Source organism: Chlamydotis macqueenii, chromosome 3 (genome assembly GCF_036417535.1).
Source record: "Chlamydotis macqueenii isolate bChlMac1 chromosome 3, bChlMac1.mat, whole genome shotgun sequence".
In the NCBI taxonomy this organism is placed as follows: Eukaryota; Metazoa; Chordata; class Aves; order Otidiformes; family Otididae; genus Chlamydotis; species Chlamydotis macqueenii.
In genome coordinates, this window is record NC_141558.1 from 72630684 (window position 1) to 72758227 (window position 127544).

The 127544-nt window shown below is 37.9% G+C and overlaps 1 protein-coding gene across 5 annotated transcripts; it reads right to left on the reverse strand.

Annotated features, from left to right (window-relative positions):
• Nucleotides 1-58000: 58000 nt before the first annotated feature.
• CNIH3 (cornichon family AMPA receptor auxiliary protein 3) lies at nucleotides 58001-116401 on the reverse strand. 5 transcript variants are annotated; one of them, XR_015258263.1, is made up of 7 exons: nucleotides 116147-116401; nucleotides 91847-91915; nucleotides 89387-89434; nucleotides 71928-72040; nucleotides 69582-69725; nucleotides 67286-67583; nucleotides 66950-67192 (listed from the first exon to the last, which is right to left on the reverse strand). XR_015258263.1 is itself a non-coding variant. In XM_086745603.1 (6 exons), the coding sequence occupies exons 1-6, from the start codon at nucleotides 116225-116227 to the stop codon at nucleotides 67579-67581; spliced, it is 414 nt and encodes a 137-aa protein (XP_086601729.1). In that variant the 5' UTR covers nucleotides 116228-116401; the 3' UTR covers nucleotides 66950-67578. The 5 variants fall into 5 exon arrangements, 4 of the variants coding, with proteins under 4 accessions (XP_086601727.1, XP_086601729.1, XP_086601726.1 ...); XM_086745603.1 differs by having other exon boundaries at nucleotides 66950-67583; nucleotides 69628-69725; XM_086745600.1 differs by having other exon boundaries at nucleotides 66950-67583.
• Between the last annotated feature and the right edge of the window lie 11143 nt (nucleotides 116402-127544).

Here is a 127544-nt window from a genome sequence, read left to right on the forward strand (position 1 = left end):
TCTCCCTGGACTGAAGAAAATCAAAGTGTTAAGAAGTAGGTGGCATGGCAGGAGAAGGAAAAGCAGGCTTGAAAACCCCAGTGGGTAGTAACTTCAGTTGTTACTGAGTTAGAAGAAAGTTATTATCTTTCCTGGAAAATATGGTAGCTTCAGAGAAATTAAATGCTTGCCATGAAACATGGCTGAGAATTGTCAGTCAGGGAGCTGACACAGTAGGGCACCTGCTTTTGTCACTCTCTGCCTTTGTCCTTGTTCACGTGGTAGATTGGCTGCTGTTACAAAGTGAATTGGTCACAAAGCCTGGAGGTGACAGTACCTAGGTCTTCAAGGAGTCCAGTGAGGGGGGCAAGGCTAACACATTATCTCTTTTTGTTCCCCTATTCTGTTAATGCAAAAGTAAAATTAATTTTAACTGTGAAAAGATGGAATTAACGTTTGTTCTGCCTGTATTATATTGTATTTTTCCCCGCAGCTTCTATTAGCAGTCAAAACCACACAACAGCTTTGTGTGATTGTGGGGGACAGCCTAAGAGGTACTGCCCAGGAAATAAATCTTGTGCTAATTTGACCTAATGTGAACAGGGCCCTAGTGCAAATATGACATATGACTAAAGGAATAATAATGATAATTTTGCCTACAGAAAGTTACTTACCACATGTAAAGATGTTTGCTTAAATTACATTTAGAACAGCTCATTAAAACCTTATCAGAAGCTTAATTCTTACCTCTTGTGGAGTGCAAGTTGTTTTGGAGAGTGGGTGTAAAATCTCTCCATTGTATGGATAGAGAACGCCTTGCACTGTCTGTATACAGCCCAAAACTCGGTGGGGAAGTTCTCTGAAATTAGAAGAAAATACTTGAGTGCTTTTACATGTTTTAAGATTTCAAAAAAGCTAAGCACTGGATTTTTTTTTTGTAAGTTTGTGGTTTTGTTTTTTTTTTTTTAAAAACATCTGTTACAAGTTTTTCTATATAAAAATGTAAAGCAATAACAATGCTATAGGGTACCATGAGAAAAGTGTTCTCCACCCACAGAAGAGGGGAAACTTTGAAGAATAAAAACAAAACAAAACAAACCTGTAGTTGTCAAACTGGATTGGTACCCCAGCTACTGCTTTTTTTTTGTGTGTGGTTGTCATACTTGTCAGGCAGGCACTCTACAGCAAAACCTTTTTATGTCTTTTACAGTGTTGCATATCAAATTACATGCACTTGGTGGAGCAGTTTATTTACCAGTTGCTTGTTACTTCACAGTGTCAACTCTGGGTGTTCACATCAGTGAACAGCATGCCTTGCTGTTGGAAGATTATGCTTTTCAGTGCAAGCATTTGCTTCTCTGCTTCCCCTCTGCATAAAGAATTGTAAGAGGGTAATGGTTCAGTGAGTCTGTTTGTTCTTCAGTTCCAGGCTCAGCCGAAGAGAGGAAAGCTGAACATGCAGCAGTGATGCCTTAAAGAACAGCTTTTGGATCGTAAGCCCATCCTGGGGACCTGTATGAAATGTAATTGGAGATGACTTGCAATTGAAAATGGGGAATTTTGAGCCAGTAATATTTCCCTTGTAAAATACTTCCTGTGGAAGATGCAGATGCCAGGAGAGTTTCAGTCAGTCCCTGTAACAGCCATGAGAAATGTTTGTCTTTGCAGGTGTTCAGGACAAATATTAAACAGAGATTCTAAGGGTGAAAAACATGACTGATCATATATGCATCAGCAGAAACATACCCTGACATTTAAATGGATAAATACACACAATGCCTTGCTCAGTCTTACACAACCAAATATTACTGTGACCAGTCTGTCTGGAGATCCCCGAGACCTCAGCTTGTCTGCTCTTCCTTGGACAAGCTTCCCAGGACTCTGCCTTACGGTGCCTGCGTTCCCTGTTGGAGCTATATATTGCTAGGTTTAGTCAGCCTGACTAAGGACCTTCTTGCTCCTGTATTTCAAACTGCAGAAACTTTTACATGTTCATCAGCTGAGCAGAAAGAGAATCTATTTAAAGCTTAAAGTCAGATGGAAGTGAATTCCTGTGAGAAGTACTACAATACCTGGTAGAGCCTTAGGAAGATAAGTGGAAGTTAAAAGGCAGATAAGGGGTGGGGGGGGGGGGAAGGAAACTTGAACTCAAAGTCACATTAAAATTAAAACTTTTTTTTTTTTTAAGCTGTGTTGCCAAAAGCAAAAACAATCCACATACACCCCTATGTAACTAAATACAAAAGCCTTTCTACTGGTAAGACAAATGATGCTCATGCAAAGTTGTTCAAATAGGACAATGGTTTAAAGAACCAGAGCAGAACTATTTAATGATCCTTTCTACTTGTGATTTTATAATCTTGTCAAGACTCCTCTGAAAGCAAGCTGACACTGTAGAAGCAACAGACTTCAGCATCATATGGCAATTTCTGTATGCGTTTGTATCTGCTTGTCACAGCCTTCAGGGAATGGAACTTCACCAGACTAAAAATTCTCAATTCCCACCAAAATAAATGGCAGTTGAAAGTCTTAGCAGCCAATAAGCTCATGTCTGTGGAAATGCAAATCTGAAATCAATCAAGAAGGACACTGTACCTGAGCATGTTCTGCAACAATCCTTGCTTCTACAGGGGTGATTTCTTCGTCTTATTTAACAAGCGTTCAGATCTTTTTCACAGCTAGTGAGTCTCTCTCTGCAGTTTCCATAATGTCTTCCATCTCCTGCTTTGGGGGGAAAGCTTTTTTTTTTGGTAGGAAAATACTTTCTTGACAGAATTTCAAGGAAATATGACAAGAGTTATGGAGTGACTGACTTCTCTGAAATGAGCAAACAGAGTGTCACTGGGTTTCACTGTGACAAGCTCTTGTATGGGGCATGTGTGCACACACACACACATACACGGAGAGAAAGTTCTTTTAGACTGAGCTGATACGACTGAATAAGAGAGGTTTGTATGCACTCATGATTTTTCAGCCATGAAGTGACTGGGCTGGGGTTAGGGGGAGAAGATTTTAAATTTTTAACAGCAAGCCACACAGAATTATGTATAGGAATTAGATTTTGAGGTGAAACAATACAAGATGACAAAAGATACGGGAAGGTACTGAATAAAAGCAACAATATATTTTGAACTATCATTGATTCTTGTTCTATTTGAAGACCGAGAACAAGTAATTCATCCTGCGTTTCTGCAACTGAAAGTGTTGCTTCTATGTTTGGTTAGACCATTATTAAAACAATCTCTAAAAATAAAATTAATTACAATGTGCATTTCACAATTGTATTCTTTTAAGTTTGCTGTCAGAAATAATAGCCCACATTCATCTCACTGTTTCAATTGGCTTTAACATGGAATAACATCTGTTGGTGGGATAAAAGCTGAGATTCTGTGACAGTGGAAAATTGGCAAAGCTTACCCTATCGGCTCTGAGGACATCACGATCAACTGCACACACACAGGACGGCCTGCGGACATAACCGAGGATGTTCATCCACTGCAGTAAGTCAGGGCTATAGACACCTGCGTGTGCCCATGCCCTTCTTAAATTATAGGGAGATACAATTCACACAGGCATAGCTACTTCTACCTAACAAGTGCACTTAGGCTGTTCTTAATACCATTTGGGGATAGCCCTGAATGTAGCCCTGACGCAATGATTAAGTAAAAGATGGGGGGTTTGGGTGCTTTAAGAAACAAATAGACACTGAACTTGTGACCATGGAGGTGTTTCTATTCCACAGTTATCTACAGTAAACTTTAGACCGCTCCTCCCCGCTCCTCCCTGCCGCACAATGTGGGTATGCACGTGCAGGCAGGTTTCATGGGCAGAGATTAAGTTTCTCACTATAAAGATCAGGCTTGCCCACGCAGTGCCATGAGGGCTCCACAGAAAGTCCGTAACGGGTGAATTATGCTGGTTTGTCACCCTTTACGCAGAGGTTCCATTTCTATATGTCTGTTCTTGTCTTGAGAAGGACCCTAGGAACTCCTGGTAGCAGCTGGGTGTGACTTGGTCCCACCCATGTTGTGTCAGTGGTTCTTTGTTATCCTCAACATGCTTTTGTGGGTTTCAACACATGCCATTAAATTTTGGAGTACAATTTCAGGAAAAAAAAAACAAACTCATGTAGTTAAGGTTTTAATTTAGGCATCCTTTAGATTTAAATTTAAATTATATTGTTGGATGCACTGAAACATGCTGTATTAGTATTTACATTAGGCACTCCTATGCCAGAGGAATACCATGTGATTACTGACAAGAAGGTTAGGTAATACAGATGACTGAATTCTGCCTCCAGTTACAAAGTGATAAAAATTAAGCCAAATTATAGTAGTACTTTAAGGAAAAAAAAAAAGTTATTATTTAATTTACCAACACAGCTTTGGGTAAATATGCATTGATTATGAAAAATTAGAGTCTTTTCATCATTAGTTTTGGAAAACTTAAAATTTCACTTTACACCAAATGTGTGCTGGTTAAGTTACCCTTTGATAAACAACAGCTTTATGCAATAAGTATACTTCTAAAGTAGAAATTATTTTTTCCGTTTTCTATCTTGTATCCCATGAGCTGATATATTTTCCAAGTTATACTGGATTACATTACTACAGCCACATTGATTTCCATGGAATCATTTCTGGTTTGTACTCATGTAATCAGGCCAAGAAGAATCAAATTTTCCATTTAAGCAATTTTTTAATTCAGTTAGATTTTCATGCGCTTCTAGATCTGAGTTCTATACTAACTGTAAATGAGAAAAATGTAACTATGAAGAAGGGAAGAAATAAAAGATCTGCTTTATTTATACCATCTAATTTTTGTTAAAAATCAGTCATGGCTAAGGCAGATTTTTGCAACATGCAGGAGCTTTTTTTCAGGCCAGTTCTCACAGCAGATGCAGACAATAACATTGGGTTCAAACCAGCTTTTTAGTTACTTTTGGGAGTATGTTAAATTTACCATTTTAAAATTAATGTATATTTATTAACTATTTACAAAATAAGGTCATCATTTTAAAATCCTGCCCTCTGGCTATGCAAACCCATTTTTTAAAACATTGTTTACCTTACCTAAAAGAAAAGCTAGGCATACTAAATGCCAAGGAATGTTTCCTTTTATAGCACTGTTTAAACCTGCAAGCCCTATGTGGGCATCATTCTTAATCAACTGTTTTTCCATATTTCTAAGAACATTAGGAATTCACTTCAGCTATAGTGGAAGTTTATCAGCAGACCACCACTTTGTTCTTCTCATGAAGAAAAAAACCCGACACATCTGTAATATCAATGCATCTATACTATCAAACATCAAGTTGCCCAACTTGAGGTACTTTTTTGGATACAACAGAAATAAACTTGCACTTTAAAAAACCATAAATGAAACAGAAAACTGACTCCAGAGACTAATTTTTAAAAAAAATTCTAAATGCCTAAATAGAAGTTTCAACACTTTAAAAAATTAATGCTTAACATACAACCCACAGAAAAAGGTAAAAGAATAGTTTATCTGCTATTAGAGTAATCAGCTTTTGCAGCAACAGCTGTAAGATGCACAGCAGTATCATCCAACTCCTCCTTCTCATACAAATAAAGCATTTCTCTAAAATTCAAACTGCTGCTTAAATCTCCTAAAAAACATTCCTAGTAAAGGACGTCAATTAATCATCTTCCCATCCCCGAGCACATCAGGGCTGAGAAACCCCTGAAACAATTTGAGTTATTTAAAGAGAAAACTGGTTTGAAAAGGGAAGGTCTTGTCCTGCTACTGTGCAAAAAGGAGAACAACCAAGGCTGTAATCTCCAGATGCAGTTTTCCTAAAATGTTTTTAGTGCTTGTAAAAGCAAGAGCTTGTCAGGAGGTACTATGCTGGAAATGTAAGACCTATGGAATGAAAAATCCTACATAAATTTATAAAACTTTGTTTAGCATTAAAATAATTTCCTTTAGAATAGAATTTTCAGCTTATTAGGATAAAGAAGCTGAAAACTTTTACGTTAGCTCAATTTTTTTTTTAAGATGCACTTACGAGGCAGACAACTTAAAGTAACCTTCATCATAACATGAGGATTATAAATGAAAAACTGTTTCCATAGGAATCACACACTTTAAAGATAATTCAGAAGATATTGTTTTTCTTACCAGCACGGTGTGGTCACCCGGCTGTTGAAAAAGCCTTGCTGCCCCTCTAACGTGTTCGGCAGCTTCCATGGACACTGTGGGAGTCTGAGATAGAGTAAGAAAGCTTCCTTCATTCTACAAGAAAGCAAGCACATGACATTTGCTGTAACTAACAAGGAAAAAAGAGCTGATATTGATGAATGTATGTCAAAAAGGTGGAAGGGACAGGCAGTTCTTGCTGCTAAGAAGTTAATGGAAAGAAACCCAGGTATTTATTTCTTCTCCCTTTAAATCTTTTGGTTTCTTTTAAAAATAGTTACTTGTAAAGAATATGTCGTGGCCCAAATGCTGGACATTTTTTTTCTGTTCCAGGTCACAAAGAGTCTGAGTTTTCTATGCTTTTTCCCATCAACAGCCTCACTGATACCACCAGCGCTATGCAGACTCCCTACATGAATTACAGGACAGGTACAGCTGTGCAGAAATAGAGACAGATGGACTAACGATAATGCAGATTTAGAAAATTTTTTAACAAACCTTACCATTTTACTCCCTTTAACAAGCTTCATGGTGTTAAAGTGAGTTAATTGTTAGGATCTGTGTAAACTGTGTTATTTTTTAATTATCCAGATTCTGAGAAGTGACATAGCTGGGCTTGCCAGGTCTTCTGTGAACAGAAGTCTCACAATGCTTCATCTCTCCTTTAATTAAATGGAACACTTACATTATGAAAATCATGCAATTAATGTTTATTCATTAAACAAATAGGGTACTGATTGATTTTTTTTTTAATAGTTAATGGTTTTGATCCTTTAGACTGAACAGATGTAACTGTTCCATAGATCTGAAAGTGCTAACCTAGAGATCAAAAGTATCCAAGCTGCAACTTCTTTCTGTTCCTTTTAGTCAGGCAGTGGAGAAACAGAAAGTCTTCAGCAGTGCCGGAGAGGGTAAGGTTCTGCACAAACATTATTATTACTAATTATTTCTAATTAATGCAGATCACTAATTATTAAGCACAAAATTACTATTAAACCTGTAATCAAAACTACATATATTTTCATTTATTTAGATTTGTCTTGATCTCCATTCAAAAGAAAAACTCCACTGAATTGGACCAAAGATCCATTTAACCCCAAAACCAGCAAGGGAGAGCTGATATTACAGCTGGAATGGCACATCCCCAGGACTATTTCTTTGTTTCCAAAAATTCATGGTTCTAATGCTTCCAAAATGAGAGACATTATCTTTGTATTTATTAGCATTCAGTACTTTTTTTTTTTTTTAATGGGGCTTCCCAATCTGTTTGAATCCATACAAACTCCTAGGGATTGTACAGCAGCAAAGTTTAAAGACACTGGAGAGAGAGCAATCCAAGAGAGAACAAGGCTCTCAAGGTAAGTATCAGGCCAAGACTTTTAAATCACGGAAGAAGAGATATTATCCTGTTAAAGCATTAAAAAAATTAATGCATTGTCTTTATTTTATATATCAAGAACTGCTGGGCTCCCCTGTTTAGACAACAGCATTTTGGGAGCATCACCTGCTCGTGGTACGTGCCGGCAGAGGGCTCTGAGATATCAGACTTCGTTCAGAGTCAGCTGGGAAGAGCAAATCTGTAAATTCCCCTGTGCTGTGCAGCCCACTGTCCCCTTCCCCATCATATGGGGAGAGACATGTCAGCAGCCCAGAGATGTGCTCCTCAGCCTGAGCTTCAGCCTGGGCCAGCTCTGAGACCCTTGTGGCAGGGCTAGCCTAGGGATGGAGATTTCTTTCTGAAGCTTTTGTTTGAGTCTTTTTTTGGCCGTGTTCTTCAGCCAGTGCTTTGTTGTGTAATGTGACAAGTGACACCCGCCTGTGACTTTTTAAAATCCAGGGTACAGCCATGGAGGGGCCCATACATGTGTTCAGCGCTGCATACTTTGAAAGTCAATCAGTGCTCCGGTCTATGGATTCAAGACTGTGGGAGTGGGGGCAGGGAGTGGAGGAGCACTTTTAAGCACAGGATTTGCTCAAGCAACATCCAATATTTGTGGTCCTGGTTCCACAAGGCTTCCATCAGGGTGTTCCTGAAACCTGCAAGGCTTTCTGCAGTTGCTTTGCTTGCTTCAACCTAAGCAGGTAGAAAGAACAACTTAAACTTCTCAGATTTAGCTGAGCATGTAAGAGCAAACTATATATGCACACATGAAGGATTATAATTATTTATATTTACTAAATAAATAAATATATCTTAAAATCTTAAAAAAAAAACCACTCAAAATCCATTTCACAGATGATTTTTCTTGTTAAAAAAGCCTGGAAAAACTACCACTAAATAATTATCTAGCTCCTTTGACAGAAGTATCAACTGAAGTCTTTTCATTCTTGCATATGAAGAAAGTGTGAATTATATTCCTCTTTATGATCACCATGACTTTAGTGGTTATACTTCCACTATATTCCAGTGGAATATTTGCTAGTATAGCTCTTAACTCCATGAAAATAAAGGTTAAATACAACTGACCCTACTAATACACAGCCATGTAAAATGTGTGCTGCTGTAAGGCTTGTACATTACACCCATCATATAAGAATAGGTATATTAGATGCGTGTGATTGCTTACACACAGGCTTGACTTCACTAGGGAGCAAAAGCTCCAGCTACAGCACCTCCTGGTTGAGGCTAAAATTTGCCCAGGTCTTTTCATGCTTGCCTACAGACAGGACACCAGGAGCATTTCTCTCTGAGGACTCTGGAGGCAGAATGCTTAAGGCAATAGGAAAGGTTATTCCCACTCACCTCATGTGCTCACGGGATGTTCTGCGAAGCTGGACCTTACTTCTGAAGCTCTCCTATCCTACATTTTCCTTTTGCATTTAGTAACACATTTTGAACAGCCTTGACAATTGAGAAATTAAAATTACTGGCTTGTGTTCTGCCCTGTTTAGTCTTTACCTCCACGCTTTACCTCATACTTTTATGTGCTCAGTTCCTTTAATGCAGTTGATATTCTATAGAGTACTAGCAAACAAAATAAATTACTTAATGTCCTCACAATTTTTGTCAGCAGTCTAAACTGTAGTTTACTACAAACCTCATTAACTTTTGAGGTAAGGGCTCAATTATTTCATATAAGCCACATTAGTTGTACTGCATGAAGTCCTAGGCTTTGCAGTGCTCCCCTGGCTGATGTTCCATGGTCCCCACACATTATGGCAACTTTTACCTGTAATGAGTCATTATCAGAGCTGTAAAAAGTGTGCGAAATAAACACACTCTTTTGAAACTGCTAGCTGTATACAACCATAATGCAAAGACCCCCATTTATCTATATGACTCCAGTAGCTTATATATATATATAAAGCATACTTTAGTTACATTCACTAATGTTTCTGATAACACATTTCCACATTCAGAGATGTAATTGTAAGAAAGAAAGATAATATAAACATGCAAGCTAATCTATTCCATTATAATCACTATTTCATTAAGTGTATCTGGTATTATTTTATGCCATTTAGAAAATGTAATGAAATGAAACAAAAGTAAGTATTTCTTTATGACATTACAAAATCTCACCATTAACACTGAAATGGCAATAATACTATAATGTACAGATAATGTGACTTACTGAATCTCAGTAATGTAATATTTTCATTACTATATTTAAGACTACATCAGATCTCTCCATTGCACACTTCTATTTCGGGAAGTTAAAGAATATTGGATTAGCGATATGTAAGCTCCTCCTTAAATGCATTTGCCTGAAGTTTCCTCCATCACATTAGTCAAGTGTTGTGCCTGTGTATGCTATTACAGAAATATATACTTTTCACAGCTTCTTCCAAGTAAAACGTTGAGAAAATAAGAAAATAGGATAAAACACCCCACCAACAAAACCAGCTTTTAAGTAATAACAGATTAGAATAGCAACTAGCAGAGAACATGTGAAATAGATGCTGAAATATTGTACCTGCTTGATTGTCCCAATTTGCCTCTTTTCAAAAATGTCCTTCTACTCCACACCTGATTTGTTTTACTGGCTTATTCTCAGCTGCTCTGCAAGGAAGTGTCCTGCAAGCTTCCTCCCACTTCATGCAAGTATCATCACAGGTCATGAATATGATGCATGTTCATGAAAAATAAATTGGTCTCTTCAGTCTGACTAGATATATTTATCACCAGGTTCTTATTACTGTAATAGTGAAGGGTCTCATCATGCTGGGATAATATACATATGATAAAAACAAAGTTTAGAAGATTTTGTAATCTAAAATAAACAGAAGACAAAATTTTTCATCCATTTTCAGAGCAAATGGACATAAAGACTAGAGCAATTGCTGTCAGAATCTGGATACCCAGGAAAAAGTGCTGTTCAGATAGACATGCACATCCAAACATCTCTTCTAGGGAAACAATGCAGCAAGGAGTCCTGCAGGAAGCCTTGTTACTTCATAAGTAGCATGATTGGGCATGTCTGACATTGAGGAATTTAAAAGATGCTGAAGCTGTTATGGTATAAGGTCCAGGAAATTAGTTCCCAGATCACCAGGAAATAATTCCTGGCTAAGGTGAAATTTGGAGCCTACTGTAGGGAGAAATTTAGGCTGCATCCTGGAAACAACTTTATCCCAAAAGAGCAGATAGCAACAGGACCCTGAAGTTTTTCTTACTGCTTCAGAAAAGGCAGCATCAAGAAAGGACACTAACAAGTAAGAATGAAGGGCTTCCCCATGCAGGCTAAAAAGAAGTGAATTTGCATTTCCTGGGAACAGATCCTTAACTAGTCTGCGCTGCCTGAGCAAGCCACTGAGGAATCTCACTGTGGTCAGACAAGTGTCACCTTTTGTCTTTAGGCAGGTGATGAGAAGACGTGGCTGTGAAACTGACAAACAGCCTCCCTGATTTTAAGCTGCTACAGTTGCTGGAAGAGTTCTCGAAGTGACAGAACCTTCCTGAGCATCCCACAAAAACCATGCTTCTGGGATTCTTCCCTAGCATATACAGCATTTTAAATCACAAGGGAGAGAGAGTGGCTTAAGATTGAGAAGAAGCCAACATCCAGGCAGTGGGAGGCAGGCACCAAAGCAATAGGTAAAACTGCAGTTCTGTGAGTTCAGGTTTGGCTTGTTTTTAAAGCTCAGTGGGAGCATACTGTGAATTAAGAATTAAGTGGAGTTTCAGATGGCTGCTTTGCAGTAGGTATACTCCATGAAAAAACAACCCTCATTTTTGCCTGAGCTCTCACTGAATGCTCCCTGACTGGTGCAGAGGATTCCCTTTTAGCGATCTTGTTTGCACAAGTCAGTTATGCCAGGGAGAAATTATCTTTAATGAAATATGTAAATCTCAGGACTTCTCAGCATCTGACACTAAAAGATAAGGAATACCTTTAAAGGATTTTGTCATGTCGGTATAAAAAGGTACAGCACAACCAATACTCAGTATATGACAGTGAGCTCCTGTGGTGGAATTAGACAGGTTTGGAAGAAATCATAGGCAAATTAATTTTTTGACTCATTTAGAATACAGACACATGTAAGGTGCTTGGAAGTGTCTTGAGAGTTTCTTCATCCTTAAAAAAAAAAAAAATAGAAGAAAATCAGCTGAGGTTTGATTTTTTTCCTTCTCTTGCAAGTATAATTGCTATCAAAAAGACAAACGAAGATGTAAAAGTTCTACCACGGGTATAAAGGACTTCCCTATTAAGAGGTAAATAGGATTTACCATAAGACTGGAATCCCGTTGGTGGACTGGATTAGAAAACAACTCTAATCAAACTCCTCAGAAATGTACCATGAGAAAAATGTTTGATCCAATCATAGAATCCTAGAATGATTTGGGTTGGAAAGGACTTTTAAAGATCACCTAGTCCCAAGACCAAACCCCAGATCTGGAGATAAAAGGCTGAAAAAAACCTACAAAATAAACTGAGCAATCTAATGGAGATCTGGTATTTTCAGATCTAAGAGATATTTTCCGTTCTAAGAGAGGTCAGAGTGGAAGACGTGAATGGTAACACAGAATCATAGAATCGTTAGGGTTGGAAGGCACCTTCACAGGCCATCTAGTCCAACCCCCCTGCAAGGAGCAGGGACTTCTCCAACCAGATCAGGTTGCTCAGAGCCCCGTCCAACCTGGCCTTGAATGTTTCCATGGATGGGGCATCAACCAGCCTCTCTGGGCAATCTGTTCCAGTGTTCCACCAACCTCTCTTTGGAAATTTTTTTTTCCTAATGTCTATGTGATCTGTTTGTAAATCCTGCCATAAAACAGCTAATTTGACAAAAAAAAAAAAAAAAAAAAGACTCTTGACAATGTCCTAATACTACTAGCATGGATTATGGCAGTTCTGGAGGCATTCAACACCCAGGCCAGAAGGGGGAGAAAACAGATTCTGGTGTTCTGGTGTTCAAGCTGATCTAAGTATTCTACAGAAAAAGATCTGGCAAAATGTCTCTAGGACACTGGAATTCACCACCCTGTGAGTCCTGGGGTAAAAACAACCTGGGCCAGGCTGTGACCAGCAGAATCAACAGTTTGCTTTGCCTTGTTTTTTCTTCCAGTGGGAAGCAGAGAAATTTGAATAAATTTTCCAGCAATGGGGTCAGGAGCAGATCTAGAGAACGGAGTGACTCAGGAAAATAGTTTTATGTGTCTCCTACTGACCTCTGAAGAAAAAAAGCTGGATCCTGGAAGACCTTTAGTCCTAAAAAAATTTTGTTGAAAGATCATTGCAAATTCCATTTATGACATGGTAAATTGTTGGCCAGTTATTTCAGGCCTTTGAGATATTAATTTGATTAAATTTATTTTTTAACTTCTTAACAATTTGTGAATGTTGGGTAACTAAAAGCTAGTCATTAGGATATGCTTGTCTAAAGTGAACGCAGTTAAATGCCACCTGAGATTTCATTACATTTCTTCACACTTTTCATCCATGCCCCTGCTCTTTCCCTTACATTTCTCACTCAAAGAATGACTTTTGTGTTGAATAGGCACAAGCTGCAAGAGGAGCTCCATACCGTTTATGCGCGGGTGCAACTGGGTGTTTTATCAACGTCAGGACACAAATCTAATACAGCATAAAAAATGAATCTGTCTAAATTCCTTCTCGGAGACAGTCCAAATTGTGTAGTGCATTTGGATTTGTAGCTTGCAGTGACTGATGGCATCTCGGCTCGAGATGGCATGCAGTTTATCAGAAATAGCACTGTGAAAAGTATGTGACTGAGCATAGCCACAGCAACAAAATAGCACTCAGCATAGGCTGTTTAAACCGTTTCTATCAATATTTTGGCTTAGAGAATTCCAAGTTCAGAAATACAAATAAAATGGATCAATTTTCAGAACAATGGAACCTCAAACTTTAGATACCTTTTCATTTGCACTCAAAGACAAATAAAACAACTTTTAAAATTTAAGTTATTTCCAGTGTTTAAAATATTTCTCAGTGCTGAGCAGCAATTTGATCACTGTGTTTGTATCAGAAAATTTTCTTATAATTAAGAAATCAATCTGTTTTGGGAAGACAAAATGCAGCAAGGCATTAAGTTATCCTCCAAAGTTGATGTCTTAATATCTAAAAGCCCTCCCTCTTTATTGTACAAAGAGTATGTGCAACTTCAGAGTACGATACAAAAACTATTTCTCTCAAGATGTAAGAAAGTATTCATTCCTTTTTAAGTATCCATCTGATGTGCTGATTACTCCAAAATATCTGACCTGTTACTGGAAAAACATGTTACAAGGACCATAAAGAAGGTGGAGGGATGATTACTATGCAAAAATATGACAGAAGACGGTAACTGATCTTTTTTCTTCCACCACTTGGAGAGGCACAGTCTACACCCAAGGAAACATCCTTGGCCTTTTATGGATAAAGAAACAAAACAAAACAAAAAAAGAGATATTTAAACAACTGAGCTAACACTTCAAAAGAAAAATCAAATTTTAGAAAACAAAATGCAATTATAGCTGCTACTTTTCTAATTTTAAATTATCTTCTTGCTCTATCTGGAATAAATGGAAGTTTATTTCTGAAAGAAGATCAGACAATAGGTTTAAAATGTTGCCTAAGTATATATAAACTTTAGATTAAACTCAGGAATGAAAGAAAAGTGTTTGGACATAAAACTATTCAGTAATAACTAAATAATCTCACTTGAAACTATTTTTCACAGTAATTAAATACTTCTAACCTAATTTTGAATGCAGAAATCCAGAAATATTATCACAAATATTTACATGTTACTCAAAAGTTAATATTAAAAAAATTATTTTAGAGGCAAAGATTAAAAAGTCAACTAACAATGTTATGTAACTAAATCCACTTGCCAGAAGTGTTTGCTTTGCCAGCTTCATGTTGACTTCTGTGCAATACACAAAGTTATAGTCAAAACAGACCCGATGAATTATCTTAATTTTTCATTCTTTTATTACATCCTTACTATTTGACTATCACTATTTTCCTAACTTGAAAAAAAAATTTAGAAGTCAAAGTTTGTGTTCTTAACTCTATTCTGATTCTTGTATATGGTTTCCCAGACAACAAGCAGATAAATATTTTACCACTAGTTGTAACAGCAAGCATTTTCAATTTATTCCTTATCAAAATTACAGTGAAATAGGAAAGTCAGATTTTAAATAATCACTTGCACTACCATTTGCATTGTCACCTACATTAACTTATCTTAAAGGACTGTGAAACAGTATTTCTCAAGATTTCCAGTTGATATATCATTCTGTGATAAAACAGATACTGTAAAATCAGCTGGCTGCCACAAAGAGAGAAATGATAGTGATTCCAATCATCACTATAAAAACAATTGAGTTTTTCTATATGTAGCAAAGAATTGCTTCATGTCAATTTGTCATCTACCTTTCTCACACTTGTTTAGTCTGTGCCAAAAATAGACAGACCCAGAATTCATAGAAACCAAAAAGCTGTAGTTTCAGCTGATATTTTTTTCCTCTAGCATTAAACAAAAGCAGAAGATAAGGCAGAGTCTTTAAACGACCTTTAGTGTTTACGGTCATAACGCTTCGTTAACTTGGCTGTGACTTATGGCTATATGAAAGAAATAGTCTTCATGCTTTTTCTTTCTTTCAGTTCTCAGCAGTATGCAGGAGAAGGACATGAGTTAACCTCTCAGTTAATCCCAGATTTCTCTAACACACAGGTGTCTGGGATGCTGTTCTCAAATGCCTGCTCTAAGTGTTCATACGAATAAATATGAAAAACCACTTATGATGAGGAACAAGCACAATATAGATGATATCTGTTTTATATTGTAAAATAACTTTGACCACAGTGCCATTGCAGTAACCATTTTACAGGCACGCCTGATGTAGAATTGAATTTCCAATATGCTTAGCTGTGTGCCACAAAAGCTCTTCATACTAAACCTCTACAGAAGCTATTTGGTCTGCTAGTGATCTCACAAACTTTTGTATTTCGTATCGAAGATATGGCTTAAGCTTACCCAGTAGCATAGTCTCATATAACCATTTTTGGACTTAAGATCCAGACACTTAAGTCATCAAGTAATTGATAAAACCATAATTTTGCTTACAAATGTAAATACAAGTGGGAAGGTAATATCTGTAATTCTCATTGAAAATATCATTAAAAAAAACCAAACAACTGTTTTTCCTACCTTCTGCTGGCAGCAGTGTTTTCTTCTGGTCACATTGGACTACATGAATTATTAAGCACAACTTATAACAAAAGTTATTAGAATCTAATAATCTGCTGCTTTATGAAGGATATTCATCAAGTCACAAAAAATATCATCCAAAGTAGAAACCGTGGCTGATATAACCTAATGCTCTGCCTTCCCTCAATCATGCTATTAGCTTTGGTATGACTGTGTCTAATCCTTATAATGACAGACAGTTTGTGGAAGATGATCTGGCACTGAATTTGAAAACAGAGAGAGAATTACTCGTTAGATTTTCTTCTGAAATATAGCAAATCACATTAAAATAGAAGGATTTCAAACCAATCGTGCATATTAATTGAAGGTTTTGAAAAAATTAAATAGCATAGCAGAAACACAATAATATTAATGAATGATTTGTAATACATTTCATATACTAAAAATATGAAGAGGTGGCTCTCCTTCAAATATGTCATGTACAAGATTATTGAAACTAAATGTAATTCCTGTTATTTTTACAAGAGTTTCATACAGAGTGTTTATACTGATCAGAGAATAATTTTTCAGAATCATCCCTTCATCCCAGGACACCTCCAGTTGCCAAGTAAGTAGGCAAATCTGAGTAAATATGAAATCTCCCTGATAATGACTACAACTTATCAGGACACTTTCCCAGAATTTATTTCTTTTTATTTTCCCTAAAATGAATGAAACAGAAAAAAAAAAATCAATAATTTAAGAAGATTATTATAATTTTCAGATATTTCACTGCCATAAACTAGCATACCTTATAACTTTGCCATACATTTCACATAGTTTTATAGATGTATGTACTAGTTGGTTGGTATTTTCAGTAAAATGGCATGTGAAACATTAAATCTGAAGTCCTAATACATGGGGAAATACAAAGAGAGATCCAGGAGCTTCAGAGATGTTCTTCAGCCTATGTGTGTGGCTTAGGGTCTCACAGAATGTCTTTCAACCACATCTGGGCTTCATTTTTGCTATCTCCCAGCACACTTTACAATCTTTAAAAGTTAAGGATGTCTAGAAAGTAAATATTGAATGAAAACTAGATTCACTCAACTGAAATTACCAGATACCGTGGTTGGAACTACCAAATAAAAGTACATTGTTTACAAAACTGTTAATTAAAATTACAGAGTTCATTTACTTTGTCCACGGGATATTGTGAAAGCAAAAAGTCTAACTGCCTTCTGAAAGGGATCAGACAAGTTCCTGGAAGATAGTTACATCTTTAGGTGTTTGCTGCAATGTTCTACATGTAACTCGCAGCTCAAGAAGTATCTTCGTGTTGCTACGGTCAGAACATTGCACACTAGAGATTCTTGAGACAAGGGTAGTTAATTTTATTACTAGAAGGGTATCTTTTCTTACATGATTTTACTGCAGAGTAGAGAGCAGATACTAATAGTGAATGTTACACATACCTCCATCGATAGACATGAACTAGAGGGCTAATTAATTCCAAGCAGCAAAAGTCTGTCTGTATCCACAGAAAATCATTGCATGCTGTCAGCAAAACTAGAATGGCACAGAAATACATCAAAGTCTGGTTTCTTCTTGAACAAAGTACAGAATTTAGGTCTTTGAATTCTTAAATTGAAAGCAGCTACAAATAGTCAATTAGCTGACTTCATTTAATATTCCTGTCTGCATACTCAGCAGGTTGCAACAGCCTATGTAGCTTTGTGAAAACTCGATACACAACATGCAGGGAGATAAAGCTCAGTTGTGTGACGGTTCAGTATCTTGGGAAATTTGGAAGAAGACAGCAGAAAATCAGAGACTTCTCTCATAAGATCAGAAAGGGACTTCATAAGCCAGTGTCCAAAAACGCCAGACCAGTGCTACTCCGAAGAATGCTTGGACCATACATTAAGAAAATCAATGCAGTAACAAAACTTCACCTGTTTTAATGGCACTAATATAAGATTGATTAACACATCAATTATATTTAGCCTTCAATGATAAGAGCTCATTACAACAGCGGGAACTTTCCTAAAGAATCGTGTCACGGAGATACATTCTGAAAACTGCAAGGCAACTCCTGATCATCATTGTTAGAAGGAATTTACACATTTGCTATTTACTTAGTCTATCCAACACCACTATCAGAAATTCTTCACAATACCCTTCTGATGCACAGAAATAGCTGTATTTTTTTGTGTTTATGTAAAAATTTTTGTCCTTTTCCAGACTTTGAAAAAAAACTTTTAAGTTTCTATGTAAATATTTGTGGAAATTTGAATAGACTTTTAGCAATGAAGAGCTCCCATCCTTCATTATTTTGATTTGTTAATGAAAAAAAAGTATTTTTTATATCTTCAAACACATTTATAGTCTATATAAGCACAGTTATATGTATCAGATATATACATATATATAAGCTTAATCTTACCCCCTTTGAAGTAAATGCTTATTGTTGTCAAATATTCCAAAAAGACCATGAATAAACACAAGTAAACAACTAGACACCAGTTACTTAAGGTCACTGCATTAATATTTACTCCTTGTTTTCAACTAGTAATTGGAAGAAGAAATTGGCAGAGGCCTAGCTTTAATCATTCTGCCCCTTTGCTACAACACTGAACTGTTCCTTAGGGCATATAGTAGATTGCTTTTGATAGAGAGTAAGCAAGAAAATTACTACATCATTATACAGTAAAGAAAAAGCAGGATGAGAACCGCAACACAGATATATGTCTGAGTGACCATGTTGCCTAGTGCTACTTCTGGGATGATTGCTTTTACATTTCATCTTTGTGACTCTAGTGATAGTTATGCTCCATCTAGAAACATGAACACAGTCTGCAAGTGTAAAATTGTAAAAGCAGCAGGAATTACTAAATTTTTAGAAAATAGATGCATGTATTTGTCAGAGTAAAATGGTACACAAATATTGCAGAGAAAGCACAAAAACCTGAAAATCCCATTAAGTCACAAATTTACCTGAGACTAAAATTTTGGTGTCTCTTAATGTCTTGTCTGCCTTTTACCTTTAAAATAATACCTTTGTGTTTAAACAAAAAAAAAAAAAAAAACCACCCTTACATTCTTACTGTGAAAATTATTGCACCTCTACTAACAGTAAAAGTACTGGCTTGAGAAAGACATCCCACTTCAAACATCATTCTGATGTAATGACTACCATCTCCTGATAGTAAATTTTTAATATATATACAAATATATGTGTGTATATAAATATGTGAACACAGACATACATAGATCACAAATATGTGCGATAGGCACAAAGAGCTCACAAGGAGCACGATCTGTCTATAAGGTAGCAGTCTTTTGGGTATTGCAAATAAGATACAGATCATTCCCTGTTACTTAAAATTTCTATTCTACCAATCACCTATTCAATAGCTAAAAGAAAGTACAGAAAAACATGCCTTTATAATGCTGCTTGTAGAGAAAATCATGCCTTTAGAATGTTTCTTTTACAGAAAAACATTTTTTTTCTAATCTTGTTTTTAATTGAATGTCATATCCTAAGAGAGATGAGATACATGATAAAAGAAAGATATTGTATTTGTCTCTGTGAAAAGGAAAAAATACAGTGTAAGTATTTTATTTTAAAAATACTTGTCAAAAAAAAAGCTTTTAGGAAGCAAATGAGACCCTTCTGCTGTTTTTTGGGGTTTTTTTTTTGTTTTTGGTGTTTTTTTTTTTTTTGCTTGACAAGAGAATTCAAGCTAAGTTTAGTATGTGTATATGTGAAACTATAGTCACAAAGAGACTTTCATCTTTGCTTCACCTATTGTCTGTAAAAACTTGTTACTGGAGCCAGATGAAGTCTATTAACAAATTTTTGGAGATACGTGTTTCCTTATAACTTTATCATTTTGGCTAGTAGTAAGTTTTATAATGCATTTTATAATAAATTTCCTTAATTTTGGACATGATGTCTGAATAAAGCTGAAAAAAAGACAAAAAGGAAGCTATTGAACCACTAAATCAAGCCAATCCCGTGTTTAGAAATGAGTCATTTAAATACTGTCATCACTGGCAGAAAGGGTGTAACCATACTCAAAACCTGCAGTAGATGGAAGGGTCCTTAGAAGATCATAGGATCTGTTCTTCAGGTAGAAGCACATCTACCTATATTTTTAAGAAGATCTTATTGTCTCAAAAATATTCTCTATAAGTAAATTTTCTAATATGCCTGAAAAGGAGGGTTGAAGATTATGGCTGTAGGTCAAAAGCAGTGCCCAAGAATGCCTGCTCATTTTAACAGGTTATTATTTTCATAACCAACATTTGGCTTCTGTTATATTTCTCCTGAATCTAAAAAAAAAAAAATTTTCCACAATGTAATAACATGTTTTTTAATAAGTATGTGTAAAGGAATAAAGAAAAGAAAAAAAAAAAAAAGGTCTTAAGATGACCTTGGTGTTTCCACTTGAAGTATCTCAGTAAAACTTCTAAAGCACATGCAGTTACAGGTTCTGGCTATGTCATTGTGGAGAGAGGAGAAAAAGAAGCCGAAATGAACTAAAATCAAGTGGATTTATTTCATTAAATTACCACCATTTTTTCCCATAATTACATAGGAGCAGTTATGGTGACAATAAGCAGGCTCTGTTACTTGCTTGCTTCTTGCAGTCGTGATAGCATCAGCCTGACCTAGAGTGTTCTGCTACAGTAAGTAGAAAGGAGGGAGGTAGCGTAAGACTGAGTAATAGTCTACGTATTTATTATATTACATGTATTTATTCTATATTTAGGTGATACCAAATGCCATAAAGGCACAATAAATTAGAGAAAGATCTTGTAAGTCTTAATACAAACACAAAACTTGACATTCTTTTACCCAATACAGCATTGGCCCTGCATGATATACTGATTACTGGAGGGGAGCTGAAATCCGGTCGGTTTCTCTGAATATACTTATGAAGGAACAATTATTGGGCAAGAATGCTGACACAGCTTCAGCTCTGTGAGGTGGTTATTTAGAATTAGAGCATGGTATAAGTGGGAATAAATAATACAGACTTTTGTCCAACTTAACATCTCCTTTACAAACACAGCTTGGGTCCTTGGCAATTAAATGATATTTAAAATATTTGGGGCAGCATCTGAAAGATCTGACCTTGAATATAAAATGATAAACCCCACTTGATGCTCTGTGTGCAATGATTTCTCCCCTCTGAAACTGTGAAGTCTGAAGGAAGAGAAAAAAGCTGCAATAATTAACACATGACTTCCACGATAAAAAAAAAAAAAAAGGACATAAAGAACTACTCAGCAGTAAGATATCTGCTGAAAGGAAGCATCCTCAGAAATCCTAAGTGTAGTTGAAGGAAACTGGGATGGAGAGGAAAGGAGGATTTCAGAATCTTGCTAGAGTGGTAGTGGACAGATGTTTCTGCTAACTAAGTGCAGCTTAACACCTGATGGACAATCTGAATTTTTCCAGCCCAGAGTGTCTAATATGAGAGGAATAAACAGCTAAAGCATAAATTTAGATTTGGTAGAACCATATCAGAAGAAACTATTTTGCTATAGCTAGCTTATCATATCTAGTGAATTCCTTTCTACTATCAATAAATATTTGCATTTATATATGAGAGTTGTTAGGATCCAAAATTATTAGTTGTAGTGTTATAGACAAATTATATAAATTATCTCAAATCATCTTCTCTGTGTTAACACACCTCCTGGAAGCAGCTGACCCTGACAATACACCTGTTTTCAAAAAATGTCTTAAGAAACATCATCCCTTACTTCTGCCAATGACCTGAAGTAGCTCAGGCTGTTTGTCAGCATGCTCCATACTGCTGGTGAAGCAGACTCTTGGGAGCCTGAAACTGGAACATCACCCAACAGCTTCTCAGCAGAGAGCAGAGAATCTTTTCCCCATCCTGCTTCTCAATTTAAGGCAGCACAGTAAAACCGCAGTCACGACTCATTGATTGACTTCTCAGTGTTCTAAGCTCTGGAATAGATATCAACAATATTAAGGATATTTGGATGTTAAGGCTCCTCTCCTCTATTTTCCTCGTGCTCTGGGTTCTCAGGTTGCCTGTGTAGCACCCAATTCAAACACCAACTGATCTGTCATCACTGACGCAGAGCAGCAAGAGAGGGCTGGAAGGACATGGCCATGCATAAATTGAGAGGGTCTCTCCAGTATTGTCAAGTGACAAGGTCTCTTGGAGGAACCACTGCATTTATGAGGATTGGAAGAAGCCAGGACAGCCTGATAGTGGCTTTGATTTTGTTTTCTCCTTGAAGTTTGTGGTAAGAGGGTTGTAATGGCAGAGAAGCCAGAAGGGGAGAAAAAAAAAAAAAAAAAAGCTGGTGTAGACATCTGAATGTAAGGACTTGAATAGCAGGAAGCAGTTCAGTTGCTTGCAATTACTTAAATAAACAGGGTCATTTGTTTTGTCACTGAAAAAAAAACTCAGTCCCTCTGAAGGGATAAGAAGTGTCTGCAATTTTTCAAGGATCCTGTGAGAGACAGCCAGACTTGCCAGGTATGCAGTTGTTCCCTCCAGCACACAAGAGGCTGTAATCACTGTCTATCACAGCCTGAAAGGGAGGTTGAAGAGAAAGCAAGGAGAGCCATCTCTGGAGCCCACTGATATAATCTTAAAATGTCATGACATTAAGGTCAGATCTGACAAAAAGCTCTTGATAACTTGCAAGTGTGAACTTAAGAAATCAAAAGAATAAATGCAGTGTATTTTGTTGCCTGAGTCATTCCCAGGCAGCTTTGACCTTTCCTTTGCTGCAATTACTAACCAAAGTGAGGGGAAAATATAGAAAAGGAAAAATCAGTAATTGTCACATAGATCTAGTATTTGCCATCCAGTCTTTTGGCACACAGCTACAGTAGGTAGCCTGTCACATTTGGTGCACAGTTTACAAGACAGCACTTCTTGGGGCTATGAAGCTGACTAAAATCATCCTCTTCTGGAGAAGGAATACTATGCCAGAGCATATATCAGCAGAGAACCTTCTACAGAATGTTTATGAGCAGAAAAGGAAGCACCAATGCAGGGATGGCTTGGTACCAAGAGCTCTACTCTCCACTTTGCTGCTGGGCAGTCCAAGTTTGGAGCAAGCCTTCTATCCCGTGTGTTCTCAGGTACTGACTGAGCTGCCAGAGCTCACCAGCTGTGTGCTACAGAGACTGAGGAAAACTCCCTTTTCTCAAACAGTATAGAGGCACCTGTGGTTAGAATGGACACCTACCCTATGACTCAGATTGAGGGTTAAGCTCTGTTCCAGTTAACCATGTAGCTATTAAGCATCATGTGTACAATTCAGAATACATAAATATTATTTAGAAGAATAGACTGCAAAGGTAAACTTTTCTGAGTATCTTATCTTAGCATTTTTTCCAGAAGTATTTTCCCTCACCTCATGGGCTACAGCTGTCAAATGGCAAAAATAAATAACTGTTGGAGGTGGAAAAGGTTATATAGCATGACTAGAACTGCTATTTCTGGCCTGTAAATAGAATCTATCTTTTAATAACAAAGAAAAACCAAACTGTTCATCTTTGTGATCAAATTGTTAATTTTAGTTAGATAATGCTTCCTCTTCCCATACAACTTGGCTCAGCTCTAGCATGTTTTATCAAGAACAACTGCATTATAATCTACATTATTCACAAATGTATCATCATACACGCACAGCCACATGGTCAAAGAAACATCCTGCAAATAAGCAGGATGCAAATAAAGGTTTAATTGCATTCTTTAATAGCAATTTGATTATTAGTTGTGGGTTTTTTTTGAGACACAGAACAAAGCACATATCGGGGGCAGGGAGGGGAGGAAATAGTATTATTTTAACAGTGATTTCCAAAAAACAGTATCACATTCTAGAAACAACCAGCACAAATTCGTAACTGTAAACCAGAACTCTAATGTCCACGCTTGGAATCCCATTACTAACAACATAACAAAAGTCAATCACCACGAAACATTATAACAGCTATATATTTTTCCCTTGGTCAGACATTTCAAAGTTCTTTCTACTGTATAAGCTACTAGCTATTGCACCTTTCTAGAGATTTCCTTGAACAGAGTAATAAGCTGGAAAGTACTGCCTGGTGCTGGAGTTTCCAAATGATTACACAAGAGGAGTTTCTTATTCTCATTCCAGTCATTTACACCAGGTGAGATGGCTGTGGCAAGCAAAGAATTGAAGTTTCTAACCTCAGCTGAGGCTAGGAAATTCCTGTGTCACAGAAATAATACAATCAGAAACGGGATTATCTGGAGCACATCTACAGATCCTGGAATCTTAGGGTCCCAAAAAGCACAGCAGACTGAGAGAGGCTGATAATGAAATTATTAGGAGCTATAATTAAGGCAATCTCTCCAGTCAGACCAAGTAACACTGAGATCCAGCAAGAAAATAAAATGAACCCTTACAGCCAATCTTAGCACTCCTCCTCAGGAATTAGGAACATTTCTACATCCCTTCAATGTAAGAAAGCAGCTGTTCAGATGTCCAGATACTTGCAATGTCTGCATCCGTGCCTGAAAATATATGATGCAACACATGACAGGTATCTGCAGCTTTCTGAAGATGAAATATTGATTCCATTCTAATAAACAATAAAAATGCACTAGATCTTCAGTGACACGATAGGTTAATTTATTAGATTAGCTTTTTATTTGGAAGAGTAACTTCCAAAGTTGGTTCATATGGTAGTTGAAAATAGATTTAAATTGATCAAGATGGTAAAATTTTTATAGCTAATCCAATTAAGAAGTCAACATTAAGTTATGCAAGACTCAAACCAGAATTCTTATGAAAGTAGCAGCTGATTTCTGTTAGTTTTATCTTATTTACAAGTTTTCTTCTTAAGTACAGGGGCAACTGATACCAGCATGGGTTCATTCCCTGATTCGGCTGCAGAGCCTGCTGCTGGGGTTTGAGTAGGCACAGTGCAGGTCAGTCTGTTTTCCCTCTCTTTCTCTTGAGGGTGCTGCGTAAGACTGAGCAGGGTTTTGTAGATACTGGGCAGGGCCCAGCACAGTGCAGCAAGCTGTGCTTCTTTAGAACAGCCACAACATTTTTTTTTTCTTCAAATATTCTGTGACTTCATGAGGGTACTTTAGTTGTTCAGGACTAAAATTTGAAACCATGGGAGGTGAATAGTTTTCTAGACATCTGCCCATATTCTCCCACATGCCATGCCACTCATGGCTATCCCACCTCAGGGCAGATCTCTGTGTGATATTCCTGAAAAGTGTTTTTGTAACTCTAAACAAGACCTGGAACACATTCAAGAGACAGCACTAACATCATGCTGGCTTGAATATCCCCAGGATATTCAAAGTTCTCAAAAACTGTTATAACTACCCTGGAGGTGAAAGAGTGGGGAAAGTCACCTGCATACACATACCAACCTTAAGGTGACAGATGTTACCATATCATAAATTGATATTGCATAGTAAAACAAAATGCTAATTCTCATAATTTTCCCTGAGGTGATAAACAGCACCACTGGTTACATATAGTACATACAAGAGTGTAGATAACACAATAACATAACCAACCGCTGTAGCATTGTGACTAGCAACTAATAACTGATACAATAAGAGTGTATAACAAATTTTGTTTCAAGCCACTCTAGTCAGATCTGTAGTTATCTCAACCCTTCTTTGCCCCACATTGGACACCAAAAGAACTGTAATTTTTTTAGCCCCACTCAGCAACTAAATACCACACAGTCACCTACCCACCCACTCACTCACTCCCCCTTGATCACATGCCCTTCCCCACCCCCCACCCTCCCCCCCAGTAGGATGAGGAGGAGAATCAGGAAAGAAAAGAAGGCAAAACTCCTGGGTTAAGATTAAAAAAAAAAAGTTTAAGGGAACATAGAGGAACAGCAAACAGAGATGGAAAACAGAAAACAAAAAAACCCAATAACAGGAAATACTGAAGCTCATAATGTGCAGTACAATGGCTCACTGTGGATCCTGATGCCCGGCTCCCTCCTGAGTGGCAGAACCTGTCCCTCTGCACAGTCCCCACTTTATACACTGACCATGGTGTCACAGGGTATGGAACAGCCCTTTGGCCAATTTGGGTAAAAGATTCCAGCTGTTGGCTAATTCGTAACCTATCCCAGCTGGTCCTCCAGCCACAGGTGCCACCAGCTCCAGCTCCTCTCCCAGCTCAGGTGAAAATTAACTCTGTCCTGGCCAGAACCAGGACAGAGGGAGCACTGAGTTTTATGCCTTTGGGTGATAGCACTGGGATATTCAAAGGGAGGCTGTCTCTTCAGCAGATGTCCTGATAACAAGATCTTAAGCTCAAGTTCTGTGAGGGAATACACACCAAAAAGGAGGGCTATAATGGGCAGAATATATATATCAGCAGGCTAAGATCACAACCTCTTGTTTTTGATAACCTTTATGTGGAAGACAGAAAAGACAATAAGCCGCCAACATGCAGCTCAAATGTGTTTGTGTTTCACCATCCATGTTTGCAGTATTCTTTTTAATGCCTTTAAAATAAGAAATACCATAACCAAACGTGTTTATTGCATGAATAAACTTCAAAGAGCTTTGCCTCAACATGTCATTTAAGAAACAGAAAAAATTTGAACAAATCCAACAAAAGAACTTTAAACTCTATGCTTTTCTTAGCGTATAGAGATCTAAATCATTTTAGGAAAAATCAGTTACATAAACAGGCTGTGTAGTTAACACAGCATTAGAAGTCCTTCTATGACTTCCTTTCAAAAAAAGTGTCCTGCCCTACTTACATGAAAGTCCAACAACTTTAGGTGAGTAGGAACATACTGAGGAACAAAACCAAAGCTAAAAACCCAAGAAAACAAATTTATGGACTCTATAGGGACTATGCTCTCTTTCACCATCTTTGTTTACAGGAACAGCTCACCCACACATTTATTGAAATGCTGAAGTGTGGAGAGCATCAGGACTATTTTCTAGTTTATAAAAGGGTTAGAGTTTAAGGTTGTATGATTTTAAGACATAGAAATATTTCAAAAGAGAAATCTGATTTTGAAAAAACTTACTAAAAATATTGTCTAGTCAGGTCATTTAAAGTGCCCCAACTGAATTTTGATTAACTTGCCACCTACAAAAAATCTGCTTTTAGGCAAAGCGCTATGTATTTGTTAAGCATTAATGTAGGAATTAATGAACATATCTCTGATTAATGCCAGGCAAAGAGAAAATCTTATTTTTTTTCAGAAGCTGACTCATCATATATTATTTTTAATGATACATTCCATAACTGACAGTTTTCAGATTTTATGTACTTAAAACCCTTTTACTTAAATACTTTTTTTATTTCAGTAACTTTAAAATTAGACAAAGGACTACCTGACAGTTTATGTCTTTTCCTCTTGACTATTCAAATGGAAGAAAAAGGCCAACAACCTTTTTCAGTTCCTTACTGCTAGGTACAAGTGAAAGATCAAATCCATACACTTTCAGCACAAAGATAATAATTTTTATATAAATCCCAAAAAGTCTGTTCGTGACATAAGAGCTAATTAAAAACCTGTAAGAATAATCTTAACTATAGATACATTTCCATAAAAGGGGAAAAAAATATCTTGTGAAGAGTTAAAAATGTCTATTTCATAATCACACCTACACAATACAAATATTATTTACATGACAGCGATGGACACCCTTAAGGAGAATAGGTGAAGCGTGACAGGATTTTGTTTACTCACCTCAACACACAGACTGAATTCCATCTTCTCATTCAGCCCATATTCAGCCTGGACTTGGTGTAACCACTCTCATTTTACAGTATAACACTGTATTAATTATTTTTTTCATCCCATTTATAGTAAAAATCCCCAGTCATAAAGCAGGACCCCACTGTGATTGGCACTAGACAAACACCAAATTAAAGCTCAGGTTCCTCCAGATTAAAATTCCACACTACTTCGCAGCAAGATAAAAGTATCATAAAAATTTTATTAGAGTAAGTCTTCCATGCTGTTATCAACAGGTAACCTGGCATTTGTACAGCAGTCTTTGTTGATTTATAAATTATTTAAGGAAAATAAGATACAAATTATTAAATTGTACAGCAGGAGAGAAAGCATTCTTTAATTCTTTTCCCATGAAAAACCTGCATTCAAACTGACTTGCTCTTGTTAATCTTGCTTCTTCTAACATGGATTTTCTGGAAAGTATTTCTTCATTCTAGAAGGAACAGAAATAATTATTTAGGCATGTAAATTTTACAGACTGTCACACCTGCTGTCGCAACAGCTCATTAACAGCACTTAGGCTGTTGGGAGACAGATGTAGATCTATTTAGCCAATATTTGCTTTATCAATCTGCTCCCAAACATTGTCTCCACACCTCTCCATCTATCTTGACAGATGTGTGAAATGTATAGCTAAAGCAGAGGCCTACTGTCCCCACAAAAGACAAAGTACGCTAAGCAAACATTAATATTAGCTTGTTTTAAATCCAAACATAAGCCTGCATAAGCATTTTTTTGTCGAGTAAAAATAGTACTGCCTCTGCCAATAATAACCAGAAGCTTTAAGCTAACTGTGCCTTATGTTAACTGCACGAAGGCCTGATCCTGGCTGGCTAGGCTTGTTACCATCTTGTTCTGAGAATTTTCTGTGTAAACTAGAGCTTGGTACCAGACGTTTCTTGCTGGGATGTAGGTGAAGCACAGGATAACAAGAAAGGCCTTCAAAATTTGGCCACAGGTTGAAAGCAAAGGGTCCCATAACCCATAACTCACTGATGATCAATTACTGGATGGTGATAAAACACAGCTCCCAAAGCTGGGCAAACATTACTTTTGCTATAAGAAGAGAAGCAGCAACTAAGGAAAATAAATGAAGAAAAGAAACCCATTCAAGCTACAGGATGATGCACCTGCTGTAGGCTGGGAAAGTACCTGTTAAGCTTTTGCAGCACCTTGCCCAGAGGCAGAGACCAATTCGCTAGAAACAATAAAAACACAATATATTTATAAGTGGATAGGATCCTCAATTTGATTGGGCAAGGAGAAGAGATACAACATGTTCATTATGTTTTCAGCTTCCCTTGGTAGACAGGTTTTGGGTCTTATTTCCTCCAGCTCAGTGACTAAGGCAATCAAGAATTGTGCTCAACACACTGCATCAGCTCTGTGGTACCGCTTACTCAGAGATTGTGGAGGATTAGCGGACTATGGAGTGATAAAGACTGATAATGGATATAAACTCAGCATTAGCATAAAGTGCATAGTTAAAGAATGTCAGTCTAGTAAAACTTTGTTTAAAAGTTTAAAACTAGCTTATCTGTCTTCTAAACATTCCCATCACAGCAATCTAATTCCCTAATTAACACATATACACAGGTATTCAGTAACAACAAATGTTACCACAATTTTGTGGAGAAATGTAGTGAAATAAGATCATAATTACTTTGGTTAATTTTTGTATGTGCAATGTGGCACTGTCAAACACAAAACACAAATTCAAAAATATGTGAAAGTTGTGACGCCATCATTGTGATGACTGATGCGCACACGAAAAACTTGCATGCACGAATCCAGCACGAGACACATGGTCACGTACCAAAACTGAATCACTTCTAGCAATATTCTATAGATGACAGCCAAAAAATAAACCAGAAACAAGCATCTCTCACTAAAAAGTAATTTAAAAAAATTAAAATATTTAAACAAATGTGTAGGAGATGGATGTTTAATATGAGTCCAAACAAGAGGTTAAAATTCAGCTGTCATGTTTTTACTGATGTTTCCAAAACAGTCACCCAGAAGAATGTGACAATTTCACCACTAAATGTTTTCCTCTATTTTACACTACATAATTTCTTTGAATGCATTCTATATAAGGTGAACAGTACTAGCTAGTTAATACAGTCTGTGTAACTTGAAAGAGAACAAACGGAAGAATTAGCTTGTCTCCTAAAATTTAGTGCATAGGAAGATATTACTAGAGATACTCTTACTTTTTCTAAGGTTAAATAAACAAGAAGTAAAAAAAAATAACATAACAGAAAAGAGAATATTTAGTTCCTTTTATGATTTAGATACAAGAACTAAAAAGATTTTGAGTATTGTAGTTCATAATAGTATAATAGATATGTAGATATCATAATTCTTGAAATTCTTGAATACCTATGCAAGAATTAACACAGTATTAAATTGGCATCTTATCATACAAAGATATTGAAAATTATTTTCATAATTGGTTAAGTTCAATTTTTTAAAATTCTCTTACCTGAAAACAGAAAAGAAATTCAAATTAACTAGCCTATAGTACAGTTGTGTTTCATGCAGCCATTGTGGCATCAGTGTTATTTCCATTTCTCCTAACGTACAGCCTGCAGAAAGCTAGGAAAAAATTTAAGAAAAAATATACAAGTCCTTTTTAGAAGAAAACTTGACAAGTGTTACTGAATCTTCATTATCAAAGACAAAAAGTATGAACAATGACGACCTCAGTGGTGGCAAAATTCACCACATTTTATTTTGTTTACCGACGTAGTTTTTACTTAATTTTGGACAAGCTTACAGTTACTACGTTTTTACTGTTTTAAATATTATCAGATTTCCATCATTGAAAATATGTCATTATGGCACATACACACTATCCAGGAAAGTACTGAGGTAGATGTCTGTGTCTGTCCCTAGTTAGGAAAGCTCCTCAGTAAATTTAAAAATCCACTTTGTCAGGCTTACTGAATACCTTCCTTGTATAAAAAGGCTTTATCTCACAGAAAGTGTGTAAGAAGGAGAAATATGAATGTATTTATTTACTCTTAAGAAGTAAAACTATGGAATATCAATTTTTTCCCATCACCACATGGTGCAACACTGAATAAGAGGAAAAGAGAATTAGACTTGTGGAAAGATTTCCAGTACAATGTGGGTATACCCACTCAGAGGGTGATGACCATAATAACACCTTCTGGCAGCAGACTCCAAAAAACCTTTTCTTGAACCTCTGCTGTGTCTTTCAGGTAGGCAAACAGCATCTTAGAACCCAATCAACAATAAGGTAAGCAAAAAGATTTTCATTCCCTGAATAGAATGTTATATCTATGTGCAAGCTATAAGAATTTCTAATGGAAAAATAGCATAATTCCTTTTCAAATTACGGACTTGAGTCTGACTGGCAAGAATACAGTAAAGTGGCAATTGGACAGATGTGCTTTTGTAGAAATCTTCATTATCTTTCATAGGAATATAGGAGATACAAGACTGAACACTAAGCACTAATTAATTGCTCTGAAAGAATCATTCTGCTTTTAGCCAAGGCAAGTAGTAGATCTTTTATTACAGACATTTTGAAACAAATCACCTTGCATTTAAATCAAGATTGTACCTCAAATTTATGTACTACAGCAAGCATTCTGAAGGCAAAGAACAAGGTTGCAGTCTTTTTCCCCCAGTCACATTCCCAACATTTATTCTTTTCTTCCAATATGGATTTACAAAAGCATAGTATCTTCACTGGTAGCAAAGACAACTTGCATCAGTTCCTAAGCCATGTCTGTAATTTTCTGACATTCAAATCATATATCTCATACATACAGCAAAAAGTTTAACTTTAGCATCCAGCAACAATCGAGCTATGTAAATTATGCAATTATCACTTCTTCCATGCAAGGTTAGTGCTGTACTAGTTTTAAGCTTCACTGATGCTAAAGAGAAAAAGGGCTTCAAAATTTTCTCTAAAGATATGTAAGAACTGATGAAACATCAAGCAATGTTGTGCTCATATTCTTGAAAGGTATTATTTTTAGTGCGTATCATTACTCTGTGCTCCTGGTGAGATGGATTAGCTCTCTAACCTGACTGAAATTAACCTGGCAGGCAGATAAATACATATATATTTTAATTCATTTTCATCTAAGTTAGTGAGTGAGATGATCCAACATACCGGCCATGAAATCACCAGTGCCAATGCACAGAGAGGGTGGCTTACAGCCAGTCTCTCAGCAGCCAGACATAGGCTTAAACCAGTCATGAGATCTCAGTCTGAGATAGAGAATAAACTTTAAGTCTTTTATATTTTTTAAAAGAAAATGCTACCAAGACTAAACAAAGACTAATCAATAAGTCACTAAGAGATTACCTATTTACAATGCAAAGCGTAAAAGAACAGAAAAACCAACAAGAAGTCATGAACATTACCAGTCTCCATGCACAACTCAGCAGGGGCTATGCCCTTGTCTGAGACCAGAACATGCAGGATGTGAGTGTATTCCCTGTCGTGCGTTACTATGCCCAGAAATGCAGACGGTTAGTGGATCACTGGGTGCTAAGTTTTAAGTTACCCATCTTCTGATACACCTAGCGTGCTCAGGTTCAAACTGGATACCATAGTTCAAGATCTAAACACATGCCTCAGCAAAAGGATGAGCCATGCTCAGCTCAAAGCCAACAGAGGACTTGTCTTTAGGAGGGACCAGTAAGCTCTTAAGGAAAGAAGGTAACGTAACTGCAATGAGAATACAACATGACAATAAATGGAAAGCAAAATGTTCTGTGGAAATCTCTGGGTTCATGTTGTTCGGTGTGCCGTACAATATGTATGTTACCTTAGACACAAACAAAGCTCTAACAGTCCAATATTCTTTGTTTTGCAGAGCTATATTCATAGAGACTGTAAATCATATGCATTGCAGGGAGCGTTAAAGTTTTCGTGTTTTGTTGAAGACAGTATATACATTCCCCAATATCCTTTAGCAATAAAGGTTTCTGTCAAAAGAGGAAATTATTTATATGTAGATATATAGTTTGTTTTTCATGATTACAAGTTCTATATCTATGTATTTTACTATGAGAAGATAAAAAAGTATCCAAACATTCTTGTAACAAGCTTAGTAACAACACTGAATTGACTAGAAAATTTTTCTAGTCTCATCACATTTTTCTATTCTATTATGTCCACACTAAATAATTATTTTTCAGTTCCAACAGCATCTACTTCAATATTACTACTTCTTGTTGAGAAAAGTCTTATATAACCCTGTTAGTGTTCAAAATTTTTTGTCTAAACTTGAAGAAACCTTTTAGTAATTAAGTTTCTCCAACCATAAAAAGTGATAAGCATTGTTAAGCTTAAAAAACACGACAAAGCTCTTAAGTAGCAAACAGCTAACAGTTAAACAGTGTAGATATCAGTGGTATCTAGTTATTTTGAAAATGCATCATTATAACTGGAAGAAAACTTAGTTTTGTGGACAACTGCAATGTTTCTTAAACATTTTATAGCCATCTCTGAAATCAAAAGTCCCAAAGCCAATCACAGATTTTATTTTTATTGTGCATCCAAAATATTTCACAATATTGTGCACATTGAAAGAAACCCGATTCTTCTTGCTGTATTGCCTGTTTTGTTCATGAAAAAGCATGTATGTAAAATTATAATTAAACCAGATATGTGTCTGTCTGTCATTGAATGCACCAAACTAGTAAGAGAACACAGACAGCATCCCATTTAGCTACATCAAGAGCAGACTGCCCAGTACCACTCGTAACAAATACTGGTCTCACATTTGGCACATCTGATCGGGACAGGCATGATCACAATTCTGCCTAGTGCTAGAATAGCTCAACTACGGGGAGCACTGGCTAAGTTTAAGTGATTGCTATGGACCCAGAGATGAAATAAATAATTCTAGGTACCACTGTTGTCCTCTCAGAATAATTCTAGGTACCATCTCCTCCCAGAACTTCACTGTGGCTCTGACCATTGCAAGACGTAATTTGGCTTCCACTTCCTATTTTTAAGAATTAGAATTCAGTCCTGCTAGTTAGAATTCTAAAAGTTTATTCTCTTTAAACATTTTGTTGATTCTACAAAAAAAAAAATCTTATTTAAAGATTTTAAAGATTAAAAAAAATCCTTTTTTTAGAGGCAAAAGCTTTCAGGAAATAAACATTTCATGCTTATAATCAGCCAATAGAACATGTAATTGCATAGGATGTGGAGAAGGGAAAGTAAAAATCACCAGAAGTGTGAACTTCTGAAGTCTGGCCACATCAGCCTCTCTTGCTAACCATTCACATGATGGTAACTTTGTTTGCCAGACAAGTTTGCCTCAAAGCCTCAAAATATGCATTATAAGATCAACATCAATTTGTTCTGGTACATCTAGAAAAGAAAAAAAAAAGGTAGGGGGGAAGGTTTCCTTTAAACATAAAATCTTTAGATTCATTGCACAAGTCAGGCAGCCATTCATTCTTTAGTTTCCTTGCATAAGCCTTAACAAGTGTGGAGGATTGGTCTAATGTTATTCAGACCAAGTTGGAAAACACTGAAAGAATGTCTTGGAAGGTATTTCTCAAAAAAAAAAAAAACCAACAAACCACCAACCATCAGATACTCCAAATGTATTTTCCTGCAATTGAAGAACAGTTGTTCATTTCACTTCAAAGTAATTTCAATTCAATTTTTCACTGATCTTTGGTGTAATTTATACAGCAAAATTCAAAGTATTACGTAGAAAAAATATGATTTACAGGACAAAGACCTTCTCAAATGCTAAAAAGACTGAAAGAATGAGAAAAGGCAGAGCAAATCTCAGCTAAACAAAAAGAATGTTGAAAATGAAAGAATAACAATAATACTTTTCTTTCTAATATTTAAAAGAAAGTCAGTTTTACATGGAAACATACTACCCGACTAGAAATCAGACCAATCTAGTCCTTTATAGAAGAAGAACACTCCTGTTGAACAAAATATTCTGTAACGTTATGGAGTACAATTTGAGAAGTCCTGGAAAATATATATTTTTTTTTCCTGTGGCTTTTATCACTGTTATAAAGTACATAGAAAAAAGATTATTAAAAAAAATAGAATCCAATTGTGGTATCACTCGCTCAGTTTTCAGACTCAGTGACAGATGTTTTTAATGGAGAAATAATGATCAAAATCTATTTTTCCCCATGCTAATCCTGGAAGATAAGTAGGCAATCACGACTACTCTTCACAAGTCTTCTAATTAAAAGAAAATTTACTGATGCTTATATAAAATATAAACAATATTTAAATTAGAATTCAAATACTATCTGAAAGTAAATTCTGCTCTGAGATCACGTATAAAAAAATAAACCCTCAGAAGGTGATATGGAGGATAAAATTGTTAGGCTTTGGGATAAGGTTTAAAATGGCAGCACCCTCTCATTTACAGCTCGATTAGCTCTCCCCTGCATGTGTACTCTTACTCTAAAGGTGGGAGAAGGATGAGGAAAAAGAGTAGCAGTTGAGTATTTTCTCCATTCTATCAATGTAAATGTGAAGTAAATACTCTGGCTGTATGGGCAAAATTAAGAACACAGTCTTTCTGAGCTCATGCTACAATTTACGTACCTGTTCTATCATAAGAACGAACTTTTGCTCTCACAGGCTTTTTAGAAGATCTTTCAACTTTTGGCTGCTCACAAGTCTTTTTATGTCAGTTCCAAACCAGCTGTTTGCATTCCCGTCCTTCTAATATCTGCAGCTGACACATTAAAAAGGAAAATATTAGTCATTTAAAGCAGGTCTCTATGTATGATATTTTTCTAATTTAAGTTAACCTTCCTAGAAGTTTACATTTCTCCAGCGTCTGCTTCCCAAAATGTGAAAAAAAACCCGATATTCAAGACTCATTACACAGCCTTCTCACTTACAGAAACTTTCAACAGGTCAATCTGCACAGAAAAGAAGTATGGATAGCTGTAACTTTAAAAAACCACAATAAACATATACCCTTATGCATTTTGCAGTTGGTCTACTGAATTAAAGTCAGTGTTACACCTCCAGTATTCAAATTTTTCTTTTTTTTTTTTAAAGACCTAAGTTTTGCAGAAGTCTTTTTATGTATTCACCACCTGCAGAGAAAGTGTTGTTTGCACCCCCCGTAAGGCCCAGAGAAAGAGCAATATTCCCTTCTAAAGGTTTCCAAGGGAAGGAGAGAGTGTATGTTCATGCAACAGCTGCCCACTGCAATATTGTATCTCAGCAAATATTAGAAGCCCAGTAAGACTGCTATTTTTGGCAGAAAAACAGGAAACGAACCATCAGACCACACTTGAAGTAAAAACTGGAATACTTGTGACTTGCAGTACTCATTGGTAGAAATTCACTGGAGGACACTATATTTACAACTGTTTGGAAAAGAATTGTTACAATGAAGAGGAAAGACAGTAGTATCTTTTATTGCTCCACTTTCTGTCATTTTAGGTACTTCACCATATACAGGAGATGAAGGCAGTGTGCCAAAACCGTGCTGAATTCCTTTGCAAGTAGAAGCTGTGTGAAGTGTCTGTTTCAGATTCTCATTCTTTGACATGAAGGACACTGGTTTTGCTATGCTCCTTTTTAACTTCATTATCTCATGCTCTGACATGCCAGTAGGCTGACAAACAGATTATTCTCTTCCCTCCTTATGTATTCTTGAGACTCTAAAATTGAACAATATATCCTTTCAGGAGAAAAACTGAAGATTCAGTCATACAGGCAAAATAGAACAGTTAACAAAAATGAGACTTGTATACTGGCTCGCATTTATGATTAAGATACAGCTGTCCTATGGCACCAAGTTAGAGCTTTTTTTCATGATGAATAAAATATACACTAAAAGTAGGGAAAGAAAGAAAAATAAAATTACAGTCCTATCTCTTGTGCTCTGCCACTATAGGCATGAGAAGCAATAATACATAAAACCTAATCATCACTTCGATTTGCCTCAAAGGTAAGAGAGCTTCAAAACTGAACTATGTTTAAGCTCTGGGAAACACAACTAAGAAAATAATACTTAAAAAAATCAATGCTATAATTTGTTTGAATTTGTAGTAATTCCAACAGCATGGTATCTACTATGAAAGCAGAAAGAAGATAATAAATTGTATTTTGTAAACTGAATTATTTCCTAGAGAAAGTATAAAAATATGAATTCTGTAATATAGGATTTGTATTATATTGATTTTTTTCAAGTTCATTCTTGGATTTGTAAGCCAATCTGAAAATCTCTTAAGTAAGTTCAATACACATGAAAAAGTAATTCAAGGTTAAGCTGCAGAACTGTGAAATGTATATGCACTACCCTAGCCTGCCTGTATGAAAACATTAGAAAAATAACTATCAGCAGTTAAAATGCAAAAAAAAAAAGGACACAGGAGAGTCAGCTACACCAGCTTCTTATACATCGTGTGGGTGACTTAGCCACTACGTGCCCTAAAGCATACAGTCTTTAGATATATTTTTAATCTGTGAAGTTCCAACTAAGTCCACCTGTCAGGACAAAATGAAAATAAAGACCGCAAAGGAAGTTATGATTTCATTCACAGCTTGCTCTCATTTAACAAGTTACATCTTCAGTAACAACCAAAAATAAACCACAGGAATAGTGGTGGGAAAATGATTTAGCTAAGAATAACTACGCTTCAACAAACTGTTGGTCCAACTCTGTTGTAGATATGCGGTAAAAAAATCAGGCTGTATAATTCAGCCTGAAAAGGCTAACTCATAATCTAGATCATATAGAAGTGACAACAGCATCAAAGAAGAATCACTAAGAGCAGCTGAAATTGTCTAAAACTCACGTGCCAGAACCTTTGCTTTAGCAGCAGCCACACACTATATAAGCAATTCCCACAAGAGCATGAAAGATCAATATACAAGTCTTGAAGTTTGTCTTCCAGGACAGAATTCCATAATGCAAGCTACTTAAAAGAAGGACAGAGTAAGCACTGTCCATACCAAAAATACATTTCAAATAAGTTACTCCATTCCGTAACTTCTTTCTTATCCTGGTACTTATTTGCCATAACTTCTTTCTTTTGGTACACTAATGTGTGTGTAGCTCTTCAACAGCAGCTTCTTCTTCTGAAAACTGATTTCAGGTCTTTGACAAAAAGAGTGGCTTTGCCGGATATGCCAGCATTCTTAACTAGATGTAACAGCTACCTTAGCATTTTCACTATGGCTCTTCTAGAGATCTTGAACCTTGAAGCTGATTAGCAATATCTCCCTTTGCACTGGCAAACAAAATCAGTTATGCAAAAATTACCTTAATGTTAACACTGTTCCAAACTCAGAAAGAGTCTCTACAAGCCCCTATATTCTACTACAAGTCTATTTATATTTTGGTTTTGGACCACTCTTAAGACATCTCCAACAGCTTAGTAACACTACACTTGCAATGGTCACAGCTGCCCAGGGCCAGAGTTCAGTCCAGAAGCAGGCAACGGCCCTGGCTTTAATTTGGGTGCACAAGTTAGTTCTGACTCTAGGATTAGCAATGGATCAGAACTTTTAAAGATCTAATTTTGGGCTTTTGGGAACCCAGACTTAGAAAGGATTCAGGAACATATATGCTTTCATATTTAACTCTAGTTTAAGACAATATAATTTTAATAGTTAACTCAGTCAGACTTTTAATATAATGAGACTATAGCTAGGAGGATATTAAATGCAATTAAAATACTAACACATAGCCTGGTTTAAAAAACACGCACATTTTAACCAGTTACTGTGGTCTTTTTCACTGCTATTAGCCTGTTCACACACAATATACCGGCCTTTTACCATAAGCAGTACCTCTGTCCTCTCTGGTTCAAACCGGAGATGAGATACTAATTTTTCTTTCAGCATTTTGTTTTGCTCATTCATCTAGGGTAGGTATTCTTCATCCTAACAGTAAGAAAACATCTATTGAACTAAATGTGCAGCAATGACTGTCTCCCCATTACACCCTCAGCATAAACTTTGTACTTGAGAAGATCTGCATACCTTGTTAGAAATCAGGTGGTGTTTGGATATTTGCTTTTGCAGTGTTGGAACCAAAAGTTCACATATTTGACAAATTAAAAACAGTTAACTGTAAACTAAGTAGTAAATTAAACATTTCTTTGCTTTGAAAAATGAATAACATAGAACTATAAAGGCAAACGGATTTACAGCATTAATCATAATTTAGATAAAAGAAGAATGTACATTTTTACAAGAACCTCTATAAGAAAAAAAAAACCAATTCCTGAATTTTTCAATATATACTATAGATAGTATATATTGAAAGTTCAAAAGAGTCTGAAAAGGTATTTTGAGGATTTTTAAAAATCCTGAATCCAGCCAAAAATAGTAATCTAAAAAATCCAGTTCAAAAATATCATTGTACTTTCTAACCAGGAAGATATTAATACAAAGTGAAAAAAGGATTCAAAACTAGGGCAGAGCAGAGGTCTTCATTCTTGACTTGCCTGTCTCACTCAGACATCATAGTAGCTTAGTTTCCCAGTTAGATCTCCGTTCTCTATTCCCTCACATGCTTCAGAATGACAGCATCATCAAAGCCCAGACATGATAATAAGTAACCTGGTAAAACTAGTAAGTATTATATACCCTAACTCTCTATCTCCAGAAGCTGATTTGCAATAGTTAATTATGAACTGCAAATATGTTTTGTATAAAATCAAATGTAGATCAAAATAGATTACTGCAGAGTAACATCTGCAAAACTAGGGGTAGGATCTGGCTCAGCGTACACTAGCTCACTGCATAAACCCAGCCTGTTCTATATTCACCACTTGTAAACGCTGCTCTCTGCTGACATCTGCTTAAGAGCATCAAGGAAAAGTAGTTTCCTCCTTCCACTGATTTGGCCTTTGTGAGGGACAAGATATGTAATAGGAGAAAGTAGTCTGACAGGACATGTAGCTCCTTCATCATCTTCATTTCATATGTTATTAGCTTACAGCCTGTATCTCCCAGAATTACTCTCATTTACGACCAAAAAAGTGACTGATATCCCAATAGCTGCTGTCTAGAAAAATATGTTTTATTTCATCCCATTATAACCCTTATCAACTATTCAGGCCAAATACCTAAATTCAAGAAGCACCACTAAAATTACGTTGAATATTGCATTCTGAAGTGATTTAAACAGAATATGTAGAAGAATAAATGCCACTTGAAGTCTCTGTTGCTATTGTATATTACATAAGAGAAAGTATATGACATAGGTAAAAGAGAAAGGTAAAGATCACATTCAAATTGCAAGAGGCTTAACTGTTGGCTACAGTGCCTTTTGTCTGGGATTTTGAAACTCAGTATTAACAAGTCAGTGAGGCAGACTTGCTCATTCCAGTGGGAGTTAAGGCAACTCAGCAGTAGAACGTAATTTTATGATGCTGCAAGCATAGCTGATCCCTTGAGCTCAGCTTTCTTGTCCTGTTTCTCTAGGATCCACACATGGTCCCTTGTAGTAGTGCTCAGGTCACTCAGTTGATCTTAAAATCAGGAAATGGGTGGAAGCAATGCTTCTTATCCCAGTGGCTGAGATCGCTTCTGAAACCACACAATCTTCTTTAGATGTAGCCATATCCACAGTGGCACAGCAGGTCACTATGCTCATGGAATTAAAGACTAAGAGCAAGACAGTAAAGCACAAACATACCTTAAATTTCATCATGTGCTGAAGAGGTTTGCTGAATCCTGATCTAAGATGAATATAGAAGTTGAGTCTATTTCTGAACATCTGGTAACATTCCTTTTTTGACAGCCTAAAAGCATCCTGTGTTGAGAAGTGGCCCTTTCCCCATTTTTGTAGAACTACTTTATAAACCACATTTCTAACAGTCTGGAACAGTTTCAGCAGGGAAGTGCTGTGGGAATTCGTTGTTGAGGCAGCTGGAAGCAAATGGTGATGGTAATCCCTTCAAACCATACCTATGAGATCCAGGACATTCATTCACACCCGAACAATACAAAGTGCTGCTGTTTCCCTACCATTTCTTATCACTCAAGTAGTAGCTACTATTCCCACAATTGATAGACTTTCAGACATCACCTGCATGTTCTTCAATCTATTTAGTGCAGAACAGATGGTTCAAATCAATGCAGCCACTAACTGTGCAGCAGAGCTGGTCAGGGTAGTTCACAAATTATATTAGCTCAACTGTGGAAGTGGTAAGCTCCAATTGATTAGTAACAAACTCTTTACCCATAACAGCTAGAGCCAAAAAGAGTGCAATCATGCTTCCAGGTGATATATATACGAATAATGCGATATAGGCAAAAAATTTTTTAGTACAGAAGCAGCTATACTAACAATAGCCATGCAGAAGTAATTAATACCTCTAACAGCTATATCTCACTTCTCTTCTAAGAATCTACTGGTACAGGTCTGGATAGACCCTTTCCAGCTACACCCCCAGGCTGCTTCTGTAAAAGCTTGAGGTGTAACATCATCGCAGAAAACAGAGGAGATAACTATAACCCACTCATTTCATTAACTTTTAGAGCATAGCATGATGGTAGAGATAAAAAGGAAGGAAAACTGAAGAAGACTGAAGACACCATTCACTTTGCTTGAACAGAAACGAAATTAAAATTTGCCATTTGGTTGTGGTGCAAGGAACAAAATTTATTAGTCAAAATATAAAAAATAATCAATGTTTCATTAAGGACTCAACTGATCAAATAATACAAGAACACAAGAACTTGAAACCTAGCTGATGGTCAATTGAAATACTTGATCTTTTAAATTGCCAGCAAAAAAAAAAATGTTGAGAAACTAATGAAATGCATATGTGCATGAAAAACACAAGATTTGTTAGAGTCTCTACCTATATTACAGATACCTTAGTATATGCACATCAAAATTTAAGCATAAGTGTAAATGAAAACATGCATGTTTGGTGCTGTAATGAAGAGAGACAGGACATCCAAGACATATCAGTGTTATCTTCTCCTCCAGCAGTTGTAAGAAAGTATTTAACGGCTTCTTATAGATGACCCATGAGATGTTTTCAAGAAACAAAACAGAAAATTTTCATAACTACTTGTTTTTTTTCTAACAAGGGCCCACAACACAAGCTCGAAGACAGCCCACAAGCATTCATACAGCAATGCTGCCAAAAACCACCCCTTAGACGCTCCGTGGACCAGAAGTTATACAAGCTTAGTAACCCCCAACTGGTAACTTATTTTATTGCCTGTAGTGTCACACAACCTTAGGGTCTTCAGAGTCAGTTTTTCTCTCTTACTTTCCTGAAGAGTTCAGTAATTTCTGTAGTATGGCTCTGTGTCATGGAGAGACACTTCAAGCTATGGGAAATTCAAGAAGACTCTACTAAAGCAAATACTTACTATACACTCAACAAAGTGGATTTTTTAAAGGTAGAAGTATTTAGTACTTCAGTATCTTGAAATCAGTTTGCTTTTAAGTTTTCTTGAGTCCCCAGTGTACACAGATTATATCCTTCAACTTGTTTCTCATTAGTCATAACACTATTTCATGATTAAAAGAACAAAGTATACTTTAAGAAATGTAAGGATATTTTATCTGAACTACCACACTGTCAGAAATCTGAAAAGGAAAATGAAAATCTGCTCAGGACTAGCTCATCCATACTTGATTTGACTATACATGGCATTCCCTAAAGATGTAAATGGTGACTAATCCTTTATTTGTTAATTTGAAATGCCCATACTCAAATAAAATACAATTTTTTTCAAACACATTAATATGAATAAGTCTGGCTTGGTGAGTCAGTAACAAGTGTCATACTAAGGAAATGGAATCTCAAGAGATACAAAAAATAATTAAATACTTGCAGGAGGCTCATCTGTTTTTCCACTTATCTACAGGAGATTTACGTGCAAAGCTCCTATCATAGGAGCTCATAGTTAAAATTGAGCAGTTATAAGAATACAGAAAAAAAAAAAGTAGTATTTTCCAGCCATTAAAATGTATGGCTTGATTTGTATCTGCAGATTTTTCTGTTTATAAATGTTTGGGGGTTATGAAAGATTTAGAAAGGATCACTCCAGAGAACTGAGACTTACTATATTGTCCTATTATTCTAGGGTAGGTTCAGCTGAAAAATGTTCACTTTTAACCCAAGAATAAAAAATTATTTTCTAAGTGCTACTGTGAATCTGGATGCAATTAATTTGAGAAGCAGCTCCGATCATGTTTGTTGGCTTAAATAATTGCATAAATCTGGGTAATACTTGAAAGCAGAAACATTCTATGTGTCTTTGAAATGAACTTCAAGTGTTTTACCTTTTTTTTTTTTTGTTGCATATGGCTATATTTACACATTGTAGATTTATGTAGGGTGATTTCTCTTTGCATGCAAATTTTGTGTTCCTTTTCTGCTGAGACAAATAACATTACTGCAGAAGTGACTGAAGGGAAACATGGTTCTAACCAAATAAAGTAAACAAAATTAAAATGAACATATGCTGGCAAATTTACAGCTTGCTAAAGTAAGCACTGTACTTTATTAGGGGATATGAAGTAGTGTTTAAAAAATAATTTTGGCCCTAAAACATTACAAAACTAATCTCAGGCCATTCAAGAATGGTTGTGGAATTCTAAGAGGAACCATGTTTTTCCAGTACAATTCATAAGTTCAAATACATTTAATAAAATATCTTTAAATAGTGCATTCAAAGTATATAATAAAAAATCACCAGAACACACTAGTTCTAGAACATGGCTGTAAGCAGCTAGAACCACCTGAATGCTACAGATTTTCACTGAATTTTTTCTATTGTACTCATGTGAAGGAGTATTTGTAACACATGAAGGTCCCACTGTGTTGGGAATCCCAGGAATGACATAAATAAATACCTATGGACTCATAAGAAACCTATCTGCAGTTATGAGCCAGCTAGTAGAGGAATTGATACAGGGAAAGTTTTACTCACTGGTATAAAAAAATTACTGCTGTCCTTGTGAAACTGTGGCAGTGCTGTTCTGCACTCTTTTTCATATGGAAGAAATACTTCTCTTACTCCTTTATTAATGCTTTAGTCAAATTTCACTGTGTCAGTGTGAAATCCATTTACGGCTTCTTTCTTGCAGGTACCAATGGCACAAAAAACGCCCTCAGAATTGGCCTGAACTGTCAGCCTTACTCAGCCAGCGACCACATACTGCTGGGAACTGGAAGGCAGCATAAATGTTATACTGAGGTCAGTAACAACTACCATTTAATATGGCAACTCTTATTAAAAAAAAAAACATGTAGACTGGCTCTGTATGATTTTCAAATAAACATCACTCACAGTTACATATTAAAGATTTCTACCTTATGAGAGCTGAGCTTTTGCCCTAAAAGGCAGAATCTTCCAACTCTTTTAAAGTAAACTGGCAAGGCTTTTCATGACCTTGCAGGATTTATTTTATCTTCTAAGTTTCACTTAAGATGTAGCAGCAAACGCTGATGTGTTTCAGCTCTGCAGACTTAACTGAGGCTGAATTTCTAGCGTTCTACAGGGCTAATTCTGCTGCTTCTCTAATAAGGGAAGTCAAAGACAATTCTTCAAACAGTATTAACAAAGAAGAAAGACTAATTTTATCTTCTTTAAAAGCATGGCTTTCACAGTAACCTGCTAGAAAAGCTACTGATGTTGGACTCCATTAAAATGTCTTCTGTTCTAATCTTTGAAAAAGGGAGAAGCACATATTGGCAACAAATATGCAGTCCAGTGCCCGGTCCAATTCTTGTTACTTTTTTTTTTTTTTTTAGAAAATGAATGTGTTCCACGTAACACTCTGAAATTCTTCACAGAAAAGCATTTTTCCAACTTATTGCCAAAATGTTGTTGATCCACAGTTTACAATGGCTTTGATTATTCGCTATTATTGAAAAATGTTAAAAGCGGCAAAATTTACTAACTAGCCTGAAAGTACACAGCTTTCATTCCACAAAACTCCAAGAGGTTCTGAAAGAAGAACCTTAGGAAAAATATGATTGGGAAAAAAAGGAAAATATAAGAAGCTGCTAGCCAAAGATTTTATTTGGAGAAGTCAGTATTGTCATTGTCCTACAGATGGTTAAGTAGGTATTTGCCTGTATTTCTCAGCACCTCCAGTCATTCATTGACTTTCAGGAAATGCCCTTTATCATCTGTCATTACAGGTTATTCATAAACTTGATGGAATACTGAGGAAAAGCCTGGGCAATCAGATGATTAAATGTCTAGTGCTTTCAATAGAGACATTAAATAATAATTAAAACTGTCAGCCATTAAAGCATAAATACAAACATGCACACAGATTTTTTTCACATTTCCATTACAAGATTGCTGAAAAAATATTAAGTTGACAAAGATATATACCACTGATTGATTATTCATGCCCATCAATGTTCTTATTTCTCTGGACTGGAAGATTGAAGCTGAAAGTAGTATCTTGAATCATTTTTATAGTCATAGAATTGACTGTGTATTCACAATACAGTAAAAACATCACTGCTGTTGGCGAAGATTATACATAGGAAAAGGGTAGGATCTAAAGGAACAAGAAAGTATTTGGTATCAATAATGATAATTTTGATAATGCAGGATTATAGTAACTGTAATAAATTGTTTAAAGAAAAATCTTTTATATTGTGCATAAAATAAAACTGATGAAGCTGCACACAGAGTTCCAGTAGAATGATAACTCTGTATGAAAGGAAACTTCTGAAACTTCCGATTTTCCCTGGAAATGTCACATTAGTTTTTACAATCTAGTCATCAAAACTCAACCAGCACTTCTGAAATGAAACTCCTCACCGAATCTTATATAAACCCACTTTGTAAGCAGAGTAGCTTGTTCTTGAAAAAGAAAACCAAAGCCTAAGCACTATGTTGCATTTCCATTAACTCTAATCACATCGGGGTATCACCTGTAGCCAGCAGGAGAAGATCATTAGATCACTCAATCTTTTGAGCACAGCTCCCACTTTGTCTGAAGGAGGGAAGCACAAGTGTATCAAGGACTGCATTGCAGCAGTGTGGCCACCACGAATGCTGTGTTTTGCGTACCTTTCTGCTGAAGCTGAGTATCTGCATCCTTTGTCCATTCAAAACTGCAGCTGAGCTCATCTTAGATATGGAGTGCCCAGTTAGAAACCTCTCTCTTGACACTAACTACAGTTAGTCCGTAGACGGGAACAAAACACCAAACAATAGAAAGTTATCCAAATAACAGCTGAACAGATATGACAATATTTACAGATAAATAGGAGGAAAGACACAGAAACAGTAACTTTTTTTTTTACAGGAACCCTGACATGGTCTAATTGTGGCCCGGAACAAACAAGGTATCTTGCTTTTATTTATCCACCCATTTGCCTCAGCGCTGCTCCCTCTCAGTCCCAGTACTCAATGTACCTGTCACCTTATGGTAACCCGGAGAGACCAGAAACTGCTCTTCTTTCATGCTAGTTGATGATAACCACACACACACACGTTACCCCAGACAGAAACACTTACCGCACACAGATGGCACCAATGGCCTCATCCTGCTCCTCTCTCTGGCTGATCAGGATGAAGGTGGAAAATATATACGTATACGTACAACATGGCCCCAGTACCTGGCCCTTGGATCCTCTCAGCCCCAGTTGCCCCATACACAGACATAGACATGCAAATTGGCCTCAGTCAGCCCCAGACTCCACGGTCTCACTAGTAGCTGGCTTGGACCTCCTGGTCCCTCCAGTAGGCGGGACCAGGTGACATCGATCTCTCCAGTACCTGCCCCAGACTTATAGCTACCTCGACAGGTGGCTCCCAAGCTTCCTATCCTGCTTGCCACTGGTCCTGCTTGAGAGTTGCTAGTGATCACACCCTGACATATGCACCCACACAATGGGCATGGACCTCCACCCCTCCCATCATGGGCACAAAGACACATGGGCCCCTGCTGTGACCCATCCCCATCCCAGTGGCTGGCACTTAAACCTACACACACACACATACATGCAGAACAGAGTCCCCTGACTCAGGACACTAGTCAGAAATGGAGTTTAGCAAGAAAATGGGGCAGACTGTGTATTGACCAGCCCTGTTTACATGTGGCTGTCCCCTTTTAGCCCCTCATCCTTCTGTTTTCTCATACTTGTCCCTCCTCAAACCACCTCGGTGCCTCCCTTTCCCCACCTTTGGTTCCTCTTCTAAACATCCCATCACAGGTCTTGTACCATCCCCAAATGCTCTTCCTTTGCATCCCACAATGTGTCCCACGCCCCCAGGGCAGTAACCCCTACTCCTGACTGGGGTTACTGGGGCTTCCCTGTCTGCCATGGTGCTTCTATGCTTCTTTCTGTCACAGAGATGAGCCTTTAATCACATAACCTGTTTAAAAAAACCCCAAAACTTAATTACGTAAGTATGGATTGAGTATGTTTTTATTAGATAGTTAATGTTTTATAGGTGCTCCCTGAAGGGTCAGTAAGTGTATACAGGGGTCACTGTGCAAGATGCAGTTACTTCTGTGTAGAAATCTGAGATACGTTCTCACTATTATTAGAGGTATATTGTTAGGGGATTTCATCATTGGCAACCACATGGAGGACAAGGAAAGGGAGGATAAACAGCAAGAAGTAATCCTTGAATTAGTATGACAGACCAGTTTTGCATAAAATCACACAGAGAGAGAGTGATCAGGGACTCAGTTTTCTCACCTCACAGGAGCACTGGGTGTTTATTTAATGTATTTTGCTGAAAATTTTTTAGTTAAATCACATCTAGGTAATCTCTTTTACATTCTTAATAATTACTGCAGGCACTTCAGATATAAGTTGCATCCTGCATTATTGAATGCAATTTCAAATTGTTAGTCTAATTAAGGAGTCCCAGACTCACAAAACATTAATTAATCATGAAGTATCTAGGCAGCACAGTGTTTATTCAGCTTGCTCTGAATAAAACAGCTAGAAAATTTTTCCTTGGTATTTGTCCTTCTTAGGTAATTCAGAATACTAAATCCTAGCTCATAAGTGCAAAAGTCATTGCTTTCCTGTCAAGTTTGCCCAGAAAAAATATACATCCAAGTCCTTTGTAGCATCACATTCCCAATAATCAGTGGGAGAACAGCTTCATTATGTGGAACTGCTTTGTCCCTCACCCACTGCCTGTCTCCACTGCATGGCTTCACATACACACGATGTCAAACACAGCGGGAAGTGCGATCCCTGCCCTTTACCTATTACAGCTTGCTCTGATGTGCTGTATGTTGTTCTCACGCTTTGGAAACCAATCACGATGTACGGCGCTCTGTGTCTCGGGATGGAGGCAAACCATTGCTGATGTGCTACAGAATTATCCATTCCCATGTAGTGGTCATTTGTCCAGAAGTGCCAGACCAATGATCTGGTCCCACAAACTTTATTCAGATTATATGTCTGGATAGTAAAAAGGAAATGCTCTGGGTAACTTGGAGCTACTAAAGGGCTAGTTTCATGCAAGATTAGTCCTCTTTTTGCCTCAGTAGTGGAATTCCTTTCCTTTTGACTTACTAGGAGCACTTGGTTGGTGTAATTGCTATACAGTTATTTTTCAACTGTTGCTGTCTTTAATTATGAACAACGGACAGTTCAGCGGAATAACAATGTTCATTTCTCTACAATCATGTGAACATGTGAATTCTTTGCTCTGGCTATGCTATATGCACCCTGCAACAAAAATTTCTCTAGTGCCTGAGTATGGTCACTTCAGCCTCAAATAATACAAACCAGAAAGAGTAAAATGTACATGAATGGTGACAAACAGTAATGCAAAAAAAAAAAAGCCAAAAAACCCCAAAAAACCCTGGGTCTGAAAAAACTGTCTCTACACTAAGTTATGCTGAAAAGGATGAGTGTATTACAGGTGTTAGAGACAGAAGAGTTAAGTTTTCTGGACTTGACCAGGACAGATTTTAGCAAAGACACGGTGCTAGTACAATAAGAATACAGGAGATATGACCAAGTTGAAATTAAAGTTAAGTAGAGACGTAACTAAAGTTAAGTAGAGACGTAACTAAAGTTAAGTTGTTAAGGGACCTTTAAAGGCCATCTAGTCCAACCCCCCTGCAAGGAGCAGGGACATCTCCAACCAGATCAGGTTGCTCAGACCCCCGTCCAACCTGGCCTTGAATGTTTCCAGGGATGGGGCATCCACCACTCCTCTGGGCAACCTGTTCCAGTGTTCCACCACCCTAATTGTAAAAAATTTATTCCTTATGTCTAATCTGAATCCACTTCCTTCTATTTTAAAACCATTACCCCTCGTCCTATCACAACAGGCCTGAAATTTTGTCATTTATCATAGAATCATAGAATGGTTAGGGTTGGAAGGGACCTTCAAAGGTCATCTAGTCCAACCCCCCTGCAAGAAGCAGGGACGTCCCCAACTAGATCAGGTTGCTCAGAGCCCCTTCCAACCTGGCCTTAAACGTTTCCAGGGATGGGGCTTCCACCACCTCTCTGGGCAACCTGTTCCAGTGTTCTACAACTCGCATTGTAAAAACTTTTTTCCTAATATCCAATCTAAATCTGCCTCCCTCTGTTTTAAAACCATTACCCCTCGTCCTATCACAACAGGCCCTGCTGAACAGCCTCTCCCCATCTTTCTTGTAGGCCCCCTTGAGGTACTGGAAGACGGCTATCAGGTCTCCCCAGAGCCTTCTCTTCTCCAGGCTGAACAGCCCCAACTCCCTCAGCCTGTCCTCATAGGAGAGGTGCTCCAGCCCTCTTATCATCTTTGTGGCCCTCCTCTGGACCTTCTCCAACTGGTCCGTGTCCTTCTTATGTTGAGGGCTCCAGAACTGGACACAATACTCCAGGTGGGGTCTCACGAGGGCAGAGTAGAGGGGGAGAATCACCTCCCTCAGTGATTATTATTCACTGAAATGGTAGGTCTCATCCTTTTTTTAATACAGTTATTTAATAAATATATTTTAATATTATTATTTTATTGTTTTATTCACCTTTTTAAAGGATCTTTTTGCTCATAAGGAGGATAATATATTACTACAACTATGCAACTAATCTTCATCAAAGAAGGTTAAAGTAGTGCAATATCATACATTTCTTTAAAATCAAATGCAAGATATAACAAAGGATTTGTTTTAGGAAGACTAGGTATACAAATGCCACATCAATTAGAATAATGCAGACTTTTGTACCAACATCTCATATATAAATTGGTTTTAGTCATCAGTGCAGCCTGGTGCCAATTAAAATACAAACATGAACATGCAAAGCAGCAGCAGCAGTGTGTAGTGCTCCTCAGAGCCACTGCGTTGTCATGTGTCAATGAATGCTAACATGAAAGGTCATTTTTTCTTAAAGGAGCCTTTGCAGTTAAGAGTAGAATGTATCATATGAAATCAATGAAATATGCTAGACCACTGTGAAGGCACTATATTTCTCACAGACCATCATCAACTCCTATCAGCTCTCCTGTCATTAACTGCCTTTGATAGCAAGCAGCACCAAATGCAGAGTAAGGAATTGCAGACCTGGACTCAGTACTAGGAAATAGTTTTTACAGTAGAATGGCTGATACATGAAATTAATTTTCAGTTTTAATGTTGATGCATCAAGATATTTTTTTCTAGTAAAAGAAGAAAAGTGAGTTTTATTAAGCCTTATAAACATCACAAAGTGACCACTTACAATTTGTGTTAGGGATGAAGACACCAAAACTGTAAGAAGGATAAAACAATTCCAAGTCAGTCCAGGCAAAGAGGAGATAATACACAAGAATTATATGAATTCTTTTGAAGGAAAAATGTTAGCTCAGCACAACCACTAAGGACATAATTCAAGATTTTTAACAAAAGGGAAATCTAGGATGTTAAGGCTTCGACTCAAGAAACTAAGAAATGGTAGCGTCAAATAACCACAGCTGCAAAGAAGCATGAAACAGCCAAAGAGGTGGTCACCTGCACTGCTCAGTGCCTTCAATTGTCTAAGTAAAATTCAGGCTATGTTGATGTTAATGGCAACAAAAGAAAAAAACAAAAAGTGAGGGGAAAAAAAAAGCCCTGTGCAGACCAGTGGCAGAGCTGAGTCTCATTCGGTTCTCTGGACTGCTCTTTTGCCCAAAGTTTCCACTTACAGATTTCTCCCTAGTAGGGAAAGGACATATGAGATGCTTGTACACACGTTTTCTGTATAGCCTCTGACCTGTTAAATCTGAAAACAGAAATATGATTCCCAAAGGCTGAAATCCTGTGTGATAATTTTCGTACTATCGCAGATGTTCAGATGCTACACAACAGCAGCCATACAATTACATCTGTAAATAGCTAAGCAGATCCATTACGCTTAATAAAAACAATTCAAAGTTTAAGTCACCATGGAGTACTCAGCCCTTTGCTTCAACATATGAATGAGTTTAAAAGGAGCAGGCTGTTACAGTAAAAATAACAGATCTAACTACCACCTGCTTTTCACGGAAGAAAGCATAATGGAGAAGTTTGGGCTTAGAAACTGTAATGGATTAAAAGGTGAAAAGAAACCAAATTAAGAACAACTTCAGATCTTATCTTAAATGTCATGTAACATGGAATTTATAAGCAAATTTAATTAAGTAACAGATAGAGAATGATCAGACTTCAGTCATGACAGCAACAAGCTCCTGCAGTGCTTACAATTGTCATTTACTCCGTGCCGTGAGACAGGTCTGATTAGAAATTGAAATCAGGCAGCTTGAGTTCAGGATTGTACTCACCACGATTATTTCACTCCTGTGCTCTGAGTAATTGCAAGCTTCCCAGTCTCCACACTTGGAACTCAGTCTCCAGACCTGGAACTGTTTTCTTGGAACTCAGACGACTGGTAGGAAGCATATATGGAAAGACAGAACAAATTTATTTATCCTTTTAGATTCCCATTCCTACTCATCTGTTCTCCACTGTTAAGTGGATTTTTGCCTCTACTCCATCCATTGTCTTAGCCTGATTGCCTGCCTGCTTCCCTTGCCATCTTTTTTTACTGTAAAAACAAGCAGCTAACTATGCAACAAGTAATTAGGCAAATACTGTAATTATTCTTTAAGTCTCCAAGAGAATGTTTGCTACGATTAGTGGATAGCTGATAGTGACAGTGATAGCTTAGAGGGTAGCTGATAACTTTGTTTAATCCAAGGAATGTCAAATGTCATCTCTTCATGGGAGGAATGACCTGGATCACAAGTACTCACGGTCCTCGAGCAGACACCAAACATCTAATCAGTAAGATGGAATTTTAAAAGTAGTTGTAGAGATCTATTTTGAAGTTCAGACTGTTTGACCTTCACTCCTCTGTCTTCTTGAATCTCCAGCTGTGGAAGAGGGATAAGAGCTGATGTAAGTAGCTGCTGGAGCTGCTGGAGGGACACAGCTGTTTGCTTGGCCAATTCATCCGGTGTGGCAGAGGCCAGCACTACTCCTGTGTGTCACACCTTTGTTATAACACTAATAGAAGTTGAAAGTCCCCAAGATTCTTAGAAGTAATGTGTAGTGTGTGAGCAAAACATTATTAGTAAAAGTTATCTGTATTAGAGAAATTGTTGTTCTACACTATAAAAATAATAAAGTGGCTGCAGTATAGAGACATGGGTGTTACTCATGAAGTGTAGTCTTCCAGACTGATATGTGCTTCAGAGAAGAAGGGACAGAATTGTGCCTTCAGACCAAAGTCTTGCACCTTCACGGTTTGGTTGTTTTTTTTTTTTTTTTTAGCATTTTTTAGCTTTTAGCAATTTCACAATTTTACTATTTTTTAAATTTCCTTTTCCACTTTCAGCATTTAGGTAGTTCTTACAGTTTTTCCTGGTTTGGTGGGTTTTACGTGATTTTCATGTCTTATGTTATTTAGCATGTTGTAGCATATTATACTGTTTACTACATTTTTTTGCTTCTGTGTGCATTTGGTTTTTTGGTGGTTTTTTTTATGGTTTGTGGTTTTTGTATGTTTTGTGCGCTTTAGCAGGCTTAGTGTGTTTTAGCATTTTAAGCAATTTTGGTATGTTTTAGTGTGTTTCAGCATGTTTTATCAGGTTTATCAGAGCATCTATAGCTTTTTTAGCAGTTTTAGCAGTAGAGCATATTCCCTTTTCCTTTTTCCAAGCCACAGGGTACCTCTTAGTAGCAACAAAACAGCAGGGAAGTGAATCCGTCCCCTTGCTACATCAACCTAATCATCAATTAACTCATTTCTGAAGATGAACCAGCAGCTTTTCCCCAAGATACTACCAAAGCAACAGAGAAAAGTAAATATTTTCAAGAACAGTGTATTTTTAAAATTTATAAGTGGAAATGAATATTTTTTCTTATTTTTTACTCCTTTGTCTCTACTGAGTATTTATAAGCTTTTTTTTTATGTTTTAGGCAGAATATTCTCAAATTACAAATAAGCCAGTGAGGAGTTTGGTCTCATTGTGAAACCAAAATTGTTTTCTGAGAACATGTATAAATAAATATACATAAACATAAATATAAAATTAAGTTGTTTAATATCTGTCTCAGCTTGGGCTGAGATGGTAAATTTAACATATAAAATTAGCAGCAATTCTACTCTTTACTATGGTGTCAGAGGATAATGCTAAAAGTTTGTAGCAGTGGCTTTTAATATGTTTTCTGGTACAAGATAGGAAGGGACTTGTAATTCCTACAGTAAATGAAATGCTTTTACAACAACCAAACCTAAATCAACTCTAAATCAATTATGCTATTTATTCCAGGATTTCAGAAAGCCTTAGAAATTCCGGCTTTTGCACATCACTGGTATGATTGACCCAGTCTCACCTTGGGAGCCACAGTTCAGAACTTGGAGAACAGGAGTTGTTTCCCTGCTACATACACAGAAACTGCCAGTTTTCTAAGAAGTCAATGATGTGATTTGTGTACACTTGGAAACATGACAAAATTGTTCACTTGGGACCCTGCCATGTTGGTACTGTAACAACGCCTTAAGGACTTGCCAAGATTTCAGCCAAACTTTCTGATAGCATAATAAATGGCTGGCATGTTAGGCTTTTTGCTTTTAACTGCCGTTTTTTTGAGCTGGAAACATAATGGAATTGCTATGCCACTGTACAGCCCCAGCTTGCCTAATAAATGAAATACTCTAAATGAAAATTAATGCATTTTTGATCCACTATTACAAATTGTTTCAGTAAGTGAAAACTCAAACTGCTGTGCTGCTGGGAGCAAAAATTGCTCTTTCGTAATTGGAATGAGTGATCACTTGTCAGGCACCAACACTAGTTATGTGAGTTTTCCTTCTCAAACAGATTCTCACAGGAATTAACTTTGCTGACCTGAACCAGAGGGTTCCAGGAGCTCTCTCATACAAACTGCCTTAACCATTGTCTCCCCCTTCACTTGCTGAATGTGAATAAAACTAGATAATTCTGACAGCTGTCACTCAACTAGCCTATTCCTGAGAGCTATTGTGCAGTCAGACCTGAAAGACTTCTGTACCATGTGTCAGTGAACTGCTCAGGGTACTTGGAAAATGCACTAGATCTCCTGCAAACAGGAGCCGATGAAATTGTTGGGTTATTATGCAAATAAGAACTTAAAATTTCTTAAAAACAAAGTCATTCAACAAAACCATTTTAAAGGCTTCTGCTGCCAGGGCAGCTTTCCTAATATGACATGCACCATGTTAACCATTCAAAATCCCTTGATTTCAAGGCACCCTGCATTTATGAGCCTGATATCAATAATGTTCTTTCCTCCTTGATACTTTCCATCTGGAAATTTCCTTATTCATTATAAAATCACATATTTCAACATTCACCCACTTTTAGAGAGAGAGGGAAATCAATGTTCTTGTAAATAAGCTGATGTCTCATGACAATAAGTCATTAGGATAACCAGAAATAAACTTATGCTTCCCTGTCATGTATTTAAAATATTAAAATACACGGCCTCTCTTCATTAGAAAATGATTTCTGTTGTTAGTGAAAGGTGTCACACTCGATGTATTCAAATTTCTTTGCAAGCTATAGATGAACCTTACAATGCAGCAGTGAGACACAATATCTTAATGTCCATTGTAAGGGTGAAGTAACGGAAGTGTTGACATGTTTGGCCCTTTGACCACGATCACATGCTGCACCTGTGTCAGGGTACAATAGTTCTGCTTCTCAAGTTTGCAGCAATGACACAGAAAATCTACCTCAGAAGGTCTGGTGGGCCTGTCCAGTGGACCACCTACCCATACCATTGACTATACAAACAAAACAGCCTCCTCAGGCTGGAGGAAGAGAACTGGCTCTTTGGGAAGAACAGATTTTTGCTTTTTTCTGTGTTTTCTCTTCCACTCCCAGTCATGAGAGAACAAAGAGATGATCCAAATCTCTGACTCTCCAAAAACATTCAGTCCTGATTTTAAGGCCAGAGCAGTTTTGATTTTATCTGAATGTCTTTTCTCACTCCCATCAAGTACATAATGCCCTGAATGCCAGAAAAAGAAGTAATTACTTTCAATGTAGTGTCTTTATTGACCGCTGTGGGAGCTGCAGCACCTTCATCTGCCACTGTTTCTGTTTGTGACCACCCACTTCTGCTCCACGCCAGAAGTACTAGGGGCAGCAGACGTGTGCAAGATCCCTGGACACAGTCTTCAGTATCGTCACATGAGTTCAAAAGGCTGGCAAATATGAGCCGATACTTTTCACTGAGCTGGACTGAAGAACTCTCACTCAAACCGTCATGTCAGCAGAGGTGCAGGGGCAGTAGCTTCAAGAAGAGAAACAGGTGATAAGCAGCTAAGTAAGCTGCTTGGGTCAGTACTGATAAACCCCTGCAATGACACCTGGAACAGCAATTCCCATGGTGGGGAGAGACCTTTGCTTGGGTAAATGGTGGGTCACTAAATACTCCAGTTTATCTGCTACAGGTGCCAGACATTCTCAGAACTTATACATTTTCCACACCGTCCTGCTTCTCCTCAAAGTTAATTTTCTTCATCCACTTCTGTGTTCCCTCTCTCCTCTCCCTCTTACAATGCTGTACCTCTTAGCTTGAGAAATCAGGATGAGCAACGCTTCTGTTTGGGGGTGTAGGTGCATTTCAGGTAGCCTGTCAGAAGTAATGCTTCTGCTGCACATTCACACGCCAGAGCAAAGAAGTTGCCTTACATCAGCCCACAGATGATACGTTGCAAGGGCTAGTGCACAGCTTTATTTCAGTTTTAAAACTGGTTGGTTTGGATTTCAAATCCAAATAAGGTATTGGTCCAACTGGATATCTCAATCCAACTTGCCTAGTTGGATATCTGCCCAACTGGCTATCACTGTTGGAGAGCTCAGAGAAGAGTTCTGCTTCATGGCAGTTGTAATTTAAACACAAAAAATTAAACACGCATAGTTGCATGTGAAGCAGAACAATGAATAACACAGAGAATAGAAAAATGTTGTTCAAATCACCCAAACTAAATATATATGCAATTATCCTATCACAAAAAGGGAGAAATGACAAGATGAGGCATAGAAAAGTAAGTGCAGAGAAGCACTCAAATTCTGGTACTGATCACCAAAAAAAAAGAAGACAAAGTGGTTCATGAAAGAATTTGATAATGAATTGTAAAGGTGATATATTAGGAATGTTTGTCTTGCCAATCTCCTAACCAAAAAGAATGAGGACTTTCAGTGAAACTGGAAATACATTCCAAAGCAGTAAAACAGTCTTTTCCTCCAAACAACATCAAATAAAATTCTAGAGTCCATGGCAACACAAATCCATACATTTAGTTAGAATAAAAAAGTTTGGATATTTGCATATCTATAAAAATAGTTATAATTAATGCTTCAGGGATGTTCAGGCTTCAGAAGCTTGTACTAATCTCCAGCTATAAGAGGTCACAATGAGACTTAACACGATGGACAGATCATACCACATCTATTGACACAGACATTCTTCTAAGGTTCTGGCCCCCATAGGAAATAGATTACTGAGCTAGACAGTTGGTATGAACAGCCAGGTTTGAACATCTACTGATAGGATCATGCCAGGCACATCACAGGGCTTAGATTACCAAAGACTAGCATCTGTCATAGGATGAGGTCAGCCTCTTTTGCCTGCAGTGAAAACACAGAGCAGCCACCTCATCCATACCGTTTTCCTGGGATGCTGTTGTCTGGGCCACGCATGGGCACCTCATGTAAATACACAAACTTCCCATTTTTGTGAAAAGTTGTAGCTCCAGATACTACCTGGCAGAAACTGAAAAAAAAGGCAACGGAGGAAGCTTTCCAAGAAGGAACAGAGAGATAGCTAGAAGTTGAGTCACTGTGAGTAGTTGTAGGTGGATCAAGAATCCAATCAGTGAGCTGGACCCTCAGGTGAAGAGGGGTGGCTAGTCACAGGTGAATTATACAGACCAACACTATGAGAGTTTTCTGAACATACTGGAGAAACCACAGGCTCAAAAGTCAGGCTTAAATAAAACACATCACTTCCAATATCACTTGGTAACCTCTTTTACCCACTATTGATGAAGAAGCTTTCCTGATAAATTCACCTCTGCACATGTAGCCTGCAGGTTAAGTTATCAGTGACTGAAACTGAAATTTTTGTTGTTAGATAGAATTGATAAATACCTGTCTACCCTGAGAGTATATAAGGAGTCTGTAACCTCAGTACCAATTTGCAGAAGACCATTAAACAACTTGTATATTTTTGCTCCGCCTCTCCAGGTTTGTTATACCATAGAATCATCACAATAGTATATCACTTTAAAGTATTGCTCATCTGAAACACTGGAGAAACAAAGCTAGAACTGGCGGAGTAGCCCATCTTTTAACATAATAAGAAAGCTGATTACAGTGCGGGCCAGTTAATAGCAGTTCCCAAGGAGCCACTCCAGCAGTTAGAATCAGCAAGGTAAGATGGAGTCCAACCAAGAACCTGTCGCTCCTGATCATTGGCAAGGACATGGCAAAGCACCTCTGCTCCATTTTGGTTTTGCAAGGCATCAAGAATCTTTTGTTGACCAGTTGCTCTGTCTTTACAAAACAAGGCAGCCATGGAGAGATACCTTAATAGAGGCGAGAAATTGTATCCAGAGTTTCTGCAGGTCATAAAGTTCCTGGGCAAACTTTTAAAAGGGCAGGTTATTTTTGTAGCCAACAATATTGGTGACTACGAAGATTGTGCTAGCAGTAAACAAACTTCCAGGTCTTTGAGTTCTCAGTGCTTGCATGCAGTAGTTCAGACACTAGCCTCTAGCAGGGTGAGGCACAAAAACAAGATGACAAAACAAGAAATGACAGAAGTAATGTCCTCATTTGAGAACAGACTATTTGTCTCTGATAAAATTTGTACCAAGCTCTGGGACCAAGATAACTGCTGGAGATATGGATGTTAGAACATCCTACAGAGAGAACAGAAACCTACAATTGCATGAAAAAAAGCATAACGAATTTATAATTACTCCCAGCGCACTGGGATAAGAGATTGTCTCCAGACACGGTCAATGGATTCATTACACTTACAACAACAATATTAAAAAAAAAAAATCTTTAAAAGGATCTCTGTAGTCTGGTAACTTTTATTGGGATTTCACTGGAAAACATCCTTCTGATGTTTGCTACATAGGTTTTCATTTACACTAGAAAAACAAGGACAAGACTTTCTAATCCAGTGATGTATCAGTGTTCAGCAGCACTGGGCTGAGTGCTCATAGAGAAAAAACATAAATACAGTCATAACAAATCGTTTCTGAACTTCTTTGAAGCTTATGAAAGTGCTATTACAATTTGGAGGAGGCTTGACAAGTTTCATCAAAGATTCATTGCTTGCTGTTATAGACTTCAAATGACGAATGAGAGAAGGAAGGTACATTGAAATTCTGCTGCTGCAGCTAGCACTTCAGGAAGCTTTTGGAGGATAAATACCGCTTCTATTTAAAGGCAAGAGATTTTGAAAGAATGAGTCACATTTTCCAATACAACTTCACAATCTTACTTATCATTAACTTTAAGGGACATTGCCGGCTCTCGTAAGGCAAACCCATGACAGAAAATACAACAGATTCCTTCACAGACTCTCAAAGCTGAAGTGCTGGCTGCTGCTGTAAGAATGAGAATGCCCTGGATGACATGCAGGACTGATCAGCTTTAATTTTTCTCCCACAGACCTTGATAATCGCATTTAGGTTTTCAAGGGCAGAGTCAAAGCATGGGCACATTTGGAGAATGCCTTCAACATCCCTTGAAAAAAGGCTCTCAGATGACCTGAGGTGGTGTGGCTTACAATGACTGCACAGCAGCTCCTCTGAACTTGCCAGCAGCGCCTGTCAAAAATGAATTTTAAATGAACTTGTTAGAAAAGACACTGCAGTCTAGAAATACAGCTTCCTCTTCTTGCTCAGTATAATCTCATAAGTAATATTACTGTTTGGACCTGCTATACGTGGTAGACGCACAGAGAAAACAGAAGACCACTTCCCTTTGTTCATTATATCAACAGACAATAATTTATTTAGCTTCTAGATAGCTTGTGTGTGTATGTGCATATCAAGGAGCATGAAGTTAAACACTGAATAGTATTTAAAGGCTTATAAATGGACAACAGAAGGGATATAGAAAAAGCTTAGATTCCTTTATAGTTCACCTCATGCTATCTCTTAGAAAATACATACATACATATAAAAAACCAGTCTACTCGACTGTTGAACTCAAGAATCTAAAACTGAAATATTAAGTGGCCAAATTTCTGGGGGGTTTTACTTCTTTTCTGATTATAAACCACTGGTCCCACAGTGAAGTTAACCTGTGAACGCTCCACAACCACTGCAGTTCAAAATCAAGTGCATTGGCTCCAAGGCTAGATGCCCAGCACTGAATATCTGGTGTCCTGCATGACTTCGCACCAGGAAAGGTAAGAGAGTGCTTACACCAGTGCTTGCAAGTGCAGCACGTTTCTGACCATGAACAGCTCTTCTGTTTTGCAGCTGGTTTATGTCTATAAAAATCTATCATTCTTTTCCAAATGGAGGTAACTTCTGTGCTTCAAAATGCTTCTGATCTAGTCTAATAACAAATCCATGCTAAAGCAGATAAATACATTTAGATATCATATTCTTATAAACATGTGGCTTTATTTATACTTCAGAATAAAAATTATTTCTGTCAAATTAGCTGATTTCCATTTGTATCTAGTTAAAACCAAAATAGGATAATTTTATTCTCAAATAAATGTCCACAACCAGACAAATGATCAGGATTAGAATCAGTGCCACAATTTTAGTCTAAGCTAGTGCTGAGTTCACTTTCATTTCAACACTGAAAGATGAGTAAAACAGGTTGTCGTTGTGTGATAAAGGATGAGAAAAACAGGGTAGAGTGAAGAGGAATTAGAAGGGTACAAAATACTGAAATGGGGAGCTGTTTAGATTTTCTTATTCTTTCCATTTTAGTGCTTTTTGGCAGCATCAAATTACAGCACTACACGCATTCAGAGGCTACAGCACACTTAAGTTTGTCAGTAGGCCCTAAGGCACAGCAACATACCGGGTCAGGTACTGATCCTGGCGACAGCGGAACAAACACATTTTGACTATTTCCACTGAATTAAGTTGCTTCCTCCCATGAGAAAAAGTATTTATTATTTATGATTACAATAGCATCTAGACATGTAATTCCCAATTTCAGTTATGCAGTGCCAGGCATTACTCAGAGAAAGAAACAGCTCCGTCTCACAAGAGTTAATAGTCTAAACTGACAAGACAGACAAAATTAGGGAGAAAGGAAGTGCTACCACCTCCAGTTAGGAGATAGTGAGCTGAGAGATTAAGTGCCTGCCCAAAGTGACAAAGGAAGGCTGTGTAACAGGCAAGAACTGAACTCTCATTTTCTCAGTTCTGATAACTCAACCATGAGACCTTCATTTCTTAAAGATGGATTATCTGGCTTTGCCTTATTTTTATATCCTTTCTGGTTAGCTGATTAGAGAATGCACCCTGCAGTTAACAGGGGTGAGTAGACCACACTCAAATAACATTTTACAGTGCCTACAGTATTTAGGAGTCTAAGAGTTCACCTGTAGGGAAAGTGAATCTGAAGAACAACAAAGGGCTGAAGGATACATTAGCTATTCTGCATTAACTTCCTCTGTGGGCACTTCCAGTGCAAACCACCTGTGAAACCGCACACTTTGCTTTACAAGGCTGTAGTGTACAGAGTGTAAATACAAGAATCTGAAAAGGAATAACTACCATGTGGCAAATTCTTACTGTTTTCTCCTGCATACTGAAGTCTTGGGATGTGGACAAGTGTTCCATCTACTTTTCAAGAGGTTCTTAGGATCCTCAGCTCTATTACGTAAATATCCAAATGTTTTGTCAGTTTGAGTTACACTCCCAAGTCATTTAGGAGCTTTTGAAATTTTTACCCTCAGTGCCGAGAAGTTAATAATTTGAAACACAATTTCCAATTCAGTGGCTGTTCTGGATTTATGGTCACTTGAGAACAGAATCTGAGTCCTTGAATGAACACAGCAATGGTTGATCTGGCTTCAGCTGCTATCTCTAATAGCAGCCACCTCTAGACATTTCAGAACTAAGTGGAAAAATACTTTGTAATAGATAAGCTGGGCACAGGGTAAATGGTCTGCTGAACTCAAACCATTGGCAACTGTATGGCTCCTGAAAGCTGTGGGTTTCTAACTCTTCTACAGTTTTATTCTTTCAAATGTAACTATGGAAGTGTTTGTTATCTATATAAAGGTATAGGTTCACATGGAACAATACTGAATATTTGGTGTTCTGATACTTGTATCTTTTGTGACAAGGGGTTCATTGATTAGGGGCATATATTTCTTTTCATGTTTCACATCTTTCCCTCTCAATTTTCTTTCAGTGCTCTCATTGTTTTTATGTTATAAGAAAGGATAGGTAAGAGCCCTCCTCCCTCCACTGGTTATTTTATGCAACTTTATAATTCACTTATATACCTCTTTATGACTGACTGGATGACTACTCAGCACTGAAAAAGCAGGAATGTTGAAAATCAGACCTGAAGAGAAACACATTTAGTACACTTTGATACATACCAACACGCCCTCAACAAAAGGGTATGTGGGAGGAAGGCTTCCAAAACCAATGTAGTGATGCTGGTCATTAAGCATAGGAAATAAATCTTCCTTTCAGCCAAGAAAACCCCACCTCAAAACAGTAAAAGTTGAAGCTCAAGAACAGGTCAGTGGAAATTACTTTTGCCTGATGGTATATTTCAACCTGGAGACCAGTGTGTGCTTGTAAAGGCAAGGCAGGTCAACATCATTGGCTGCAAATGGCTAAGAAGAGTCTTGGACTGTGATGTTCTTACCTCCTGAAACCCCAAGTGATTCAAAGTGACAAAGTGGATGTAATCTGCTCTGTAGTAAATGTGGCTACATGATGAGATGTTTCTGGGCAGCTGGGAAGACATAACCAAGCTTGTATTTGCTCATATTCTTGAAGAAATGTTGTTGTTGAGAAGGGCAGCATTCAAGTGGGCTTCAACAGTCCAGAGACCCACAACAAACGACATCAAACCTATAAATTACTTTGAATAACAAGGTGCTTTAGAAGTTTGCTAAAGAATCTGCCATGCTTGCTATATTCTTTTATTTGCATTGCATTTGAGGTTGGGTTTTTTTTTGTAATACATTCAAATTTGCTAGATATTGAGAGTCAGGTAAAGTCTGAAAATGTGTTAAATGAGTTTTAGAAAGAAACATAGATTCTTCTTCCAAAAGAAGTGAACGTATGTATTGCTAAAGCTGCTATTAACATCACAATTTGCATCTCCAGTAGCTCCAAGCTCTCAATAACTCTGTCAGAAACAGTAATTATTTGAAATGTTTAGAAATAACTATGGTCAGACTTTGCATTTCTGTTAGCTGCTGTAGCCTGATTTTCTCTTGTAATTTATATTGCTTTCTACACCAAGCAAAACACTGTGTTATTAAAAAATATTACAGATGGAGCAGAAATTCTGCTCTGCATGTACTATACTACTTGTACTATTGTTCTGGTTTTGTTAGTGAGGGGGGGCCTAAGGTGGAAGCTTCTGTAGGAAACTGCTAGAAGTTGCTCCCCTTTGTTCAGTGGACTCGGCCGGGCCTAGGGCGGACCTGCTGCTGGCCAAAGCCGAGCCAATTGGTAGCAGAATGTCCCGTGATAACGCCTCTGCGATAACATATTTAAGTAGGGGAAAACAGGAAAAAGAGGAGGAGAAGATGTGAAGCAGCTGAGCGGGGGGCAGAGAGGGGGAGGCGCGAGCCTCATGGGCCTTGCAGGCCTCACCCTCTGGCCTCCCGCCGGGCAGCCGACTGGGCCCAACTCGGCCCGGCCCGGCTGCAAGAAGTGGAGAGGAGATGAGAAGTGAATAAGATGTAAAAAGGATCCTGAGAGGCGTCTGCCAGCCTGTTGTGAGGAACGGCTGCAGACGCCAAGGTCAGTGAAGAAGGAGGGGGAGGAGTAATATGGCTCCTGGCCAAGATTCCTCTGCAACTCGTGGTGAAGACCATGGTGGAGCGGGTTGTCCCCCTGCAGCCCATGGAGGTCCACGGAGGGGCAGAGATCCACCTGCAGCCCGTGGAGGACCCCACGCTGGAGCAGGTGGAGGCCTGAAGGAGGCTGTGGCCCATGGAGGGCCCGCTGGGACAGCTGTTCTAGAGGGACCGCACCCCGTGGAAGAGATGACCCACGCCGGAGCAGTTTCACGAAGGACTGTGGCCTGTGGGAGGGACCCCACGCTGGAGCAGAGGAGGAATGCGAGGAGTTCTTCCCCTGACGATGATACAGCGGCATAAAACAACGCGTGATGAACTGACCGCGACCCCCATTCCCTTTTCCCCCCCCCGTGCCGCTCGGGAGGGGAAGGTAGTAGAGATAATGTTAAGCCCGGGAAGAGGGAGGGGTGGGGGGAGGTTATCTTGTTCCCTGTCTCATTCTCCTGCTAATTTTTAGAAATAAATGAATAGTTTTCCCCAAGTCGAGTCTGTTTTGCCCGTGACAGTAACTTTAAGGATTTCTCCCCGTCCTTATCTCAAACCTTGAGCTGTTTTTTCTTATATCATCTCCTCCTATTCTCTCGGAGGGTGGGGGGAGCGAGAGACAGACTGCGTAGTCTGGTCCTGATCAGGGCTGAACTACGACAACTATATATTTGTTTTACTATTTTTCGCTTGGTACTCTGTATTACTATGCATAGGTGAGAGCTATTCCATAAGACTAGATCTCTGTTGTGTAAGACATTTCCATAGATCTCAGCATGGTTTGCAGGAGGTACAGTTTCCAGTCAGTGTTTCATCTTAATGATCAGTGGTTGCAAATCTGCTTAACAAGACTGAAACTGTCAGAACAGTGGCACAGTGAGATTTCTTCAGATCTGTCAGGAGACTGGTGATATTAGGGATTCTTCATAGCATAAAAGGAGCAACATCTAATTCAAGCTTTGGACTAAATAAGAGACTTTAGCTTTTTAACTCTTCACTCCATTTCTATAATATATGACCTAAACATGGAGTCTCATTATGAGGAAAAAAAAAGTTACAAACTGCTTTACACCCCTCAGAGCTTAACTGAAAGTTTGACTGCCTAGAAAGTCACGGAATTGGGCCACGTAAGTACATGTTCTCTTACATGAGAAGGTGGCCAACAACTTAAGAGAATAACTACTTCAATTGTGTAAGCACTTAAAAATATTTCTAGAACTGTCATTTATTAAATTACAGCAAATATTATCTGCAGCAACAGGTTCATTCTTAGGTCAAGGCGTACCACTGAAACACATCATTAGAATTCTGTTACAGCATATCATAGGTTATCTGTAATTTAAAAAGGGGAATGCTATATTTTAGAGCTGAATTTTCCCTTCTTCTCACCTACAACTGCATAACTGTGCAGAACAAAAATAAAACAGAATAATGTGCTCATGAGAAATGAACGATCAAAAAGCTCACCAGAGCTGGAATACTGACTGAGATCATCAATGCAAAGTTCAGTGCAGCACGAATGGTCATCTAACATTTGTTGCTCCCCAAATAAAAAAAAAAAAAAAGTTGCTTTATTTCAACCTTTTGATCTCCTGTTCTAGTTGTCACAATCCAAGCTTTATCTAACATCCAATAACATTTTTTATTAACTAAACTTATTGGTTTTGTGGTTTTTTTCTATTTTTAATTTCCATTGACTTCTCATTGGAACATGTACAATGCTATGTGGGGCTCACATGAAGTAAGAGGCAAGATTTCCAGTAACTTCCACAAAGTAAAATTTTTAGCAAGTTGGTATAACTTTCTGTGACAGTCTGGCATGCTCATGTAAAGGACAGGATCCCTACTGGCAAAACTCTAGGGACTTTCCAACATGAACCTATTTCCTATGTAGCTCTGGCGTAATGGACATTAAATGAAGTCTATTGGAAACAACAGAAAATCTTCAGTAAATTCAAGGATTTTGGATAATGCCCTGCAAGAAGGTTTTTTTTTTACAAAAATATCTGTGTGGAGATAGAATGGAGAAAGGAAAAGAAAGAGATTGCTAATACCTATACTAATGTATGAATAATCATGACCCCAACAGCAGTGCCTGATCATAACAACCTCAGTGCAGTTTCTGTAAGAAGGTGTAGGTTGAAGAACTTTTTCTTCCCCCTTCAGTGGCTTAGTGCAAAATGAAAAGTATGGCCCAAGGAAACAGATGGAAAAACATTTCTGACAGCTTAAGTGCAGTTAATTATTTGTAGGCGAAGCATTCTGCTATCAGCATTGATTTGCTGTATTTGAAACTGAAACAGTCATAGCAGCAACAATTTTGTTCAGCATTGCTGCAATTACCTGACTATAAATAGGACAGGCAGAACCACAGAGCAACACCTTGCCAACAAAGCTGCCTTCTCACCAGTTCCAGAAACAGGCAGCTAACAGGCCAGCACACCGCATAGCTACCCCTTAGGTAAGCAGCTCATCCAGGTCGCATCCTCTCACATTTTTTTCCATCTCCTACGTTTTTCCTCTAAGCGGATTCAACAGTTAAGGGAGGGGAAGAGTTCTTTATGTATGGAAAGATTCCACAAGCCAGATATCACCATTTTCACTTCACAGCTGGTGCAAATGAGGAAAAGGAATACTAATTTAAGTGTGTGCTCATTGCACGCCTGTTCAAAGGAGCAAAGGGAGATGACGTATTTTCTTATGACTTTTGGGGGATTTATCTGTATCACCAGAACGTTTAAGAGAACAAAATTGCTGCTTTTAAGTAACGACATTCACCGTTCCAGGAAAAGAGACGGAAAGGGAGCAGGCTTGTGGAGGAAATCTCTAGCCTCCACCAACCAACAACGGGGAGGCAAAAGAGATAGCATGGATTATTTCTCCCTTAAAAACGTAACATGGGGAAGAGACTGCCTTGTGATTGAAAGATCAAAGCATTTTTTCTGTTCTTCATCAACAGCTATGCAGTTCTTTACCTCCCTTGCTTTGGTCAAAGTATGCTTAGCTTGTGTTTAGCCAGATACACGGCCACAGATTAAGATTCTTCCTTCCTTTATTTGGGCTTCCTCTCTTACAATACGGCTGGCAAGTCTAACAGAGAAAATGACAAATGTGGTCTTGAGAACATTCACTATTGCCATTACTTTTGCACCACGCTCTGAAACAGGGTATGATAGCACAGAGGCAGTGCTGAGTGCGAGACTGCATTTCTCCTGCTGAAGTCCTGCGTCCAGACTAAAAAGTCCTCAGAGTTTGGTACAGTGCGAGATACACATGGTCTCTGTGTATACGCGGTCTTGATCTTACAGGCTTGCCAACTACCCAGAGCACCAGTGGCTGCATTGAAATACCTTAGTGACTTTGAGGGAACCAGCCCTGGTCTACTAGGTTCAGTGCTGGAATATATTTAGCAGCAGTTCTGGACACTTGATGACTTTGACCTGTCAATCAAACAGGTCAAAATATAACCTAAAATATGAATAGATTGTGAGTATTTAGGTAGATATGTATGTGTATATACATATATATACAAAGATATACAGCCCATATATATTAATTTAAATGAGAATTGTATAATAAAATTTTAAAAGTTTTAAATTATAAAAAACTGAACATCTTTCAATATGAACATCATACAAGACAAAACCATTTTGTATATTTGTTTCAGCGTAAATTTGACAGCAGAAATAAAGCTGCAAAACAGAAGTACAGACCACGATTAGCTGGTCCAGTATTTTGTTATCCAGCATTGTGATGAATGTAATACCTTAATACCTATGTTACAATCCTCCTTAATATATGTATCTTTTACCTTTTTTTTTTTTTTCTCTCCAATCAGAGTAACACTGTTCTGATAAATGCTTGGCATGATTAGGTCAATCTTAACATACTTATACATATCGCTGTATGTTATTGGTGCATTACAAATGAAGTACAGAAATATACTGGATCTTCACCTAAAGGAGTAGCATATTAATAGAAAACAGAACATAGCAACTGCAAATTCTTTTGTTATTTGTTGTTACGGGTGGAAAAAACCCACTGAAGCAGTTCCACAAGATTCGACATCCCTGTTTGATTTGTCACGTGAACGTCCCTGCAGAACAGTCACACATCTTATCAGAACTCCAGTTGGTGCTCATTTTCAGAATGTGTTGTATAGCTGTTCTTTCTGTGTAAGATGATCTTGCCCTCTGCTTCCTCAGTCCAGAACAGTCATTAAGAACTGAAACTTTGCTCCCTGGAAGACAGTACGAACTATAGTTTATAATGAATCCACTAAACCAAGCAGCATTATCCCTGGAGAGGTGAATAGTTGTGTAACTTCGCCCACCTTGTTGCTTTTTTGTTGGGGTTTTTGTTTGGGTTTTCAAACTCATTTACTGCCACACATAGAGAAATAGGAGATAAACACAGTTAACTCAGCCATTCTCCCATAGTATTCTGCTGCTTCTTGCTGGGTCTCTCTTTTACGTACTCTATTTACTTCTTGGCTTCAAAGTTTTCCTCTTTTTGATTTTTTTTTTAATGATGCATCACTTGACTCATTCATCCTTGCACCTCCAGCTTTTGTTGTTTGCAGTCTTTAATGATGATCTTTCAGTTAAGAGCTCACCAAAGTGTAGATCATGCTGAATGCAAAAGAAAGACACAATATGAAAGTATCCTTTTGAAGCATACAGAGCACTTTGATTTTTATAACCCTTTACTGTCTGTTCCTCAGGTCTGACTGTAATGGTCTGTGCTTTCCTTTGCATTCTTTCTGTCTCTCTAAAGCATCTTAATTACGGTGTATTCAAGATGGGTATCAAAAAGCACTAAAGAAATAAGAAATTAATTATCGACATCCTACTGCACCACAAGCTGTGTTTGAGCTTATTGAAGTGCAGTCTGATGTCTGAATTCAAACAGTGAAGAAACAAAACCGTTTTGCTTTTGCGCATTTGATCTTTAAAACTTCAACCAGCAACTCCCAGGAGGACAGGCAAGGTTTCCCATGAAACTGCATTATTTTGTTTCCTTTGGAAAAAAAACTCCATGTAGTAGAAGAAACGTAAGATGCAGACACCAGCTGGAGCAAATCCATACATATTAAATGCAACCCTGAAAAGCAAAGACATTGCAGTATATTGTCACGGCTCCATTTTACAGGCAGTGGATTTTGGATTATGACCACATTTTAGAACAAAGGAAGCAGGGCTCAAGAGGAAGCTACACAACAGTGGAGTCCCAGCAGAAATGCTAGACCACACTACACAGAGCTGACTTTGACAAGATCTTTTAGCCAACACAAAAATGTGGGTTAAAAAATGTTTCTCTCTCCAGCCGTGCCTTGCCACCTCTACTTGCACTACCAGTGGAGCTTGTCTAGCGTAACTGCCATGCTCTCCACTCTCGGCTCCATGAAGAGGACTGGCAGGTAAAGGTGCTCAGCCCAAACCCACAAAGCTACTGTTTGAAAAACTCCTGCTCGGATTATCATGCCCCATCTATCTCAGTGTGAATCAGGCACCTACCAGCTTGTGAGTCTGGGCCTTTCTACTTACTTTCTCTCTGTCACGTATGCAGACACAGACATGTATGCAGTTTTCTGTGGACAGAAAACTTTGTTCTCAACAGTATTTAAAAGGAATATTGAGAAACAACAATCTGCAGCAATGACTCCTCAAGATATGGGGAACAACAAGACTGATAATGGACCAGTAATCAAAGGAGAAATAACATTTATCTTCTTCCACCGGTGTACAAACCTGCCTTACAGAGGGATTACTGCACGCAACACTGGCTTGAAGAGGCACTCTAAGCAAACACATTATGGAAGAAGGAGTAGAAGAAATGCATCATAAAACACCACCTCCATTTAAAGTGTGTTAACCTTTGTTGCCAAGTAGTTTTATGGTGTGATTACAGAGGTGACTAAAAGCACAGAGATTCTGCCAAGGCCTTACCTTAAATATGATCCTCACATATTCTTGCACGAGGCATTTGGGACTGCGCACTAAGGACCTCTGACAGCTGAAAGGGGCAAGGGGACCACACACCACTAGGGTGCATATCTTCAAGCACGTACTTGAAAGTAGGGGTTTGGATCACACACAGGCTTACCCTGACATGAAATGGAGGTTGTAGGAGGCACGCTGCACCCCATGTTCCTACCCAACATCCACCTACTCATTTACTTACCATCTTGAGCATCACTACACTGGCAGCTGTACTGTTTTTCTTATTATTCTCTTGAATCATAAGGAAAAAAAAATCAGCAGCTATAGCACGGAATAGAATTTGATCCTAAACCTGTACATTATAATTTTTATTTGATATAATGTTATTATCATAACTTTGCTATTTCACCCAGCTTAAGGAGACTATGCAGAGGAGCAAACTTTTTTCCTTGGCTTGGTCCTGGCACCTGGCTAAGGCCTTAGGCAAATGTTAATATTCTGTACTGAAGCGTCAGCAAATATAAGCACATGCTGCTGGTAAGTGGGCATGCTTCCCTGAATCAAGATCAGAAGCAAGTTTTGTAAGACTAAGGAAACAGTCTAATTAGTTCCACTCATTCCTAAATATAACTTCACATGTCAAATGAAAAGTAACTACTATTTCCTTAGTGAAATGACCGGACTTACCAGTACAGATAATAGAAGAAGGAAAGGAGATAGAAAGCTAGCTTACACCAGGCTTCTTTTTGACAGTAACTCAAGGTATCTGCATTCATGACTGCAGGTGGATCATATGCTAGCTCTGAACTATCTGCTGGGCAGCGAAAATACCTGAAAGAGCAGGAGAAGACATAGAAGACATCTGGAATGACTTTGCAGCATCCTGTATTAAATATGTGCAGATATACACCCTACTGATTGCCAGCTCAGAAGAAAAAATATGTTCCATGATATAGGAGGAATTTCCCTCTTTTTCAAGCCTCTATTTCCAGACTTTGCTAAAATCAGGACACTAGTCTAAGTAGACCATTCTTACAGAACCAATCAATTCATTAATATGAACTTTCTGTGCTCTATTAATTCTTTAGATTGAAACATTCTCCCTTCCTATATAGTTATTTCTGGCTTACTCACTAATAGCTGACATATTGTGAGTGACAAAATGAAAGGCAACAGTCTCAACCAACTGGTAGCTCAGTACCTCCAGCTCTGAAAAGGAAAAAAGTCAATATGGAGTAATATAAGAGCTGGCTGACTAATGTTTTCTATACATAGCACTACTCAAAAAATTACCATCCAAATAATCTAAATTGGCAAATGTTTTTCTTCTTACATAGGATAAATTCCTAATTACTCTCAGCAATGACTGGATGTTCAAGAAAATCCTGACAAAATATTTTTTTTTTGGCAAAGGTGCTTTTGTCTCAGTTACTTTGCAGTAAAAAGCAAAAACAAACCAAAAAAGAAGTCCTTGACAAAGTTAATGAACTGCTTTAAGATCAGCACAAATCAGATGAAATATTGTTATTTCTGTCACTTTGAAATAGTAATGTAAGCATTGAAGATTGTTGGGATTGCTTATAGACAGACAGACAGAGAGATTGATATAAATCCCCCCAAAAATTGACCAGCAGCAAACAATCATTTGATTGTCTTTGTTTACAGCATATGGAGAACAATGGAAGCAAAGACAATCAAAAGTTCTCTCCAAAGGTTGATATCATTACTCAGAGTCTGATCATTTTAATCTTGAACATTTTTTGAAAAAACTTTTAAAACCAGTATTACTGCTACACTTTAGTTGTTAACCCTTGGTACAACATCAACATAAAACATTATTTTTATTGCACCCAACCAATAGGGAGAAAAGCACTTGTAGCTTCACTCCACTTCTGAGAACTATACTGGCACTCTAACTTCTAAATAATACACTCTGTTATATGATTCTGCATTACTACCAAGCTTTTGCAGAAAATAGTGTAAAAAAAAAAAAATCTACTTTTTAGTTCCTGGTTGAGATAATGGTTTTGCCTTCTTTACAGACTTATAGTTCAAGCTACTTCACAACAAGAGCTATCTACTGCCATATGTATCTTTGTAACACAGAGATCCTGAGAGACAAAAATCATCTGTGCTTTTACAAACATTGTGGAAATGCAAAACTAGAAGTCTCCAGACAGACAACCACAAAAGCTAATGTCTCTTGGTTATTTTCAGAGGCAACAGAAGGCTGATCCTCCCCTAGAATGGAGAGGAATATGCAGCAGCAGCAGCTGCACTGCCTGTCAAGAAAACATTAAAGCTGCTCAACAGTAGGTCTTATGAGGTCAACTCTGAAAGCTCCTCAGTGAATAAAAACACATAGCAGAGATCCACAGCAGAAACACTCCCCACTTTTTCACACAGGCAGGGTGAAGACAACAGCTCTTCATCTACTGCAATCCCTACTCCAAGAGTCTCTAAGACAGACTTCTCTTGCAGAACAGAATTCTCTACCATACAGCAAGAAATAACTTATATTATACTGAGGGGGGGAAAAAAAAAAAAAAAAAAAAAAAGAAAAAGCTGCCGAAGAAGATGAGAAGCAAAATTATCTCAACCTATCCAGTCTTTATTGCACAATTCCAGTCAAAAGGTTTCCTTGCTAGGACTGAGTGACTAGGTCCAAGATCTTTCAGATATGAACTGCCTTACAACTCCTTCTCTGTGAAGTATTTAGAGCCTCATCCAGTTCCACTTTCAGATTCCAGCCTATTTATTTTCCAAGTTTTCATTCAGTTGTGGTGAGTGCATCCTGACACCCTTTGGAATATATATCTAAGTTAGTAACTGAAAGTCACATTTATATTATGTCTTTTCTTTACCCATCCTAAATGTTCATGAAAAACACTTATTTTTTCTGTGGAAATGTAAGATTCAGTTGCTTATAGGCAAAAGCTTCTAGGCAAAAGATATTAGTTCATACAACCTGCATGTGTGTTGAGTCGGCAAGTTAAGGCTAACAAGCAGTCAGCATATAAAGGATGGACTTACCTCCAGAAGTGATAAAAAAGCAAAGGAACATTTAACCCCAGTGTGAGCCACTCTTGAGCGCACAAAAACATTACGCAGAAAAGGCTATGGATAGAGTACTCTGGCAACACCAGCTAAAAAGAAAGGAACAGAAATAACAGATGTCAGTAAACCACCTTTTTTATTTTAGTCACCTAAGCAGTTTTTCGGAAAACAAACCATCTCTGCAAGTCTCCTGTGTCCCTACATATGCCTCAGCTGACAGACAGCTTGGCTATGAGCAGTGAGCACAAGACGCAGTGCCAAGTTTGTCAAAGTTATAACCATGGCTGTACTCCAGGGGCTTGTTGAGAGACATGGGATAAATCACTTAGCTGGTGCTCCAGACTTCTGCCTACAAAACGGAGATTATATTACTGCCTCCCTCACACAAGCACTGTGAGACTAAATCAATGTCTGTAAAAGAGTTGTTAAAGAACTAAATTTCATTACTGATGCCTTCAGAAAGGAATCATAGAATAGTTTGGGTTGGAAGGGGCCTTCAAAGGCCACCTAGTCCAACCGCCCTGCAAGGAGCAGGGACATCTCCAACCAGCTCAGGTTGCTCAGAGCCCCGTCCAACCTGGCCTTGAATGTAGCTGTTACTGAAGCTTCAATTCTATACCGGAGGAGTGTTTTTGGAAAAATAAAAGGCTGCTTCTACCATTGCAAGCTAAAACCCACTAAGACAGGAAACTCACTTCCTTAGTAAATCCATGGCTCCCCACACTACTTGTTTCAGATCCAAGATGATTCTTGCTATTAAAAGAGAAAGTGAGTGGGCAGCTGGCAGAAGCAGAAATTTGTGTGATGTTGATTCAGAGTAGTTATTTCTAAAGGCAGTTTGCTTTTTTCACTGTTTTCCCATTTTTTAGCTGTCTTTCTTCTCTTGTTTTCTTCCAATGCTTTTTTTCTCAGAAATCTCTATTTTTTTTTCCTTCATTAAAGTCACAGAAGACATTAATTTCCAGCAGTACATATTTCTCAAAGGTAGACAATCACATTTCATCTGCATGCCTCGCTGCATCTTGGAGCTACGCTAACCAAAGTTAAATCACAAAAAGTATTTGAGGGGCTTCTTTTCACGTAAATTCATTTTCATTTGTCAAATAATTAGTGAGCCATAATATTTAAAATAATATAAAACCTGCTATACAGCTGCTTCCAATGTCTACCTACTCCTACACAGCTGTGCTGCAATGAATTCCATCTTCTTAGTTCTAGGAGTCTTTCCACCTCACATGGAACTTATTTCTTTTACTTTCACTTAACTTCGCTACTTGAAGCTTATGTTACATGGATGACAAATCATAATACAATTACATAGTTCAGATTCCAGATGGTAGTTATTTACGACTGCTGTATTTTTTTTTTTCATTTTTAGAAAGTGATTTACAACATGACTATAACCTTTCCCCAGAGAATGTTGGGGAATGATTCACCTTCATCACAAATTGCAGACAAGAAAGGTCTTCATGATCTACATCTACCCACTGAACATCACAACACTTGAAAGCATATTACATTCATTATCACCTATTTGATTTCTGATTCCAACACAATCCACAAACTTAGCAAGAACACAACCCTGGTGCCTGATCAGTGGGCTGGCTGGTAATAACAGGGAAGAAAAACCCATACTGAAAATTTATGCAGAGCTTAAAAAGCAAAACAAAACAAAACAATCTGCTATGAAGCTAGAAAGAAAACAAAGGAAGCAGTGGACTCTCAGAAACAGTCTCACTTTCCAATCACAGTTTCTGCTATAAATTAAGTCTACCTCTGCTTTTGATAGGACAACAAGTGGGTCATCTATGTCTCTTCACGCTTTCCTTGGAGTCATATTTTCAGGTAGACATAAATAAATAAAGGATCAGTGCTGAACACAGTTTCTGAAGAGAATTCATGCAAAGAAGCAAACAAAGCACAGCCTGCAAAGCCAATTACAGTTTATATTCAGGCCTAAGAGACCAGATCTAGAGCATAAAGTATAGAAAGGCACTAACAGCAAAGCTTGTGAGGAAAAGTCAACTGGATAGTTGAATAACTAAATAACTAAAAAATAATATTGCCCCAGTTCTTAGCTGTAAGAATCATGCTGCAGTTTGACACAGTGAAATCAATGGGCACTTTCAATCAACTTGAGTAAACATGAGAAGAATGCTGGTTGAGAAACAAGCAACTGTCAATCCTTGTTGTTTCTGCTGAGGCTTAACTGCAGTAGTGACTTCTGTGATACGGATAGCTGTGCAATAGGAATTAAACTAATGCCTTTAATTCATTTCTGGGAGAGCATGTGAAGCTGTTAGATGGTAAATGTGTTAGGATATAAACAGTCTATTTCTATTTTGAACCAGGAACACCCTGCTTTAGGTAACGACCTCTGCTTTCTGACGCACCTCACGATGAAATCTTGAGATGGTTATGAAATACAGAGCTGAAGGAGAAACTGGCAAAGCAGCACAATTCTTAAGGGCTGCAACTTGGTCACTTTTAGTCCTAAGCTAATGAACGGCATTACAAATTTACCACCAGAAATTCTTCTGGCTGACATTTACTTTCAGGAAAGCTTGAAAAGGAAGTCAGCTTCTGGACCAAAATGCTGATAATCAGAAACACCTTTTGCTGTAACATAAGCAAGGGAAAGAAAACTACTGTACCTTTCTAAGTTTTTCCCTGATATGTATATTTAAGTAAATATCCATATTGACAAATATTCAAAATCCATCATTTGCATCTAAAATGTAAAATCTTAGGTTGATAGCACGTTATTACCATTTGACCATAAATCTTCAATGCATCCTCACACAAAGTAGTATAGACATACACGTGCATGTAGACAGATTCTTCCCCTCTAATTCCAAAGAAAATAAGGCAGGCTTTGCTGTGTATAGACATCTAGATTGGGCTGAACTAAAGCATGGAAAAACAAGTAGTGAAGCTAAGCACCTGTCAGCAGCTTCTTTGTGTTTACAGGAAGACAAAGACCTCTGTAGATCGCAACTGCAGAAGGGCATCTCTCAGGAAGCTCAGTCCTAAACAATTGTATTCAGTTTCCTATTTCCTAAATATAGTATTTTGTTTTTGCACAAAAAATGAACACATCTTTTCCCTCTTTATTCTGTTTATTACATATGGATACCTCCTTCTCAAATGTAATTTTGCTTTTACAGAACATTATATCTTTTTTTACATAGAATGACTCTTACAGTTTGTCTTGCCAGTGAACAGGGCACATAAAATACCTTACAGAAACTGAAACGGGGAAGATATTCTAGCAAGAATGGCAATTTGTCTCCATCACTGATATTAAATTTTCGTGCTTAGAAAATCAACTGCGACAAGTGAATCAAACTGTTTTCTTAGTCACTGTTAAGCCACTGAAAGGTCAAGACCTCATGCCTCTTTCCAGCACTTTGCTTAGGACCAATACTGTTGAGTGCTAAACAATAACCACAATTCTCACAGAACTGCTGTTTCTTTCCTCAAAAGACTCTGAGTCTACATCAGTCTCCATTTGTGCATGCCAGCCTCCATATTGTAAGCACAGATTTTACACCATGCTCAGAAATTCCCAGCCATTGGACACTCTACCCTTCCCAGGGCTTCTGAGATTCTTCATTACACTGTTAGAGGTTGAGATAACTTCCCTTTTTAATGCCTGCATCCTCCTCCCACAGATGGCAGGAAAAAAAAAAAACTGAAGAGAAGTTGAATCTCCTTCACGTAATGTAAGAGCTCTGGGGACCACCCAACTGGAAACAAGTTGTTCACCTTACAAACACACAAGCCCTTTTCCATCCACCTAAGTGCAACAAGAAACTGAAAACACCGTGCACGTGTGGAATCATTGCAAAGCCCAAAACTAGGCCTAATTGAAGTGCTGTACCATCACAGTGGTTAATGCTGCTGCACCTACTTCCATTAAAGGATGGCTGCAGCTTTTTTTCACTATGGTGCTCACTTTGCTGTTTTTTTTTCCACGATATCCCTTGCTAAAGCTGACACGTACAACTGGTCCTCACCAGCAGCAGGGAAAGAGGAGACTGAGATGTACCAAAGGTTTTCAGAACACAAGAGTTATTTTAATTACCCTTTAAAGCCCACCCTAACAGAGCCTGCCAGAGCTAACCTGGGTTACAGGGGAGTGTCAGCTGCTCAATTAGAGACATTGTAAGACCAAAGGGAGCTGATTATTTAATGACTCTGAAATTCTCCTAATTGAACAGAGACCACGAAAGTCAGAAGTGTAGTGCAAGCAAGTGAAAAAAATAAAGCAGACACAGAAAAATAGCAGTAGCATGTGCATTAGGCCAGACTGTGTATGTATGGGGAGTGTACATATATTGAAACAAATGAATCATATCTGTTTGCTCCTGCTGTTACACAAACCAAAGAAGCAAGGTCAACTATGTATAACTTAAATACACAGACCATATATCTTAACTTTTGCAACAGTTTTAAACATACTGCTTGCATTGATCAAACACATAAAACACATTAAAGTTACTGTTGAAATACAGAAAGACTTCCCACTTACACTGGGAAATGTATCTTTCTAATCTACTTTAAATTATTTGAGATACTTGACTTCCAAAACCTTTTCTGAAAGACTGCCCTAGAGCCCAATACAATACTGTCACAGTAAATATACAGAGGTTTTCATTCCAAATTTTCAGATTCAATTTCTTTCAATTCTCATGTTAAAATCCATGCTTACTTGTGTCTCTACAAGCTCTGTTCTCTGGTTGCTTATAACAATCCCTTAGAAATTCAGTTGTTTATTTAAAATTGTTATAACACATGCCTATAACCAAAGCATTTTAAGTACTTCAAAACCATGTAATGCAAACCTCTAAAAGTATTTAGCAGTTTGCTACGTAGATGTATGCAACCAGCTGAAAAGAAAATGTCTGGAAAATAGATTCCAGACCATCAAAAGAACAACCTGCAGTTGAACCTACTGAGTTCACGTACACAGCTTTACATTTTATCTGAGGGAGAGCAACGCTGCATGCAGGCAAGACTCACTGTTACAGACAATGCAGAGCACACATAAAAGGAAGGACGCAACATCTGTGTTTTCAGCTCTCCACCTTTCTGGATCACAATAAAGTGAAGCAGCACAAAGCAAATGCTTTGTAAAGGAAATTTCATTATTCTAATGCACTATTGGAATTTCTTTAAACAGTATTAAGTGGATGTGAACATAAGTCACTCCACAGCACAAATACCAGACAATGAAATGAATAACACAAAAGACAATTATCATTCTCACAAAGCATTCCATATCCATCTGTAACATGTACCAGATCTAATATTAAAATACAGGATTTCTGGATGCTCTTTCCATCCCAGCTACTATAAACATGTCTATATTTAGGCCTATTGTTTCATTTCTCATTGTCTCATTTTTGTCTTCTGCAACACGGGGATAATTGTATTTTAAATCTATAGATTCCAGTAGAGTGACGTTATTATTAGAATATTTAAGCTTTGTCATAATACAAATAATAACTTTAACAAGAGTGACAGAAAAAGATCATATCTTTATGGGACATTTTTCAAGAACTTCTATAAATACTTCTGTATTGCAGAGCTTATGGGAGGCCATAACAGCCAAGAGGTAAAGAGGTTATGAAAAAGATTTTTAAAAAGACTTCTCCACTGTAAGGCCTGCAGAGCACTAGGACAATTCAAAAAGTGCCCTGTCCTTGGAAGGCACGTCATTAAGGCAGATGTGCTGTGACCTTACCAGTGTATCTCCTCTGCAAACTGTTCTTTTCGACTCAGCAGGGATTAGGAGATATCTTCACAACCTTTCCTTTTTAACATTTATTCAGAACCAGTAACAGAAGCTGGGTTAGCAACCCTGGAGTGCAAACTTCTCTAATTTTCACAATGCTGACACGAAATAGGTTAACAAACACTTTCTTGCCCTACCTCACTATTGCGTTTCAGACACAAGCAGCCAGGCCTCCCTACAGCTGGGGCATTCCAAGAGCTCATGCTATCTTTGTCTGCTCTCCTCAAACCAATGAGAATGACAATTAGTACCACAGCTGCTCATTAGGATTTAGAAAACCAGCCCCTCATTTTACAGGCAGGTCTACAAATGCAGAGATCTCAGTGATCATTAAAACGAAGTTCAGCCATCTGCACAGCACAGGAAGGGCTCTCAGGCCTTCTCCCAGGGGTCTGCCTAAGACTGACAGTTTCATAAATGCTGAAAACTAGGTGTTCACTAAAGGGCTGTTTCCGTATCTGGCGTGTAAAGACTGTCAATCTGACGAAGCAGATTTGGTAGAGTGCAGACATGGTAAAGACAATCCCTGCTCTGCTATATTAACAGCTGTATTGAAAACATCAGCATCTAAATGCAAGGTGGGACATTTAACTCCCACCAGAAACAATTTTGATCCATATAACTGATACGATGTAAAATCAGTGCACTCTATTTTTAGGTATTATATTGCTTTTTGTAATTGCATAGAGCAATTTATAGGGTCTGATCCTGACTTAAATACACAATTAAGGTTCTGCTAAACAACAGTGACATTTGATTTAAATCTAGTTTCTTTAGTTTATTAAAATGCAAATATTTACTTTATTGCATACCAAATTAGAGCAAATACAGTCTATTAGCAAGTCAAATTTTGCCAATATCTTCAACACAGCTCTGAGGAACAGATGTATAAATTACATTACCCCAGGCAGCTGAGAAGTGTACTGCTCTCAGGAGTACGTCACAGGCAACAGTTACTCATATACATTTTTGCTGCATCTTCAGCCTTATTTTACTCTTACTTGTGATGGTCTGATATAGTAAGGACATCTGTTTACGTATCCTCCAAAATAGTACTGAAAGAGGCTGAACTGTAAGGCAAGAGGTTGTCTATTACAGGGTGATACTTTGTTTACCACTTTGATTATTGAATAAACACTTAAAATATGAGATTAACTGCAAAATACAGTTGGTTAACCTGAAATAGTTTTATATGTACATATTTTAATGAGTGATAATATTATTAATAACCATATGTATCTCCCTTCAAAAGATATTACAGTTTCCATCAGGCATCATACTGGCTAATCTTAGTTCCTCCCTGTAGTAAAAGGCGGGTAAGGATCAAACTATGACCGAGTCACAAGTTTAAACTCTTCACTCTTAAGTTCATAATAGTTTTGTAACTTTTTCCCCTACGACCTGCCCCTCCTTTGAGTATCTGTGCAGGCACAGCAGGATGTATCTTTTCATTATCCTTAGGTAAGCACACAGACATCCTTAGGTAATGATTGCTAAAAATAACAATTGTTATGTTCCAACCTTTGAAAAGTGCTGAATTCTGGAACTTGTAAATTTGACTAAAAATAGTGAAGGCACAATGCACATAATAAATGAGCATCAGTAGTGAATGAATTGCCTGCCAGAAATACTATACTTCCTCTAAGTTCTTAAGTTCTATCTCAAGGACTTTCTTTCCAGATAAGGTACCATATACAAGGAAAGGACGAAAGGGATCGTGTTCAGTACTTGAATTGCAATAGTAATATGAACCTGGTATATTTACAATAAAATAAAAAGTGTGAAGAAGAGATGCACTATCTTTAGTCTAGCAACATTTATGGGATTATTTGTGCACAAAGTATAAATACTGCCAGCTCTTTGGTCCCATGCCAAGTTCCATTCTTTCTGATGAAATTAAAATTATGTGGGTGTCCAAGAGACTGATTGAATAGGACACACTCCCATTTTATCCCATTCCATCCTTCACAGATAATAAATGTAACAGAAGAGTAGGCAGAAAAGACTTAAGAGAAGGAAGGAGAGAAGCTTTTAGATGATCTGTAGCAAATTTCCTATTCAAGTGCAACAGAGGGAAAGGCACTTCAGCAACAAAGGTACTGAAGAGCTAAGTTTTGTCTGTACTGCAAATTTATTGCAAGATTTGGGGGAAAATTGTTATGTCCCCCATGTTTTTGGATGCGAACAATATCTCTACCAAGTGTGAATCACTATCAGTATGATAACTCCATCCTCTTTTACGTAAGCTGCAGAAAACAATTAAACCAACACAGAGCTAGTGGAAGTGTATAATATTTCAGTTAAAAATATTTTACTTGCTTTTCCCATATCCCCACTTCCCCTGTCAAGCTACATTCTTCTTTTTTTTTTTTTTTTTTTTCACATGTATAACCTAAGGACAGCCTTACATTAACAGCAGATTTAAAATTTATCTCATGCTCTTTTGAATAATGAGAGATGCTGTACCAAAAATAAGTCATGATTTCCACAAACTGAAAATTGTATACTAATACAGTTTTATGTCTCTCACATAGAGAGTTTGATATACTTTAAAAAGCCCTAGGTCACTTAAAAAAAAAAAAAAAAAGAAAACAAAAAAAAACCAATCCCCCCCCAAAAAACCTTAAATTAATTTAGTTTTATGAAGGATATTGTATTTTGTATTGACAGTCCGAGTCCTAACTGACAGAACCCATACAGCATGGCAAGCTTAAATCCTACAAAATCTGCAGATCTAATTAATGCTTTAGAAACAGCAATATCCTTTATTCCAGTGCCTGCATGCAAACCCTAGATTTTTTCTAAGGCAGCTTAGGAGCTAATTATGTGTGCACATGTATAGCAGGGGGGTGTAGCTCATACTCACCATGATGTTGACAGAGATCTATCTCATCATATTGTTTATTAGTATTTCTGTAGAGCAAGCATCACGTCTCTAAGATACAACACAAGATAATTTTACTCCCAACACTCATCAATTGGACTACAGTAGTTTGAGTCTGATTACAGACTGTGTTGGATTTGAACAGCTGCTGTAGAGATTAAAGACTACATACAATTATTAACTCAATGAACCATCAGACCCCTCAAAAACAGCAAATGTTTTTAGCTTCAGTTAAAACTAAGAGATTCAAACTATGCTAGCTAACGAGAAAACTAAGTAGCTCTCTGAAAACAAGATTTCTATCATCAGATCAGCTGCACAGTCCTTCCTTTCCTGTCATGTACACGTCTTGTGAATTTAAACAAACGCTCTTCATATTTATTACCACGTGGTTTTTGTAGCACCTGGCACAATAAGGTTTTATTCTTTACTTGAGTCACAGTACTGCTGTAACAAACATTAATGAACCCATAAGAAAAGGAGAGCCCAGACTTGCTGAAAGGAATCTCTGGCTGAAGCACAACAGGACCTTTAAAAGATTAAAGTATCCAACTAAGGATTTTTTAAAAAGAATCAAAATTCAAACAGTGGCAAAGATGTAAGACAGCAGAATATGCACGTAATCACAAGAAAAGCAGATTTGCTTCTGTATTATATTTTCTTCCAGAAAGACGACAAATAGAACATCCTGAAACCACCCTTTTAAATTTACTGAAGACTTCTTTAAAATATGAAGATTTTTCATACGGTAATATTAATTCAGAATATCACTGTAGTCACAATAACAGATCATATGTTTAAACTTCTAAAAAAAGGATTACTGAACAACTGTTTCATATTCATATTGTTTATCAAGTCAATTAACAGAAAGGTCAGATCCTGATAAAACTAGAGATGAAACTGTGATCTGAACAAAAGGCACTCCAACTTCTTGGAAATATGTACCAGTCACCTTCCCTCGTGACACAGTCCTCTCCCAGTAACGGCCAAACCCTCAGGGAAGAAAATGACAACTTTCCAAGGACTAAAGAATTACTACCTCAGGTGAAGTACTATAAAGGCATGTGCTGAATTGTCTAATAAAAAACCTTGTATTGCTTCCCCTCATTCTACTCGGAGTTTGATGTTTGTGGTTTCTGCTGAGTTTCACTGGGAATTTCTATGCAAATTCAGACATATTTGGTCATAACCACCAACAATGCACTACACAGTTTTTATCTACATTATGTCTAAATTATAAGAACTTCAAATCCAAATCTAAGTCCAGACCTATTTCACATGGGTTCATACTTGAATATTTTTCATTTCAGAGCAATAAACAGAGACTACTCGAAGCTGTCAATGTCAAGGAGAGACAGAGAGTGCCCACAGAGGGCTCTCACAGTTGTTTTTGTTATTCAATCTTAGAGATAAATGATAAACATGAATGTCAAACTTGAAGTCAAACCCTTCCTAAATCCAAGGATGTTCAGGAAGCTTTTTGATATAAACCAACTGTGTTTTGAACCACTGAATTGCAGTGCAAAGATTTAAAAAAAAAAAAAAAAAAAAGGACAAAAAGCATTTAAGATTATAAAAATAATTTTAAAAATACATTGTATCTATTTAAATCATTTTATACCCAGCAACGCTTGCTTGGGTACAAGCTTTTGTATTGCACTGAGTCACCAGGAGATAAAGGAGATAAAGTATTGAATAACTACCTGGGTACCTGCAGTATATGCTTTCTATGTAGATAATTCTATATCAATTCTTCAGAAGTTATCCACATTGTTTCTTGCTTAAGGTTTATGCTCCCAGTTGTTGCAAAACCTCTGAAACAAATGTTGCAAAACCTCCGAAGCGTTGCAAACCTGTTACGAATACCAGCTCGCTGCTAGGAAACCCCATACCCTTCCCATCTCGATCTGGGTATCGCGGACTCTAACCAGTAGAATTATAATTAATAACAATATCAATGATTGATAATAGGAGAATACTTAATCAATGTGATTCTGGAATGTAAATGTAGAGTGATTTACTCACCATAGAAATATAGGGTTAAGTTTTATATATGAAGTATCCTTACCTTAAGGAACATAAAACTTCCTTATCTTAGAAGGATGACACATCCTTATCTTAGATAATTGGTCCAATATGTTGGGGGTAGTTTGGGAGTGGTAGAACAAGGCACCAGCTATGCAGTTTGGGCTCTGAGCCATCGCTTTTAAGCCAGAAGATTTAAGGGCAAGATGACCTTGTTCTCAGGACCATATATGGAGAATTCAAGGAGGGGTTCGACCAACGAATTTGAGAAGGGGGCGTCCTAACAACCCCCGAGACCACCAGAAGACCCCTGACTCAAATGACTGAGCATGCACGAATGGGAGGAGACGTATTTCTCAGAATGTTGATGTTTATGCATAACATTTCTCGTAAATCTAGTGAATATGTATATTGGATGTGTATTTAACTGTGCTGTTGGATCAGACAGGTGCGCATGCTAGGCGGAGTGATCCCGCGTGCACCCAGCACTGCAATGAAGAAGTGCCTGCTTCTTAACTTCACATTCCTGTTAAGGAGTTTTATTCCAGATTTCGGTAACACAGTCACTCAGTAAAGAGTCTCCTGACAGTTTTCCTGCTATGCAGATCATTAGCCAAGAGTCAGCAGTTTCATCATATTGATGAGATATGAAAAGAGAGAGCGTTAGATATGTCAAGAAATGCAACATGTACTGAGAAACTGGTAACAATTATGAAGCCTTTGGTCTCTAATGAAAGTGGACAAAGTTCATGTGCTCCATCATTGTAACAATTACTACTAACATGAAAAATTCCACATGGTGCCATTTTTTGTTCCCTTTATGATCTTTGTTACAGCAGCAGTTTATCAAAACTCTAGAAACATCACCCTCTTTGTCCTGCAAGGCAGAATACCATTGCTGTTTCAACAGTCCAAAAATACCTTCTAACTAGATTAAAAATTCTAACTAGATTAAAAACTAAATTAAAAATTCTCTTAGATAACACAAGCACCTAAACTTCAAAGATGAAATGTTGACTACCAGTTAGGAGGTGCTGAATATAATGTATACCACAAACCTGGTGTGTATTTACCCTACAGACTTCTCTCTCTAGTGCAGCTATGCTGCAATATTTTATTTTTCTGTTAAGTGTAACTAAATGAGGAATTACAACATCTTTACTGAGGTTGTAAAAAATGTATAGCACTACAAAAGGTAAAACTATTGCTGCTATTCCCAGTTCTGCAACAAACTAATTGTCTTATTGCTGTAGTTTCTGCCTATGAGATTTTTAAATCGCAGGAAGAAAGTATGATTCTTTCTTATATATGGATGAATGCACATCACTTTAAAAATTCCTTATGCTTATACATCACATTTGTTGAATTTTCTTTTATAATCTTACATTAAGCATTTTAATGAACCATGCTATAGGTTTAGAGAAGTGCTCTGCTAATGACGGTCAGCCTGCAGACTGGCTAAAAGAATGCCACACATCTATAAATCCTTAAATCAATGATGAAGCAATCGACTGACATATCCAGAAACACACACTTAAAACCCAACACATTATCTCAAGCTTGCCCATTACTACGAAGCAGAACAACAGAAGGACTGATCATCATAGTAACCAGCAAATTTCTCAAGAAGAAAAGAATATGATCAGTCAACTCAAAACAGCTACTGTGACAAATCAGCTACTGGACCAGTTGGAGAGGCTCCAGAGCAGGGCCACGAGGATGATCAGAGGACTGGAGCACCTCTCCTATGAGGACAGGCTGAGAGAGTTGGGGCTGTTCAGCCTGGAGAAGAGGAGCCTCCAGAGAGACCTTATGGTGACCTTCCAGTACCTAAAGGGGGCTTATAAGAAAGACAGGGAAAAATTCTTCAGTAGGGCCTGTTGTGATAGGACGAGGTGTAATGGTTTTAAAATAGAGGGAGGCAGATTCAGGTTAGATATTAGGGAAAAAAAATTTTTACAATTAGGGTAGTGGAACACTGGAACAGGTTGCCCAGAGAGGTGGTGGAAGCCCCATCCCTGGAAACATTCAAGGCCACGTTGGATGGAGCTCTGAGCAACCTGATCTGGTTGGAGATGTCTCTGCTCCTGGCAGGGGGGTTAGACTAGGTGACCTTTAAAGGTCCCTTGAATCCAAACTATTCTATGATTCTATGACCCCTTACACTCTCCAAAGGGATATGTCCACTGTAGCTGCAGCAGGTAGAGAATTCTGGGAGCTACTGGGGGTTGCAGGTCTGGAATTTAACAAGGTCCAAGTACAAAAACTATTTTATATGGCAGTTACTCTAGTGCACATTGGTCAGTCTCCTTCATCCAAAAGATGCAGAAAATAAAATGTCAGCTGAATAAGGACAAACAAGGAAAGATGAAGATACTTTAAAAAAAAGTAGCTGACTTCCCATGATATTTATCTACATATAAAGTAGAACCACCTCCATACTCAGAAAGTACTGTTTTCATCTGCTGTTAAGGAAAGGCTAAAAAGCTAACTTGTTCCCTATCAGCTAATCCAGATAGCTCAGTAATGTTTCGCTGAACACATAGTGGGTTTTTTTCAAGTTTTGAGTATGTGCATTCAACACTGACAAACAGGCATGACACGGACACAGGATCTTTGTCCTTGGAATGTTTTGTCTACGGCTGAACCTGTGGTGTTAACCCATAACCCTTCAACCTTCTTGTTACTCATGCCTCTGAATTACTGACTTTCATATATGTAGGCAATTTTGACCTTTTTTTTTTCAGAATATTTAAATATGGAAACAAGATTGTATGCAGACACTCAGGTGTCTGGAATTATATATTATGCTCACTAAGTTTTACATTTTCTTTACAGTATCTCAGTCTGAATGGAGTGTCTCCTATAATTGCTATTTAAGGTAACATTGGTTTGGTTATTAACCAAAAGCTGCAAAGACAGTATAACATAACTGTGATGTGTATTAGGGTATATACCATGGAATATAAATTTAAAAGATGGATTCATTTTATTTTTGCAGAGTAGTAAAAGCCAGAATTTAATATGGTAAACACTAGAACTATTCAGTACAGAATAAATTTCCACTATTATTACCACAGATCCAGCTCCACTGGAAACCAGTGACAGAAGTACTAGAACAGACCAAGTATTGGCAACTCCCAGCCTCCTAACTAAAACACTAAAACTTGCTACAAAAAAGATTAGGTTTTGAGGTTTTTGGTTTTGTTTTGTTTTGTTTTTTTTTAACACTCCAGCTCTTGATTTACTATCTACTGTTGCTGTTGCTACTGCTAGTACTGGAGTGCTGAACAGGCTAAGTTTGGTTATTCAAAAGTTGTCCCTGCAGGGTTTTTTGTCTGTGTATTTGTTTGTATTTTTCAGGACAGTTCAAGTTCATCTGGAACATCTTTGAGATTAATGTCACCTTGCCTGTGGTTAGATTTCTTGCTGAATTTGCTCTTTTCCAATCACCGCATCAGGACTTGCAAAAACAAACAAACAAACAAAAAAAAAACAAAACCAAAACAACCACGAAATACCCCCAAATAAAATAAAGAAAAAGTATTGAACTCTGGCACAATATTCTATTACACTTGCAATTTTAGGAATTTTATGCCTAACTTAACTAAAAAGTTACACTACAGTAGGAAAATGAGTAAAAGGCTACCTTTTATCTACCTCAATTCTCTCCCAGGTCAGTTCCAGTTCCAGTTTTGCTGTTCATAAATCAGTCTTACTTTACCTTAATGGTGTTTAAAAACAAATATTTGCTGATAATTTGAGAAAGGTCACTTATATTGTGTAGCAGTGTTTGGCATGAGCAAACTGAAGTCTGAAATACATTTGCTGAACAAAAAGCAAGTTCAATCAACACTCCTCCTTAGTAAGGATTTATCTGATTAATTAAAAAATTACAGTGCTTAGCCTAATCACAACTTAATTTAAATTTCCTCAAAGGTAAAATAACAATATTACAGTGGTTGATTAATGAAATAGACTGTGTTTTAATCTAGGAAATTCTTCATTGTCCTTTGTGCTAAAAGAAGTATATCCAACAGAAATTGATCACGTAGGTAGATTTCTTGAAATACAACTGCAATTACAATTACGTAATGTCACTCTCACCATGAACTGAATACGTTTTAATAATTCCACCAAAATATTTAATCATTAAAATCACAGTAGACCTATATGGCACACCTCACCTATTGCACTCCCCAGTACAGCTCATTCACAACTAGTTTGTATTTCTCTGTAGAGCACTGTCACGTCTCACGTAATCATATCCTTACAGAAACAAAGGCAATTTAGCAAAAAAAAGAGCACAGACACAGACTCCACAGCGTTTGCCAAAACTAGTGTATGTCCTACATGAATCATGTAACACTTGTATGACACACAAATGCCCACACAAGGGACATTGGTGGACATTCAACAGTTTAACAAGCACACAGATGAACCTATATATGTATACTATAAAGCCCCCAAAACACATCACTGAATTAAATGAGATACTTGTATCCTCAGAGAACCTCACTTTGTGCTGGCTTCAGAAAATAAGTCCTTCCTCTCATTTACTTCAGGATAGAAGATATTTGACCAATATAATATCATTTATACAAAGTTCATAGGTTCTTCACACATAATCATTCTCGAGTAACCAGAAAACTTAGGCTGATCTAATTCTACAGCATCATAAAAACATGGGCCCAACACGCCAGCACCATATATATATATCTGCTTCACATGATCCCTACTTGTTTTAATGATATAGAAACATTTTCCCCAAATCAAACATCAGAACACGCCTAGCTGCAGAACAATTACATCCTCCATTCTACTTTGGAAAATGTAAATAAGTTATATAATATCTGGTGACATATCACATACTGGGTCACAGTTTTTTAACAATCTTCTCCAAGTATTTTGGAGATAAAATCGAAAAGCCATTCTTAAGAAACTGTTTGCCGACCGGGATCAGATTTATGTGACGTATCGAATGTCCATTTAATAATTGCCAAGAACCTCTTCTAAACCCTAGATATAATGATATATTTTTATAGCCCACCTATAACCTCTTTAAAGAGCAGATTTACAGCAGATCTTAAGCATTATGTTCTAATGTCAGAACTAGCAAGATATTCCTGTTTTAAAAGCCCATGAAAAGAATTATCTAACTTCAAGACATAGGGAAACAGATATGTTTTTGTTTCATAGAAAGAGAAATAGACCTAAAGCCACACAATGTCATAAAAATTGATATATTTAGTGCTTGCTGAAAACATCCTAATTGCTATTTTCCTGTATAATAACAGCACTCAATTCTTTACTGCATTTCCAGAATTTTGCCCAACAGTGAAACCTTTATACTACATAAACTAAAGCTGTTTTTAGTGGCTGTCAGATTTGAGACTACAAATCTCTGTAGTTGTTGCACCTTCCTCTTCTTGCATGTAATCCCTCAATTAAAACAAATGTGTCCCCAAAGAACTTTGAAGAAGAGGCTGAATTAACAAACAATTTAAGTGAACCAGAAGCAAGCCAATCCCTTATGAATACAGAGTCTGTAATTAGCCAAAATGCTTCATTTTGCTGCTCACAGCAAGACTGAGGCTCAATAAAAATTAAACACTGATGCAGGCAAGGCGTTCCCATGGGGCTCACATATATTAATACATTACCACTCACCAGTAAAGCAACTGGTGATAAGTATTTTCTCTTATTTTTATATCTCTAATGTCATAAACAGGCTAAGCATTTAAATGTGGCTCCTACCAGTCACATGCTCATAATGGTGCCAAATCGATATGACTCGGGTTCTGACTGACCAGAGACTGATGCTTCATAGATTCTGCATGGAGTCACAGTTACACCTTTGGATCACCCCAAACAAATAATCCCTAGCACTGGCTTTCCCAACTCTAAGGATGAGGCCATCAGCTTCTTAAAACCACGTCTGAATTTAGTTCTTTATTAGGATGCAGCCAACAGTCCACACTTCAGAATGTATATGTGAATGTTGGCTGTTCACACTTTCAGAATAATTTCTCCATTACTACTCCGCTGAAGGCAGTTTATAGAAACTTGAATATATAGAATAAAATAGTTTGGAACTATGATTATTTTGACTTTAGCGGGACAGAGTAACGAGAACAATGAGTGTTTATGAAAAGCCTCTTTCAAGCTACAGATGAATAACCCGTGAATGTGTCAGTCCTACAATTTATCAGCTCCTTCAAATCCCTCAGAAACTGAGGCACCCAGCATCTCTCCTTTGTCAAGTTAAAATAAATACTATATTAACTATTCTATTCTGCCAATTAAAAAAGCAAACATTAAATATGTAGCTAATAAAACATTTAGTTTATCAAATAATAAGCCACTGTTCAGAAAAAGGGTATTTCTAAAGCCTGTGCTACAACAATATCATCAGCTAATAGGGCTATAAAAGCATCTCAAGCTGCAATTGCACAACGATTCACTGTCTCAAAAACCATGTTTCAAAATGAATGGGCCGGTGTTCTGAAACTTCAGTTCTTATCTAGAAATGATCTATTATATTAAACTTTTACAATTTGTCTTACTCTGTCCTTACAAAGTCATCATGACTTCTGCTTCTGGAGTAGAATCCAGCCTTTCATCAATGGAGTGTGAGGATCGTTCAAAGAGCAAATCAATGCACATTGCCCCTTGATGGCTTTAATTCTCATAAACTTCACAAATTGTAGGCTAGTTTATGCTCACCTTTCGCAGGAGGAAGCAAATACGCTCAATATTTCTCAGCCGCTCTCTCTGTCAAGAAAAAGCGGGGAAAAAGGGAGGAGATTAGCTGGTGTTATAAATTAAAGACAATATATTACAATTACTGTGTATCTAGATCCCAATTTATGGCTACAGGGAAGCAACACGTTATTAAACTGAAATGATAGTATTCACTTCTTACCTACTGCTTGCAAGCCAAATGGTTTACCTGTTTCAAAGTCCCAATAAGTTATTTTTTCATCTGTTGCTGGGTGTAACAATATAAAATGGGGATTCAAGTCTGTGTTAGCCTTGAACCAGAGGCTGCAACTTATTTTAAGTCAGCATTTGTGGCTCTATCCAATGGTGTCAATCTGAGCAGAGAATCAGTCTTGCATTTTTAGGTACTCAACCTCTGGTTTCAAGATACTTCTGAATGGGAAAAACAACCATGAAGTTGGTATGGCAGCCCTTCCTCTATCATTAACAGTGTGCCTGAGCAACATGTGATATTAGAATTTAACCCATTAGTGAAGAATATCTGAAATGTCCTAGAAATGCCACTTTAAACAACAGATGTATTCATAAACACTGAAAGTCACTGTACTTAAGCACTGTGACTCAAAAGATACTCTAAGCTCGATTCACAGAAAGAAGACAAGTCAAAGACAGGTTTTCTTTTAACTGGCTTATAACGAGAAATTCACTAGTATAATCAGATTTTCGCAGAACCCCATCACTGGAGTTACTGTGAAAGATTCTACTGTTGGTTACACTGCAGAAGGTAGAGTGGTTTTGTTCTCCTCAGAAGACTATCTGGTCTTACTTTCATTTAGACAAGGGGAAAAATATTCTGAACAACAACCTTTTTTAAACAAGTAATGAAATATACCAATGTGAGAAGCCAACTCTCTGTAAGCTTTCTGCTTTTCATATGTTTTAAATTTGCTCCAAGTTTGACTCTCCAACAAAATGTCTCTCTTTCTTTCCTGTCCCCAAGATTAAGCGATTGTGTTTAAAAAAAAAAGGATCATTTTGGAGAGAGTGAGAGAGTGGAAGCTTGATAGGCACCAGACAAATATTGTGCTTCTCTCTGGTGTCTGTGATTCAAAGGAGATTCAGAAATTTTAGACTCACGGTTGCAAACACGAGAACGAACATGTGTGGATGTGTATGTGAAACTGCAGAAAGCTGATCACAGAATACTTTGCTGTGTTTTACTGGAAACTCTATGATTTAAATTTTTTATTACACCACTATTATGACTGAAATAGAGACTTATTAAGTTTTTTTTAATCCTGGAGACAAATTCCATTACAATTTTAAAATAAAAGGAAATTATTTCCATGGAGCATCTTACGAGTTTCAGGAAGTGAAAAAATTACAGGAATTTGGTACATATAAATACATATTTCTTGTGTGCAGTTCTCAAGATGAGAAGAAAAACAGATAAAGTTAATTCAAAATCAGATTATTTCCAGTAAATTCAAAACTAGATTACTTCCACTGAAGTAATCTATAGGATTTTTTCATATAATTTCTTTCTTCTGTTCTCATTCTTTGCTTATGTCTTAGTCAGTAGTAAATAAGCCTTCTTATTTGGGGATTCATGTAAAGATTATGCTTAAAATAATCAGTGGTCTAAGCAGTACCACAAATCCTCTGCTGAGTTATGAAACAAGGTTAAACGGCAAAGTACTAGTTACTGAATCTGGTTATCATTTGTAGGCAATTCGATAACTTGATACTTTGATAAAGATCAAATTCAGCACCTGTCATAATCATTGTAATTCCCCGCAGAATGACAGGGAGCCAAGTTCTGATTGCAATTGTGATGGTACAAATCTGACGCTTTTTTAATTGCAGTCAGCTAAATCACCCCAGATCACAGCTTTAATTAATAGAGAAATTTTCATATGCTTAAATTCGAGTTGCATTTTGGTTCATTAGGTAAAACTGAGTTTACGGTCCCAGGGTGATATTTAACCTTTTCCATAGCAGATGCAGCAGAATGTGTAACTTACTCTTAAAGTACAGAACTATTTAGGGCCCTCTCATGGGACAGAGAAGTCTAGGAATGTACCTCTTATCAAATCCCTTCAAGCTTTTGACTCATTGATACAGGCAGTATGAGAAAAAGTGGTCAGTCCATGCTTGAATGCAGAGAAAGCAAATAGTTTCAAAAAGGAAAACTTGTGCCACAGAATGAAAAGATAAGAAGAAAGCATTGGCATCCTTCAGTTTTTGAACTTACAGATTATTTTCCTGCCTCCTCCAGCAAAAAGGAAAGCTATTAGCATAAAGAGTTGCCATCTGGCTTCCTAAGACTGGCCCAATAAATCAACTACATTTGACTTTACAACAGACTCTACGTTCATTTCCACACTCATCCTTTCCCTGATAGCTTAGTTCATCTCCCTTTCTTTAGTAACTGTTGCTTAGCAAGCCACTGGTTGTACTCACTGCGTGGACAGGGTTGCACTGGTCTATTGGGCTTTTGAAGTCCGTTCGAAGTTCATCAAAGGCAATTATCTGAAAAACAGGTTTTTTTCAAATATTGTAATGAACGCTCATTCAAACATTCATTGTACTGAATGCTCATTCAAAGACTAGTCAGATGCACTGCCTCCTTTCCTCTCTTTCCAGAGAAAATATGAAAAACTAGCTTCCCCAATACACTCCCTTAAGAACCAACCAGTTAAAACAAAACATGGGATACTCCTACATATGACACCTAGAACCCATTAATCTGTCACACTGTAAAATCATATCTATAGCCTTGTCAGCATTGTTGCTTTCCAGATTTCTTCTTACCTATCAGCTACGATTTTTGCTGAAACTTCCAAATGACATAAAACTATTTCACAAATGAATGCATCTCCATGCTGGGAAAAGTCATTAACTGCCTGAAACACAGAGATGCATCAGATATGCTATTCCAGGTTTAATGCATACACAACAGCCCCTTTTTATTAGTTGTTACAACTACTTCAGATATTAATTCCAAATTAGTATCAGCTTAGTTATTATTAAGCCACTATTCATTATCAAGCAAATTCCTCAAAAGTAACCTACTCCAGAGCAAAACACGCCCTTCCTAAATTCCAGCAGGTTTTAGAGCCTTTACCTCAGATCTCATTAATGGAGACACGTCTTTTGCTCATGTCCTTCCATTTCCTCCATTAACCAATGGATTCAGACACACTGGTAATTACTCACTCCTTTTAAAGCACAGCAGATAAAAGTGCCCACAAAGATAACAGCGCTTGATAATGTTTTATTGGAAAGAAAACAGCTGTAATAACCCTCAGCATATTTCATTCAAAGATCTCAAAGCATGTTGTTAACTTTATGTTTGTGTTCTAGTAACAACATTTCTTCTGCTTGCTCAGGAATGAAAGCTCACTATGATAGGCACCTCATAAGTATATAAACAATAATAATATAAACACCTTGTAATATAAAACAATAATTTCTTTTCAGACAATTTACAACCCAGGAAAGTATTTGTTCTCAATAAAAAGATGATGGAGGTATAAGGTAGCAGTTGGGTAATTAGTATATGAGTGGAACAACCATTCTATGACATGTTACAGCATGCCTACTGCCTGTTCAAAAAAATAACCAACTAGGTGTCAACAGACTTACTGTATAGGTAAAACATATTCATTTGACAGATCTGGAATGCAGGAGCAGAAAGCCTGAAAATGACCTGTCCATGATTCATACAATAATCTGGTGAGAAGCTTGAGAATAAAACCTAGAGCTGTAATCCACAAATCTAAGCATTACTTTGCATCCCACTCTAATGCTGCATTCATCACACTAAAGCACATTTAAAATCAAAAGTGTGACAATTTACAAGAGCCCTCTACAGAATTGAATTTATTCAACTATGACAAGTCAAAATGCTGGAATAAACCACAAAGGGAACTATAAAATGTGATTCTAAGTGAAGCATTTCTCCCCACAGATGCAGTATCTCTACAAGTTAGGAATTAGATCTGCAACAGATGTTTAGACTAAGGTAAAACCAGCAAATGACAGAAACTGTGAGAGGGTCAGAGTACAATTGTAAAGAATAAAGCTTATTTAATACTTCTTGAACAGGTCTCATTCTCAAGCTGGGCCAACTGTATAGAAGGTAACAACCATGCAAGTCAGCAGCACACACTTGTTTGTAACTGGGTATCAACATCAGCACCGACAGCATTGACAGAAAGGGGGAAGGACGGCCCTGTAACAGGTAAGAGAGCCACCTCTGTGCCTAGCTGTGCCACTGATTTACTTTGTGATCCTTTGCATCTCCCTTAAATTCCCTTCACCTCACTGCACTGGTACTTACAGATGCGGCTTTAAGATAGAAAACTGTTATGAGCTTTGAGTGACAGCTGTTTTTAATAACGTACGGTGGTAACAGCTTTTTTTCCTATTGTAAACGTAGAGATGAGCTGAAATTCCCTGGGGGTGTGGCGGGGTGGGCAGAAAGAGTAAATGTGCTGTGCTCTTCCTTTTGGTAGTCAGTAACAGCAAGCAGGAGTTTGAGATAATCACAGAATGATAGCCAGTACAAGATCCAGCTCATGCTGTGAGGAAAGATTGGTCTGAGACAACAACATGAGGAACCTGAACACTGGAATCATAAGGCGGACCCCCTTCAAGAAGTCTAGAAAAGCCTCTAAAGACTCACTGAAGACAGAGACAGGATGATAACACTGAAGCATGTTTAGATGAAGAACTAGGTTGCTCTGAAAAACAGAACCATTAAGGCAGAGCTCTGTTGAGCTAGCCTTAACTAATGCAGCTAAGTCTTGAAGACATCCTAAATGACAGTTTGGAAAAGAGATTAGCCTCAAATATACTACACACTTAGATTTCCTTATTTTTTGCTTTCTCTTTTTAACCAGCATTCCCAACTCCGTAGTCCAAAATCTGTTCTTTATTTGCTGGCATGCAATTTATTTTATGTTACACATACACGGTATCTAATTGCATTGAAACAAATCTGACAGTATTAAGTGCATTGTTTTTAAGGAACCAGTAAGTGTAAATACAGTAGCTTCACAGACAAACCTTTTGGGACACCTGCAAATTGTGACTGTGATAAGAGACATTCCTGCTACACCTGCAAGAAACAGATTGAGGTCTGGTGTCAAGCACACAGGACTGGGGGAAAGTTTCTTCAGTAAAAGTTTCTGCTTCTCTCCAGAAGGAGGCCGAGAGAAATAAATCCTCCTCAGTTCTTCATATTTTATTTCATAAAAGTTCTATAATAGTTTATATTTTATTAAATCCCCAAGAATAGAAATCCATTGATTACATGAAGATATCTATTTCAATTTACAAAAAAGCACATTCCTATTTCTCAGCTACAGTGAAAAGCTGTGAAAGCATAACATTAGATAGTCTCACAATTAGAAGGAATATAAAGAAACTGCCACATTTGGGAGGGGTATGGGGTTTTTTTGTGTTGGTTTTTTAATCTCACAATGCTGTGTATCCTAATTCTAAAACTGCAAATGAGAAACAATGGAAACAAAGGTGTAGCTTCTGAAGATTGGTGGTTGCTCACAGTACACTATGTAACTGTGCCACAAATTATATTCTATTACTGAAAATAAGATTGGGTGGTGCTGCAGCATGGTTTGCGTAATTAATTAGGAAACATCTTCCATCTTCAATTATAACTAGCCTTGTGTAGGAGTGTATTGCCCGAGGGCATTGTGTGGCTGGAGTTGTCATTTTTCCCTACAAAACCCATATAACTAACTACTTGCCTCTATTAAATACCTCACAATGCTTTCACAGGAGGTGCAGTCTTCTGGCCACTCTCCAGAGAAACAATCTTCTGCCCGTTTACATTTCAGCTGGATGCAGTACAGCGACCTGCCTCCCATACATCAGCCAATCGGAGGTGCTGAACGCTCTAGAACAGCATCCTGGTACGCTCAAGGTCTGTTTCACCTCAGAAATTGCCACACTTATCAGCGTCTTGGCAGAGTAGCTCATTTGGAGGCAAACAACGTAACAGAGCCCAGTAAGGGCACTTCACCTTATGAATTGCCATCATTTCATCTTTGTAAATGAAGGTATTTTATAAACTGTTCAATATCTTCTAGCTATGCAATCTAATTTGCTCCAGGGTGGCAATTAAGACTACAAAACATACATATGCGTGAACATGAGCGACCTCACCTCTTCAAATAAAAGTGACTGGCCTCTAGCAACAGGGCTAAACAGATAGCTAAGCAGACAGCATTTTGGAAATGTGCCAGGGACTGATCTCACACAGAGGAGAAATTTACTTCTATTAGTAAATATTAATGTTGTACACAGCTTCACAGAAAGAAAATAAGGACCATTTGATATTTATTTACAAACTTCAAGAAAGAAAAAAACCAACAGTTATCTGTTTATTTGCAAAGCTATATATATATATATATATATATAAAAAAATCATTATGTTTAGCAACAAATTTACCATTACTGCAGAAAAGAGGCCAGAGATTGAATGGGCAATGGATATTGAACTACCTTCCCTTCTTACTTGGAGAATTTTCCCTGTGATTGCACACTGCAAAACACTGCAGGAAGTTTGTTCTGCCACTGCCCTAGCCGTGGTTTTGTCTGTTGATAGAAATGTACTTCTGGGTGTTATCCACCTCATAAAACTAAAGGTTTACAAAAATATTCCCTGGTGATTCACACCATCTGCAAATCTCCTAACTCCAAGTGTAAGTCAGCAAGGAATTTGCCTCAGTTTAAACACACTGAACAAATGAGATTGTGATGATAACATATGTTTCAGTACAGCTACAACTGCAATGATATTTATAAAATCTGTTTTCATTACCCACATTCTCTGTGCTCATCTCTCCAGACAACAATAGCTTTGAATAAGGAAATATTCACATAAGATTGAACAGGAATTTTGTTTTTTTCCTATGCTTATGCACCCATCAAACTGAAAATTTCACCTATTAATGGTAGTAATTAATTATGATCTCTCATTTTTAGGGATTTTTTTAAATCACTGAGCTCTTACAGAAATACATTTAAATTGAGAATGTCGTGTTTTAGGGAGTTGGTGTGGGTGTGAATTCAGTGACAGCAAAGAACTTGGATATTATTGCTCACTGGCATCTTAGAAAAGTTAAGATAAACCAGAACTTGATGACAACCACACTAACCACAGAACAGAACAGTAACACTTAACATATGCTTCCTCGCCACCACCCTGCCAACGTACCACAATCTCATCTTGAAGAGATTGTCTTTAATGGTTCACTTAAACAATTTGTCTACCCCTCCACTCTCATGCATAGCTTTCACAACACCCATACCGGCAGTTCATAGGCTGTCTGCAAGTCAGCACATAGACAGAAGGTGGACAGTTTTATGAGCATGCTGTGCTCCTAAACTTCATGCCTCCTCATCAGCAGCTGTATAGTATTTACTGCGTTTGGGAAATGGTGTTGAACATTTATCATGTTTGAACCTTGTTGATGCAAGGTGAGTGAGTTACTTTGTTGGAAGCAGCAACAGACAAAACATGTGTGAGAGAGTCTGTTGGGTAAGAATGTAAAAGGACCTGAAATGAAGACACGTCACTGTCTTGACATGATGGAGTAAGGCAGGCCCACAGTGAGATGCAGAGAATGGTGACATCAACAAAGCATTAGACCAAAAGAACAATTTTTGCCACCGAGTTCTTATCATGATATGAAATTAATCTGAACAAGAAATTTAAATATGTCATTGGTGAACATTTCTTCAAGATGGTTGCTCCTCTTCCCTCTTTCTCGCCTGGTTCATGCTATCAAGCAACATAAACACAAGAAGAAAAACCTTCTCCCTCTGTAAGAGTTCCTCTGAATCAACATTTCCACTGTGATCTCCAATAAGAACATTCATTTGAGCCTACAATTTTATATTGTATTGTAATAAATCAATGTCTTCCTACAATATCTTGATCATCACTGAGCTGCACAGCACAGCTTTCACGTCTGAAGGCAGAAAAGATAAGCGTACTGTTGCACTCTATCCTACCTGCAGCCCCTCAAAACAGGGCATCAAATAAGAACGTGAAGGTACAGTCATAGGAAAACATTCAGAATGTGTGCTTATGCACTTTATTATAATATATAATTATATATTAATATATATTAATATAATAATATATTTTTATACTATAATTAGTATATAAATAGAAAATTAACTTCATGGGAAGGATACAGGCTCAGTTAAGAATATGCACAAAGCTTTTAGATCATGCCTACATTTCTTCGTAACAGAGGGGTTATCAGCTGATTCACTTTTTAAAACACGTGGAGCTGGGTATACATGCAGTACGAAAGTAGTTCCCAGATTCCCTTCACAAGTCACTTTCTGTCTTCAGAAGAGAGGACAAAGTAGGCTGTTATTGCTCAAGTTAATTCAGCAGAAATGAAACCGGCTAAATACAGAGGTCAATGCTGCACATCGTCCTATATGCTGACAGGAAGCTGGAAAAATCCTTCGTTCTAAGCCTTGGGGTTAACATTCACACCCTTCAGAAAAATCTCCTGATCAATATAACCCTCTGCTTTCCAGTTCTTTAAGAAGGAATTTTTATATTCTTGTTTCGTACTTGCTTAGTAAGTTGAGCATTTATGGTGCTACTCACTCATGTTCCCAACACTAGTGGTCTGTGACCAGTATTGGATCTGTACTTAAAGTTCATGAAGGTTTTCTGGCAAGCCAGAGTGGCTCCATGTTCATGTTCACAAGTTCAATCTATGACCCACTGAAAGAGCACAAAATTATTCATCACAGTTATGATCATAACTGTAGTAAACTCAGCATTTCAGTAAGCCAGATACTGAAACATATTGACTTTAAAATGCTGGAACTGTGCAATATTATGAGTTTACAAAGCTGTTCTCACTCATGTCCCCAATTACTATCTTTTTGGATGTAAAAAGATCTCCATTAAAGTAATAGTTCTTCGTAAAACAAACTACTTCAATTTACTGGAGATCCAAAACTTACTATAGTACAGATTCAATAATATTTACTTGCTCAGGGGCTGGGGGCCATACAGCTGCTCTGTAACCATTATTAGCAGTACTATGTAAACAGTTCAGAGAAGAAATATGTATTGAAACTGACGGACTGGAGGACTTAAGGCAGCAGAAAGTGAAACTTAAGCTACAGTTTGACCAAGACATGGAAGTCAAAAAACATACAAACTTGCAAGGAGATGTTATAGGCCTACTTTCATCTCCTATTTTATCCAGAAAGAATAGCTACCAACGGTCCTGCACACTAGCATTTTGTTAACTAGCACAAGCAACCATATCCTCACTTTTTAAAGAAGAGGATTAGGTTTATATGTCAGAGTTTTCCAAGATACATATTTTCTCTAAGTCAGAAGAACAAATATTTTCAACATTTCCAATAAACAAATTCTGAATAAATTTCCAGATTTAAGACAAAAAGCAAAATTTTATTCCAATACTATATTTTTACTTTGGAATATATTTTGGCTTTAGGGAAATGAGATCATATGACATAGTTCAATATTCTATTGTATTTATTTTAAAGGAAACACACTGCTTAGTCGAGATTAAAACATTTTCTCTTCTTTTCTAGATCAAAGTCTCGTTTGTCCTATAAAGAAACGGTAATGCCAGTAAATGTTATTAATTTATTGTCAACTTAATTGTCAAAACAGAATCCAGAAAAGAGAACAGGAGGGGACTTTCTGGGCTGTCAGCTTCAGCCCCCAGTTTCTGCAGACACCGCATCAGAAGATCCAAGTGATAAATGCATCAAGCTTATTTTAAAAACAAGGAGGAGGCATACGATTTCCTTCTTCAGTGCTCCATTTGGAACACAACACAAACCTGCTGTGAAAGTTGGGAGTCTTCTCCCAACTTTTAGGTTTGTGTTATCTCTGCAACAAATTATATATATCATTGCCAAGACTGCTTCATTACAACAGCTACTTAGCAAAATGAGAAAGTTTTATTTTGTGGGAAATTGCATCAAAATTTGCAGGACTCCAAAACCATTTGTCTTCAATTTAACAGAAACTCCATCCCAGTTCATGCTAATTGACGTTCATGCAAACCCACACATACACACAGAAATCTTATGCATTACAGCCCTTGTATGTGAATTAATAACACAGATAAATGATGCTGGCACTGTATCTCTACATTTTTTTTCCTAAAGTGAGTGGAATAACTTTTGGGTGTCTAGAGCTTTTTATCTTGACATCTGCTAAAAGAAATTAGATCTAACCAATCCGTTTTTCGAAAAAGTAAAAATCTTTTTCTTGCCAAATGTCTTTAAGATCCTTTATACGTAAGTTACATGTATCAAATTATCCCTGTATTACTAATGCTTCACTTCTAACAGCAGAGAGAAGAAGGAAGATCCTTATGAACATGAGAAAAGGGCCATGGGTAATGTGATAGCACAATAATGAGTGGCAGAGAAATAATAAATTATGAAATAAAGTTCCTGTTTTGGAATTCACCTGGCTATCCAGTGGGCTCAGCTCTCTGTGGCTGAGGGGACATCACACTCTCCCCTTGCCAATCTAAGCAGGGACCGAGTACAAAAAGAACTTGGTGCCTGCTACTCCATCCCGAAGGAAGAAGTATCCCTGACAAGGAAGTGCAGCAGGAATTTCCTATGAAGACAAATTCACCACCCTGCCAGTCAAGCTGCAGCCAAAGAGATAAGAAAAGCTGCTTGACCTATACGACTGCACTTTAACAGCTGCAGATTGACCACGAACTGTTTGAGCAGAGAGGCCTGACACAGCTCTACTCTCCATCCCTGCATCAAAGCCACACTGCAGGAATTTATATATGGTAGGTATAAGAACGGTCTCAATAGTCAATAATTTCCGAATTAGTAATGGAATTCAGTACATCATCTAGAAATTGGAAAGCATTTTGTAGACTAGAATAGAACAGAATAGACTAGACTAGAATAAACAGACTAGAATTGACTAAACTACTTCAGTTGGAAGGGACCTACAACGACCACCTAGTCCAACTGCCTGACCAAACCAGGGCTGACAGAAGGTTAAAGGGCATTGTCCAAATGTCTCTTAAACACTGACAGGCTTGAGGCATCGACCACCTCTCTAGGAAACCTGTTCCAGTGTTTGACCACACTCTTGGTGAAGAAGTGCTTCCTAATGTCCAGCCTTCCGTGGCACAGCTTTGAACCATTCCCATGCATCCTATCACTGGATACCAGGGAGAAGAAGTCATCACCTCCTTCTCCGCTTCCCCTTCTCAGGAAGCTGCAGAGAGCAAAGGAAGCTGTAGACAGCAAATACTGGCAGATATCACCACTGCTATTTATGGACTTTAATATCCCTTATTTGAAAAGATAACCCAAAGGTGCACTAAAATCTGATTCTTTAGATAGCAGTTCAGATTCAGGAGAATGGTGTTAGAAAGCCCTGTAGGCCAAATACCTGCAGTATTTGTGTGGGTTTGCATTTCAGATAAGAAACCTATTAACAGCATTGATAAATATTGCCTGCTGGGTTCACATCACAAGCTTTCAGAGCAGTCTTAGCTCCCAATGACATGCAAAAATGATGCATTACCTCTTTCTCTTTGTAGCAGGTAGACTACTGCAAAATACGTGCAAGTTTAAATGTACATGCCCTGAAAAATTACTAGATAAAGTCAGAAAGACAAAAATTATTGTTCAGCTTAAAAATTACTAATGTTCTAATTTTACATGGATATATTAACTAATAGGTAAAATATGCAACTCCGTGTTTCATGTTAGTATCAAAGAATAAACCTTTAATCCTTGCCTGTCCTTGACAATGTTCCTCACCCATTTATTTGACTGTTTTTAACTGCTTATCTCTGAAACCCAGCAAGTGCTCTGATATTTGTAACAGCACTTCCCCATTAGCCAGATGGGTGTATCAGTCAATGTCTCAATGTTATCTCATATGACTTAGTTCCTTGCCTTTCTCCATATGATCTCAGCTACAAACACGCCTGTTTTCAAGTTGGCACACTGGAGCATATTTGCATCTTAATTATATTTTAAAGTGAGGCTTAAATTGCCCTGGAAGTTGCAGTTACATTATCAATGAAGCAGACAGGCAATAAAGCAAAATAATTTTGAGTAATCTTTGCACTGCCAAGTATAATTCTAGTGGAAATCACCTATCCTGACTTTCTGTTATGAAGAGCCCTTCTCTCGTCTATTAGAGAGTGATAGATAGCAGTTGCTTAGAAAGATTATTCAAAATTGCACAAATGGACAGGAAACTTGCCTCAAAAGACAGATAATTTTATCCTTTTCGTAGTATTTTATTCCTTGTCTATATCCTTTTGTTAAAGATCTCCTATTAAAAAAAAGAAAAAAGGCTCAAATCTTAGTTTTCATCATATGTGCCCATGTAAGTCAGTAGCTTCCCAGATGAGTGTACCTGAAATGCTGGTTTTGATGAGAACCTTAACACTACAGCAAAATAAAATGCAGAGAGGAAAGTGAGATGAAAGGTATGCCTTTCTTCTCTTACCCCTCCCCAATTTATTTACTTTTCTGAATATTACACTTATTAATTTGCCGCATATTAATAAAAGTAAACAATAATAGCTAAAAATGCCTTGCAGTTACAAATCTCCCTTCAAGGCAATGAACGCCGTAACAAACGCAAGGAAAATATCATTTCCATTTTATATAAAAGAGGAAAAATGAAGCTCAGAGAAAGTAAATTATTTACAGAATCAGTGGCAGAAGAACCAAAGCTTCCGGATTGTTTCCTCTAACATTTTATATGGTGCAGCAAAGAACACTGTCAGTAGACTCATAACGTATGAGAAGTGAAACTACGCCTTTCTGTTTGATTATTGTACTGTTGTTCATCTCTAGAGCAGAGCATCGCTTTAAGCAGTGCCTTTTTGGATTAAGATTGCAAATGGTTTTAAATCACTCAAGGGTAGAAAATTGTTCTATTTGTCAGATTTCACACTACCAATTGTATGGCATTTCCTTGCTCTACTTAACTTTAATTTCATATGCTGCCACTGTTAAACAACTCCCGATGCAGAAATCCAAACACATTGCTAATGCAAACAAAGCTCTGGTGGCTCCATCCAGGGCTGCACAAACACACACCTGAGCACCTAGTCTTCATCTTTTGTTGAAGTTCTTTTTGTAAAATGATATTACATTTAGGTCAGCCCAATTTAAACTTATTAGGCTCTAACTGGAAGCTTAAGCTAACTTAATAGTCATATTGTAATTCCTCAACTATTTAAGCCAAAATTAAAAACATATAAGTCCATTCTGCAAACATGATTCAAAAGGATTTCCTATCTACCTATGGAAATATAGATGTATAATTATAGTACTGTAATTAAATATTGATGAAAATCCATAGAGGAAGGCTTCCTTGCCAAGGTTGCACATGCACCAACATAGCAGTCTGTATAGTTACACCACTGTACTCCCCTGCATGAATAAAAGCTATACAAATGAACAAAAACCCTAAAAACTATACAGAGGGACAAAAGCAGTATTATTACTTCACCCAAGCCAAATCAGATTTCCTAGTCTGTGGAGAGGTGCAGGAGAAATAACTAAGAATAATTATTTGGCAATCACCTCAAACAGTCCACCTGTTAATACAAGAATGAAAAACTCCATCCACATTGTGAAAAAGACAGAAATTTATCTTCAGGAATACAACCATACTGTACAGAGCTTTGAGTGCTTTGAATGGAAAGTTACTATCTCCGTGAGTTACTGGTTATTATGGCAACATCGCAGACAACAACTTGAAAAAGTAACCTGATCTCTGAATGTAAAGAATTCACTTGTCGTTACTAGTTTTGACAAAACCAGTAAAAAAAACTCAGCTGCAAAATTCCATTGCAAACACAATGTTCTCAGAAGGATGATTCGACAAGCATCTATTAACAGATTTCTACAACCGCTATGAAATGGGCTTTTAAAAATCATTTCATCCAGCTGCAAGGAGAAAGAGTTTTACTGGCTAACAACAGGATTCTGGATAGAGATTTCACTTGCTCACCACAGACACTGAAATATGTTCCCCAGTTATCCTGAAACTGAAAGACGTCAACCCTCTCCTTCAGGAGAGAGACAAATGTCCCACCTCTTCCCCAAATACAGAGTTCAGAGATTATGTATGCTTGTACCACAACTTTATACCCACTCACTGTCTTCCAGTCTAGATCAGCTGAAATCTAGCCAGGCAAAAATCAGCTGTGCATGTACAAACTGTAGCTCATTAAGAGAAGGAAGACAAGCAAGCAAGCTGTGGAGGAGGAATGATGCTAATATAGCTGTACAGAGCCTGTTTCTAAATAGGCTAATAGTTTTGCTTCCTGCAGCTAGAACACATTTCAAAGCAGACCTCAAGCGGAGGAGGAATTTTTAAGGTAAGTCCAGACTGCCATGCTTCCCTCCCGCCCCAAACGATTTCATAATTTTGTTGCCACAATTCTTTTTTTTAAACCTTATATTACTGCATTAAGTATGGGGAAACAGTTCAGAAAGCAGCAGTATTCTGTGAATCAAACATACCCCTCAACTTTTTTTTAAAGGGGCACATACAGTTGTTAATGGTATCAAGAAAAAAAACAAACACATTTTCAGTTCGCAACAAAACTGGTAAATACATCACATTGTTCTGAACGGAAAAAAAAGCTTGCATGTACGTGGAGATGCATTACTTAAATTTAATTACATTCAGTGTGGTAGAAACAATTCTTCTGCCTCCACTGACCTAAAAATCACGTGTTCTGTCTCTCACAAGACAACCTAAATCATCAGGCTACTATTTCTTTTTAAATGTACATAACAGTGTCATTTCCACTGCTGGTATTATGCTACAGTGCATAAATATACATTTCACTGAAGGGATTAGAAAGTCAAGAGACCTACTCTTATTTTTCTGTATAAGAATTTTGTACAGTGTGAGGCCATTCCATTTAGCAGGATACCTGTGTCTGGAGACTCCAAGGGTCAGTGGTGAAGCTAATGTCAGAGCCTGAATTAAAGGCAGCAGATAGGAAGTTGGCGCTCCCAAGCCATTGTAAGCATGCTCCTCTTCTACTAAAAGTACCTTACAGAGGTTTTGATAATGTTTCCCACTGGCTCAAAATCTATGCATGTTTGTAGGCTATGGGAAATACAGGTTGAATACAGGTTGAATCTCTGCAGCAATAGGGAAGTGAGTATAAGTCTCCCACACTCCTTGTACTTTTGACACAAGCATGCCGCCAATATTCTGCCCTGCATATGGTCTCCTCCTCCTACATGCAATGGAGTACTTTATGTACATTCTTTCTGAAACAAACAGATTTTTCCATTTAGATAACAAGACCAAAACCTTTCAAACATTTCAGTGTGTAACTGCTTCTGATTTCTTCAATTCAGCACCAAAACCCCAAGATCAGTCACTCACAGAGCACCAGTGACAACAAACTGACACGTCATACCAGGAATGCTGCCACTTGTTAGTTAGGTACTAACTTGATCCGATAGTTAAGACTGTCTTGAAAAGCAAACAATCTATTACAGGGTGGATTCCCAGTCATGGCCACACATCCAGCAAGCTAAGAAAGGGTGTCCTGGCAGAGGTCATACACACTCTTGTCCAGCTTTTTCTTCTGTCCTGGAAAAGATGCAAACAAAGACCATATCTACAGGTAAATTGCACAAGCAGATGTATAAGGTTAGGCCAAAGCTTCACCCCTAGTCTTGATCTCTTCAATGGGCCAAGAGCAAATTACGGGAGTTTGGATCCAAGCTTTTCAGCTGAGCTATTGATGTCAGATTTGTGGCTCTGATTCAGGTAACGCCTACTACAGATGAACTGGTTTGCAGACCTCTCAACCAACTAGCGTGAGAAGAAAACAGCATTATTTTCTATCCACATCCAGGAGAGGCTGGGGAACTCTCATTTCAGCACAAGAGAGCGCAGTACTTTGCCCTTGCTTCTCTTTATACTAAACTCCACACCAACTAAGATAGCACAACAAGAAACAAAACAACTAAGACTTATTTCTCACTGCCTTTATATCGCAGATTCATTGCTACACGTTTGTATGTCTTTTACTTAATAGGCCAAATTCTTCACTACCCAGCTTTTTCTACATCAAACTGGAGAAAGGCTAGATGTGAGTTGGTGAAAGACCTAATACAAAAGGCTGGTCAGATGCAGAAGGAAGGCTGGTAGTATGATAACATTGGACCAATAGCATGTTAATTCTGGCTGGAGGCCATGTAACTAGCTACCTATAGATGTGAAAGGGTGTATTCTTCTGTCCTTGTTTCTCCTCAAAATCACAAATAATTTCTAATTTACCCCACCTTAAACACAATATGCTCCTATACAGCTTTTTTACTTGTCTTTTTCTTCTGATCAACATAGAATCACAGAATCTTAAGGTTGGAAGAGACCTCCAAGATCATCAAGTCCAACCATCAACATACCACCACCATGCCTACTAAATCATGTCCTAGAGTGCCATATCTAGACATTTTTTTTAACACCTCCAGGGATGGTGACTCCCTGGGCAGCCTGTTCCAATAGCTCACCACTTTTTCACTACAGAAATTTTTCATAATATCCAATCTAAACCTCCCCTGCCACAACTTGAGGCCATTTCCTCTCATCTTATCACTAGTTACTTGGGAGAAGAGACCAACACCCACCTCACTAGAACATCCTTTCAGGTAGTTGTAGAGAGAGATAAGGTCTCCCCTCAGCCTCCTCTTCTCCAGACTAAACAATCCCAGTTCTTAATTTCTCTTACATTGATATATATGCTCGGGAGAAGTATTACCTTTCTTTCGCCCACACGCTCCTTACATTGAGTTCTCTTCCATTTCCTCATAGGTTTCACCCTGCTGCTGCTATTTATTTTCCCCTCTCTCACGTTCTCCTTTCCTACCAGCAGTGATTTATGCACATTCACCAAAATCCAGGAAACACATAAGGGCATCTGATTTCTGTCGCTAAGAAAAATCTGTTCAAGTATGTCACACATTACACCATACCCACACAGAAGACTCATTACACTGGCTGTCCAAAAATGTCCACCACTTGAATTCAACCATACCTTCCGGATTCAGGTGGCCTTCTCTTCTCAAATAATTCTCCCCCAAACAAGAATTCTGTCTTCTCAATCTCCCCTCTTGTTAGTCCCCTACTCATACATATATTTTCTTCCTCTCGTTTGCTCTTTCCTTCACATCTTTCTCCCTGAACTGCTTCCTCCTGCAGTCTTATTTTCCCACTTCCCACATCATTTTTATTTCCTACTCAATGGTGGGGTCCTACCAACACTGTCTCAGAAAGGAGCTCACTGTGGGGCGACAGGCAGAAATGCTGCTGAATCCGTGCTTCCTGCCTCCCAGTGATGCAGCTGGACCAGCAAGAGGTAGGACAAGGGAAGAGGGGCTCTTCTAATGCAAGCAGCATCAGGCAGCAATGACCCAATTCAAGACCTTCCCAAGTTTTCTTTCTTTCCCAAAAAGAGGCCAGGCAGAACTTGGAGGAAATAACTCCAAGACCAAGACACACACATACACAAAGCAGCCATCAGGCACACAGCTGTGTTTGCAGAGATAAGGCAAGGTGAAGCAATACAGCAGCAATGCAGCTGCGGTTGCAAAAATAGGGAAAGAGGAAGGGATACAGCAGCTGGTAAAAATGATCAAACCTAGAGAGTATATAATAGCAGCCCAAAAAGCATCCTCATCTGTTCACCTATGCTCTTGTGAAACTTGTTAGTTTAGTTACAGGAGCATGATTAAGGCTAAGGATACATTTCAGCATGGCTCCAAACAGGCCTGCCACTTGATCAGCAAATCAATTTTCTAAACAATCTGCTAATAGTGTTTATATAACACTGAGGGAAGAACAACTCTGAAGCACACGCAATGAAATTGATCTCAGTGGAGCCTTCATTATGCTTTCTTATAAATGCCCATCCTGTGAATGTACAAGGCAGTTCACACATAGATGGTGATACAGGCTTAACTATTTAGCCAGAACCCTCAACATAATAAAATAAAAATGCAACAGAAGATTGACTAAACAATCAAACACTTGAAACAGTGACTCACAGCATGAAGACAGTTGGCATTTACATACATTAAAAAATAAAATGTCATTCTATTAAAAAAACGGCGCTTATATCAACAGTGCCTGGCACTTCCACAGCATCTGTTATCAGAGAATTGCAAGGACTATAACTTACTAATTCTCACCATTTTACTGTAGATCATCCTATTTTTTTAAACTTTAGTTCCTCCAGTGATGTGCTAAGCTTAGACTTTCAGCTGTATTTGTTTTGAAAATAAAATCTATCTCTGATAGCTACAACATGACACAACCTGCAAAAGAGTAGAAATACAAAAGGACCTAAAACCAGCCCAAAGGTTTTTCATAATCTGTTATGTTGGTGAGGAGTTTCAAGCAGTGTACTATGTGGCAACTAAATGAAGGCACCTTTTCTTTTTCTTCCTTATGACCTGCTTCATGTGCTCACATTAGCAAAACTGGAGCTCTAAGTTCAACAATCTCGCAGTATCTTGCTGAGAAAGCCTACTTCCATTGTAAATGTTTTGTGATTTTTAGTGCCTTCTAATGTAACTTCACAATGACATTCCTAAAATAAACCCTTGCTTTATATAGTAATATTTTTTCAATGAGAAGTTGAGGAAAAAACCAAAGACTCTTGTCCTGCTTTCACAATGAAACACTAAGCAAGAGGAAGACGGTGTGTCCCAGCAAAAAAGTTTTGTACTCAAACTGAGGGGACAGGATTGGCAGACTACAAGGTGAAAAACTGACTGTACTATCAGACTGAAAGGGCAGTGGTCACTGGTTTGAAGTCTGATTGTTGCCCAGGTTGGAGTGGAGCTCCTCAGGTATCAACAGAGGAGCAAATCTTGTCTGACACCTTCAGTGACTTGGAAGATGAGAGAGATGGGGCAAGTTTGCAGATGACACAAGACTGGGGAGATCAGCTGACATACTGGAGGGCACAGCTCCCATTAAGAGCAGCCTTGACAAGCTGGAGGAACTGGCCAGTGAGAGTTTCACGATGGTCAACCAAGACAATGGCAAAGTCCTGCACCCGGGACAGACTATCCACATGCAACACTACAGCCTGGGAGCAGAAAAGGACCTGGTGATTCTGTTGGACAAATGAAGTTTGCAGCACATGACATACAAGGAGAAACTGAGGGAAGTGGCTTTGGCTATGGCAGGATCTAATTACTGCATTCAGTTTCCTGTGGGGGGTTAGACAGAAGCTTTTCTCAAGAGCATGCACCAAGAGGAGAAGAGACAAAAGTCAGAAGTTGCACCCAGAGGAATTCCAGCTGTGTGTAAGAAAACAAATGTCCACAGTGAGAGGAGTAAAGTATTGGAACAAGTTCCCAGGGAGGCTGTGGGCTCTTCACTCACGGAGAGTTCATAAGTCATCTGGACAAGGCCCTGAGCAGCCTGGCCTAACTTTGAAACTAGGCCCACCTTGAAGAAATTTGACTAGATGATTGCCTAGATCCCTTCCAATTAGAATTCTTCTATGAACCTTTTATTACTTCTTTTAAAGGGAACTGGATAATCCAGAATTAGTAATTATTATCAAGGAACATAGGAACTATTCTGTCAATAAATTGCATCTTGCTCTCTGCACAGCATCGCAGCCACAAATTTAATTTTCTAAATAGGAATTTCCAACTGTGAAACACTGGAAGACATTTATCTAGTAAATTCAAGCGGTATTTGACATCCTTCTACCTTTACCTCATCAGCTGACTCTGATCAGTGACTTTAAGTGACTGCCTCTTCACAGAGTGGAAATAATAATAATTCTTACCCATTTCATATGGGAGAGAGATTTTGTTTCCACAGAAAGTAGAAGTGTTTTCCAAACCACCAACCTCCAGAAGAGTAAGTCTCTAGGTATCCGCAGCTTATGACTTAAGTGAGACCTACTTGATTGCCTGGTAGAGTCACCTCAGCTGTCAGCAGCAACGCTGGTTATAAATGAACTGCATGTCAGAGGCATTGTGGAAGAGGAACAGGTCAAAGAGAGGTCTAGTATCTGCAAGGAGAAGACTCTTATTCTCTGCTGAGCTTCTTCCTCTTTCTGAAAAATATTTTGATAATATTGGGGGTGGTGGGAATCGATTAAGCCAGAGGTCTGAGGGTTGAATTCAATGTTTTAAGTGTGATTTAATGTGGTATGTGGTTCCCACATAAACAAATATATGTAACGAGATATAACCGCATGCCTGAGACTCAATCTAAGAGGTGTACTAATGGTCTAATAAAATATGACAGCTACATTGCCTTGCTTATTAACAAGCAACAAGCATAGCAGTTTTAAAAAAAGCACTAGAAATAGATTATGTACCAATTTGGATATAAAAATCCCTTTAGTAGGCAGATTTTCCAACTAATCTTAAGACCAAAAAAACCTGATCTGTGACAACCAAATAATGTTTAAATAGTTTTCTGCACATTTTGGTAGGAGGGATGAGACTCCACAGAATAATTTATTTTACACAGATAATGGAGTCACTGTGACTTGTGAAGCATCTGGAATTACAGCCAGTGGCAACCACTCACAATTTAAAACCTTTTTCCAAATAAATCTCATCATGACAGTTCAAGCGTATACAGAGATCCAATTTAATCTTTCCACAGCATTTAAGTCTGCAGTAGAGCCCAAAGACTTCTATGATTTTTTAATTATTATTCAAACATGACAAAGTAACTAAACTGAAATATACATATTTTCCAATATATCAAAACATAGTTTGCTCCACAGCCTTTGCTGCCTGACCTAATATCTGTCTGTCAGCATTAATGTGACAAACTTCTGAAAGAAAACTTGTAAGGGAACTGTCAACCTATGTTATAGCCAGACCAATCTGGTTGTGCTCTGTCTTTTAAAAAAGCAGAAATATCAGACTCATTCCTTAAGCTGTCATGACTATGAATCCTTCAGGGACAATGTGCTTAGCTGCTTAGAGAAGAAAAAGCATCTTCAAGAAATATGTATAACATACAGCAACAGCATTTGTGCTCCTGTTCATCAAACCTTAATATGATTTTTTTTTTAATCATGTAATTATCCAATATTCTTAGAGAACTGAATTAATGACTCATTAAAGGACAGCACTGAACTTCAATATCTGAAATAAAATTCAAGCTTGACCATAAGTCTGTAAGGAGATTACTTTCTTTTCAAGACAGGCTCTAAAGCATTGTAAAGAGGTTAAATTGAGATGACTGACATCCTATACTGAAGAGAAACACAGGTTGAAGTGAGCTCATGGATCTCTTCACTAGTTTCAGGTAAGAGAGATAACTATCCTCCAAATCAAAGGTACAGAAAGAATAAGACACTGATACACAGAGAACATTGACAGATTAGCATTTAGCTTGTGACCACAGTGCTTTGCTATCAGTGCAAGCTTTAAATTATTCTCTTGTGTACTTTTTATGTATCTTTAAAATTAAGGTTGTATAATTTATCAAAAATTAGGCTAGGAATTCTATGAGGAAGCCTAAGTGAGTCAGATACCTGATACCTACGAAATTCCAAATATATACACCTTGGAGAGCTTTCGAATTTTTTACCTAAGCTACTACAACTTGAGTACTAATAAAATACTGTCCACATCACCAGGACAGTACAGTGCCAAATAACAGAAGTGGCAACATCTTATAGGTACATAGCACCTTCGGTCAGAAAGCAAAGGCATTTTAGTGATAGATGTTAAATCAAATGGCATGCAGTATTTGGAGTTCAGTTCTATTACCCACATGTAGTAAATGAGAAAATAAGGCATAAATAATTCAAGCTGTCTGCTAGACATAATACACAAAGCCAATAGCAGTAACAGCACAGAATATAGATTCCAAGGGCTTCTTTTCCTGGGATTTGCGAAAAAAAAAAAAAAAAGCTTTAATTTAAAACTAAAAGTGAATCTTAGCCTATATAACTCTGTTCAATCACTGCCTCCCACTGTTTTTAAGTATACTTGTGAACTTTTAACTGTTAAGTCAAGCCAATACCATATTCAGGTAGTTTATCAGGATTAATACTATACTCACACTTCAAAAGAAAAACAAAGGGGGGAGGGGGAGAGCATAAAACAAACAAACAAAAAAAAAGCAAAACATTTCCATGCTTTACAGCTTTATTTTTCTTATGCTTGGTTCAAGTAACTGTCACCAATTTCAGTGCACACAACTCTTGACGTGCCAGACAACCATTCCTAGATTCATTTGAATTCACAATTATTACCAGAATACTCCAAAAAGCATTCAATTTGGTACAACTTTTCAGGCAGACACTATCATTTTTTTTTCACTGGCACAATACTCCTAATACATTCTGGCAATCCTCAAGTACTTCCAGTTATGAAGCAGTTGCACACATTCAAAGATACGTCGGTATGAGTTCAAAAAGAGATGGCCCACCACAGAATTATTTTTTTAAAACAGTAATGTTCTTGGTATTTCTGAATTGGTTTACTGTGTTACTATAAAATGGAACACTTTGAAAAGCTCTTTTCTTAATGCTTTCCTTAAAATAACAAATCTCAAAGCAGATAATTTCATCTCAAAACATTAAAAAAGAGAAGGACTCAGATTACCCAAACTCAATGTTTTTGAAGAGAATAATAGTGCTGCAGGACTTCACACAAGCATGTCACATGTTAAGTGACGACAAATAAACTACAATTTGGTCAACTTCAGTCAACTTAACTTCAGACACAACTCAGTTGAGCTACACTAGAAATGAATGAGTTACATAAAATCTTGTTGGGAGCTCAAACAGACTTGACATAGCTCAGCTAAATGTTAACAGGAACCTTAGTTCAAGATAGCTTAGGAACAGAGTAAAATTGATTAGTAAAAACCTGTTTACAAACAAAAAAAAAGAGCTGAAGACAGCAAAACAAAGTGTCTGTGATTGCCAGGAAGAAGACCCTATACTCCGTCCTTGACCTTAACAACATAATCAGGTGAGGATACAAAATCACGTAGCTAGTAGACCAAATTCTTCTGTTACTTGTATCACACAACTGCATCAAAATATGCTCAGCTGCAGTAGTTCAGATGAGAGGACAACTTCGCCAAAACATGTTTAAATGACACTTCAGCTAGTAAAGCAAACACAGTACTACTGTAACTACATTTCTGCAACAAGAGTCACATGCAGTAGAGACTCAACTCAACCCTACTGAGGTGGCTCTATGTATTATTCCCCTCCGCCCCCCCAAGATATTCACACACCAAAGCTTGGTCAGCATTTTGACACTCAGTAACTTCATTTGAAGACGGACTCATTTAGCTGATACACATTCAGCTAATATGGCTTCAAATAGAAACCACTTTACCAAACTCAGGGAAATGTTTCATGTCTCAGATTGAAAAGTCTTTCTGAATTTTGAAAGGACTAATTCATTGTGTTAGATAAAGTTTACTCAGAACACCAAATCAGTTCTTTGAAACAGCCTATGCAAGTCTATAATGGGAATGTAAGGTTTTATTAAAGTCTAGGCACTGGTTAGAAGAAGCCAAGCAGAAAGGTCACCGTCCTCTACTAAATTCTGTAGTACTTTTCCAGAACAATGTCATGAAAACAGACACTTCTACATGATGTTTCTAATATGGTGTCATTACAGTTAGAGGTAATGTGGTCATTGAACAACCTATATGCTTAAAAAACTCCCACTCCACAGAGAGTGGTATTGGTACTACGTAGTACATGGAGAATTTTATTTCTCAGCCCTTTTCTTTCATTTAATATGTATAAGTGAAATTCAGCAATAATACATACATTAAGATAAATCATGTGCATGGTTTAAACCAATGTTTCTGCTAGTATCTGATTTGGTTTTGGGTTGTGGTTTTTTTTTTTTTTTAATCATGACAGACACCACTGATAACCTATATGAGAAGATCACCCAGAAGTAGGAGAAAAAATTATTACATGTTCCAGATGTCTGAAGAAGTTTCTGTATTTTATGTACAATTCCTTTTAAATATTCTGACCAGCTTCCTTCTGTCTGCCTCCAAAGAGTATAAAGCACAGGAATGTACAGAGGACCTTCAACTTCTTAGAGGAAAGGCATCAGAAAAGCACAGTATACAAAAATAAAAATCCTCATGTTACCCTTGTCTTTTCTTTTGGTTTCACAGTTTTTGTTGAACATATTACATCAATATTATTGAAAATGATAATTCATCTGACTTCCCAGCAGGAAGAAAATGAGATTTTATTTGATCCACTGGTAATTTATTCCAAATAACTGCCCAAATGACAGCCAACTTTAGGTTAGAACAACATCAAGTCCAAATGCTACAGTTTTTAATTTTCCTTTAAAATAATTTACAAAATATAAATTCTCATTCAGTCTTAGCACATCAGAAATCTTTCAAAGTGATGGGATGCTCAGATTAATCAACTTATTCTTAGTAACGAAATGTGGGTTTTTTTTTTTTAAAAAAAACCAACAATAATTAAAGAGCATTTTAACAGGAAAATACAATTATTAAAATTCTCCACTGACCTTATGAGAATCTATTTAAGATATATCTACTGTCCCTTACAAGTACATTACAGTGGAAAAAAAAAAAAGAATCAGATCACAGGGAAAGAGTAGGTGTTTTATTTCATGGGAAGATTTTCACAATGAGATGTTTAAGGTAAAAGAAACTCCTATGACTCAATACATAACCTACATGTTAAACTACATTTTAGATGAAATAAGAAACCAGATTATAACAGTTCTTATAGAAAGGATAATGAAAATACTTATGTTTTGTACATTGTACATGTGGGTAATGAGTATGCTTAAAAGTTTATTTAGTCAGGGTGTTAAATCTTTTATTCTACGACCTTCACAAATCATGTATTTTAATAGAATTATCTCTTTACAAGAAAAGACAGTACCAATTCTTACTCCATTACAATAGAACAGCATTTCCAGCCATTTTCAATTTCAATCCCTCAAGATTTTTTTTCAACAGATGTAAGAAATAAGCACCATAAACATAGCTTATTGACAAAAGTTTTCCTTTCGTAGTTGCCTCTTACAGAGCTCCAGAACCAGCGGATTTGCTGTCCATGAGTTTACAGACTGAAAAGTAAAAAACGTTTCACTAAGAGTAAATTTGCAGTAACTACACTGATTTATGAAAGAATAATTTGCTGGATTTGCTAGAAGCACTATACGTTTTCAGACAACAACTTCAGTCCAGGAAAAAGACAACATCATAACAGGCTTAGAATATATTTTTAAAATCATTGAAATTGGTATAGCAATAAAGAAAATAACTGTTTAATTTGTAGCAAGAGATTCAGAGTAGAATACACTTTTAACTCTAAACCCTTTGAAGAAGCTGCAGAATTCTCATTTTTGGGGACCTAAATACTTGGGGAAGAGGAGGGAAGAAAACATGAGTCATCATCTAACTACTCCTTTTTTTCCCCGAGGAGTACAGTAGTTGACTGCTAGAGATCCTTTTCAGCCTTGCAGTACTTGACATCACAACAGTACTTGTCATTACCATCACACTTTCATGGTTTCATTAATAAGAAAAAAACTTGTGACTGCACCATTAAGCGTTCAAAATAATTTTATTTCAAAGAAGTCTCACAACAGAGTGATCTGTTTCATACTTCTAATAGACTTACATACAACTAAGCCAGCAGCTTTACTCTTGTTTCAATAAAAATAAATTCTGCATCTCCCTTGCTTGTTAGTCAAAGGAAGGTTTTTTTAATCCTACTCCATCAGGTATCTGTAGAGGCATTCATGAGACTTGCTCTATTTTTCAACTTACCCGGTTCCATCCTGAATGTTTACGGCATGATGGGTTTTTTTGTCTACAACACACATAGCGTAAATAATTCCAAAATATGTAACTGTTTTTAAAAATTGCAAGTTATAAGAATAACTTCACCACTGCGGAAACAAACGCCACCTAAGTTACAGGCTTACACCTACCACAGTTGCCCAGCGTGCAGGAAGGAATCCGCACCACCACTTTGGAGTGAGATTAACGAAGGTGGGCTCCAACACCCAGCTCATGCATTGGAACGATGAGAAAGTTGCACAACTCTTTTTAAAAAAAAAAGAGTTACTAACGTAGTAATTATTGAAGGAAAACCAACCCAACTGCTTCATCGGGTACGGGGCGGTTTCTCCCTCGCAGAGCTCCATTCCGCGGCGGGAAAACCCGTTGCACTGCCCCGGGAGACCTCACGCTCCAGCGCGGCCAGAGCCCGGGGCACCTGTTAGCTCGGCCACAGCCGCCAGCGCGGGGCCAGGGCGGCAGCGCTCAGCACCGCGGCCGGTCGGGTCTAGTTTTACGAGCTATCGCAGAAGCACTGACATTGGTCTTTACGCTTGCAGAAATGGAATAAATGCAAATAAGCCGGGCAGCGGTTTCGCAGTCGGTCGGTCTGTCTGTCCGTGCCGACGCGGGGTGGACAGGCGGGGGAAGCGCGGGAAGCGCCCGTTCCCGCCGGCAGCAGCGGCTTCGCCTCGGCGCCCTGTGTGCGGGGCTGCCCGCCCGCCTCGGCCCGTCCTGCCGCCCCTCTCCCCTCACGGCACGACCCCCGCCCGCCCTCCCCAACGGTCCCCGACCCCCGGGACTGCAGCCGTTAAAACGGCCTCCGCAGGCGGCGGAGGGGCCGGGATACTCACATGCCAGATGGCGAAAAAGATGAGGGCGGCGCAGAGGACCAGCGACAGCATGTAGCAGAAAGCGGCGAAGGTGAAAGCCATGGCGGGGAGAGCCCCCCCCGCGCCCCTCCCCCGGGGTGTCCCGGCGGGCGACCGGGAGAACAGCGACCCCCGAAATCCCAGCGGGGAGAGCGGGCAATGCGACCGTGTGCCCTCACGGCGGAGGGGAGCGCCAGACACAGCCGGGACGGGCAGGGAGCGGGGCCAGGCGGCCGCCGCCGCTCCCTTCGCTCCACCTAGCCCGTCTCGACCCCCGCAGCGCTGTCAGCATCTGAGGGGGCCCGGCCCGGCCCAGCCCCGCTGCCGTTCTCCCCTCCCCGCTGAGGCGCGGCCGGTGGGCGGCCCCCGCCGCCAGGGCGCCCCCGAGGGGCGGCTCCCCTCAGCGGGGGCGGGGGCGGCTGAATCAGTTTGGGCCAAATGCTGAGAAGATAGCTGCCTAAACTTGAAGTGGTTTGGTTTTTTTTATTTTAATTATTTTTTTCTTTTAAAATCCGGTAAATCTGGTGAGACGTGGCCCAAGGCCCAGGCGCCTCGGCCTCGCCGCTGAGTACCCACAGGAAGGCGGAGGCGGCGGCCTGGCGTCACCCGGCCAGGGGAGGCCAGCGCTGGGTGGCCGCCCTCTGATGGGGGAGAAGACAGAAACCCCGTCTGGGTGCCGATCAACTGAAGCTGGGTCGCTCAGCAAAGCAGGACCGATCTGCCCTTCCCTGCTAGACGAAAAGGATCTTTGTTGTTAGAGTAAATAGAGACAAACTTTCTTAAATTCCTTCCACAAACTGGGAGAGTGGTCTCAATGACTTTCAGGTATAGTCAATATCCCAGTTGCTGAAGTACATATTTAAAATAAGGAAGAAAAGGTAAGCCCCTGCCTTCTTCCCTTGCCTTTAACAGGATACATAGTGTCTCCAGACATGACTTAGCCATTTCTGCAGGAGATCTGTTTTAGATTTACCACTGAAAGTTCTTCCACCTCTTTGGAGCACATCAGCTGATACAATACAGCAGGTTTGTAAGCAAAAAGTTTTCAGGAAAAAACACCACAAAACCAGCAGAGTTCCCATTACAAAATATTCTGAAAACTGGATAAAAGCAATATATTTGAAATACCCTTACAAAAAGTTAAAAATAAATCAGTTCACAGCATTTTTTTCCTATCCTTTTACGGACAGAAGGAGGTTTAGTAACAGAGCTATTTAGAAATTTGCCAGTGGTCACCTATGAAAAGTCAGACTTCATAGTACAAGAGATCCTAATTCCATCAAAGCCAAGCTTAGTGCAAGCTTTCTTTTTAAATGTTTACAATGTATTTTTGTTTAAAATTATGGTATATTATTTTTAGCATAATATGCACTTTTATCTTGAGGAAAGAGTGCTGATTTGAATGAAGAGTCAAAGCTGGTAATTAATAAGCCAATCAGGAATAAAATGATGGAAGTAACCTTTTATAATTGAGCTGCTCCAAAATGTACATGTGATTTGATGCTTTAATTAAGAAGGACAGAACATAGCAAATAGTAATGAGCTTTACTGTCATACAGGGATGCAGTAAATGCATTGTAATTCTCTGACCTTTTAATTCTTTTGTATCTGAAATCCTGCAGAGCATATGCTTGCGAAAGTAAATGGTTTATTCATAACCACACTTTTTGAAAAGACCTGTAAATGAGGCACAGAAGAAGTCTTTGATTATTATTTTTTTAATTTTGCCACGGTTACTTTGTATCTGGATATATATTACCTATGCTAAGATTCAACACAAAAACTGATGCTTCCAAGAAAACAAACAAAAAAAACCCCCAGATTTCTTTCTGGAGCACTTATATGTGTACACACACACATACATAAGCATATCTATAAAAATGCAAATATACTGTAGGTATCATAAAAGATGGAAGTGGAAACAACCACTAAACCTCAGTTTAGGACTACACTCCAAGGTAAATATTCTCCTGTTTTTCACTGTCTCTCATCTTCATTTACATTCCAGCTAGGTATTTGGAGCTCTTCAATAACGCACAGCCAAAATATTTGTTTCCCATTTTGCAAGAAGACAGTTCCACAGCTCACCACTTCCAAGATCACACAGTTTTTCCTTATATTGATTTTGAAACACACATTGCACATTAGCCATGTTTCTAGTCATTAATCATTGCTAGTAGCTGGCTAATTACAAAAGTTTCTGATACACAGTGAACAGACAATCTATCAAGATGTATTTAGGACATTTTTGTTCTACTGAATTCTTCTTACATTGTACCATGAGAATACCTTAAGCATCCTGAAATATTTAAGTGATGGAGAGTAGTGGAAAGATTTACCCTTCACTTAGTACCTTTCTGAGATTTGTCTCAGTAATCACTAAAAAGTTATTACTTTTCTCCATCTTGTTTCAAACTCATTACAGCTTTCTGTGGCATGAGGACCTCAGAGCAGAGAGCTGTTCTTTTGTCATTTCTGAACGAGTCTACCGCAAATCACATCATCTGAGGCAAAAGGTGAAAACAATATGGATGTGCTTGACCCTTTTCTCACTGGTTTAAACCTCTGTGAACACATCAGGAACATCAGTCTGTCTATTAGCTCACCATCCACTTCTAACTTCTTGGTCCTAACTTTCCAACAAACTGATGGATCTGATCTTAGCTGCCTGAAAAATCACAGTCCAGCACCCAGCTGTGTTCCTTTGAAATAAGGTGCATCACAGAGGCAAGAATGGAGGGTGGCAGAGCTGAGCATGCAGCATTATCAACTGAAGGGATCTGGAATAGGCACACTGGACAAATAGAGAGTATAACCATCTTTAGGAAAAAAAACCACCTCTATTGCTTTCAAAACTGTTACTTTAACCCTATTAAAAAACAAAACAAAACAAAACAAAAACAAAAAAAAAAACTCCAAACCAAAACCAAACCCCAAAATGACACCCACACACTGACACACACCTGGGTTTCTTTTCTATTACTGGAAATAAAAGGCCCATAGGTTCTGTAGCAGTCCAATAGGAACTGCAGTAATCCTTGCTCTCTGCTGTTCAGCAGCTACTTTTAGCAGCCTCAGTGTCAGATTTAGCATCTCATCTTTCATTCTGCTATCTTCAAAATTCCACAAAGGCTCGTACTTCCTCCACGTAGTGTATTCCCAAGCTGTTCCCAGAAGGGACTGCTGCTCTCGCCCGCAGCACACACCTCTAACCCAGGAATGTGGCAGCAAAAAAATATTCAGAATGCTGAAACATGGAGATGAATTTCAGATCAAGTAGAAAGTCAGCAAGAAACATAAAGTAAATTCACACTCAGACTGATCAAAAAATGGTTTATATTCTCTCCTCCTATCCTTAACCAGAGGCTATTTCATTTAAATGTATTTGCTGATGGGTCACACAAGGTACCTCAAGTTTAACAGTACTTCCTAGCACAAGTTTTTGCATGAGCTTATTTTGCAGGCTATATCCCACAATACACACAAATGGATCATGACCATGACAGTGTGTTTGTAAAGCTTTCAGAGAAATGATTTTTACAAAAGACTGTAAAGGTCCTTGCTTTACTTGAACAGATTAAATCTAGGAAGGTTACAGTTACTACTGAGGCATATTTAGTGTTTTGAATTTGTTGTTTGTAAACAGAAAGTACTTGTCTTTACAATGTATATTTATTTAAAAACATGCTTGCAGGTTCCCAAAGGAATTAGAGAATCAAGCAGACTTTTTTTTTGTAATACAGTCTCATCCCAATTTCATACAGAGTCTATCCACAAGAGGATAGATGATGATGCTGCTTTTGTACAACCAGTACTGAGATGCTGATATTCAAAGCTATCACTCTGCAAATATTATCATAGGTCAAAGCACAAAGAGAGAAGATTTGGGATTTTTTACTTAAGGATGGCTTTTTACTTTGTGAGGAACTCAATGAAGGGACCATAAAAATTGAATCACTAGATAAATAAAAACAAAGGAGTACATCTGGTGAGAAACAGACAGCCCTCAAAACTGAATGACACCCAATGTTCCTATAGATGTTGCGAAAATAGATGTAGTAGATTTATAAGTTCAGGTTGTCCTTATGTTAGCAGGTTTTGGAGCACTTGATTTCAGATGAAATTATCTTTTCTGCTAGATAATTAAAGAAACTGAAGATACTTGTAACTGGTTCATAGGATTCCTATGCACAAAGATCACCCGGCATGTGATATTTAAAAGCACAACAGTATTTATTGCTCTATTATAACCTTGCATAAGCAGTTACCAGCATAAGCAGTTACAGTCCCTAGCATAAGCAGTTAGCAGCGTATTGTTTTCCCTTTGTGAGAGTCTCACCAACTCAACTAAGCCGCAGACACCGCCGAGCAGGAGGGTGATGATCAGCGGGGTCAGAGCAGAGGAGGGAGGTAGGCGCAGCACCTTCAGGGCATCCCCTGTTGTTCGCAGAGTGAGCTCTGGGTCCTTTCTCTCTCCCTCTACTCTGAGCCACCTCTGTTTATACCCTCAGCAGATTCAGTGGCAGAGTACTCGCCAGGTGTTGGTGCACGCGTGGCCAGCGCACGCAGCAAGGCTGCCAAGTACGTGCCCTGCTGGCTAACAGCGGTTCCCGGACAGCAGCAACATCCTGCTCAACAACAACCCTCCCAGCTCCCTTCTCTGAGACAACAACCCTCCTGGCTCCCCTCTCTGAGATAGCAACCCTCCTAGCTCCCCTCTCCAAGGTCGCGTTCTCACAGCCGTGTGCAGCTTGTAATTTCCCACAGTGGCCCTACATGGACCATCACTGGCTAATTTACAGAACACCATCAGAAGTGAGAAGAGACTGCTAAAGAGTCTTTCAACTCCCAGATAAGTACCACAACTGTACAAACCTAAAGGACAAGTCTTTTTAAGACCAGTAGTCCCTGAAGTGAGACGCTAAAACCACCATAAATCCACCAACAAGGTGGTATACCCTCAGCCGAGGTGTTTCATAGTATTAAGATTCATGTATTATTGTTACGACATATAGTTTTAAGTGTAATATATTCCTGAGTGCCTATTAGAGTAAAAGTAATTATATTAATTATAGTAGAGAATTGTCATTCATTAGATTAAGTATATTTTAATAATACAACTCCCTCTTTCGTGAACTTTAATTAATACTAAATAATTAACAATGCTTATATACAAATTGCCATCATTGCATTTTACAGCTAATAGCCCATAGAGATTAATAGAAGCATTTCATACTCTTAAGTACTATTATTTTAGATTATCTGCACATTCCAGATGAAACGACTGCACTACCTTATGGTCAGTTCATTTTCAAAAGGTTACCTTTGCGATAATAAAGGCAAGCGACATTTTGTTAATGAAGTCTTATTTTCAGATGTCAGGAATATGATAGTTCACAAACCCACTGACAGTAATCTCATTTTACTGCCAGAGGAATAAATACACTACTTCACCAGCAGTTACCAAGAAAGGTGTTCCCACCTTCTTCTGTAGGAACTGGCTGAATAAATTTAAATACTTTATCATAGGATCATAGGAAAGTTCATGTTGGAAGAGATCTCAGGAAGTCTGTAGTCCAATCTCCTGCTCAAAGCTGGGCCAAATGCAAGGTCAGACTGGTTGCTCAGGGCTTCATCTGGTTAAATCTTGAAAAACTCCACAGACAGAGATGTCTCAGCCTCTGTGAGCAACCTGTTTCACTGCCTGTCTCAGGCCATCTTCAGGAGACTTGTCAGTTTATGGCCACAAGTTGTACCAGAGGAGGTTTAGATTGGACGTGAGGAAAAACTTTTTCTCCCAAAGAGTGGTCAGGCACTGGAATGGCCTGCCCAGGGAGGTGGTGGAGTCGCCGTCCCTGGCAGTGTTCAAGAGGCGGCTTGATGAGAAGCTACAAGATATGGTTTAGACCTGTGGCAGCAATGGTAGTGGGAAGACGGTTGGACTAGATGATCTTATAGGTCCCATCCAACCATGTGATTCTATGATTCCCAGCCTGTATCATTGCTAGGGCTTATTCCTTCCCTAGTACATGACTTCACGTTTGTCCTTGCTGAATTTCATGAGCTTGTCAGGCTGGATCTCCATGTTTAATTATTGAAATCCACTTTAAAAAGCATAGATTAATATGCAATACAGAAATGTTCCTAAATAGCAAAATAAGACTGTTCGAAGCATGACAATATATCGCTTTGCTTCTACTGTTCACTTACCAGCCCATATCAGAATTATACGCTATCGCACTCATGCCGTAATGGCCACAGGCAAAACTGGGGCTTCAGATTTGCAACTCAGATCACTCACCTGAAGTAATTGATCTCAGTAACTGTTCTGTCCCATGCTTTTATAACCAGCACTACAGAGGCGTGATATACATTTTGACTGTTCGTGACACTGATAATTTGCTAGCAAATAGAACAGTTTTTGAGAACAGGGAATCTGGGACTTTTTGCAGGGTTAGTGGAGCGATTTTGTGAGCACAGATCTCATTACACCTCTTCATTCCTAAGCTGTGCTTTTCTGCCCTATTTCTCCAGCCTTCTTTCCCCTCTACTGCACAGCTCTTGCCCACCAGTCTGTCTTTCCCTTACATTCTTGCTAGTTTATAGTCTCAGCCTGGTCCATCCACTGCCTTCCACTTCCTTACCTCTTCCAAATTCAGTTTTTGTCTCCTGGGATTTCATTAAGGCTGCATTAAGGCCAGTGATGAACTATCTGACAGACCAACCCAAACTATTCTATGGTTCTATGATACTAAGCATTCCAGAAAGACAAGATCTCTGCTCTTGGTTCCAGGGCAGAGTACCAAAAGCAAGTGGAAACAGCAATTGCATGGGAGGTCCTGCTTTAAAGCACAACCAGTGAAACGGAATGGGGAAAGAATGTGCTTACTTCCAAGAGATCTCTAATAACTACGTGTGAAATTTTCAGAGGATTAAAATTAGACAAATACAATAATTATTGATGGCAACAGCAGAAGTCATGTGCATCTTACAAAAGTTACCACCTTCCAGATGTGAAGTCCTTCTAATACATGGAGAAGGCAAGAGCCTTCCATAAATTAGTAATAAGATTTTCAGCACTAGCAAAATAACAGGTATACTTTTTTTTTTCTATGAACATTTTTCTGAACTGTTCAAGACCTTTAGTCTGGAGAGGAAGCCTAACATAAAAATGGGACCTAATGCAAGGAATAGAATACTTCCCAGATCTTAACATGGAATATCCAAAACAGTCTTCATTGCCTTTGACATTACCTGTTTTGCTTCCAATCAATACATGGAAACTTTACACAAGTAATTCTTGCTGACATTGATTAATCCTGTGAAGAAGGAATTTAATTTGGGTCTGTGTTGGGGAGAGAGTGGGCTCCAACTTTATCAATTCTGAATAACTGAATTCCATCAAATGAATGAAAATGGAATAACAAATTTTCTGAATAAATAACCTGTGAGAAATCCTCCATCAGTCACTGAAGATCCTCTAGAGCTAGCTATGCTAATAAGACAATTTGCCTAAGATATGCATTTGTCCAAACACTGAAATAACATTTTGGGCCAAATTCCTCTGATTTTAATGGTGTTTCATTTTTTTTCCCACTCCAGCGCTTGAAACATTCTGCTAATCTACAAGCCCTGCTGGTTGCTCCCACACATGGCAGACTGTTTCAGATCACACATCATGGCTCCATCATTCTGAACAGAGAAGCCAGAACAAGGTCAAATATGTGATGCCCTTTAACAGTTCTCCTTGTCAGAGGAAGATTAAATTCTCATGTATTGAACCAAATGCTTTTCCTTTTTATCTCTTTATACTAAGATTGTTACTGAATACTCATCCCTGCTGTCCAGAAAACAACAATCTGGTGCAGTAATCTAAGGCCTGGAGTCTTTGCTACAGTTTAGAAAAATTTCAGTATTTCACCAAACTGACATATGTGTTCTAACTGAATTAATGGTCTTAGTAATTTTTAACTTGCACGCATAAATGAATAGTTACAATATGGTCTGCATGAAAACCAGTGTTGACTAACGAATGTATAAACATTAAATTATGGCTGTATTTATTCAGAAAAGGTGTTTTCACTTCTGATGCTGTTTTATGAGAGGTGGGTACGTCTGTGATGTGAAAGTAAGGAGAGGCTATGCAGACATACACCAGCATGCACTGCACTGACAGTACAAATGGACTAGTTGCCATCAGCTCAGGACCCTTATAACCCTGCCTCTTTGTCCTCTGTCACTGCTAAATTAGTATCAGGTTTTACTGATCTTCGTTTAAAGGAAAAAAAAAAACTCAATTGCCCCAAGCCCACGAGTTGTGTTATTAGCATATCAATAACAGAACTCTTTATAAAACGCTGAACTTAATTAAAGATTGTCCAAACTGATCCTCTAAGCTTTTGCAACCTTGAAACATATTTCTCATGTTATACCAAAGAGAAAATGAAAACCCCATAAATAGGGATATTTTTAACTGTAGGAGTTAAACCAATGATTTTAGCAATCTGTGTCATTTAGAATTTCTAGTCAGTTCAGCTAAAGTCCCTCATAAAAATTATTTTAGCATTTGACAAGAAGAACTGAAGAATTCATATTGTGCATTGGAAAAATACCAGAAGAAAAGGTTGGAGGTGGCAATGGAGGAGTGGGAACATGTTTAGCAAGAAGTCTCATGAGAATGCTGTGCTGAAAGATCATTCCTGTTCTAAATATAAACCTTTAATACATTAGCCATCCTGGTTTTAACATCATATAAAATATTTCTAGTCTGAGGTAGAACCAACAAGACAAAGTGACTCTCTGCAATTTAGCCATCTCTTACGAAGAAGAGAACAGAATAGGTTTGACATTCTGGTTGGAAGTTGTAGTGCATTTTATATCACAAATATATTATCTTCATTTGGTTTCTGTCTTGTTTTTCTTTCTGTTTTCTTGAAAAGTCTAAACAAACTTGCCTAGACCACAAAGGTCAGATAATGAAAGCTGGGTGTAAATCTTCAGTAGATATTCAGAATGCCATCTGAAATACTCATTTTAACTCTAGGAATAGGTAGGAGAAGCAGTGATTGTGATGTAGTAAGTAAAAATTTTGCTCTTGTTGGGCTTATTTTTGGAAGTTAATATAAAATTTGTGTCATTCAGAGTTGCCTTTTTCCAAGTCCTGTATGTTTTGTACCTACATTAATCAGTAAGGACAAGGTATGCTTTATTTTTTTTAAACCAATTGTCACTTTTATTTCTGAGACAAAAGTGGCTGAGCAGTAACAGGTGCCAGCTCTAGTCATCCATGCTCTCCAAATGCAGCTCTCTTGTGTTATTTCTTGAAGATTTTACTTGTCACTCAGAATTCTGAAGCAGTCCTTCACTGGAAGATCAACGAAATACAAGCCTAAGAGATTACTAGAGGAATGGAAGAGCTAAATGTGATCTTAACTAGTCATTACCTGGGAAGAGAACAATGACTCATGTCAACTTCAGAAAGTTAAACAGCCTTTAAGAAACTATCATGACTCACAAGTACTGCACGCACGCACACACACACACACAAATCTGTTTCTCAGTTCAAGGCATTTAGTTCTTCTGTAGAGAAACTAAGCTCTCTTCTCCTTGAACGTGCAACAGCCTTACATGAATGTAATTGCCTTGACATCAGCCAGCTAATCGATTCAGGGAGGTAGATGCTATATATATATATATATATATGTGTATATATATATGTTTCTTGCTGACTAGGTTACATAAATTGTTGACCTATAAACTAATGTGAAACAGTACATAATAGAAATGAACTTTTTTTTTTTGCCTAACAGCTATTGTAAGAGTTTTGTAAGAGTTTGTTTTGAATTGCTATTAAAGTAACTCACAAAATCAAACTGACTCCAGGCAGATTTTCTTTGTGGACATGAAAAATATTTTTCAGCAAGTGTTTAGGTGGGGGAGTATTTTGGCTTCTGAAGGATTCATTTTAGTGACAATAATTCCATATCCATCAGAACAATTAACATCAGCAAAACCATTCAGCTAAGCAAAACTAATCAAGCTGGCAGACTGAGGCTTGAAATGGAAGCAAATATGACATTTTAGCAATATTGGCATTTCCAATTCATGTTAATGATCTATCAGTTATTGTTGTCACTATCATGTGTACATGTATGCTACTTTCTGCAAAGTACATTGAACATCCAGATAACTGAAAATCAGAAAGCATTTTTCCTGATTTGAGTTGTAGAAGAGTTTTCCACTGTGATGATCTGAATACGACCAGACAATACACACGTATTCAGTGGAAATCATACCACAGGAAAAGGTAATACTCTGGACAACTCCCTGAGTATTCTTCATATATTTGTTCTGGCCCAGATGGAGAAGCTAATTTGTGATAATTAGGGTGTAAATTTCCAAGCACTGCAGCTTATCTTCCCTAATTCCCACTAAGGCCACTTTGTCTTTCTAGGAGAAAGTAATCTTGCTTTGAAGGTACAGTAAGCTGTTTTGCCTTTAGCACTGAGGTGTCTCCAGCAAAAACAGTGTGAGTTAGTGAACTGTAAATTCACACCCAATGTGGATACCTGTTAATTTCCTTCTGTTAAAATGCCCATAATCTGAGGCGAGGTGTCTTGGAGCTGACTAGCAGGCTAATAGATGCCCAGAAAGAAAAAAAGCCTATCACAAAAGTGATGAAAGTCACTGGGAAAATGAAATAAGATGATCTTTGTCCACAGGCAGCATTACTAGGTTTATTTTCACCTTGAAGAGCAGGGACTGTTTCTAGTGCATCCCAAGGAAGAAAGTAAAATCATAGCAAACAAGCTTAAGTAGCTGAGTAAACAGCTTGATACACATAACAACTAACTACCCATCTGAGCAACTAGGGTAGATGGGTGTGGCAAGGTGTGTGCACACTGCATTGAGCCTGACACAGTAGCCAAGAAATTGTCCTCTGATGGTTATTCACCAGACTGTCTGAAATAAGCAAACCCAATTCTTATCAGAAAAGTGTCTGTCTTGCAAAACTCAGAAGTGCACCAAGCACAAGATTCCCCTGCTAATCATATCGGTGCAATCGAAGAGAAAGAAAGACTTAATTACTCTTCTGCTCCAACAAATGATACCTCCAAGCTAACATCCAGAAACTGCACTGGGGAGTATCTATGCCTTCACCCACTCCAAAATCATCCTACTTGGATTATTTCATCCTGCAGGGCTGTCAGGTCCAAATTAAGTGCAAACACATCATGTAGTTACCAATCCTTTTATTGTATTTATCAGTATTCTTTGTTAACACGTGTGGGACTTTCTTTGAACTTAATAAAAATATGCTATAAAACACTGACCATCTGTCTGAAGGATCATACTGTGTTTTCTTAAGATGTAATTTAAC

Coding starts and splice junctions, on each gene's coding strand:
- CNIH3 (XM_086745600.1), bottom strand. CDS start 116,227: ATGGCTTTCACCTTCGCCGCTTTCTGCTACATGCTGTCGCTGGTCCTC. Junction 72,041..89,386: donor TTTGCTTCCTCCTGCGAAAG/GTGAGCATAAAC, acceptor CTTTCTTTTTAG/CTGGTGTTGCCAGAGTACTC. Junction 67,584..69,581: donor TTCTTCTATTATCTGTACTG/GTAAGTCCGGTC, acceptor TTTTGCATTCAG/CATGATCTACACTTTGGTGA.